Source organism: Tachypleus tridentatus, chromosome 7 (genome assembly GCF_004210375.1).
Source record: "Tachypleus tridentatus isolate NWPU-2018 chromosome 7, ASM421037v1, whole genome shotgun sequence".
NCBI classification, from domain to species: Eukaryota; Metazoa; Arthropoda; class Merostomata; order Xiphosura; family Limulidae; genus Tachypleus; species Tachypleus tridentatus.
Genome location: NC_134831.1, coordinates 108,826,408 through 108,960,583, shown reverse-complemented (window position 1 = coordinate 108,960,583; position 134,176 = coordinate 108,826,408). Strand labels below are relative to the sequence as shown.

General features: G+C 35.1%; 2 protein-coding genes across 4 annotated transcripts in view; one reads left to right on the top strand and one right to left on the bottom strand.

Annotated features, from left to right (window-relative positions):
• The first annotated feature begins 14,743 nt into the window (after window positions 1–14,743).
• On the top strand, window positions 14,744–73,068 carry LOC143256374 (uncharacterized). The gene is made up of 4 exons (XM_076513547.1): window positions 14,744–16,050; window positions 65,858–66,252; window positions 68,921–68,999; window positions 71,169–73,068. Exons 1-4 carry the CDS (start codon window positions 15,967–15,969, stop codon window positions 72,504–72,506), a joined length of 1,896 nt encoding a protein of 631 aa, XP_076369662.1. The 5' UTR covers window positions 14,744–15,966; the 3' UTR covers window positions 72,507–73,068.
• Window positions 73,069–89,758: 16,690 nt separating this feature from the next.
• The window catches only part of LOC143256373 (uncharacterized), a 92,315-nt gene continuing 47,897 nt past the window's right edge, over window positions 89,759–134,176 (bottom strand). The window contains exons 2-7 of one of the 3 annotated variants that reach the window (XM_076513545.1): window positions 109,200–109,438; window positions 108,377–108,479; window positions 104,479–104,577; window positions 98,190–98,252; window positions 94,066–94,164; window positions 89,759–93,165 (exon numbers count right to left, since the gene is read on the bottom strand). In XM_076513545.1, coding sequence (XP_076369660.1) covers window positions 92,881–93,165; window positions 94,066–94,164; window positions 98,190–98,252; window positions 104,479–104,577; window positions 108,377–108,479; window positions 109,200–109,324 — 774 coding nt within the window. In that variant the 5' untranslated portion in view covers window positions 109,325–109,438 and the 3' untranslated portion in view covers window positions 89,759–92,880. Of the gene's footprint in view, window positions 93,166–94,065; window positions 94,165–98,189; window positions 98,253–104,478; window positions 104,578–108,376; window positions 108,480–109,199; window positions 109,439–134,176 lie in introns of those variants that run through there. The other 2 variants (XM_076513546.1, XM_076513543.1) reach the window with 2 other exon arrangements.

The following is a 134,176-nucleotide window of genomic DNA, read 5'->3' as shown; positions in this document are numbered from 1 at the left end:
TTTTATTTTGTCTAATTCATCGTTAATTTTATCTGGTGAGCATAGTTTTATGGCTGTGTTTATTTGGTTTCTTAGTATGTTGAGTTTTTGTTTTGTTTCATGTGCTGAGTCCCAAGGAATGTGTAGTCCAGTATGGGTGATTTTTCGGTGGATTTCTGTTTCGAATTGTGTGTCAGTTCTTGTAATTTTGAGGTTAAGAAATGATATTTGATTGCTTTCTTCCTGTTCACATGTACAGTTAATGTTGGGATGTATAGAGTTAATGTGATTGAAAAAATTAAGTATGTGTTCTGTAGATTTGAATCCCGCAACCGTGTCATCTACATATCTGTAACAGTATAGTGGTGGATGTAATGCTGTGTTAATTGCTTGTGTTTCAACTTGTGTCATAAAAATATTGGCTAGAACTGGTGATACTGGATTGCCCATGCTTAGGCCATTTGTTTGTATATAGTTGTGGTTGTTGAACATGAAGTTTGTCTTTATCGTGGTGAATTCTATGAGGGTTGCTAACTGGTTACTGGGAATGTCTATAGATTGGTTAGGGTCACGGATATAGAGTTCTAAGGCTATCTCGCAGGCTTCAGTGGTTGGAACTTCTGTAAAGAGGGATATAACATCGAAACTGGCCATTAAGGCTTTATGATTAAGTTGATTTAGATTAGACTTGAAATTAAAAGAGTCTTTGATGAATGAGCTGGCTGATGTTACATATTTGGAGAATGCCCATGCTATGTATTTACCAAGATTGTAATTAAACGATTCATATGTGGACATTATTGGTCGTAATGGACAATCTGGTTTATGAGGTTTGGGGATGCCGTATATTTGCGGTGTGCGTGAGTCGGTTTTACGTAGGTAGGAATAAAGTGTTTGTGAAATTGTGTTGGTTTTTTTCATTTGTAGTAGTAATTTGTTCAGTTGCGTCTCGTGTGTCTTTGTTGGATTTGTGTGTATTGGTTTAAATTTGTTCGTGTCTGATAGGATGTTATTCATTTTTTGGATGTATTTGAATACATCGCAAAACTATATACAAACAAATGGCCTAAGCATGGGCAACCCAGTATCACCAGTTCTAGCCAATATTGTTATGACACAAGTTGAAACACAAGCATTTAACACAGCATTACATCCACCACTACACTGGTACAGATATGTAGATGACACGGTTGCGGGATTCAAATCTACAGAAAACATACTTAATTTTTTCAATCACATTAACTCTATACATCCCAACATTAACTTCACATGTGAACAGGAAGAAAGCAATCAAATATCATTTCTTAACATCAAAATTACAAGAACCGACACACAATTCAAAACAGAAATCCACCGAAAAATCACCCATACTGGACTACACATTTCTTGGGACTCAGCACATGAAACAAAACAAAAACTCAACATACTAAGAAACCAAATAAACACAGCCATAAAACTATGCTCACCAGATAAAATTAACGATGAATTAGACAAAATAAAACAATACTTCATCAACATCAATAAGTTTCCTCCACAAACCGTAGAAAACATTATACGCACACATCTAGACAGAAAGCAAAAATCAACCAACTAAAGTAAATATATCTCACGAATAAAAAAATCACGAAACCATATACTGCTGTATACCATATATTCCTGACATCAGCAAACAAATAACCAACATTTGGCAAAAATTAGTAACAAAATATGACATTCCAGTTAATACCAAATTTATTAAAAAACCAGGCTCAAAACTGAGGTCTATACTATGTAAAAACTACACTGACAAACACCACACCAACATTATTTATAAAATACAATGTGATAACTGCCACGACTTCTATATTGGAAAAACAAGTAGGAAAATGGAAACCAGATTCAAAGAACATAAAAAGTCACCTTCACACGTTTTCGAACACTGCAAGTCAAATAAACACAACATAACCATAGAAAACACTCAAATACTAAATAAAGAAACAAACATAAACAAACGCAAAATTAAAGAAGCCTTACTTATACAACAACTTAAACCCAAAATAAACCAATATAAAGGAACGCCTTTATACCTATATTAATATAATAAGTTAAATAAAATTATATATTCAAACATCTAATACCGCCCTCTACATTCCGACACTCAGTTACACAACCCCTTTCAAACATGTGGTCAGCTTCCGTTCAGTTACCTCTTTTTTTGTGAACTTGACGATGTACAAAGAAGGTCGAAACGTTGTTCGCTCTTCTATGTAAAATATTTTCTCAACCCAAACGAGCCGTTTTTGCATATAAATTTCTCAACAAGTGGGTTTCTCGACATCACTGATGTTAAACACAACACCGAGAGTTTGATAACCAACATGGATACATGAAACTTACACTGCATTAAACTAATACGACGGTCTACTTCCACCAGTACAGCTGTGCCCCTGGGTATTAGTGAGATATGATTATTTTCACTGATTCTTACCGTTCAGTTTCTCACCACGTGCCGACAAACACAGACAGAGATAAGTTACAGAACTGTATATGAAACACACTGGTGATTTACGACTCAGATTGATGAATTCATAACTAAGTCGCCACTAATGTACAAATAATTAGATTGATAGTTATGTGTATTGAACCTTCCATCTAAGGTACAGATTGATCGTTATGTGTTTTGAACCTTCCATCTAAGGTACAGATTGATAGTTATGTGTATTGAACCTTCCATTTAAGGTACAGATTGATAGTTATGTGTACTGTACCTTCCATCTAAGGTACAGATTGATAGTTATGTGTATTGAACCTTCCATCTAAGGTACAGATTGATAGTTATGTGTACTGTACCTTCCATCTCAGGTATTAGATTGATAGTTATGTGTATTGAACCTTCCATCTAAGGTACAGATTGATAGTTATGTGTATTGAACCTTCCATCTAAGGTACAGATTGATAGTTATGTGTATTGAACCTTCCATCTAAGGTACAGATTGATAGTTATGTGTATTGCACGTTCAATCTCATGTACTAGATTGATAGTTATGTGTATTGTACCTTTCATCTAAGGTACAGATTGATAGTTATGTGTACTGTACCTTCCATCTCAGGTATTAGATTGATAGTTATGTGTATTGTACCTTTCATCTCAGGTATTAGATTGATAGTTATGTATATTGTACCTTTCATCTCAGGTATTAGATTGATAGTTATGTATATTGTACCTTCCATCTAAGGTACAGATTGATAGTTATGTGTATTGTACCTTTTATCTCAGGTATTAGATTGATAGTTATGTGTATTGTACCTTCCATCTCAGGTACTAGATTGATAGTTATGTGTATTGTACCTTTCATCTCAGGTACAGATTGATAGTTATGTGTACTGTACCTTCCATCTCAGGTATTAGATTGATAGTTATGTGTATTGCACCTTTCATCTCAGGTATTAGATTGATAGTTATGTATATTGTACCTTTCATCTCAGGTATTAGATTGATAGTTATGTATATTGTACCTTCCATCTCAGGTGTTAGATTGATAGTTATGTATATTGTACCATCCATCTAAGGTACAGATTGATAGTTATGTGTATTGTACCTTTCATCTCAGGTATTAGATTGATAGTTATGTGTATTGTACCTTCCATCTCAGGTATTAGATTGATAGTTATGTATATTTTACCTTCCATCTCAGGTATTTGATTGATATTTATGTGTATTGTACCTTCCATCTCAGGTACAGATTGATAGTTATGTGTATTGTACCTTCCATCTCAGGTACAGATTGATAGTTATGTGTATTGTACCTTCCATCTAAGGTACAGATTGATAGTTATGTGTATTGTACCTTCCATCTCAGGTACAGATTGATAGTTATGTGTATTGAACCTTCCATCTCAGGTATTAGATTAATAGTTATGTGTATTGAACCTTCCATCTCAGGTACAGATTGATAGTTATGTGTATTGTACCTTCCATCTCAGGTATTTGATTGATAGTTATGTGTATTGAACCTTCCATCTCAGGTACAGATTGATAGTTATGTGTATTGTACCTTCCATCTCAGGTACAGATTGATAGTTATGTGTATTGTACCTTCCATCTCATGTACAGATTGATAGTTATGTGTATTGTACCTTCCATCTCAGGTACAGATTGATAGTTATGTGTATTGTACCTTCCATCTCAGGTATTAGATTGATAGTTATGTGTATTGTACCTTCCATCTAAGGTACAGATTGATAGTTATGTGTATTGAACCTTCCATCTCAGGTATTAGATTGATAGTTATGTGTATTGTACCTTCCACCTCAGGTATTAGATTGATAGTTATGTGTATTGTACCTTCCATCTAAGGTACAGATTGATAGTTATGTGCATTGAACCTTCAATCTAAGGTACAGATTGATAGTTATGTGTATTGAACCTTCCATCTCAGGTATTAGATTGATAGTTATGTGTATTGAACCTTCCATCTCAGGTACAGATTGATAGTTATGTGTATTGAACCTTCCACCTCAGGTATTAGATTGATAGTTATGTGTATTGTACCTTCCATCTAAGGTACAGATTGATAGTTATGTGTATTGAACCTTCCATCTCAGGTATTTGATTATTCATTCTGATCATAACTGTACTTTCCCTTCTTGTCCTGTCCAATCAGCCTTATCCTCACGTTATCTCGTACACAGTTAGAAAATAAGATTTTAATGCATTTTAGATCATGGGAAATAATATTACCCTGATGTAGATATATACATCTGTGTATATAGATAGACGACACCATAGACACAGATATAGCTCGACATCTGTATCTATAGATAGATGATACCACAGACACCGATATAGATTAACACAGTTTGACTAGATCCGAGAGGATCTAACTGGTGTATGTGTTTTCTAAAAGCAAAGCCACATAGGGCTATCTGCTGTGTCCACCGAGTGGAATCGAATCCCTGATTTTAGTGTTTTCCCAGGAGGTGATTATCTAGTTGGAAATAGCGTTGTTTTTTTTCTAATTTATTGTTATCTTCATACTTTAATAGATTAAAGTATACAGTTTCAGAAAGAGATAGAAAACTTATAACATTAGTACACTAAAAAACCGATCTGTCAAAATAACAATTGTTCGTAAGAATTTGAAACCTGTATTTGGTATTTCCTCTTAAATGTCTCTGTCATTGTACAGTTCTGTTTAATTTGATGTCATAGGTTTAATATTACTTTGTTCTGTTCTTTAACTAAATATTCAAAGTAGTGAACTGTTGTTGAATGAAATGTTCAGTAAATAGAACTAACTGTTGTTTCCTTTTCTAAAATATTTATACACGAGTCAAATTCAAACAAATCTAAGTGGTTGGTGAGGCTGTGGCATTATAGCTAAAGGTTAAAGAAATGTCTCAAGTTACAGATACCATCTGATCCTACAATGCTACTACCACTTATCCACCATTAAGAGAATTAATTAATAACCCATACCAGCCGTTCTGAGATACAAGAAAAATAAAATTTAAAGCCTACATTTAACTTTTTAACATTCTTATAAATTTGTGGTTACGAGAAACCCACTCGAAGTAAAAATGTATTCTCAGGACAGCTGGTATGGGTATTAAAACTTTTACAAATAAAGCAGAGAACAACATTTCGATCTTCTTAGGTTTGTTTATTTATTTGTGAATTTCGTGCAAAGCTACTCGAGGGTTATCTGCGCTAGCCGTCCCTAATTTAGCAGTGTAAGACTAGAGGAAAAGCAGCTAGTCATCACCACCCACCGCCAACTCCTGGGCTACTCTTTTACAAACGAATAGTGGGATTTAACGTCAAATTATAACGCCCCCACGGCTGTAAGGGCGAGCATGTTTGGTGTGAAGGGGATTCGAACCAGCTTTCCTCGGATTACAAGTCGAGTGTCTTAACCACCTAGCTTCCTTAGCTCATCTTCAGGTTAACAAAGAGAAAGTTTGCAATTGACAGTTGCCGGGCGCATGTCATAGGGACGAGAGTATAAAGGAGATTGTAAGGGACATCGCAGGTGGATGTTAGGTTATTAATTAGTATAGGTATAAAGGTGTTCCTTTATATTGGTTTAATTTTGGTTTTAGTTGCTGTATAAGTAGGGCTTCTTTGATTTTGCGTTTGTTTATATTTGTTTCCCTACTTAGTATCTAGATGTTTTCTATGGTTATGTTGTTTTTATTTGATTTGCAGTGTTCAGAAACGTGTGAAAGTGACTTATTGTGTTCTTTGAATCTGGTTACCATTTTTCTACTTGTTCTCCAATATTGAAGTAGTGACAGTTGCTGAATTGTATTTTTATAAATAATGTTGGTGTTGTGTTTGTCAGTCTAGTTTTTACATAGTATGGACTTTAGTTTTGTACCTGATTTTGAATAAATTTGGTGTTTGCTGGAATGTTGTGCTATAATTTTTTCCAAATGTTAGTTATTTTTTGCTGATGTCGGGAACATATGGTATGCAGCAGTGTAAGGTTTTGTAGTTTGTTTTATCTTGGGATTTATTGTTGGTCCAGGTTTGTGTGTGTATAATGTTTTCAACAGTTAATGGTTTTTGGATGAAATTTGTTATGTTAATGAAGTATTGTTTTATTTTGTTTATTTCATCGTTAATTTTATCAGGTGAACATAGTTTTGTGGCTGTGTTTATTTGTTTTTTAATATGTTGAGTTTTTGTATTTTCACGTGCTGAGTTCCAGGGAATGTATAATCCAGTATGGGCGATTTTTTTTGTGGATTTCTGTTTTGAACTGTGTATCAGTTCTAGTGATCTTGAGGTTAAGAAATGTTATTTGGTTAGTTTTCTCGTGTTCACAAGTGAACATAATGTTGGGGTGTATCGATTTAACGTGATTGAAAAAACACACTGTGTGCTCTGCAGATGTGAATCCAACAATTGTACCATCAACATACCTGTACCTGTATAGTGGTGGGTGTAAGGCTGATTTGACCGCTTGAGATTCAATCTGCGTCATAAAAATGTTGGCTAGAACTGGTGACACGTGATTGTCCAACCCTGAATCAGGTCGTTTGACATTGATATTTACCTAGCTTTCTGCTTATCGGGCTCCGGCCTGGCCAGTTCTTCCGGTGCCGCCTTCGTTTCGCTCTCACCCGTCATACTCCATCGCATTCATCACTTTAAACAAATACAAGTTAAACATTCCAAGTAAAGTTAAATAATCTTTCATGTGAGGGGACGAGAAGAACCACAACATTCCTGACCACCCCTGTTGGGGAAAGAATTCTTCAGACTTCTCTCTCTCCAAACTTAAACCTTGCCAAGTTCGTTTGCGTTTGGTGACACGGGATTCCCAATACTTAGGCCATTTATTTGTAGGTAGTTTTAGCTTTAAGACTAAAGAAGGTCGAAACGTTGGTCTCTTCTTTATTTTGGTAAAAGTGTTAATAGCCATACCAGCCATGTTGAGATACATTCTTGTAAATGTTGACCTCTGCTAGAACTGACGTTTGTTCATTTCATATGTTACACACCTTTCATAAAATAGAACTGTCTGAACTGGAGTCCAACCTGTCTTAAGCTTTGGTTATATCGTACTACTTTAACAAAATAGAACTATCACATGGATGTTATGTGTCTACTTTAACAAAATAGAACTATCACATGGATGTTATGTGTCTACTTTAACAAAATAGAACTATCACATGGATGTTATGTGTCTACTTTAACAAAATAGAACTATCACATGGATGTTATGTGTCTACTTTAACAAAATAGAACTATCACATGGATGTTATGTGTCTACTTTAACAAAATAGAACTATCACATGGATGTTATGTGTCTACTTTAACAAAATAGAACTATCACATGGATGTTATATATCTACTTTAACAAAATAGAACTATCACATGGATGTTATGTGTCTACTTTAACAAAATAGAACTATCACATGGATGTTATGTGTCTACTTTAACAAAATAGAACTATCAAATGGATGTTATGTGTCTACTTTAACAAAATAGAACTATCACATGGATGTTATGTGTCTACTTTAACAAAATAGAGCTATCACATGGATGTTATGTGTCTACTTTAACAAAATAGAACTATCACATGGATGTTATGTGTCTACTTTAACAAAATAGAACAATCACATGGATGTTATGTGTCTACTTTAACAAAATAGAACTATCACATGGATGTTATGTGTCTACTTTAACAAAATAGAACTATCACATGGATGTTATGTGTCTACTTTAACAAAATAGAAATATCACATGGATGTTATGTGTCTACTTTAACAAAATAGAACTATCACATGGATGTTATATATCTACTTTAACAAAATAGAACTATCACATGGATGTTATGTGTCTACTTTAACAAAATAGAACTATCACATGGATGTTATGTGTCTACTTTAACAAAATAGAACTATCACATGGATGTTATGTGTCTACTTTAATAAAATAGAACTATCAAATGGATGTTATGTGTCTACTTTAACAAAATAGAACTATCACATGGATGTTATGTGTCTACTTTAACAAAATAGAACTATCACATGGATGTTGTGTGTCTACTTTAACAAAATAGAACTATCACATGGATGTTATGTGTCTACTTTAACAAAATAGAACTATCACATGGATGTTATGTGTCTACTTTAACAAAATAGAACTATCACATGGATGTAATGTGTCTACTTTAACAAAATAGAACTATCACATGGATGTTATGTGTCTACTTTAACAAAATAGAACTATCACATGGATGTTATATATCTACTTTAACAAAATAGAACTATCACATGGACGTTATGTATCTACTTTAACAAAATAGAACTATCACATGGACGTTATGTGTCTACTTTAACAAAATAGAACTATCACATGGACGTTATGTGTCTACTTTAACAAAATAGAACTATCACATGGACGTTATGTGTCTACTTTAACAAAATAGAACTATCACATGGATGTTATGTGTCTACTTTAATAAAATAGAACTATCACATGGATGTTATGTGTCTACTTTAACAAAATAGAACTATCACATGGATGTTATGTGTCTACTTTAACAAAATAGAACTATCACATGGATGTTATGTGTCTACTTTAATAAAATAGAACTATCATATGGATGTTATGTGTCTACTTTAACAAAATAGAACTATCATATGGATGTTATGTGCCTACTTTAACAAAATAGAACTATCATATGGATGTTATGTGCCTACTTTAACAAAATAGAACTATCAAATGGATGTTATGTGTCTACTTTAAGAAAATAGAACTATCACATGGATGTTATGTGTCTACTTTAACAAAATAGAACTATCACATGGATGTTATGTGTCTACTTTAACAAAATAGAACTATCACATGGATGTTATGTGTCTACTTTAACAAAATAGAACTATCACATGGATGTTATGTGTCTACTTTAATAAAATAGAACTATCACATGGATGTTATGTGTCTACTTTAACAAAATAGAACTATCACATGGATGTTATGTGTCTACTTTAACAAAATAGAACTATCACATGGATGTTATGTGTCTACTTTAACAAAATAGAACTATCACATGGATGTTATGTGTCTACTTTAACAAAATAGAACTATCACATGGATGTTATGTGTCTACTTTAACAAAATAGAACTATCACATGGATGTTATGTGTCTACTTTAACAAAATAGAACTATCACATGGATGTTATGTGTCTACTTTAACAAAATAGAACTATCACATGGATGTTATGTGTCTACTTTAACAAAATAGAACTATCACATGGATGTTATGTGTCTACTTTAACAAAATAGAACTATCACATGGATATTATGTGTATGTTATAATAAGATAGGAATATGGGATCAGCTTTAATTGTTCAAGCACTTTGTTTGTTTGTAGCTAAGCACAAACATACATAATAGGCTATTTGTGCTGTGTTTATCACTAGTAACGAAATCCAGTTTTTACCGTTATGAACTCTCAGAATTACCTTTGAACCAATCGGGCTCATTCCTTGAGCTATCAAAGTCTAATAACTGTATCTAGTTCTAGGTCTGGCCTCTTTTCACAAATGTGTCATTGACTACCGTGTACTTTTCAAATTTTTGCAAATTAAGAAACCACGTTTGGAAAATATTTGAAAACATCTTTGGTGAAAGTCATTTAATTTCATTTCAAGTAACTTTATCTGATCTTCATTAGGAAGGTCTTATTGGAGAACAGTTTTAAGCTGTAAACGGTTTTAATGTTTCTCTGATTCCTGTCAGTTAAGCCTAACAGGTTTTGTGTTTTTCTCCCTTCTTTATTTTAAGCCAAACAGGTTTTGTGTTTTTTCTCCCTTCTTTGTTATTTTAAGCCTAACAGGTTTTGTGTTTTTTCTCCCTTCTCTGTTATTTTAAGCATAACAGGTTTTGTGTTTTTCTCCTTTCTTTTTGTTATCTTAAGCCTAACAGGTTTTGTGTTTTTCTTCTTTCTTTTTGTTATTTTAAGCCTAACAGGGTTTGCGTATTGTCTCTTTTCTTTCTATTGTTGCTTTTTCTTTTTTTTAAATTTTAATTTGACTTGTTTTCAAACATGCAAGTTGGAATTATTGAGCGATTTTGAAAATATCTTCTAACTAAATTTTGCCTTTATTTTGATTCAGTAGAAATGAGAAAAATGAAAGTGAAAGAATTAGGTGGTTAAAGTTATTAAAAAGAGTCGTGGGTAACAAAAATAACCCAGCATTAGAAAAGTAGAATGCCTTGCTTAGTTGTAACACTAAAACGGAACAGCTGACAATTTAACAAAATTAACTAACTAACTTTGTCATAAAGAACAACATTTATTACCACACGGGCTTTGAATGAAAGAAACTCAAGCTTCAGCTTATCAGTTACGAGGTATTTGATCGTGAGTTTAATTTCGGTTTCCTCTGTTTATCACACTGAATGGCTGCTTATTGATCCTAGCATCGAGTGGTCACTTGCTTCGAATGATTCAACCATTTGGAACACGTTAATGATGGTTTTCATTCTGTAGAGTGGTGAGATTAGGCTTAGCGTCACGACTCTGCTCTAGAGCTTGCTAATGAACCGCAGCTTGACAAATTTGTCCTTCCAAAACAAGATCAGTAAATCTGTAAGGTTAGTTTCATGAACACTCGACTCCAAATATCAGTCTGTGTTGATTGTTGGGAGGTTGGACGATCGAATATGTATGTTTTTATTGAAGCCAAATAGAAGTATTAAAATTACAAGAACCAAAACAAAATTTTTATATATTAAAATTATGTTGCTCATTAATGGAAGTGTTCTTTTCTGCATAAAAGCTAAAACAACATGAAAGTTTAGTGTTTCAAGAAAATATTTTACAAATTTATTCGTACAGACAAACCATGATCTCTAGAAAAGGTATAGATAAACGATATACAAACGATATGTACAAACACTGGTCTACGAAAATGACAAACGAACAGTGGACTGTAAAACGATACAAACCAAAAGTGATCTGTTCAAATGTTATGGACAAACAGTGATCGATAAAAGCGATATAGGTTTATAGTCTTTATGTTTGTGATACACGTATGTTTAGAGCTAAATTTATTTCTAACACTTGTAGGATGGCTCATATACCTTTAATTTAATTAAATGTGGTTTCTTGGTTAGAAATTTAATAAAAAATTGCTTACAAGGGTTTTATTTCTAAGTTAGTAAAGAGTTGAGTGAGGTACCGAGAGTTTTATTGTACAGGACCTCTCTGTTGTTTGTGTATTCACTGTCTTATCATTAGAAGCACTTTTACTTACGGATAAATGTATTTATTTTTAACCACAAAACTAACTTTGGCCTCTCTGCCCATCATTGGTATCGAAACCTGATTTTTAACGTCATAGATCTTCAGACTTAGTACTCAACCAACAGGGAATCAGACACGTTTGGTAGGTCTGATTTTTGAACTAGAAGGTGTGACTCGTGAGATGAGCGTATTCGCAAGACGGTAGATAAAACGATGAGGTAGGGACATCTCTTTCAGAAGAACTTGAACCACTAGTTCGACACTATTGGTGATTCGATGTAACCATAGAAACATAACAATATAACTGCTTCCTGGTTGATTTACTCCCGTGGGTCCTCTAGTGGCCTAACGGTAAGTATACAGCTTCGTGATTAACAAGAACAGATGATACACGTTACTGCATCACAAAAATAAAGTAACATCACGTGATCTGAATTATATATTTTTAATTTTTAAGCCTTTTTATTTAAATAGTTTTGTTTCCCGAGATAAGTTTCAGATTGTTTGAGAAACGCCGGCCTTAGTGAGTAAAACCTGTAGAAACATTACAGAATTGATTTATAAAGTTAAACAAAAACTACGTGAAAATATTTAAATACACTTCACTTATAGTTCTTACTTCACAGTTCCAACCAATGTAATGATTATAATTAATATCTGAAAGGATCAAAATGTTCCGGAACGTGCGTGTTGAATGTTTGTTTTGGTTTTTTTCGTATTCAGTATTCTTTTTAAACAGGTGTCGCCACCACGCGCTGAAAACATTTAATGGATTACTTTTTTACTGGTTGTGTGTAAATAGCACGGTATGAATCACCTGATATTCTTAAATAGTCCGAACGAAAAGGTATACAACAGATACATGTGGTATAGTAATACCTTACCGTTATAATATGACGTACCTATAACATTTCTAAAATCATACCTCAAAACACGCTAGCAATCATTACACAGGTATTAAGAAGAAATATTATCGCTAAATAAAAAAGTTATTTAGGGCTGATAAACTTGATAAAAAAGAAACTAACCAAGATAGGTGTGGAAGTGAACATGACTGGCTAATAATCACACAGTAGACTCAACTGTCTCGACTTGATAAAAAAAGAATCTAACCAAGATAGGTGTGGAAGTGAACATGGCTGGCTAATAATTACACAGTAGACTCAACTGTCTCGACTTGATAAAAAAAGAATCTAACCAAGATAGGTGTGGAAGTAAACATGACTGGCTAATAATCACACAGTAGACTCAACTGTCTCGACTCGATAAAAAAAGAAACTAACCAAGAGAGGTGTGGAAGTGAACATGGCTGGCTAATAATCACACAGTAGACTCAACTGTTTCGACTTGATAAAAAAGAAACTAACCTAGACAGGTGTGGAAGTGAACATGGCTGGCTAGTAATCATACATAGACTCAACTGTCTCGACTTGATAAAAAAGAAACTAACCTAGATAGGTGTGGAAGTGAACATGACTGGCTAATAATCACACATAGACTCAACTGTCTCGACTTAATATGGAGAATAAAATCCTTACATTACTGGCTTCCTCACTTTGTCTATCGAAAGCTTGATGTTTGAATAGAATCTTAGTTTTCATTGTCATATCTTTCCTTCAGTTAACTTTAGAATGTTAGTGTTATGATTATTTTGCAACAGGAAATTATGGTTCTATTTTTTTACCAGTATGGAGCAAGTAATGTAAGGATTTTACTCTCTAAATAAAGTCGAGACATCCGAGTCTGTGAGATGATGGCCACGCTAGTAGAGCAGTATGTTTAGAACGCTAAAATCAGGGATTCGATTCCCCTTCGGTGGGCTCAACAGATAGCCCGATGTGGCTATACTATAAGAAAACACATACATGGTCATTAGCCAAGCAACCGATGTGTGTATTTGTGTATTTCGTTCTCTGTTTTGTTTGGTTCATTAGTTCAATAACCAGACCTAAATAATTTTTATTTAAGGATATTTTTATTCATATTTGTTTTTTTACTTTTTTAATAAGGTGGCGTACGTGGGTTACCAGGTTATAGAGCTTATTGTATAAATTTTACATATAATAATTATAAACTAGATAGTCAAAGACTGTGAAAACTCTTTTTTTATCTACCAAATGGTGATAAAATTAGATTTACTATTAGATACAGGTAGATGCTAGGCCTGTTGATGAATGGTGATGATGAACAGAAATAATAAATCTCAGTTTTGGCTATTCGCCATGTTTCAACTTTAGGACGCTCTGGTTAGCTGAAAAGCGGCATACACACCACATATAGAGTAACTGTTGAAAAACAACATACAAAACACATATAGAGTAACTATGCCAAGAAGCTCTTCACATTAAACTTCTGATTATCTGTATATGTATTAATGTTTCTTTATTTTTACCTTATTTCATACATAATATGATGGTTAGCTCCCTAAAGACACTGATTGTATAGTTCACAAAGCATTGAATGTTATACAAGTTACATCCATCTAATGTTCATCTATTATTGGCTGGTAATTCCTGTTTCACTCTGTACTTAAGCATTTTAAGGAACACCAGATTGCTTTACGAAAGTTAACTTTAATGTATAATTACATCGTTTAAATTAGAATTATGATTTTTTCCTTTTAAAAAGCATTTTGCATAAAATAATAAAATAGGTAGTAGAAGATTGCGCAAACTGTTTTGCGCTATGAAATGATAATAAAATTATTGTAACTGCTAGAACTAGATAGGAGCTAAGCCTTTTCAAGAAGGATGATGATGAAGAAAAACCGGAAGTCCCAGTTTTGGCTATTCGCCAGTTTTTAACTTTAGAACGCTCGGGATAGCTATAAAGCAGCCTACACATCACATATAGAGTGATTATGCCAGGTAGCTCTTCATACCTAATTTCTGATGACTTGTAGAGAAGAGATTCTAGATTACTTCTGTATTACTTAAATCGGGTATTCGTACCATCCCTATTTAGAAAGTGTTAGCGCCCTCTTTGATAAACAGATGTTGTTTAAGATTTATTTGGTACAAGGTTCAATATTATCTTCACGAGGTGCACGTTAACAAAAGTATAAATATATTGTTGACAGTTGGGTCTATGATAACCAAAGCTATGCCTCATGGTTTGGACACTCGGGTCGCGACGAGTGTGGAGCAGAATCGAATTCCATCCACAATAGAGCCCACTCTTTCAGTTGAAGGGGCATTCAAATGAGTAGCCCAAGAATTGACAGTAGGTTATGTTAATTAGCTGCATTACCTCTAGTTTCTCCTGTGCAGAATAGAGACTGCTGGCGAATAAAACTCTCAAGTACATTCAAAGAAAATCCCCTGATGAATATTCGGGTATAATGCATCTGTAAAGCTACTTTAGCTCCGTTCTCTCAGCGGTAAGTCTAAGACTTATATCATAACATTAGAAACCGGGTTTTGATACCTGTGGTTGGCATCCGATAATCCATTGTGTAGCTCTGTACTTAACTACAAACAATGCAAATAAAGCCATTTTGATGAAGAGGAAAGACTGGGCAGTTTTGGTAGGTTGTTTCAAATATGCTTATAATGTATTATTTTATCTTTTTGTTTCTGACTTGTCTTAGTTTAAAACGAACACGTGCTTCTATTTTAAGGAAGTTTTTAAGGTTATCCGACCGTGATCATATTAAAGTAATTGTTGTTTTTTTCCGGTGTATTTTCTTGGCAAATAAAATGCCACGTGTAAGAATAACCTGGCTTCCTCAGATCATAAAGACGACAAAACAAAGGGTGTAGGTTCACGTGAACACCCGGACGGACCTCGTGCCCACGCGCTATATAAGATGGGTGTTGTCACGTAGAAAACTGTCGAATAAGGCCGCAAGTCAAATCTAGCGCCAAGTAATTCTTAAGGCGTTAGGTTCGTGCTCCAACGAGCACCTGCCCCATGATATGCAGTGTATCAGTTGGCAGGTGGTTTATCACAATATTGATCTGAGCGAAGAAACAGACCTCTGTCTCAGATCTGCAGCTTCAGACAGAAAGGAGCACGTGAAGCGTGTGCAAGACATCAGGTGGATTCTCCCAGTATCAAGTAAGAACCATTGTGTCTACGACACGACAAGTTCTAAACTAAAATAAATCTTCTCTGAACATCTACTGCGTTTTAACTAATCGAACCAAATCAAAAATATGATGATTCTAAACTCAGGGATGGCTACTTCATTAGAGGAAACTTTTAACAAATAGAAAAAGAGTTTCTTCATCAGACAGTATGTGTACTCTCTGTTCAGGAGCTTTATGTTGCTCTCTCCTCAAAGCACCGACTCGCTGTTGGAAATCTTCCTCGGTTACACAGGTGAGTAAATGTTTAGACATAAGACTTTAGAAGTACTTGTTTTTATAATCTGACTAAATAACAAACATCTATGGAACGGTTAGATACAGGACTGTAGATGTATTTATTTTTATAATCGGGCTAAATAAAATAACAAACATTTACAAATGTTTAGATACAAGACTGTAGAAGTACTTATTTTTATGAAACACTTGTTCAGAAGGATAGATCTTGAACAATATTTAAATAAAGAATAGTAAACATGTCAGACACTTGAGAGATGTCGATGATACCTTATATTGTTAGTGTATTTAAATGAAAAGTATCTTTATTATTAAGTTTAAAGATGTAATACCTTAAATATTCGTTCGTAATTGAATTAAAGTATTCAATGATTTAGAAACTTGTACATATCTTAGCATATATAATTGTATAGTCACGTTCACAGTTCTATATCTGTTAAGACAAACAATAATTTGATAAACACTTTATTTTCATGGTGCTGTATACTCATGTTCACAGTTCTATATCTGTTAAGACAAACAATAATTTGATAAACACCTTCTCTTCATGGTGCTGTATACTCATGTTCACAGTTCTATATTGTTAAGACAAACAATAATTTGACAAACACCTTCTCTTCATGGTGCTGTATACTCATGTTCACAGTTCTATATTGTTAAGACAAACAATAATTTGATAAACACCTTCTCTTCAAACCTTATCATGGTGCTGTATACTCATGTTCACAGTTCTATATCTGTTAAGACAAACAATAATTTGATAAACACCTTCTCTTCATGGTGCTGTATACTCATGTTCACAGTTCTATATTGTTAAGACAAACAATAATTTGACAAACACCTTCTCTTCATGGTGCTGTATACTCATGTTCACAGTTCTATATTGTTAAGACAAACAATAATTTGATAAACACCTTCTCTTCAAACCTTATCATGGTGCTGTATACTCATGTTCTCAGTTATATATTGTTAAGACAAACAATAATTTGATAAACACCTTCTCTTTATGGTGCTGTATACTCATGTTCACAGTTCTATATCTGTTAAGACAAACAATAATTTGATAAACACCTTCTCTTCAGACCTTATCATGGTGCCAGTATGAATCATTATTCAGGTTATGAAATAAAAATATAGAAAAGTATTTGTTACAGAATGAATTTATCTTGCATTACTTGGTCATATTTTTAAAAGTTTATTAAATGGAATGCATCCTTATTGAAGATGAGTTTTGATGTATCGAAACTGTAAATACACTTTAGTCTTCTATTGAAAATATTATAAAAAGTGTTCATATCAAACTATCCACAAATTTCAGTTTCTATAGCTTTAAAATAACGTTTTTTGAAATAAATATAATATGATAATATAATATATAATATAATATAATATGATAAGATAAGATAAGATAATATAATATAATATGATAAGATAAGATAAGATAATATAATATGATATGATAATATATAATATGATATGATATGATAATATATAATATAATATGATATGATATGATAATATAATATAATATGATATGATAATATAATATAATATGATATGATAATATATAATATAATATGATATGATAATATATAATATAATATGATATGATAATATAATATAATATGATATGATAATATATAATATAATATGATATGATAATATATAATATAATATGATATGATAATATATAATATGATATGATATGATAATATATAATATAATATAATATGATATGATAATACATAATATAATATGATATGATAATATATAATATAATATGATATGATAATATATAATATAATATAATATGATATGATAATATAATATAACATGATAATATAATATAACATGATAATATAATATAATATGATAATATAATATAACATGATAATATAATATAATATGATAATATAATAAATATATTACAATATAATAGAATTAATAAATTTCACTGTTCTTACATTATTTTTCGAAATCTTTTTTCTCGGTCTGAACGAGATTATGTGGGAGAAAGAACGCGTGGTTTCGTAGTTTAAATCAGCCTATCAATAAATATTTAAGGCCTCGTGGTGGTGATTATACAAACACTTTAATCACGGCTGTAATAGTATAGTTTTTGAAAATAATTTCGTCAAGGGATACAGCAAAATAAACTGCTGTAGGAGTGATAGTTAAGCGATTTTCCACCCTCTGCATCTCGGAGTTCGGGAATTCAAAATATCACAAGATACTTAGCTCCTACTTCGTATACTAACTTACAAGAAAATCCATTAAGAGATACATGAGATAACATCTTCAACTTTGATTTCATTCGGTTTTTTTTCTCCTTCGCATCAAAAGTACGAAATGTTTAATAGAAAAACACATTTAACTGAAATGCATTTCTTTGAAATTCAAAACGCTGATATGTCTTTACAATCTACAATTAAGTGTCAAAGTCCGTGTGCATATAAATCATACGTATCAAGTTATTCAAAAAACCGCTCATATTTAACGAAGATGTTTGCAAAGGCCCACACAAAAAGTCGCACGAACCATCAGTCTGGCATTTTTACCATAGCTTTACGTAAGAATATAAAGGTGGACAGTTTTTAGTTTATCTTATTCGGATTAAATACGTCTGATTTAGAGTACCAAAACTAAGATGAACGGTCGTACTTAAATGTAAGTATTGGTTAGGTCAAGGACTAGATTAGTAGTTTCTAAATGAAGTTTCTTTTAAAAGAATCATACAAACGGGCTGTTATTATAGATTTCAAAACTTTCTGAACACATTTATATTATCAAACTGTCCTAAATAAATAGTGTTTAACTTCACTTGATATTAACTTAAACAATTAATATAAATAATGATGTTTGATACAGCTGTATCGATTGCATAGGATGATGACGATGAACTGTTAACCTAGATTCCATAGCGTTACTACAAAGGAAGTTATTAGCACTGTTTTAAAGAATATGGTTAGTTCTGTAAAGTAAATATCTGTTCAGAATAGAATTGTGATTCTAAAGCTATTGTGGTTACTTCCTATCCACACATAAGGTGTTTTTGATTAGATATCATGACTGATTCTAAAGCTATTGTGGTTCTTCCTATCCACACATAAGGTGTTTTTGATTAGATATCATGACTGATTCTAAAGCTATTGTGGTTACTTCCTATCCACACATAAGGTGTTTTTGATTAGATATCATGACTGATTCTAAAGCTATTGTGGTTACTTCCTATCCACACATAAGGTGTTTTTGATTAGATATCATGACTGATTCTAAAGCTATTGTGGTTACTTCCTATCCACACATAAGGTGCTTTAGATAAGATATCATGACTGATTCTAAAGCTATTGTGGTTACTTCCTATCCACACATAAGGTGCTTTTGATTAGATATCATGACTTTTTGTCACCAAAACCCACAGTAACTAAGAAGGTGAGAAAAAATGATTGAGTGCGCGACTTAATGAATGAAACCAATACTGGCAGTCAAATTGGTAGATCCACTTATAGCATTGGTGAGAACTTTACAGTAAATATTAATTAATTAGTTAGCTAGGCCACGGATTTTGTTTTACTCACCATCTTTCGTCAAGGTGTACAGTGTTGGTGACCTAGTTAGTGAATGTAATGTAATGTTTGCTGTTTTATCAATGCTGTAAATATGGCTGCCAATTTTAATTTCATTATTTCAAGTCACACATTCAATCCTTTATTGGCTTCACCTTTCCTTTTTCAGTTTTTGATTCGATTGTGGTATGGAGCTCCAACAGTTAACAGAATATTCAAATAAAAGAAAGCTTGGCGATGTAATTTGTATTGTCGAGTTATATGACGAACCCTGTTTTATAAATAACTAAGTGTTGGAACTGTAGCTAACTTTGTCATGATATGTAGTTTCAGCGAACAAGAAACGAAAACCAATATTAATTCATGATAATTAGAACTTCTTGTCAAAATGTGAAGCGAACTTCTCTTTTGAGATATTTTGAATTTTTTTCCCAATATATATAGTGAAATTGTACACCTTAAACTGCTTATAAAAGCACGACAGTCACAGTAAACTATCACTTTGCCGATATGTTAATTAGTGCTTCTATCATATTTGGGGCAGGAATGCTGACTTCAAGATGTACGTTTTATCTTACTTACCGCCAGATGTCAGCACTTTATTTTCCTTATTTTTTATTTTTATTTATTTATTTCTTCATGTTTTCCTTTTTTGTATTCTTATTCTAACTTGGGAGAGCAGTCACCTTTCCATAATTGTCTGCAGGAAGTGAAGGGTGATATAGGTGTTGGATATTGTGGGCTTCAGCACCCACATCTCGCTCTCCTAATTTCTAATTTTCTTGTGTGAGACTAGCAAATTGAAGGTTAAGACTGATAAACGATGTATCCCCACCGTAATGTGAGTCCTACTTCCGCAGTCACCTCCAAAACCTAGGATACATTTTATAATACCACTTTGTATCTTGTACCTTAGAATCCTTTTTTTTAATGTATGGGGAAATTAAAAAATATATGTTAATGTGTTTTGGTTTATGGGTTGAAAATGTTTATGGTTATAATACACACACATATTATATAGTGTGTGTGTATGTGTATGTGTGGGCAAAATAAAATGTCTTTTTGTTTGTTTGTAAAGTAGGGGATATTGTATGGCATTTAACAACAAAAATAACAAAACGTCATATTCCTTTAACAGCCATTGGTAGATTTAACAAAACGTCATATTTCTTTAACAGCCATTAGTAGATTTAACAAAACGTCATATTCCTTTAACAGCCATTGGTAGATTTAAGATCATGCATGGGTTCTGATGTACGACACAGCATGGCCAGGTGGTTAAGGCACACGACTCGTAATCTGAGGGTCGCGGGTTTGAAATCCCGTCACACCAAAATGCTCGCCCTTCGGTCGTGGGGACGTTAATGTATGACGGTCAATCCCACTATTCGTTGGTAAAAGAGTAGCCCAAGAGTTGGCGATGGGTTGTGATGATTAACTGTTTTTCCTCTAGTCTTACACTGCTAAATTAGGGACGACTAGCGCAGATAGCCCTCGTGTAACTTTGCGCAAAATTTAAACCGAAATCCAGAAGTACATATTCTAAAGAATACGTTCCATTTAATGATGTTAAATATGCATTCTGCAGGCTACTTTACATCTTCTAGTGTCAAATGTACACTAAATATGCATTCTGTAGGCTACTTTACATCTTCTAGTGTCAAATGTACACTAAATATGCATTCTGTAGGCTACTTTACATCTTCTAGTGTCAAATGTACACTAAATATGCATTCTGTAGGCTACTTTACATCTTCTAGTGTCAAATGTACACTAAATATGTATTCTGTAGGCTACTTTACATCTTCTAGTGTCAAATGTACACTCTGCAGGTTACCTTGAGTTTTAATTAGGCATTTTACAGGTAGGGGCGTACCTAAAGTATTTGGAACCCGGGGCGGATCCTTTCTTTGGCATGCCCCCATAAATAATATAAAAATTTAAACACAGAAAAATATATGTTTGCAAGTACATTTATAAACAGTACAGTACTGTCTTAAGCAAACTGGAAATAAGAAAAATGTAGAATATTAAACATTCAGTGAACATGTAATACTGCAATTTATTTTATACAAAAACATAGGAAATCAGTGCTCAGCCTATTTTCAAAAAGTAAATAGAGCGGATTCAGAGTCTCATCAAAATTCACCTTCTTTACATATTCAATGAGGAATTGAAAATAAAACCAGATTCGTTAATCTTTTCTGACGCCTGATGAATCGAAAGAAATATTTTTATTAATTTCAGTTTGAAAAAAAAAAGCTTGGTAGAGATTTATAAAAATCCCATTTCAAAATAAGACTCCAGAAACTCCATTTCTTTGCCTCTTCAACGCTGATTTTGGCAGCTCCTAAATGCCTTTGTAGTAGTCCAGGTTCCATACTGATATCTTCATCAAAGAATTTATCAAAAATCTTAATCAAATTTAGAACACAGTGAAGTTCTTCTTCTGTGGTAAAAACCAAAGTGTTTGGATGAATAATAACAAAGGTGACAGAACTTGATCCATTGTCTTAGAACGAATCTCCAATTATTGATGAAAGTGATTAACACGTTACTTCCTCTGGCAGTGTGAGACCAGCATACTTTTCTATCTCTCCTGGCATTCTTTTCCAGGGCTTTACTCTCCGTTTTGTCTCATAGAAATGTCCATTTCTCACATTTTGTGCTTGCATAATGAACGATCCTCTTCATAATTCCATTGTGCTGATCTGCAAGAAACAGTTTTAGAGTTTGGTGCTTCAAGGCTGATTCCAAATATACAGAAATACTTTTGTGTGAGATTAATTTCTTCCAGGACTTCACACAAGAATGAAAGGTAACTCAAAAAAGATAAGTCACATACAGCATACAGCAAAATATGAGCTGATCCTCTTGGGTCCACAATTTCTTTGACGTCGCACAGTACTTCAAGAGTTGAGGTCAGTTTTTCAAAATTTGCCTTCACTTGGTTCACGACGTCATGAGCACTCCATCTTGTCAGGGAAAGTCTTTTGACTATCATGCCTATATTCTCCATCAGCATTTACTATCGATGTGGTGAGACTGAAAAGAAGGATAGACTATCTCCAAGGTTTTAGATAAATTCACACGAATAAATGAGTGCACTCTACAAAGGTTCAGAGAATGATTTGCACTAGGAACAAACAAAGCCTTTAGATTAATCTCTCTGATCTTTGACTGAACACAACCATGAATCTCAGCCATACACCCTTGTGCAAATTAATTCAAACAAATGGTCATTTTACAATATTTTCAACATGACGTCCGGTGTAGGCTCACTGGACCAGCTAATTTCCTTTAATAGTCATTTTATTCGCACAGACGGCGTCATTAGCTGTGTTTTGCAGTACGGTCGATCTATTTTTGGGATATATGACGAAATTTTGAGGAATGTTATGCAATTGAAATTGCGTTAGAAGGGCAAGGAGACCAGTCAAAAAACAACTTACCAACGCAACGAAGAAAAAACGGTATCAGTAGGGTTTGAAATACAAGAATTGGACGCAAGAACAATGGAGGAAGATGTTATTCAGTGACGAGACTCATTTCTTTGTACAGGGTCAAAGAAGTCTGCATGTTCGCAGATCTCTAGGTGAGAAACTTCGAGAATCTCACATCAATCAGTTCGTAAAACATCCCTTGAAGAAGATGTTTTGGGGCTTTTTCAGCTACTATGGCGTCGGAGGCTTACATATCGTAGAAGGTATGATGCGAGGACCACAGTACATCGAAGTTTTGCAGAGAAGAGTCGTTCCAGAATCGGAAAAGAGATTTCCAGATGGATCTGGCATTTTTGAGGAAGATCTGGCTCCGTACCACACATCGAAACTTGTGAAGAATTTTATGACTACAACGCGAATAAAGGTGCTGGACTGGCCTGGGAACTCTCCGGACTTAAATCCTATTGAAAATCTTTGGGCGATTTGTAAAGAAAGACTTCGGAGAAAAGACTATACTACGAAAGATAAGCTAATTGAGACCATAATTGAGGTGTGGTACTGCGATCCAAAAATTAGTAAAGATTGCAGTCAACTCGTGAACTCGATGACAAAGCGGATTAATGATCTTCTGAAAAATAAAGGCTGTCATATCATGTATTAATTTGTGAGTAATTTTTGGATTCTCAGAAATAAAACACAAAAGATTGAAAAAATCGTAATTTTCCGTCTTGCTCCAATTAATTTGCACAAGGGTGTAGCTTCAGCTTTGTCATATCCTTGAGCACTGCACAAGTATGTCCAGTCCACTTTTCTCCAAATGTCTGCTTCTCAAATTATTAACCCAGACAAGCAGAAACAATTAATTATCAACACTACACATTAATACTAATTGTATAACACTAACTATTATAACCCATATCATTATTTATAGAGCAGTAAGCATTAAAACATTAAATGTAAAAAGATACTACACTGGACATTGTAAGATTACTGAACTATGATGGCTTGTCTAAGTCAATAAGCATAAGTACCACTTCAATATAGAATAGTACTGTAATACTACTTCAGTATAGAATAATACGGTAATACTACTTCAATATAGAATAGTACTGTAATACTTCCTCAATATAGAATAATACTGTAATACTACTTCAATATACAATAGTACTGTGATACTACTTCAATATAGAATAATACTGTAATACTACTTCAATATAGAATAATACTGTAATACTATCTCATTATAGAATAATACCGTAATACTACATCAATATAGAATAGTACTGTGATACTACTCAATATAGAAGAGTACTGTGATACTACTTCAACATAAAATAATACTGTAATACTACCTCAATATACAATAATACTGTAATACTACTTCAATATAGAATAATACTGTAATACTACTTCAATATAGAATAGTACTTAATACTACTTCAGCATAGAATAGTACTGTAGTACTACTTCAATATAGAATAATACTGTAATGCTACTTCAATATAGAATAATACTGTAATACTACTTCAATATAGAATAGTACTGTGATACTACTTCAATATAGAATAGTACCGTAGTACTACTTCAATATAGAATAGTACCGTAATACTACTTCAATATAGAATAGTACCGTAGTACTACTTCAATATAGAATAGTACCGTGATACTACTTCAATATAGAATAGTACCGTAGTACTACTTCAATATAGAATAGTACCGTAGTACTACTCAATATAGAATAGCACCGTAGTACTACTCAATATAGAATAGCACCGCAATACTACTCAATACAGAATAGTACCGTAGTACTACTCAATATAGAATAGTACCGTGATACTACTTCAATATAGAATAGTACCGTAGTACTACTTCAATATAGAATAGTACCGTAGTACTACTTCAATATAGAATAGTACCGTGATACTACTTCAATATAGAATAGTACCGTAGTACTACTTCAATATAGAATAGTACCGTAGTACTACTTCAATATAGAATAGTACCGTAGTACTACTTCAATATAGAATAGTACCGTAATACTACTTCAATATAGAATAGTACTGTAGTACTACTTCAATATAGAATAGTACTGTAGTACTACTTCAATATAGAATAGTACCGTAATACTACTTCAATACAGAATAGTACTGTAGTACTACTTCAATATAGAATAGTACCGTAATACTACTTCAATATAGAATAGTACCGTGATACTACTTCAATATAGAATAGTACCGTGATACTACTTCAATATAGAATAGTACTGTAGTACTACTTCAATATAGAATAGTACCGTAATACTACTTCAATAAAGAATAGTACCGTGATACTACTTCAATATAGAATAGTACTGTAGTACTACTTCAATATAGAATAGTACCGTAATACTACTTCAATATAGAATAGTACCGTAATACTACTTCAATACAGAATAGTACTGTAGTACTACTTCAATATAGAATAGTACCGTAATACTACTTCAATATAGAATAGTACCGTGATACTATTCAATATAGAATAGTACCGTGATACTATTTCAATATAGAATAGTACTGTAATACTACTTCACTATAGAATAGTGCTGTACTACTACTTCAATATAGAATAGTACTGTAATACTACTTCACTATAGAATAGTACTGTAATACTACGTCAATATAGAATAGTACTGTAATACTACTTCAATATAGAATAGTACCGTGATACTACTTCAATATAGAATAGTACCGTAATACTACTTCACTATAGAATAGTACCGTAATACTACTCAATATAGAATAGTACCGTAATACTACTCACCATAGAATAGTACCGTGATACTACTCAATATAGAATAGTACCGTAATACTACTCAATATAGAATAGTACCGTAATACTATTTTAATATAGAATAGTACCGTAATACTACTCAATATAGAATAGTACTGTAGTACTACTCAATATAGAATAGTACCGTAGTACCGCTCAATATAGAATAGTACCGTAATACTACTCAATATAGAATAGCACCGTAATATTACTCAATATAGAATAATACTGTAATACTACTTCAATATAGAATAGTACCATGATACTACTCAATATAGAATAGTACCGTAGTACTACTCAATATAGAATAGTACTGTAATATTACTCAATATAGAATAGCACTGTAGTACTACTCAATATAGAATAGTACTGTAATACTACTCAATATAGAATAGTACCGTAATACTACTCAATATAGAATAGTACTGTAGTACTACTCAATATAGAATAGTACCGTAATACTACTCAATATAGAATAGTACTGTAGTACTACTCAATATAGAATAGTACCGTAGTACTACTCAATATAGAATAGTACTGTAATACTACTCAATATAGAATAGTACCGTAGTACTACTCAATATAGAATAGTACTGTAATATTACTCAATATAGAATAGCACCGTAGTACTACTCAATATAGAATAGCACCGTGATACTACTCAATATAGAATAGTACTGTAATACTACTTCAATATAAAATAGTACCGTAATACTACTCAATATAGAATAGTACCGTAGTACTACTTAATATAGAATAGTACCGTAGTACTACTCAATATAGAATAGCACCGTAGTACTACTTCAATATAGAATAGCACCGTAGTACTACTCAATATACAATAGTACCGTAATACTACTCAATATAGAATAGTACTGCATACCACTCAATATAGAATAGTACCGTAGTACTACTCAATATAGAATAGTACCGTAATACTACTCAATATAAAATAGTACCGTAATACTACTTCAATATAGAATAGTACCGTAGTACTACTTCAATATAGAATAGTACCGTAATACTACTTCAATATAGAATAGTACCGTAATACTACTTCAATATAGAATAGTACTGTAATACTACTTCAATATAGAATAGTACCGTAATACTACATCACTATAGAATAGTACTGTAATACTACTTCAATATAAAATAGTACTGTAATACTACTTCAATATAGAATAGTACCGTAGTACTACTCAATATAGAATAGTACCGTAATACTACTCAATATAGAATAGCACCGTAATACTACTCAATATAGAATAGTACCGTAATACTACTCAATATAGAATAGCACCGTAATACTACATCACTATAGAATAGTACCGTAATACTACTCAATATAGAATAGTACTGTAATACTACTCACCATAGAATAGCACCGTAATACTACTTCAATATAGAATAGTACTGTAATACTACTTCAATATAGAATAGTACTGTAATACTACTTCAATATAGAATAGTACCGTGATACTACTGCAATATAGAATAGTACCGTAATACTACATCACTATAGAATAGTACTGTAATACTACTTCAATATAGAATAGTACGGTAATACTACTTCAATATAGAATAGTACTGTAATACTACTTCAATATAGAATAGTACTGTAATATTACTTCACTATAGAATAGTACTGTAATACTACTTCAATATAGAATAGTACTGTAATACTACATCAATATAGAATAGTACTGTAATACTACTTCAATATAGAATAGTACTGTAATACTACTTCAATATAGAATAGTACTGTAATACTACTTCACTATAGAATAGTACTGTAATACTACTTCAATATAGAATAGTACTGTAATACTACTTCAATATAGAATAGTACTGTAATACTACTTCAATATAGAATAGTACTGTAGCTGTTGATGAAAATGGTGTTTACTGTATTAGGCATGTAAATATTAACACGTCTCCATACAGTCACATCATCAATCTCTCATGTATTTATATTTAAAAAATCATACAGTCATATCACAACACAGTCATCATAAGAAACTCACATCGTCCTTACTTCAGTAATCATGGTTGTAGGAAAACATGTCAAGTTTAACATTTAATGCAAAGTGTGACTTTTTACTCATCACTAGTAGTCACAGGGATAATGTTTATGTTTACATTCATAAACATGACTTTTTATAACATCACGAAAATGCATTTATAAACACTTAAACATCACTATGGGACCACATTGTAAAAAATTACTGGACACTGGTATCAGTGCCATACATTGTTATAAACACCAGCACTTTATTGTGTTTTATGAAAATTATTTAATGAAATATACCTTACGTATGTGGAGACACAGTGTCAAGTGAACAAGAGTTGGAATGTTAGTTCCCGACAGGTGGCTATGATCAACAAACTGATGAGTAAAATGTTGGCCTTTCGATCTAATTTTTAATTAGATATTTAAATTTTTCATTTGTAAATTTTGTATTGTCAATAAAACTAAAACTTACTTTAGTTGTAATCAATATCAATGAAACTAAAACTTTAGTTGTAATTAACATCAGTAAAACTAAAACTTTAGTTGTAATCAACATCAATAAAACTGAAACTTTACTTTAGTTGTAATTAACATAAGTAAAACTAAAACTTTACTCTAGTTGTAATTAACATCAGTAAAACTAAAACTTTACTTTAGTTGTAATCAACATCAATAAAACTAAAACTTTTCTTTAGTTGTAATTAACATCAGTAAAACTAAAACTTTACTTTAGTTGTAATTAACATCAGTAAAACTAAAACTTTACTTTAGTTGTAATTAACATCAAACTGTTGTAATAGTTTGAACATTTTTACCTTTTTCTTCTTTCCTTGGCGAATTTTTTATTTGTTTGCAAATTTGTACTGGTATTTCAATTCTCCCAATAGTATCCACCCTGTCAATCTGAGCATACCACCCCCTTGTATCCCCCCCTTAATACACCGCTTTCTACAGGTTACATCGCCTTTCATGATGTTAAGTAGACATTCTGCAGGTTACCTCGCATCTCATGATGTTAAGTAAACATTCTACAGGTTACCTCGCGTCTCATGATGTTAAAGTAAACATTCCGCAGGTTACCTCGCGTCTCATGATGTTAAGTAAACATTCTGCAGGTTACCTCGCGTCTCATGATGTTAAGTAAACATTCTGCAGGTTACCTCGCGTTTCATGATGTTAAGTAAACATTCTGCAGGTTACCTCGCGTCTCATGATGTTAAGTAAACATTCTGCAGGTTACCTCGCGTTTCATGATGTTAAGTAAACATTCTACAGGTTACTTTACGTCTCATGATATTAAGTAAACATTCTACAGGTTACTTTACGTCTCATGGTGTTAAGTAAACATTCTACAGGTTCTTTATGTCTCATGGTGTTAAGTAAACATTCTACAGGTTACTTTACGTCTCATGATGTTAAGTAAACATTCTACAGGTTACTTTACGTCTCATGATGTTAAGTAAACATTCTACAGGTTACTTTACGTCTCATGGTGTTAAGTAAACATTCTACAGGTTATTTTACGTCTCATGATGTTAAGTAAACATTTTACAGGTTTTTTACGTCTCATGGTGTTAAGTAAATATTCTACAGGTTACTTTACGTCTCATGATGTTAAGTAAACATTCTACAGGTTACTTTACGTCTCATGATGTTAAGTAAACATTCTACAGGTTACTTTACGTCTCATGATATTAAGTAAACATTCTACAGGTTCTTTATGTCTCATGGTGTTAAGTAAACATTCTACAGGTTCTTTATGTCTCATGGTGTTAAGTAAACATTCTACAGGTTACTTTACGTCTCATGATGTTAAGTGAATATTCTACAGGTAAGTTTTTACTGTAAGTTTTAAGTTCTTCATTTTCCAAATATACAAAGTTCTATTTTATCCGTCTTTTTCTCAGAAGTTTCGGTCGTTCGTCTTTTTCGTTTTTTAAGACTTTTTGTCCTATTTAAACTACTTAAATTTCTTTTTTTTAAGTAGAAAATAATCTAATCATATTTCGTTAATTTCCCACCATTAGGAAGTTAAAAATAACTGTAAAATTACCATTAGAGGTCGCTACGAATGGAAAGTTATACGTGATCTAGTTGTATTGGTAATGTTGCTGTGGTTGGAGTTCAAGCAATTTTTAAATTTAATCCAATCAGGAAACAGTTTGAAAACAATTGTGTGCAATAAGTTAAAAGAATGTTTCTAGGAAGAATCGTCTCGAAGGTTTGTTTGTCTCTAGATTATTTTTATACAACTTGGAAATGAATAAAAAACAGACTCAAATATATTTCCTCGCGGTAAATCGTCATCCATTTTAAACCGCCATGAAAGTGATATAGGATAGATATTAAATATAAAAACGGAAAAACGACCGCAGAACAAGTGATAACTTTAAATCAACAGCTTTGAACAAATATAAAAGAATCCAGTATTTTATGACTTAATAACAATAACAACTGCCTGGAATTAGCTTGTGGTAGACAACACGTACTTTCATTCATTTGCCAGACACCACATTTTGCTTCGAATTTCTAAACAACCACGTCACAATTTTTACAGAATTCAAGACTTGTCACTAAGAGAAATTCGATGACTTTATAATCAGTGATGTCGAGAAACCCTACTTGTAGAGAAATATATATCCACACATTTGGCAGTTCACTGGTCCTCAAAAGGTATTTGTGGATTACAAACCAATATAATTTAATATCTTTAAAACGAGAAACTGTTAAAGATAAAACTGATTGGTGTTTTTCGAAATTTCACCAACATAGGTGTCGCTTTTCGGTGAAATTAAAAACTCGTTAAATAAAATTATAATTTTTTTTAATCGTGTGCAGTCCCTAATTCAAAGGTAATAAACTGGAAAGAGCCATCATGGTTGGTAACGGGATTCAAAACCGTTTTCTGCAAATTGCAAGTTTAACACTAAACACAATGCTGGTCTTTCAAATTTATATAAATGTCTTCGAGAGCCAACAAGTTTATCACGCACTTCAAATATGTGATAAGATATAAATACATGATTTCACCACTACTTTTAAAACCTACATTTCTTTCTAAAATGCAGAACACAATATTGTGGCTACGGGATGCAAACCTAAGACTGTCGGATTTATGATCAAGCATTCTAGCCACCACACCACGTCCAGACGTGTTACATACGTTTATTTTGCTTCTTTTAGACGTAAAATTACAGAATGGACTATCTTTGATGTGTTTGCCATAGGGATTAAACACCGAACTTCATTCAGTATTAAATGTTCAGTAACTTACTTGCCCGAAATAGTAATGAAAGAGTTCGATTAAACAAAAGTAAAGTATATCAAAGAGCGACACTTCTAATAATGTACGTTAAAAGTGCCTCACTAAGTCTTTTCTTTAATGTGTTAAAACTGCAGAAGTACACTTCGTAATGTGGTTTAATAGTATAAACGTTTGGAACGTGATGAAATAATATCTTTATCTCGGATATTAATATTCAAAGTAAAATATGCCCTAAGATATAATAGCGTGCACTAAACAATATAAACGTTATCTTGTATTTAGGTTAAATTAATTTCTCAGCAATGGTAACATAAAAACCATTGTTAGGATGTAGTGTTACCAAAACGCAGTAACTTCTCTATGTGTTATATATTCTTAAACTAACTGATTTTGTACCAATAATTATTCTACGTCACGAATTACTATCCTGAATGATCAAGGTAATTTACCGACATTTTTGATGTGCTATTCGTCAGTACATACATAGTAGTCACGGCATCAGTGAAAAACGTGTGTTGATACCAGCATATCCTACAAACCGTTAGCTTTGAGGCATAAGCCCAGTCTTTTACCCACTTATAGACCAATTATTTCAAAAATATTTTTATGTACAAAGCTTAAATATGCTTTCTTATCTGACCAGAAGATGGCGACACATTGATCCCGCTTCAATTTTTTTACCGTTGCAAACCGAGAATACGTGTTAAAGAAATAAACATTGCGCATAGTGTAATCATTATTGGATAATGTTCCCTGTCGTTCCTTCTTTTGTTACTAAATCCATAATGAGTTATTAAACATCCTTCTTTATGGGAGGTCATAATTACCCATTTAACTAAGTACTAGTGTTTTTAAAAATAAAGCAGAAATATTCCTGTTTCAGTATTCTACCTCTCTTCACGTGCATAAATCTTGTACCAAAATATCACATAGAAAGCTTCCAGTTACGGTAATCGAACCAGCCATACACACGCATAATGAATTATATTTATGGTGTGGTGAGTTTACATTTAAAAAAAATGGTTTTCACAGAACATTACTTTCAAACTTACTCTCTCTTGTGTTATATTTTTGTTTATATTTCTACTTAATATGTGTCCTACTCTTAGTGACTCAGCAGTAAGTCCTTATAACACTAGTAATGAGTTTTGATACCCATGTGAGCACAGCACAGAAAGCACACCGAGTAACTTTGCGCTTAATAACATAATATTTATATCTTTAAATAGAGTGCTCACGTGTAGGCTATAATTAATAATGTAATTTATATGACTAATAACCTGAAAAACTAATTAACTTAATTAACATTTCGACTATCATAAGCTGGTTGACTTCACTTTGTGGCGAAGAGCAAACAACCATTACAGAGGATGGGTATAGTGTGACGTAATTTCTTGTAGCTGTGTGAATTTAATTAAATATTTCATAGGATATTTTCTTTATACTCTTGTCTCAAGAGGCTTAGTGGTAAGCTTAAGGACTTGCAACTCTTAAAATAGAAATTCGATGCCTAAGTTTAGCTATAGAAATATAAAGTGTTACCAGTTATTTTTACGTATACACGTGACTATTAAAGAATATAAAACTGTGGGATCTGATATGGTCGGGTGGTCATTTTAAAGAGATAGACTAGAGGAAAGGCAGCAAAAACACACCTCCTATTGTCGTCTCTTGAGCTACTCTAATCACATAGTGTAACTTATTGGTCACTCATACAAGATATCATAATACGAAAACTAATGGAGTGGATTTTTCCTGGCATTTCATGTAGGCTATTTGGCTATGTAACAAAATTATTTCATTGTAACAGTAACAAGATAACGCGCAATTAAGCTTAACATCTTGGTTAGAAAGGGAACTGACAGAGCGTTACCATCTAACACGAATTGTCCACCTACGTCTCTGCCTCAAGTGTAAGTCCAAAATAACACACTACTTAAAGAACATGCATTCTCGATATATTTCAACGCCTAATGAGCTGGATTTGTGTGTCATCGAGCATATTCCTGAAACAGGCAACTTTAGATTATATACTGGTAAGACTGCACTCCCAACATTAAGAAAAATGTATGAAAAATAAAGGAATTTGTGCTCCTGTGATAGTCCTGTAAAACAGGATGTAGAAGTCTTGACATGTACGTGTCTGTTAGTCCTGTACAACAGGATGTAGAAGTATTGATATGTATGTGTCTGATAGTCCTGTACAACAGGATGTAGAAGTCTTGATATGTACGTGTCTGATAGCCCTGTATAACAGGATGTAGAAATCTTGATATGTACGTGTCTGATACCCCTGTATAACAGGATGGTAAAAGTCTTGATATGTACGTGTCTGATAATCCTGTTTAACAGGATAGTAGAAGTCTTGATATGTATGTGTCTGATGGTCCTGTAAAACAGGATTTAGAAGTCTTGATATGTACGTGTCTGATAATCCTGTATAACAGGATGTAGAAGTCTTGATATGTACGTGTCTGATAATCCTGTATAACAGGATGTAAAAGTCTTGACATGTACGTGTCTGTTAGTTCTGTAAAACAGGATGTAGAAGTTTTGACATGTACGTGTCTGTTAGTCCTGTACAACAGGATGTAGAAGTCTTGATATGTACGTGTCTGACAGTCCTGTATAACAGAATATAGAAGTCTTGATATGTATGTGTCTGATAGTCCTGTATAACAGGATGTAGAAGTCTTGATATGTACTTGTCTGTTAGTCCTGTAAAACAGGATGTCGAAGTCTTGACATGTACGTGTCTGTTAGTCCTGTACAGCAGGATGTAGAAGTCTTGATATGTACGTGTCTGATACCCCTGTATAACAGGATGTAGAAGTATTGATATGTATGTGTCTGATAGTCCTGTATAACAGGATGTAGAAGTCTTGATATGTACGTGTCTGATACCCCTGTATAACAGGATGTAGAAGTATTGATATGTGTCTGATACCCCTGTATAACAGGATGTAGAAGTATTGATATGTACGTGTCTGATACCCCTGTATAACAGGATGTAGAAGTCTTGATATCTACGTGTCTGATAGTCCTGTATAACAGGATGAAGAAGTCTTGATATGTACGTGTCTGATAATCCTGTATAACAGGATGTAGAAGTCTTGATATGTACGTGTCTGATAATCCTGTATAACAGGATGTAGAAGTTTTGATATGTACGTGTCTGATAGCCCTGTATAACAGGATGTAGAAGTCTTGATATGTACGTGTCTGTTAGTCCTGTACAACAGGATGTAGAAGTCTTGACATGTACGTGTCTGTTAGTCCTGTACAACAGGATGTAGAAGTATTGATATGTATGTGTCTGATAGTCCTGTACAACAGGATGTAGAAGTCTTGATCTGTACGTGTCTGATAGCCCTGTATAACAGGATGTAGAAGTCTTGATATGTACGTGTTTGATAGTCCTGTATAACAGGATGTAGAAGTCTTGATATGTACGTGTCTGATAGCTTTGTATAACAGGATGTAGAAGTCTTGATATGTACGTGTCTGATAATCCTGTATAACAGGATGTAGAAGCCTTGATATGTACGTGTCTGATAATCCTGTATAACAGGATGTAGAAGTCTTGATATGTACGTGTCTGATAATCCTGTATAACAGGATGTAGAAATCTTGATATGTACGTGTCTGATAATCCTGTTTAACAGGATAGTAGAAGTCTTGATATGTATGTGTCTGATGGTCCTGTAAAACAGGATTTAGAAGTCTTGATATGTACGTGTCTGATAGTCCTGTATAACAGGTTGTAGAAGTCTTGATATGTACGTGTGTGACAGTCCTGTAAAACAGGATGTAGAAGTCGTGATATGTACTGACAGTCCTGTAAAACAGGATGTAGAAGTCGTGATATGTACTGATAGTCCTGTAAAACAGGATGTAGAAGTTGTGATATGTACTGATAGTCCTGTAAAACAGGATGTAGAAGTCGTGATATCTACTGATAGTCCTGTAAAACAGGATGTAGAAGTCGTGATATCTACTGATAGTCCTGTAAAACAGGATGTAGAAGTCGTGATATGTACTGATAGTCCTGTAAAACAGGATGTAGAAGTCGTGATATGTACTGATAGTCCTGTAAAACAGGATGTAGAAGTCGTGATATGTACTGACAGTCCTGTAAAACAGGATGTAGAAGTCGTGATATGTACTGACAGTCCTGTAAAACAGGATGTAGAAGTCGTGATATCTACTGATAGTCCTGTAAAACAGGATGTAGAAGTTGTGATATGTACTGATAGTCCTGTAAAACAGGATGTAGAAGTCGTGATATCTACTGATAGTCCTGTAAAACAGGATGTAGAAGTCGTGATATGTACTGATAGTCCTGTAAAACAGGATGTAGAAGTCGTGATATGTACTGATAGTCCTGTAAAACAGGATGTAGAAGTCGTGATATGTACTGATAGTCCTGTAAAACAGGATGGTAGAAGTATTGATCTGCACGCGTCTTGTTGTTCTGTATTTACTTATTTTTCTTTGAACTACGCACAATATTCGTTCGAGTATAAAATCTTAAGGGGTCGATTGTAGTGTGTGCGCTAAGAATCATCACAGTCTATCGTGTGTTTTTCTTCCCATCAGTTACGATCTGTGAGACGGTAGCTTAGCAACCAAGTCACCTAACAATTGGTCAACTATTATATGCGTCAGGAAGGACCGTTTCTGTAACATAGTTACTACTGATGGCCACATTAATTCTATACCGTTTATTTCAAATTTTCCCATATTTAGCAGTTTTTAAATAGCTGGTGAAAAACAACTGCAGAATCTTTAATTCTGTGACTTTAAGCAAATAACTTGCATAATATATAATGTATAATATATATAATTTATAATATATATAATGTATAATATATATAATATATATAAAGTATAATATATATAATATATATAAAGTATAATATATATAAAGTATAGTATAGTATATATAATATATATTCACAAATTAAACATTTCTAGATTTTTTCTTCTTCTTCTTTCACAAAGTTGTAGAACTTTAATGGTTCTTGGGTTGGTAACTGTATGCTAGTGAGGTCCAGTTAGAGGGTATTTAACCACTGGACTTCGAGAGAAAGGAAAATATGATATTGATATGATTTTATATAACGATAGGTTTATCATGTTAGAAAATTTCCATGGCTGTAACTAAACCAGTAGCAAGTCTAATATCAGTAGCATGTTTAATATATGAGTGTAACGAAACATGGTGACGTCACAGCACGGGGACGTGTTGAAGAACATTAGAGATGTTTGTGATATTCATGTGTTCTTAACTGTATAAACCATATTTAACGAATCATTGTTTTCATTGTTGTTACTGCAGGTTTAGTTCTGAATTACTGTTTATTGTGTACATTACAATTGACAGAAGCTACTCTATGGCGTTAAAACGTACAATTATCTGTGAACTTTAGGTGAAAGATAACAGTAACCACAATGAAACGTTACACCTGCATGTTTTTGTTGTTATTGTTTTAGAGAAACATCTTGTAAAGTGTACTTAACACACAAATTATTTTACTATTATGTTAGAAAACAAACATGAGTTGTCACTAATGAATTTTTATCGTAATTCATCAAGTATTGATCTCAAAGTTAAATAAGGGTGAAGAATTTTGAAAAGGTCATTCTAAGAACTTTTATTTATGCTCATGTTAACCTCTTGCACGACCTCAGAGAACATTTTTCACAAGCGAAGAAGTTCATTTATTTCTTGATATAATTCATCGTTCAAGGTAAACCCAACCTAATGTGTGATCACAAGTTTGAAATGGTGAAATTGTAAATTAACCAAAATGAGATTCTTGTGTAATTTTTTCACTTCCAAACAGGAAGACTGAAACCTGTATCCGAGGAAATCGGACAATTCTCTGTTCTTTCTAATAAATTAACAAACCAGTTTGTCAGAAATTAGCTATATTAAACAGAACTGCGTTTATCGTAAATTTTTACAGATGAACGAAGTCTTTATATGGAATACGCAGGCGTTTCGCAACGTAAGAAACAAGTTTTTTCCAAGGAAATACATTATATGATCTATAGAAGCACCAAATAATCGTTGATTAAAAGCTCGAATTTCTCCTAGACAAATGTATTTATAAAACTTTAAATAAATATTGTAGTATTTTCAAAATCAACAGATCGAAAATTATAATTTTAAGAGAAATCGTCAAAATTATACTAGATCAAATTATTTAACCGAAACTTATTAAAACTGGAATTTCAAATACACAGATGACACGTGATAGGCAGCTGTATTGGCTTACTTTAAACCGGGTTAGGGAATGTTCATGTGAGTGTTATATTAAGATGGTATTAATATTTTATTACATACAAACATTACGTTGTTTTTTTCATGTTAAATTATATCGACACATAAACCGATTATGTGGAAAACTTGTAGGTTAATAAATCACCTGATATCTTATACTGTAGACTGTTACCTTTAAATCACCTCATATTTTATACTGTAGCCTACAACCTGTAGCCTGTTACCTTTAAATCATCTCATATTTTATACTGTAGCCTACAACCTGTAGCCTGTTACCTTTAAATCATCTCATATTTTATACTGTAGCCTACAACCTGTAGCCTGTTACCTTTAAATCATCTCATATTTTATACTGTAGCCTACAACCTGTAGCCTGTTACCTTTAAATCACCTCATATTTTATATTGTACCCCACAACCTGTAGCCTGTTACCTTTAAATCATCTCATATTTTATACTGTAGCCTACAACCTGTAGCCTGTTACCTTTAAATCACCTCATATTTTATATTGTACCCCACAACCTGTAGCCTGTTACCTTTAAATCATATTACAACGATAATTAGAAAATCATTTTCTCTGTAGCTTGCAGTAGAAGCAATACTGTGCAACTAACGATATTGCAGACAACAATACTGTACAACTAACAATATTGCAGACAACAATACTGTACACCTAACGATATTGCAGACAACAATACTGTATAACTTACGATATTATTGACAACAATACTGTACAACTAACAATATTGCAGACAACAATACTGTACAACTAACGATATTGCAGACAACAATACTGTACAACTAACGATATTATAGACAACAATACTGTACAACTAACAATATTATAGACAACAATACTGTACAACTAACAATATTGCAGACAACAATACTGTACAACTAACGATATTGCAGACAACAATACTGTACAACTAACGATATTATAGACAACAATACTGTACAACTAACTATATTATAGACAACAATGCTGTACAACTAACGATATTATAGACAACAATACTGTACAACTAACTATATTATAGACAACAATGCTGTACATCTAACCATATTGCAGACAACAATACTGTACAACTAACGATATTGCAGACAACAATACTGTACAACTAACGATATTATAGACAACAATACTGTACAACTAACGATATTGCAGACAACAATACTGTACAACTAAAGATATTATAGACAAAAATACTGTACATCTAACCATATTGCAGACAACAATACTGTACATCTAACGATATTGCAGACAACAATACTGTACAACTAACGATATTATAGACAACAATACTGTACATCTAACCATATTGCAGACAACAATACTGTACAACTAACAATATTATAGACAACAATACTGTACATCTAACCATATTGCAGACAACAATACTGTACAACTAACAATATTATAGACAACAATACTGTACAACTAACAATATTGCAGACAGCAATACTGTACAACTAACGATATTGCAAACAACAAAAGTGTACAACTAACGATATTGCAGACAACAATACTGTACAACTAACGATATTATAGACAACAATACTGTACAACGAACAATATTATAGATAACAATACTGTACAACTATCAATACTGTACAACTAACAATATTATAGACAACAATACTGAACAACTAATAATATTATAGACAACAATAATGTACAACTAACAATATTGCAGACAACAATACTGCACAACTAACAATATTGCAGACAACAATACTGTACAACTAACGATATTATAGACAACAATACTGTACATCTAACCATATTGCAGACAACAATACTGTACAACTAACAATATTATAGACAACAATACTGTACAACTAACAATATTATAGACAACAATACTGTACAACTAACGATATTGCAACAATACTGTACAACTAACGATATTGTAAACAAGATACTGTACAACTGAATACTACACCCAATGTTATAAATGTTATAAATAAATATATTGGATAACTGAGCAAAACCGAGTACATTTAGCAGTATCGAACTGAAAATACCAAATTTTATAAAATTATTTATTCAAATGTAGCGTTGCTCTTGTTGGGCCTGGCATGGTCAAGTGGGTTAAGGCGTTCGACTCCTAATCCGAGGGTCGCAGGTTTGCATTCCCGTCACACCAAATATGCTCGCCTTTTCAGCCGTGGGGGCGTTATAATGTTACGGCCAATTCCACTTTTCGTTGGGAAAAGAGTAACCCAAGAGTTGGCGGTGGGTGGTGATGACTAGCTGCCTTCCCTTTAGTCTTACACTACAAAATTAGGGACAGCTAGCGCAAATAGCCCTCGTGTAGATTTGCGCAAAATTCTAAAGCAAACAACAAACAATGCTCTTGTTGTCATTATTGAAATGATAAAATAAAACGGGATAAATTATTAGTATTTGTTTGCTAATCAGTTTTTGTACGAATGTTGCTGACAAAGTTGTGGTTTGCTTGTTGGAATTATTGTGCACGTCAACAAAATTGGATGACAAAATCTGATATTACTTACAGATGACAACAACTGGTATTAGTTACTCTTGACGAGACAGCGCTTCCACACCTATCCTATACGGTGATCGATATTCATTACTTTTAGTAAAAATCATCATGAATAAGGTATTAGCACCAAATTACTTTGAAAAATAAGAAACGTGCAACAACACAGTTTCATTATACGTCACGCTGTTGGTTATTAACATGTTAAAACCATTGGGTTAAAAACAAAAGTCGAAGATCGACCAGATACTTTTTTCCCTTATAATTATGATTTTAGAACACAGCTCACGTTTAACCCTAAAACTGCCGCCAAGAGAATATAAATCTTGGTTACTAACTATGCAAGTTTGAAAACTTGATAGGTGACAGATCATCTCACTCTGAGAACTAGACACGTTAACTCACACTGAAGGGTCTGACATGGTCACGTGGTTAAGGCATTCGACTTGTACCTGAGGGTCGCAGGTTCGAACCCCGACACACCAAACATGCTCGCCATAGGGGCGTTATAGTGTGCGGTCAATCCTACTATTCATTGGTAAAAGAGTAGACCAAGAGTTGGCGGTGGGTGGTAATGACTAGCTGCCTTCCCTCTAGTCTTACACTGCTAAATTAGATACGGCTAGCGCAGATAGCCCTTATGTAGTTTTGCGCAAAATTAAAAAAAAAAAACTCACTCTGAGGTCTAAGGACGTGGCATTATCTCTGCGTAGAAAAAGTGACATAATCACTGTGAGAGGACTACGTCATTCACATTATTACCCTTTGAAGACTGGGTAAGTAACATTATCCTCCTGGACTAAGCGAGATTAATTATATTTAACGAGATGTAACGTAAATCGATCTGTAAATTGCAAATTAAGAGGTAAATTACTAAGTAGGTTTCATCTTTTTCATACACGAGCTACCAATAATCTAATGATAATTTACATTAGATAATTTATTTAAATTTTGTTATTAAATCATTAAAATTATGAATAAAGATTGATAAAAATAAGCCATTATGCCGAAGGTAGTTTACTATATTGTTAATTTTTTGTTAGTACATATTTTATGATTTAGTTTTGTTCAAATCAAGAAAGTTAGAAGCAAGTATTTTAAAGTAAATATGATGAAAACTTTAGTTACATAAGTGGGTATTAGTTACAAGTTGTTTTTATAATTCAATGGTGTAGAAATTATAGAAAGTCACGCAAAATTTATTGATGTCGAAGAAATACAGCGAGCAGTAATAAACTTACAAATAGTATGAAATGAGCGGGAAACAGTAGACAGACAAACAGAAAGCAAACGAGAAACAAAATAAAGCCATATAAAAGTGACGTTCGGACATATAAGGAAGGCCTAACGGTTGATACATAGAGAGAGTCCTTGGTGTTAAAAGAGAGGAAAATAGTTTATTTCGTCAATGAGTTCTAAAGTAACTGAACCTTCTGTGTGAACTATGACAAAAGTTAGACGATTATTTGAAAGTAGGCCTATATTCGAAAAGTAAACATTTATTGGAATTAGGCCTAAATACGAAAACGGAGCAGACGATTTTAGAAGTACAGGATACAACTGTGGAAAGTCTATTAAATGCAAGTTAACTGTGTTTGGATAATTTGGCGATAGTAATAAAGGTAATAAAGAAAAATAGTTCTGCTTGTCAGCTGATACAATTGAATAGGCCAAATTTACATTTGAAAATAACAAAAAGTTATGTAGTGTTTATGATATCCTGTTTCAATAATATAATTGAAATTATTGTACATGCATTTAACTAGTTCGAATTGATACCGTGTTTCTCCGATAATAATACCTACACATTAAATAAGACCTAGTGTGATTTTTGGGGATAGTTTTAATATAAGCCCTACCCTTAAAATAAGCCCTAGTTAAGAGTGGCAGGAAGAGGAAAGAAATAAAAAATATATATATATTAATTAGTTTAATAGTTAGTTAATTAGTTTGTTTAAGTATTAATCAGTTAGTTTAATAGTTTAATAATAGTTTATTTTAAATGGTTAGTTTAATAGTTTTACTTTGTAACTTCATTTTTTTAATATATCAAAATAAGACATCCCCCGAAAATAAGCCCTAGTGTCATATTTTGGAGTGAAAATTAATATAAGCCCTGTCTTATTTTCGGAGAAACACGGTATATATTATTTTGAAAACAAGTGAAGTAGTACTGTTCGTTGAGTTTTCCCGAATTTGTCACCAACAGGTCACAGACACCTTATATCTTTAGTCCACCAATAACACCCTTGTAAATATACGTTTAACTACTACTCTTAAAAGTAAGTTTGACAGCTGGTGAGCCAGCCAGCTTTAAGCAGTAGTAAACATCGGCAGAATAAAATGTGAGTGACAGCAGAACTATGTAGGCCTATGTTCATAAAACTGTAGTAGTGTCACAAATAATGTAGATATTACAATCACGTTGCAAAATCATGTCAAATTTTGATAAAGTGGTAAATTGGAGAACGTCTTGGGTTAAAAGACAGTGAACTTCAAACAACAACAAAAACTGGAGAGAAAAGACAAGACGAAAAGGAGAGACTGTAAATAAAGAGAGAACAAGAGCAGAAACTCAGATTAAACTCACTCAACTGGAGAAAGAAGGAATGAATAATCTCAGTGGAGTCACGGACAGGCTGTCCAGAGTTGATAAACACAAAGATAACAGTGGAGTCACGGACAGGCTGTCCAGATTTGATAAGCACAAAGATAACAGTGGAGTCACGGACAGGCTGTCCAGATTTGATAAACACAAAGATAACACTGGAGTCATGGACAGGCTGTCCAGATTTGATAAACACAAAGATAACAGTGGAGTCACGGACAGGCTGTCCACATTTGATAAACACAAAGATAACAGTGGAGTCACGGATAGGCTGTCCGCATTTGATAAACACAAAGATAACAGTGGAGTCATAGACAGGCTGTCCAGATTTGATAAACACAAAGATAACAGTGGAGTCGTGGACAGGCTGTCCAGATTTGATAAACACAAAGATAACAGTGGAGTCACGAACAGGCTGTTCAGGTTTGATAAACATAAAGACAACATGCAGATGCCATGCATCATGACAATTAAAAGTAGCTTTACCGAAACGATATGACATTACCGAAGAAGATTTTCATCAAACGTTTAGAGAAGTCAAACCTGATCTTGTAGAAACTGTTTCTGCTTGTGGTACATCTAAGGTGATATTTCCCAAGATAAACTGACAAACCTGATCTTGTAGAAACTGTTTCTGCTTGTGGTACATCTAAGGTGATATTTCCCAAGATAAACTGACAAACCTGATCTTGTAAAACTGTTTCTGCTTGTGGTACATCTAAGGTAATATTTCCCAAGATAAACTGACAAACCTGATCTTGTAGAAACTGTTTCTGCTTGTGGTACATCTACGGTGATATTTCCCAAGATAAACTGACAAACCTGATCTTGTAGAAACTGTTTCTGCTTGTGGTACATCTACGGTGATATTTCCCAAGATAAACTGACAAACCTGATCTTGTAGAAACTGTTTCTGCTTGTGGTACATCTAAGGTGATATTTCCCAAGATAAACTGACAAACCTGATCTTGTAAAAACTGTTTCTGCTTGTGGTACATCTAAGGTAATATTTCCCAAGATAAACTGACAAACCTGATCTTGTAGAAACTGTTTCTGCTTGTGGTACATCTAAGGTGATATTTCCCAAGATAAACTGACAAACCTGATCTTGTAGAAACTGTTTCTGCTTGTGGTACATCTAAGGTGATATTTCCCAAGATAAACTGACAAACCTGATCTTGTAGAAACTGTTTCTGCTTGTGGTACATCTAAGGTGATATTTCCCAAGATAAACTGACAAACCTGATCTTGTAGAAACTGTTTCTGCTTGTGGTACATCTACGGTAATATTTCCCACGATATACTGACAGAAACAGGTGTTAAAATAGTTTTGAGGGACTGGCAGACCTATTAGCTACGAACATGTTAACATTGGTGTTTCTGTTGGTTCTAAAATATACCAGTCGTTTCGTGAAGATGAAAACTCACAAAAAATGCATTTTAATAAATTTTGTATTTCCACCTCGGCTTTCATCTGTCATTTCTAACATTCAAGTATCTCGTCTCACTTTCTCATACATTGGTAATGATTGCTAAGGTTGACGTGGTTTTTGTCCTTTATATGCAAAAACGGCTCGTTTGGGTTGAGAAAATATTTTACATAGAAGAGCGAACAACGTTTCGACCTTCTTCGATCATCGTCATGTTCACAGAGAAAGAGGTAACTGACCGGAAGCTGACCACATGTTTGAAAGGGGTTGTGTAACTGTGTGTCGAAATGTAGAGGGCGGTATTAGATGTTTGAATATATAATTTTATTTATTTTATTATATTAATATAGGTATAAAGGCGTTCCTTTATATTGGTTTATTTTGGGTTTAAGTTGTTGTATAAGTAAGGCTTCTTTAATTTTGCGTTTGTTTATGTTTGTTTCTTTATTTAGTATTTGAGTGTTTTCTATGGTTATGTTGTGTTTATTTGACTTGCAGTGTTCGAAAACGTGTGAAGGTGACTTTTATGTTCTTTGAATCTGGTTTCCATTTTCTACTTGTTTCTCCAATATAGAAGTCGTGGCAGTTATCACATTGTATTTTATAAATAATGTTGGTGTGGTGTTTGTCAGTTTAGGACAAAATCTTGTTATACATAAGAATAAAACTACAAAACCCGCGGGCAGTAACCTTGAGAGCAGCTCAAGAGAAGCACAGAGTTACAATATTATTTTCGTGTTTCATTGAATGCACGCAGAAACACATGGCTGGCTGCTGAGGCATCAAGCCTTTGTTTGTGTCTCTTTCAGTCTTTTGTTTCTAGTCTGTGGTATTTTATATCTGTTAACGATTCATGTTACTGTATTCTCAATACGGCTGGTATGGGTATTAAAACCTTAATTAAAATAAAGTACAGAACAACGTTTCGATCTTCTTAGGTTATCTAAAAATCGAAACGTTGTTCTGTACTTTATTGTAATTAAATTTTAATACCCCTACTAGCATTCTTGAGAATACATTTTTACTTCAGGTGGGTTTCTCGTCATCACAGATTCATATCACTATCACGCAAGGTTTCCATGTACAAAGTCCTAACAAATATAAAAAAAAATCACAATATCGTTGAGCTTTTCACAACATGGAAATTGTAATTTATTACCAGTTGAATTTGACAACTGAGCTCTCTTTCAGGTACGCTCTACAACGTGGTGTATTAACCAATAGGAGAAGAATAGTGGAGTTTATTGTTCTTACGGCGAGTGATGAACCAATTAATCGTTTTCCTGCTACAGTTGTTCTACTAAACTTTTCAATTTAAAAGGCACGTGCACATTCTACACCCTTGTGCAAATTAATTGAAACAAGACAGAAAATTACGATTTTTCAATTTTTTGCGTTTTATTTCTGAGAATCCAAAAATTACTCACAAATTAATACATGATATGACGGTCTTTATTTTTCAGAAGATCATTACTCCTCTTTGTCATTGAATCCACGAGTTGACTGTAATCTTTACTAATTTTTGGATCGCGGTACAACACCTCAATTAGCTTATCTTTCCTAGTATAGTCTTCTCCCCGAAGACTTTCTTTACAAATCGCTCAAAGATTTTCAATAGGATTTAAGTCCGGAGAGTTTCCGGGTCAGTGATGTCGAGAAAACCCACTTGTAGAGAAATATATATGCAAAAACGGCTCGTTTATCAATTATCAACAGAAGAAATGACATTTATTTCATTCAACAATGTAGAAAGGAACAACTAACCCCTAATTTTGTAAAGGTAAAACTTTCAAAAAATTTTAATAAATACAGAAACATTATTCAAAATTTACAGAAAAAACTACTTAAAGCCATGTTGAACACGAAATACAAAGAACTACATGACTGACAAAAACAAAAAATGAACCTACACTATCAACTGGCATGCTGCATTAAACCAGAGATCTGCCACAACAAAAAAACTAGAAAAACTAAGATGCAAACAAGAGAAAAGACACCAACACGATCATCCATTGACTAACCTCATAATTAACAGATCCGACCAACAATTAAACACAGACGAGATACATCTACTTAACAAAGGACTCAACTTCGCAATAGCTCCTAGGTACATTCCAACCATAGAAATCAAAACATGTTTAGAAGATCTAGCCAGGAGACTTGTGATACTTTCTCCAGAAAAAAAAACAAGAAAACAACCAACAGAAAGAAGACAACTTAGATAATTTTATTGACATCCAACAGCCAAACTTCCCAGGCAAAATTAAAAATTTATATTTTCCAGAAACACCGAAAAACAACATCTTAAAAGATTTTTTCAGAATTTTCTCACAAAACCATCAACATATATTCACAAAACAGAAAGCTAAAAAACAATCTTACAAAAAGAGACATTAATTCCATTAAAAACCTAAAACAAGACAAAAACATAAAAATTTTAAAAGCAGATAAAGGTAACGTTATAGTCATAATGAACACGTATGAATACATCCAAAAAATGAAGAGCATCCTATCAGACACGAACAAATTTAAACCAATACACACAAATCCAACAAAGACACACGAGACGCAACTGAACAAATTACTACTAAAAATGAAAAAAGCCAACACAATTTCACAAACACTTTATTCCTACCTACGTAAAACCGACTCACGCACACCACAAATATACGGCATCTCCAAACCTCATAAACCAGATTGTCCATTAGGACCAATAATGTCCACATATGAATCGTTTAATTACAATCTTGGTAAATACATAGCATGGGCATTCTCCAAATATGTAACATCAGCCAGCTCATTCATCAGACTCTTTTAATTTCAAGTCTAATCTAAATCAACTTAATCATAAAGCCTTAATGGCCAGTTTCGATGTTATATCCCTCTTTACAGAAGTTCCAACCACTGAAGCCTGCAAGATAGCCTTAGAACTCTATATCCGAGACCCTAACCCAACTATAGACATTCCCAGCAACCAATTAGCAACCCTCATAGAATTCACCACGATAAAGACAAACTTCATGTTCAACAACCACAACTATGTACAAACAAATGGCCTAAGCATGGACAACCCAGTATCACCAGTTCTAGCCAATATTTTTATGACACAAGTTGAAACACAAGCAATTAACACAGCATTACATCCACCACTATATTGGTACAGATATGTAGATGACACGATTGAGGGATTCACATCTACAGAACACACACTTAATTTTTCCAATCACATTAACTCTATACATCCCAACATTAACTTCACATGTGAACAGGAAGAAAGCAATCAAATATCATTTCTTAACATCAAAATTACAAGAACCGACACACAATTCAAAACAGAAATCCACCGAAAAAATCACCCATACTGGACTACACATTTCTTGGGACTCAGCACATGAAACAAAACAAAAACTCAACATACTAAGAAACCAAATAAACACAGCCATAAAACTATGCTCACCAGATAAAATTAACGATGAATTAGACAAAATAAAACAATACTTCATCAACATCAATACGTTTCCTCCACAAACCGTAGAAAACATTATAAGCATACACCTAGACAGAAAGCAAAATCAACCAACAAAGTAAATATATCTCACGAATCAAAAAACCACGAAACTATACACTGCTGTATACCATATATTCCTGACATCAGCAGAAAAATAACCAACATTTGGCAAAAACTAGTAACAAAATATGACATTCCAGTTAATACCAAATTTATTCAAAAACCAGGCACAAAAGTGAGGTCTATACTATGTAAAAACTACACTGACAAACACCACACCAACATTATTTATAAAATACAATGTGATAACTGCCACGACTTCTATATTGGCGAAACAAGTAGAAAAATGGAAACCAGATTCAAAGAACATAAAAAGTCACCTTAAACAAACATGAACAAACGCAAAATTAAAAAGCCTTACTTATACAACTTAAACCCAAAATAAACCAACATAAAGGAACGTCTTTATACCTATATTAAATATAATACAATAAAATTATATACATTCAAACATCTAACACCGTCCTCTACTTTCCGACACTCAGTTACACAACTGAATGAACATATTTTTAACTGAAAAATCATTTTTAGTAAAATTTTACTTTTTTATGTTTATTTAATACATTTTTGTATTTATTACAGAATAATTTGATAATTTATCAAAAATTTCTTCATTAAATCCATTAATTATTAATTTTTATATCAGTATATTAATATTATTAATAAAATATTCTAATTTATTACAAATTTTACAATGTCTGAATAACTGGGAAGTTATAATGTTTGTTATCGATGGATAAATTATAATGTTTATTACGGAGGCCTGGCATGGCCAAGCGGGTAAGGCGTGCGACTCGTAATCCGAGGGTCGCGGGTTCGCGCCCGCGTCGCGCTAAACATGCTCGCCCTCCCAGCCGTGGGGGTGTATAATGTGACGGTCAATCCCACTATTCGTTGGTAAAAGAGTAGCCCAAGAGTTGGCGGTGGGTGGTGATGACTAAAACTGCCTTCTCTCTAGTCTTACACTGCTAAATTAGGGACAGATAGCCCTCGAGTAACTTTGTGCGAAATTCCAAAACAAACAAACAATTATTATGGATGGATAAGTTATAATGATTATTATCGATGGATAAGTTATAATGTTTATTATGGATGGATAAGTTATAATGATTATTATGGATGGATAAGTTATAATGTTTATTATCGATGGATAAGTTATAATGATTATTATCGATGGATACGTTATAATGTTTATTATGGATGGATAAGTTACAATGATTATTATGGATGGATAAGTTATAATGATTATTATCGATGGATAAGTTATAATGTTTATTATCGATGGATAAGTTGTAATGTTTATTATGGATGGATAAGTTATAATGTTTATTATCGATGGATAAGTTATAATGATTATTATCGATGGATACGTTATAATGTTTATTATGGATGGATAAGTTATAATGATTATTATCGATGGATAAGTTATAATGTTTATTATGGATGGATAAGTTATAATGATTATTATGGATGGATAAGTTATAAAGTTTATTATCGATGGATAAGTTATAATGTTTATTATCGATGGATACGTTATAATGTTTATTATGGATGGATAAGTTATAATGTTTATTATGGATGGATAAGTTACAATGATTATTATGGATGGATAAGTTATAATGATTATTATCGATGGATAAGTTATAATGATTATTATCGATGGATAAGTTATAATGTTTATTATCGATGGATAAGTTATAATGTTTATTATCGATAGATAAGTTATAATGATTATTATCGATGGATAAGTTGTAATGTTTATTATGGATGGATAAGTTATAATGTTTATTATCGATGGATACGTTATAATGTTTATTATGGATGGATAAGTTATAATGATTATTATCGATGGATAAGTTATAATGTTTATTATGGATGGATAAGTTACAATGATTATTATGGATGGATAAGTTATAATGATTATTATCGATGGATAAGTTATAATGATTATTATCGATGGATAAGTTATAATGATTATTATGGATGAATATAGCACATTACTATGTAAGGAGTGGAAGCCATAAATTGGAAAATTAAAATATTTTCTTTAATCGGCAATTTTAGTATTGATGTTGAAATCCTTTTTATCAATTACTTTAACTTCTAAATCTAAATAATGTGGATCTGTATTAGAAACTGAAGTGTTTTCAATTTCTAATTCTGTAAGATAAATGGTGTGAATTATATAGTTCAGAATTATTTATGCTAATTAAACCATCAATATATCTCTAAGTTAAAGTAAAAATATCTGGACTTGTATAGTTTTCAATAAATATATTTTCATAGTAATATACATATAAATGTGCTACACGTGTTGAAGACTTAGCTCCCATAATTGTATTTTTATTTTTTTAAGTATATAGAACTTCCATTCTAAAAACCATCTAGTTGGATAAGCTGTAACATAGCTAAAATATTCATCAATATTGTTTTCAACAGATTTTAGAATATTATTTTTATTACATTTTGTTGTTATTCTGTATTCAGTTCCTTTTTTGTTTATTTTACATATTTTATAATATATAAATTACCAGTAATAATATGTTTATGAAAAGTAGCAATAAATAAACTATTTTCACATTCACAACATAAATTAACATCATCTACATTTAAATCAGCTAAAAATCTTTTATAATTATATATTAATGGACCAATTGAAACTTCATATTTATAACTGATAGTAGGTTTTAAGTTTTTACAAGGAAAAATATTATTATTTATAGAGTGATGAATAATTTTAGAAATTTGTAAGTCATTAAATATTTTATGTCTAAAATTAATTACAAAATATGAAGGTTTGATCGAGGTTTCTCTTTTTCAAAACTTGGAGCATTATTAACTTTTAATGGATATTTTATAATGTCTACAAGTAAATATTTTTCATGATCATTTCAAAAATTATATTTATTTATTATATTAATTAATACTTTTATTTTGGGAAGATTAAGTTAATAAGCAGTTTACATATACTAATGCTAGCACAGAAACTATTATCTAAATAATTACTGAAAATTAACCCATTTTACTTTATTATTTCCTGTACCTCTATGTTTTTTATGAATAATGTTATCTATAAAGAAACAATTAGTAATATACATACGGTTTAAATAAAACAAAACATAATTTTAACGAATCACAATTTATTTTACGCAAGTTATAAGTATTGTAAGATCTATAATGGCGCACCACATACAGGGTAAGATCTCTCTACATACATATTTGAGAATGCTGAAATAAGCTGATGAAACATCTCACAGAAAATAACGTAGTCATGGCAACTAGCTGTTATCAAATATTTAGAGGTATGGAGAAAGTATCCTTACAGAAGTGATACGATCGTTTATTTTTATAGTAATGGCCATAATTCCAAAAAGGGAATAAACTATATTTGAATGCACTTACATAAGTAATGCCTTGACAAAAAGAATTAGCTACAAAAACAGTGAAAATATTGTTTCAAAAACCAAAAATAACTAAAGTGGAACAGAAGAAAACGTCCAATAAGATAACATTTCGCCACGGTTAACGTGGCACGTGGCAAAACGTTGTTTTATTGATTTTTTCTACTCTGTTTTTCTTTCTGGTTTAAATTTTGAGGTATCTAAAATATCTTCACTATCTATATAAACAACATTATAAGAAAGTAGCGATATTAAAGACACAAACATTTTAGAATCTTTCCTTATATTAAATTTATGTTTTATTTAGTGAGAAAAGTTTGAGGCATACATATTTACAAACCTTTATTCAGTTACTGTTGGCTGTATGTACATACCTTATAAAGCAGAAAAGGAACACAGTTCTTTAAGTTTACAAAACTCGTACAATTTTAAATCAATTGAAACTACTTGAATTTAAAACTATATCTTTGTATATTGCTGTAGTTTAACGGCATTGTTGTGTATTGCTGTAGTTTTAAGGTAGTGTATGCCTTTTGATAAACAAATCAAATACTGTAACGTTTGACAATACTAGTTACATCTGGACAAAGCTATCTAATATTGGTACCTGTGACAACACTAGCTACGTCTGTATAAAGCTATATAATTCTGTTATGTGTGACATTACTAGTTACATCTGTATAAAGCTAAATAATACTGTAATCTGTGACAATACTGGATACATCTGGATAAAGTTATGTAACACTATAACCTTTGACAATAATAGTTACGTCTGGAGAAAGTTAGCTAATAGTCGGACCTTCAACAATAGTAACTTTCAATAATATTAATCACGTACGGAGAAAGTTATCTAAATCTGCAACTTTTTAGTTTTCGTTGGCACTTCTAACGGTTTAACTTTGTTTAAATTTAATGTTAGATCAAGACATTCATTTATTTGCCTCAAGTTTTCAATAAATTTCTCAAGGTCGTATGGAAATCGTTTGAAACTTAGTGGAATGCTATCATTAACATGAAGAACAAGGGTAGTTTATGTGATAACGTAAATGTAGTAAAACATTCTTTTTATGGTACACTTGTCTAAAATGTTCGTGGCATTGTGTCAGGAAATATTTAGTAGGTTGTAAGCATGAAGTTCAGAATTGAAATATCTTCAACTAAATATTCGGTATCAAATTAACAATAAAACGAATTATTAATAGATTCAGCTGGCTCAAAACAAAATTTTTGGTGGTATTTGACAGATTCATTTACAAAAGAAGACCGTTTACAGTTGTTTTGTTTAACCGACAAACAATGACACAAAATCCATTAACAGTTACTACAGTTCACCACTTACAGTGTTGTAAATTCCATTAACAGTTACTACAGTTCACCACTTACAGTGTTGTAAATTCCATTGACAGTTACTACAGTTCACCACTTACAGTGTTGTAAAATCCATTAACAGTTACTACAGTTCACCACTTACAGTGTTGTAAATTCCGTTAACAGTTACCACAGTTCACCACTTACAGTGTTGTAAAATCCATTAACAGTTACTACAGTTCACCACTTACAGTGTTGTAAATTCCATTAACAGTTACTACAGTTCACCACTTACAGTGTTGTAAAATCCATTAACAGTTACTACAGTTCACCACTTACAGTGTTGTAAATTCCGTTAACAGTTACTACAGCTCACCACTTACAGTGTTGTAAATTCCATTAACAGTTACTACAGTTCACCACTTACAGTGTTGTAAAATCCATTAACAGTTGTCAGATTTCATCACTTACAGAGTCGTAAAAAACATTAACAATTGCTACATTTTACCCATTTAGAGTGTCATAAAAACTGTTAACAGTTGATAGGTTGGCATTCACCTGCACAAAGGAAATGAGTTGTCCTTTATTACCGCGTATAGTCTTGATGTTATCTCTATTTCCCATGATTAGTTCTGGGCGTTGTATGTATTGTTTAACCAGAGGGAGGTTTGAAGTCGAATAATAACGTTAATTGACCGTATGGAATTTTTCTCGTGGTTTGAGCTTTGTAAAACATGAGCTAAGCTAGAGAAACTCATAATTGAATTTGGGAATATAGAGTGTCAGTTGTGAAGGATGAAATACAGATTAGGAATGTAACGTGTTAGGCCTATCAGAGAACGTCAGTTTAATCAGATTTCATTATTTTAAGTTAAAGATTTAAAACTCATTCGTTATTTTCAAATGGAACAGACTTTATCTTTTTACATTTTCAGGTAATATTCAGGATAATCAACCCAATAATAAAATGTTGTTGAGCAATATTTTATGCTAGGAAAAACATGTACAGTCATAAAAACAATTAAGGACAAAAGTACAAAACCTTATATCAACTTGTCTCCTCCCGAAAGTGCTTGGGTTAAATGGTACTTTGTTTTTTTTTCACACTATATATTATTATTCTCTTCTACGGGTTATTTATCAGATATCACAAGAGACGTTGCTAAAAACATTTTTTATTGTCAGAATAAAGTAACGATCTCTAGAAAATAAAACTAGATTTTGTTGTAAGGGATAAATAACAGCTGTTTGTTTGAATTCCGCGCAAAGTTACACGAGGGCTATCTGAGCTAGCCATCCTTAATTTTGCAGTGTAAGACCAGAGGAAAGGCAGCTAGTCATCACTACCCACCGCCAACTCTTGGACTACTCTTTTACCAACGAATAGTGGGATTAATGGTGACATTCAAACGCCCACACGACTGAAAGGGCGAGCATATTTGGTGGGAGGGAGATTCGATCCCGCGACCCTCAAATTACGATTAAATATATTTATTTTCCAACATATAAAAACCGTCTCTTCAGTTATAAAATGTGAGAAAACAAACGGTTGAACTTTTTGAAGATAAATTTAACATTGTTAAGATGATTGAATTTTTTTTTTCTTTTGTTCTCTGCCGACATAAAAGTCCTTGGTGTCCAAAAGTTGACCGTCGGGAAATCTGCAGAACTGTTTGTGTGTATCGTCACACGCACTTGAGATATTCAAGTGATTCACATTATAAATTACATGTACTTAAGATATTCAAATGATTCACATTATAAATTACACGTACTTAAGATATTCAAATGATTCACATTATAAATTACATGTACTTAAGATATTCAAATGATTCACATTATAAATTACACGTACTTAAGATATTCAAATGATTCACATTATAAATTACACGTACTTAAGATATTCAAATGATTCACATTATAAATTACACGTACTTAAGATATTCACATGATTCACATTATAAATTACACGTACTTAAGATATTCAAATGATTCACATTATAAATTACACGTACTTAAGATATTCAAGTGATTTACATTATGAATTACATGTACTTAAGACATTCAAGTGATTCACATTATAAATAACATGTACTTAAGATATTCAAGTGATTCATATTATAAATTACATGTACTTAAGAATTCAAGTGATTCACATTATAAATTACACGTACTTAAGATATTCAAGTGATTCACATAATAAATTACACTACTTAAGATATTCAAGTGGTTTACATTATAAATTACATGTACTTAAGATATTCAAGTGATTCACATTATAAATTACACCTACTTAAGATATTCAAGTGATTCACATTATATATCACATGTACTTAAGATATTCAAATGATTCACATTATAAATTACACGTACTTAAGATATTCAAGTGATTTACATTATAAATTACACGTACTTAAGATATTCAAGTGATTCAAATTATATATCACATGTACTTAAGATATTCAAGTGATTTACATTATAAATTACACGTACTTAAGATATTCAAGTGATTTACATTATAAATTACACGTACTTAAGATATTCAAATGATTCACATTATAAATTACACGTACTTAAGATATTCAAGTGATTCACATTATAAATTACACGTACTTAAGATATTCAAATGATTCACATTATAAATTACACGTACTTAAGATATTCAAATGATTCACATTATAAATTACACGTACTTAAGATATTCAAATGATTCACATTATAAATTACACGTACTTAAGATATTCAAATGATTCACATTATAAATTACACGTACTTAACATATTCACATGATTCACATTATAAATTACACGTACTTAAGATATTCAAATGATTCACATTATAAATTACACGTACTTAAGATATTCAACTGATTCACATTATAAATTACACGTACTTAAGATATTCAAGTGATTCACATTATAAATTACACGTACTTAAGATATTCAAATGATTCACATTATAAATTACACGTACTTAAGATATTCAAATGATTCACATTATAAATTACACGTACTTAAGATATTCAAATGATTCACATTATAAATTACACGTACTTAAGATATTTAAGTGATTCACATTATAAATTACACGTACTTAAGATATCCAAATGATTCACATTATAAATTACACGTACTTAAGATATTCAAATGATTCACATTATAAATTACACGTACTTAAGATATTCAAATGATTCACATTATAAATTACACGTACTTAAGATATTCAAATGATTCACATTATATATCACATGTACTTAAGATATTCAAGTGATTCACATTATAAATTACACGTACTTAAGATATTCAAGTGATTCACATTATAAATTACACGTACTAAAGATATTCAAGTGATTCACATTATAAATTACACGTACTTAAGATATTTAAATGATTCACATTATAAATTACACGTACTTAAGATATTCAAATGATTCACATTATAAATTACACGTACTTAAGATATTCAAATGATTCACATTATAAATTACACGTACTTAAGATATTCAAATGATTCACATTATAAATTACACGTACTTAAGATATTCAAATGATTCCCATTATAAATTACACGTACTTAAGATATTCAAGTGATTCATATTATAGATTACACGTACTTAAGATATTCAAGTGATTCACATTATAAATTACACGTACTTAAGATATTCAAGTGATTCACATTATAAATTACACGTACTTAAGATATTCAAGTGATTCACATTATAAATTACACGTACTTAAGATATTCAAGTGATTTACATTATAAATTACACGTACTTAAGATATTCAAGTGATTCACATTATATATCACATGTACTTAAGATATTCAAGTGATTCACATTATAAATTACACGTACTTAAGATATTCAAGTGATTCACATTATAAATTACACGTATTTAAGATATTCAAGTGATTCACATTATATATCACATGTACTTAAGATATTCAAATGATTCACATTATAAATTACACGTACTTAAGATATTCAAATGATTCACATTGTAAATTACACGTACTTAAGATATTCAAATGATTCACATTATAAATTACACGTACTTAAGATATTCAAGTGATTCACATTATAAATTACACGCACTTAAGATATTCAAGTGATTTACATTATAAATTACACGTACTTAAGATATTCAAGTGATTCACATTATATATCACATGTACTTAAGATATTCAAGTGATTCACATTATAAATTACACGTACTTAAGATATTCAAGTGATTCACATTATAAATTACACGTACTTAAGATATTCAAGTGATTTACATTATAAATTACACGTACTTAAGATATTCAAGTGATTCACATTATATATCACATGTACTTAAGATATTCAAGTGATTCATATTATAAATTACACGTACTTAAGATATTCAAGTGATTCACATTATATATCACATGTACTTAAGATATTCAAATGATTCACATTATAAATTACACGTACTTAAGATATTCAAATGATTCACATTATAAATTACACGTACTTAAGATATTCAAGTGATTTACATTATAAATTACACGTACTTAAGATATTCAAGTGATTCACATTATAAATTACAAGTACTTAAGATATTCAAGTGATTCACATTATATATCACATGTACTTAAGATATTCAAGTGATTCACATTATAAATTACACGTACTTAAGATATTCAAGTGATTCACATTATAAATTACACGTATTTAAGATATTCAAGTGATTCACATTATAAATTACACGTATTTAAGATATTCAAGTGATTCACATTATATATCACATGTACTTAAGATATTCAAATGATTCACATTATAAATTACACGTACTTAAGATATTCAAATGATTCACATTATAAATTACACGTACTTAAGATATTCAAATGATTCACATTATAAATTACACGTACTTAAGATATTCAAATGATTCACATTATAAATTACACCTACTTAAATTATTCAAATGATTCACATTATAAATTACACGTACTTAAGATATTTAAGTGATTCACATTATAAATTACACGTACTTAAGATATTCAAGTGATTCACATTATAAATTACACGTACTTAAGATATTCAAGTGATTTACATTATAAATTACACGTACTTAAGATATTCAAGTGATTCACATTATATATCACATGTACTTAAGATATTCAAGTGATTCACATTATAATTTACACGTACTTAAGATATTCAAGTGATTCACATTATAAATTACACGTACTTAAGATATTCAAGTGATTTACATTATAAATTACACGTACTTAAGATATTCAAGTGATTCACATTATATATCACATGTACTTAAGATATTCAAGTGATTCACATTATAAATTACACGTACTTAAGATATTCAAGTGATTCACATTATAAATTACACGTATTTAAGATATTCAAGTGATTCACATTATATATCACATGTACTTAAGATATTCAAATGATTCACATTATAAATTACACGTACTTAAGATATTCAAATGATTCACATTATAAATCACACGTACTTAAGATATTCAAATGATTCACATTATAAATTACACGTACTTAAGATATTCAAATGATTCACATTATAAATTACACGTACTTAAGATATTCAAGTGATTCACATTATAAATTACACGTACTTAAGATATTCAAATGATTCACATTATAAATTACACGTACTTAAGATATTCAAATGATTCACATTATAAATTACACGTACTTAAGATATTCAAGTGATTCACATTATAAATTACACGTACTTAAGATATTCAAGTGATTTACATTATAAATTACACGTACCTCAGATATTCAAGTGATTCACATTATATATCACATGTACTTAAGATATTCAAATGATTCACATTATAAATTACACGTACTTAAGATATTCAAATGATTCACATTATAAATTACACGTACTTAAGATATTCAAGTGATTCACATTATAAATTACACGTACTTAAGATATTCAAGTGTTTCACATAATAAATTACACGTACTTAAGATATTCAAGTGGTTTACATTATAAATTACACGTACTTAAGATATTCAAGTGATTCACATTATAAATTACACGTACTTAAGATATTCAAGTGATTCACATTATAAATTACACGTACTTAAGATATTCAAGTGATTCACATTATAAATTACACGTACTTAAGATATTCAAGTGATTCACATTATAAATTACACGTACTTAAGATATTCAAGTGATTTACATTATAAATTACACGTACTTAAGATATTCAAGTGATTCACATTATATATCACATGTACTTAAGATATTCAAGTGATTCACATTATAAATTACACGTATTTAAGATATTCAAGTGATTCACATTATATATCACATGTACTTAAGATATTCAAATGATTCACATTATAAATTACACGTACTTAAGATATTCAAATGATACACATTATAAATTACACGTACTTAAGATATTCAAGTGATTCACATCATAAATTACACGTACTTAAGATATTCAAATGATTCACATTATAAATTACACGTACTTAAGATATTCAAATGATTGACATTATAAATTACACGTACTTAAGATATTCAAGTGATTCACATTATAAATTACACGTACTTAAGATATTCAAGTGTTTCACATAATAAATTACACGTACTTAAGATATTCAAGTGGTTTACATTATAAATTACACGTACTTAAGATATTCAAGTGATTCACATTATAAATTACACGTACTTAAGATATTCAAGTGATTCACATTATAAATTACACGTACTTAAGATATTCAAGTGATTCACATTATAAATTACACGTACTAAAGATATTCAAGTGATTCACATTATAAATTACACGTACTTAAGATATTTAAATGATTCACATTATAAATTACACGTACTTAAGATATTCAAATGATTCACATTATAAATTACACGTACTTAAAATATTCAAATGATTCACATTATAAATTACACGTACTTAAGATATTCAAATGATTCACATTATAAATTACACGTACTTAAGATATTCAAATGATTCACATTATAAATTACACGTACTTAAGATATTCAAATGATTCCCATTATAAATTACACGTACTTAAGATATTCAAGTGATTCATATTATAGATTACACGTACTAAGATATTCAAGTGATTCACATTATAAATTACACGTACTTAAGATATTCAAGTGATTCACATTATAAATTACACGTACTTAAGATATTCAAGTGATTCACATTATAAATTACACGTACTTAAGATATTCAAGTGATTTACATTATAAATTACACGTACTTAAGATATTCAAGTGATTCACATTATATATCACATGTACTTAAGATATTCAAGTGATTCACATTATAAATTACACGTACTTAAGATATTCAAGTGATTCACATTATAAATTACACGTATTTAAGATATTCAAGTGATTCACATTATATATCACATGTACTTAAGATATTCAAATGATTCACATTATAAATTACACGTACTTAAGATATTCAAATGATTCACATTGTAAATTACACGTACTTAAGATATTCAAATGATTCACATTATAAATTACACGTACTTAAGATATTCAAGTGATTCACATTATAAATTACACGTACTTAAGATATTCAAGTGATTCACATTATAAATTACACGTACTTAAGATATTCAAGTGATTTTACATTATAAATTACACGTACTTAAGATATTCAAGTGATTCACATTATATATCACATGTACTTAAGATATTCAAGTGATTCACATTATAAATTACACGTACTTAAGATATTCAAGTGATTCACATTATAAATTACACGTACTTAAGATATTCAAGTGATTTACATTATAAATTACACGTACTTAAGATATTCAAGTGATTCACATTATATATCACATGTACTTAAGATATTCAAGTGATTCATATTATAAATTACACGTACTTAAGATATTCAAGTGATTCACATTATATATCACATGTACTTAAGATATTCAAATGATTCACATTATAAATTACACGTACTTAAGATATTCAAATGATTCACATTATAAATTACACGTACTTAAGATATTCAAATGATTCACATTATAAATTACACGTACTTAAGATATTCAAGTGATTCACATTATAAATTACACGTACTTAAGATATTCAAGTGATTCACATTATAAATTACACGTACTTAAGATATTCAAGTGATTTACATTATAAATTACACGTACTTAAGATATTCAAGTGATTCACATTATAAATTACACGTACTTAAGATATTCAAGTGATTCACATTATATATCACATGTACTTAAGATATTCAAGTGATTCACATTATAAATTACACGTACTTAAGATATTCAAGTGATTCACATTATAAATTACACGTATTTAAGATATTCAAGTGATTCACATTATATATCACATGTACTTAAGATATTCAAATGATTCACATTATAAATTACACGTACTTAAGATATTCAAATGATTCACATTATAAATTACACGTACTTAAGATATTCAAATGATTCACATTATAAATTACACGTACTTAAGATATTCAAATGATTCACATTATAAATTACACGTACTTAAGATATTCAAATGATTCACATTATAAATTACACGTACTTAAGATATTCAAGTGATTTACATTATAAATTACACGTACTTAAGATATTCAAGTGATTCACATTATAAATTACACGTACTTAAGATATTCAAGTGATTTACATTATAAATTACACGTACTTAAGATATTCAAGTGATTCACATTATATATCACATGTACTTAAGATATTCAAGTGATTCACATTATAATTTACACGTACTTAAGATATTCAAGTGATTCACATTATAAATTACACGTACTTAAGATATTCAAGTGATTTACATTATAAATTACACGTACTTAAGATATTCAAGTGATTCACATTATATATCACATGTACTTAAGATATTCAAGTGATTCACATTATAAATTACACGTACTTAAGATATTCAAGTGATTCACATTATAAATTACACGTATTTAAGATATTCAAGTGATTCACATTATATATCACATGTACTTAAGATATTCAAATGATTCACATTATAAATTACACGTACTTAAGATATTCAAATGATTCACATTATAAATCACACGTACTTAAGATATTCAAATGATTCACATTATAAGTTACACGTACTTAAGATATTCAAATGATTCACATTATAAATTACACGTACTTAAGATATTCAAGTGATTCACATTATATATCACATGTACTTAAGATATTCAAGTGATTCACATTATAAATTACACGTATTTAAGATATTCAAGTGATTCACATTATATATCACATGTACTTAAGATATTCAAATGATTCACATTATAAATTACACGTACTTAAGATATTCAAATGATTCACATTATAAATTACACGTACTTAAGATATTCAAGTGATTCACATCATAAATTACACGTACTTAAGATATTCAAATGATTCACATTATAAATTACACGTACTTAAGATATTCAAATGATTGACATTATAAATTACACGTACTTAAGATATTCAAGTGATTCACATTATAAATTACACGTACTTAAGATATTCAAGTGTTTCACATAATAAATTACACGTACTTAAGATATTCAAGTGGTTTACATTATAAATTACACGTACTTAAGATATTCAAGTGATTCACATTATAAATTACACGTACTTAAGATATTCAAGTGATTCACATTATAAATTACACGTACTTAAGATATTCAAGTGATTCACATTATAAATTACACGTACTTAAGATATTCAAGTGATTCACATTATGAATTACAACTTTTTGTCTGCTGTTGCTTCTCATATTTCTCAGATACGAACATTCATTTTTATTTCAATAACAGAGATGTAATTTTTTCAATAATTTATTAATTTTCGTTTGTGTTTTGTGTGTTTCCACAACTTTCCTTTGTTATTCTAATGAGAGACTGTTTGTTTGTTTGTTTGTTTTGGAATTTCGCACAAAGCTACTCGAGGGCTATCTGTGCTACCCGTCCCTAATTTAGCAATGTAAGACTAGAGGAAAGGCAGCTAGTCATCACCACCCACCGCCAACTCTTGGGCTACTCTTTTACCAACGAATAGCGGGATTCACCGTCACATTATACACCCCTCACGGCTGGGAGGGCGAGCATGTTTAGCGCGACGCGGGCGCGAACCCGCGACCCTCTGATTACGAGTCGCACGCCTTATGCGCTTGGCCATGCCAGGCCCTAATGAGAGACTACTCTGTTAAAACTAAAAAACTCTTTTCGGATTTAAAAATATCCTTCTCGTAATAATGAACTTTTATACAGTTTAGTTAAAAACAAACATTAATGAAATATTCCCTTCTTTCTTTCAAAGTGATTAAAGGGGTCGCTGCCGTATGTGCACAGCTAGTAAAGTCACCGGATCAGTTTTATTCAAACACTAACTATGTCCATTTCACTAGCAGTAAGACTGAATAACCCATACTTCTATATCTCTCACGGTGTTTAGACATTCTTTACTAAAATGTTTAGACAACACTTAATAAAACTACAGTGGAGCGCCGTTAAGCCGCGGTATTTGGGTGGTCAACCTGCTTAACCGCGGCTTAAGTGGTCCGCGGCTTAAACCTTTGTGACTGAAAAGCCGAAGTCACCAACAGCTTCGCCGAAGAGCCTCATCCGGGCCATTGCGTGATCATTATAATATTAATGTATAGACTATTCAGATACAATTTACAAGTGCCGTTTTAACACTTTTTAGTTTTAGTTTTTCTGCTTGTGCTTGAATAACTGGTCCAGATATGGGAATTCCATTGTTTCTGGCTTCACAAAATGCATTGAACGTTGCCTTGTCTAACTCAGGATCTTGTGCTGTTCTAGCTCTCTTGCGTTTCAAACCACCCTCATCAAGAAATGCTCTTAATTTATTCTCATCCACCCACGAAATGTAGACTCAGGTATGCCTAACTCTCTACTAACTTTAGCAAAGTTTCGTCGTTTCGTATTCTTTCTATGACATTCAGCTTTTGCTGAACGTCATACGATGCATGTTTACGTTTGGTACTCATCGGGTAGGAATTTGTCAATATGATATGCTCACTATTAATTCAGAAAGTGAAGTGATAAAAATATCGGATTATCGAATTAAAAATAATACTTTAATTATTGATCACTTTTTTCACGGATTTACCGCGGATTAACTTTAATGTATGGAGAGGTGTGATTCGGTAACAATGGCGGCCTCCATAAAGCTGACATAGAGAGCGGATAAGGTAGATTAACGGTCGATTATTATTGTAATATATTTTATTTATTTTCCAAATTAAAGCAAATCCTTTTTAAATATCCTCTTGAAGTTATAAAGCCAGGATTAAATTCGTAAGCCGCGTTTTTACACGTTCTTAAATTAGCGGTGAGCCGCGATAATCCTCGCTCACATCGCTCACAAGACTTGCTACAGCGGCTTAAGCGATTTCGCGGTTACTTACTAAAGTTCTCCATACTTTTTACTGTGTTGTATAAACATTGTTTTCTATAGTGTTTAAACATTGTTTACTATATTGTTTAAACATTGTTTACTAAAGTGTTTAAGCATTGTTTACTAAAGTGTTTAAACATTGTTTACTGAAGTGTTTAAACCTTGTTTACTAAAGTGTTTAAACATGGTTAACTATAGTGTTTAAACATTGTTTACCATTGTGTTTAAACATTGTTTGCTATAGTGTTTAAACATTGTTTACTATATTGTTTAAACATTATTTACTATATTGTTTAGACATTGTTTACTATATTGTTTAAACATTGTTTACTATATTGTTTAAACATTTTTTACTAAACTGTTTAAACATTGTTTACTAAAGTGTTTAAACATTGTTTACTGAAGTGTTTAAACCTTGTTTACTAAAGTGTTTAAACATGGTTAACTATAGTGTTTAAAAATTGTTTACCATTGTGTTTAAACATTGTTTGCTATAGTGTTTAAACATTGTTTACTATATTGTTTAAACATTATTTACTATATTGTTTAGACATTGTTTACTATATTGTTTAAACATTGTTTACTATATTGTTTAAACATTTTTTACTAAACTGTTTAAACATTGTTTACTAAAGTGTTTAAACATTGTTTACTAAAGTGTTTAAACATTGTTTACTAAAGTGTTTAAACATTGTTTACTATATTGTTTAAACATTATTTACTATATTGTTTAAACATTGTTTACTATATTGTTTAAACATTATTTACTATATTGTTTAAACATTTTTTACTAAACTGTTTAAACATTGTTTACTAAAGTGTTTAAACATTGTTTACTAAAGTGTTTAAGCATTGTTTACTAAAGTGTTTAAACATTGTTTACTAAAGTGTTTAAACATTGTTTACTATATTGTTTAAACACTATTTACTATATTGTTTAAACATTGTTTACTATATTGTTTTAACATTGTTTACTAAAGTGTTTAAACATGGTTAACTAAAGTATTTATACATTGTTTACTATAGTGTTTAGACATTTATCAAAGTTTCAAGATATATTAGGACACGAGAAATCAATATAGAAATTTAGGTACAGATATCAGGTACCGAAAAGTCAACATTCATGATTCGTGTAGTGACTCCAAGGTCACGTACATTGCAAAACGAAATGCTACTTACAAACTAGTATCTGAACATTTAATAGTATCTAATAGAACCAGTCTTCCATTACTTAATCCCAATCACTAATCTATTCGTACATTTTATGAAACATCAGGTCACAATATCACACTTACCAGTTTCCCTATCATCACCTGAGGATCTTCAAACCATGGACTCTGCACAAAGTCAACTTACACTTATGAATTTTAATGAGTCACTAACCTAGTTAAATCTGAAATGTTCAACATGTTCAAATGTAATGAGTTGTTGTGTAATGAATATATCAACATTTACCGCATTTTCCTAATAACTTACAAACTAATAATTGTGTTATGTTATAATTCTGGTAAGATTCATATTTATAGATCAGTTTTCATATTTCACTGATGATGGAGAGAGTTATCCTTAAATGTTCAAACCTGTAAATAAAATGTAAGTTTTGTAAACCGTTTTCATTCCATTAATGTGACCATTGGTAATCTATTGATGGTTAATATTAAACACACTACTGTGATGGTTGGTATTAAACACACTACTGTAACGATTGGTAATCTATTGATGTTTAGTATTAAACACACTACTGTGACGATTGGTATTCTATTGATGTTTAGTATTAAACACAGTACTGTGACAATTGATAATCTATTGATGGTTAATATTAAACACACTACTGTGACGATTGGTAATCTATTGATGGTTAGTATTAAACACACTACTGTAACAATTAGTAATCTATTGGTTTTTAGTATTAAATACACTTCTGTAACAATTAGTAATCTATTGATGGTTAATATTAAATACACTACTGTGACGATTGGTAATCTATTGATGGTGAATATTAAATACACTACTGTGATGATTGGTAATCTATTGATGGTTAATATAAAACTGTGGGTTATGTAATTTGTAGAAAACAAATGTCTTTTTTGTAATAAAACAAAATGGATAGTTCGATTTTACTCTTTTTTCGTGGAACTTTTATCGTTACTATTTGTAGATAAATGGAAAAGACATTTCGAAACTTAACTGCGAGGATGCGCTTCAGACTTTTAACACTGCAGTGGAGCCTATTGTCGGGGAGGTTATGAAAAATAAGAATGATAAAACAATCATTTCTTCAAACAATGACAAGGAAATTGAAATGGTAAAACGTCGACACCCAGTGGACAACATCGATTACATTTCCAATATGCAAGAGACATCAAAACCGACATTAACTTCACAGATTTACCTCCCACTCGCAGAAGACAATCTTGGTCCTAATGTCAAAGCTTCGGAGGAAGAGATTGGCTCAAGTGATTTGAGGCCAAAGTTTAGAGATGCCACAACGCAAACAGAGTGGACAGAAGGATGGGAAAAGTTACCCACAGATTTCTTTAAAAACTTTGAAACGTATGTTGTATAAATAAGCGGACACAAAGTAAAATTTATAAAAACATTATTGTTTTAGTTAAATATTTTATAGTAATAGAAGTATCCAATGTTTTCCATGACAAATATTTTGATTTCAAATTAATACTGAAAATGAAATTAATAAATACGTTTTTTATTAGAATATTATAAACAAATGGGTTGTATGAATGTGATATTACAATATGAATAATTAAGTTATATATTTAGTCTTTCAAAATCTGCTTTCGAGATTTTATAATACTGCCACCTATAGTGGAATGATATTTGTTGAAACAAATGAAAAAAAAAAATGAATGGTAATTACGTCATGAATAATATAAACTTTCAATTCGTTATCACTTACTCAAAACAGAAAACGTATAATATGAACAGCCAATAAGGAAGAGGTGTCCATTTTAATGTGCAAAAAATACTCATATATATGTGTGTGAGTGTGTGCACACGAGATTAAATATAACTATCATTATACACTACGACAACATGAAGTGATATCAGTCTCTAAACATTTCAGAAGTTTAACAACCATTTTCTGTACTCGATAGAAAACCACATATATATATATATATATCATCAGCACTGACCCTTATCATCATTGGTTATATTTCTTTATTCCGAAGAAGAAATAACCTTACGATGTAGTGACCAGTAGAAGTTAACTTTAGATATGGTGACTAGTAGAAATAAGCTTTAGATATAGCGACTAGTAGAAATGATCTTTAGATGTGGTGACCAGTAGAAATAATCTTTAGATATCGTGACAAAAAGAAATGATCTTTAGATATAGTGACCACTAAAAATGTTCTTTACGTATGGTGACTAGTAGAAATTATCTTTCGATATAGTGAGTAGTAGAAATGATCTTTAGATATGGTGACTAGCAGAAATGATCTTTAGATATAGTGATTAGTAGAAATGATCTTTAGATATGGTGACTAGTAGAAATGATCTTTAGATATGGTGACTAGTAGAAATGATCTTTAGATATAGTGATTAGTAGAAATGATCTTTAGATATGGTGACTAGTAGAAATGATCTTTAGATATGGTGACTAGTAGAAATGATCTCTAGATATGGTGACCACTAAAAATGTTCTTTACGTATGGTGACTAGTAGAAATTATCTTTCGATATAGTGAGTAGTAGAAATGATCTTTAGATATGGTGACTAGCAGAAATTAACTTCAGATATAGTGACTAGTAGACATAATCTTTAGATATAGTGACCACCAGAAATGATCTTTAGATATGATCCTAGTAGAAACTAAGGTGACTAGTAAAAATTATCTTTAGATATGGTAACTAGTAGAAATGTTCTTTAGATATAGGGACTAGTAGAAATGATCTTTAGATATAGTGAGTAGTAGAAATGATCTTTAGATATAGTGACTGGTAGAAATGATCTTTAGATATGGTGAGTAGTAGAAGTGATCTTTAGATATTGTGACTAGAAGAAATGATCTTTAGATTTAGTAACTAGTACAGATGATCTTTAGATATAGTGACTAGTATAAATGATCTTTAGATATAGTGAATAGTGGAAATTATCTTTAGATATGGTGACTAGTAGAAATGATCTTTAGATATAGTGACTAGTAGACATAATCTTTAGATATAGTGACTAGTATAAATGATCTTTATATATAGTGACTAGTAGACATAATCTTTAGATATAGTGACAAGTATAAATGATCTTTAGATATAGTGACTAGTATAAATGATCTTTATATATAGTGACTAGTGGAAATTATCTTTAGATATAGTGACAAGTATAAATGATCTTTATATATAGTGACAAGTAGAAATGATCTTTAGATATGGTGACTAGTATAAATGATCTTTATATATAGTGACTAGTAGACATAATCTTTAGATTTAGTAACTAGTACAGATGATCTTTAGATATAGTGACTAGTACAAATGATCTTTAGATATAGTGACTAGTATAAATGATCTTTATATATAGTGACTGGTATAAATGATCTTTATATATAGTGACTAGTACAGATGATCTTTAGATATAATGACAAGTATAAATGATATTTAAATATAGTGACAAGTATAAATGATCTTTAGATATAGTGACTGGTATAAATGATCTTTAGATATTGTGACTAGAAGAAATGATCTTTAGATTTAGTAACTAGTACAGATGATCTTTAGATATAGTGACTAGTATAAATGATCTTTATATATAGTGACAAGTATAAATGATCTTTAGATATAGTGACTAGTATAAATGATCTTTAGATATAGTGACTAGTATAAATGATCTTTATATATAGTGACTAATACAGATGATCTTTAGATATAGTGACTAGTACAAATGATCTTTAAATATAGTGACTAGTATAAATGATCTTTATATATAGTGACTGGTATAAATGATCTTTATATATAGTGACTAGTACAGATGATCTTTAGATATAATGACAAGTAGAAATGATATTTAAATATAGCGGTTTCTAGATGTTAACTTTAGATATAGCGACTAGAAAAATCTAACTTTCAGGTGTAGTGTTCGAAAGGAACACTGCCATGAACATTAGTTGTAAAAACACAAAACTAAGAGTGGAGCTATTCATCCGAAATACATTTGTCTATTCATAGTTTTAGGATTTTATCTAATATAAATTATCTTTCTGGTCTAGATTAAGGAACATAGAAACATTGGTTCAAACAACGAATGCCACGACAATATCTGAAACTCCAACACACGTTCATTCCAAGGTAAGTAGCTTGAACTGGTTGTGCTATGGTTGGCTGTAAAGAAAAGTATTAAAACAACACTCTGTCCTGTGTCAGTACCAGTTGTTGTGTGCTTAACACAGTACAAAAATAGCACTTAGTCCTGTGTCAGTACCAGTTGTGGTGTGGTTAACACAGTACAAAAATAACACTTTGTTCTGTGTCAGTACCAGTTGTTGTGTGCTTAACACAGTACAAAAATAGCACTTGGTTCTGTGTCAGTACCAGTTGTTGTGTGCTTAACACAGTAGAAAAATAACACTTGGTTCTGTATCAGTACCAGTTGTGGTGTGGTTAACACAATAAAAAAAACAACACTTAGTCCTGTGTCAGTACCAGTTATGGTGTGGTTAACACAAAAAACAACAACACTTAGTCCTGTGTCAGTGCTAGTTGTGATGTGGTTAACACAATATAAGAATAACACTTAGTTCTGTATCAGAACCAGTTGTAGTGTGTTTAACACAATACAAAAATAACACTCTGTCCTGTGTCAGTACCAGTTGTGGTGTGGTTAACACAATACAATAATGACACTTTGTCCTGTATCAGTAACAGTTGTTGTGTGGTTTACACAATACAAAAATAACACTTTTTCCTGTGTCAGTACCAGCTGTGATTGATAGAACCTGGTGATGTTCGTTAGAACTAGAAGGTGAGTACTGACTCCTGGTATGCTTACTTAGAACTAGAAGGTGAGTACAGACCCCTGGTATATTTACTCAGAACTAGAAGGCGCATACTCGTACAGACGTCTGGTGTGTTTACTCAGAACTAGAAGGCTAGTACGGGCCATTGGTATGTTTCCTGATAATCTGACTTCAGAGAAATTAACATTATATATTATCGTGTTTGACCTAAAATAGAAAGACGACTTCTGTGAGGAAACGAAAATGAATCCTGATTTCTCGAGTTTTCATCTTACTTGTAACACATTTTTATACCATCATATTAATGTTGGCTTTCCAGTGTTTGTTGTTACTTTCACGAACTATTTTTGCTTTCAGTTGCCATGGATACAAGAACGACTAAATCGTTTGGACTTGTGTATTAAGTTGTCATTCTTCGATTACTTTTAGTGATTTTGTTAGACGTTGGTTGATGTGCTTGTATATATATATATACACAGAAAGCACAGAGAAGCGCTGAAATATAACAAGACGTATTAAATTAATTATCCAATTACAATGAAGGATTAGAGATTGTGAACCGTTGATGAGTCTTAACAACCTAGATACTTTATTTGACGAAATGGATCGTTTATTAAACGATGAAGAGTGTTCTTATTTGAAGATAATCTTCATTGACTACGTCACTTAGCCTAACGGCACCATGTGTTACTTTAGAGTTTATCAACTCTGATAAACTCGTGAGGTTAAAATATAAAAAAAAATATTTGTGAAACAAAAGATGAAAACCGAATGTTTACTGATTCTAAATACAATCCTAATTGTTAAAACTGTTTGCTAGATTTAATAACACACATTTCGTATATGAAGAAATGTCTTTAATATTTATATATTGTTCAGGATTACTTTTCAAGACTTTATTTTGTATTTCCTATGTGTTTCGAGAAAATTAATTACTAAAATTGACTTATGTCTAAGTTCCTGTCATTTTTGGGTGCATTTTGTTTTTATTTCTTACAGTAATGTTTTATTTAATTCGGGTGGCCCACCATTTTATGTTTTCCTTCCTCCATCTGGTGGTGATAATATTCTGTGCTTGTAACACTAAGATTTAAGGTTAGCTTCCTAGAGTAGTCAGAAGTCGGATATCCCTTGGTGTAGCTCTGCGCTATTCTTGGGATAAACGAATTGCTGACAGAACACACCAGTGACCATAAAAACTACTTAGTTCTTAATAAGTTTTTATGAAATTCTCTCAACACACACAGCTGTTTATTTTGGGTTGGTAACAAAATGATGTTTAAAAATAACATGATATCATTGAAACTTGAAGAAATATTTATTCAACATTGTGCTAATATTGGTTTAAATAAAATACGAAAGTTATGTTCATAGTGTTTTCTAAAAAAACGACATGAATTTTTTTTCATGTTTCATCTAATGAAACTTAAGATAATGTTTTACTTGTACATAATACCTTCCATTAAGTCTAAAGTAACATTGGTTGTTTTATTGTTCCTAGGATATAAGTAAGAAAACTGGTTTCCCAGTCTATACATCATCTACAAAGTCACCATGTAACAATGAAGGGATAAATCTATTGAAGACAGTGACAACACCGTGTGACAGAGGAATAAAAGTGACAACTTATAAGACGGAACAGGTGATATCCAGCAATGAGCAAATTCCACAATATTATTCAGATGTGAGTTTAGACCACGAAATGGCATTGTTGAGTAAAGAAATGGAAAATATTCAATTAGAATGCGAGTCTCTCGTGAAGCGTCACCTTCAGAAAGAAAAAGGAATTAATTGCTCAGCAGTTGGCTCTGGAGTGTCTCCTAGGGAAGAGCTAACGAGACCAGAATATAACAGTTCTAGACTGTGGCACCACGCTTGTAGGGCCGTGGAAAAACACTCTGAGAATTATGGGCACGATGAAGAAGAACACGAGAGATATTCTAGTTCAAGTGCATACAGCACCGGCGACAGTTCAACATACGCAATAGTTCTTGAACATACCGCTAGATGGGGCGCTGTGCCAGGGACTAAAAGGTCTTCACCCTGTAAAAAGAAACTATTGCCGGGCGCCAAACCTGAAGCTGCAAACGGTACGAGTGCATTTAAGAAAACGGAGCTTTTAACAAATGTAAAGATGGAAGATGTCGATTCACAAGATTTACTCGTGAAACAAAGCAGAGACTTTAGTCAAACTTCCAAAAATATAAACGATCTATCAATGTTTCTAGGGAAAACAATGTATACCGACAGAACACACTTAAGTCACACCATCTGGTTGCAACAAGAACTGTTTCGTCAGGCTTTACAAGAAAACACCTCACAAAACTGTGATTCTTTGGTAAACAGTCAACACCGGACTGACATACACAATCGACTAACTACATCCTATCCACAGTTCATGGTGACAGCATTGCCGAACCAGATTAACTACTTCCCGTTTGAGTGGAGGTTAAAAAGTCGGCCAGATGGCGCTAGATATATCACACGTCACCCAATCCGTAACCGCATACTTCGAGAACGTTCTCTGAGAATCATGGAGGAAAGGTGCGGACTTACAACAGATGATGACACCGTGAGCGAAATGAAACTTGGTCGCTATTGGCCAAGAGAAGCAAGAAAGCGACACCTACAACAAGCAAAAGATAGAAGAAAACGGGAGTTATTTTTAAAAACCCACCAGGAACGACAACCAGAAATGAGTAAAGTGTCTTCTTATTCAGATGAGGTCCAAAAAGACATTAACCAGGTTAAATCTGTACACACAGATAAGTGTTTCCGTCAGTTATCGCGCCGTAATAGGTATCGAACATCGGGTTTCTATTCGGTCACAACAGTATAACATTTACTAAATAGTAAGGAACCGTCCTCTACTTTTACAAACTCAAATCTTGGATACTAAAATATTTTTGTCTCAGGAAAAATGGTTTAAAAGATACTACAGTTTATTTTCGGGTGTCCACAATTTGTTTCAATAGATCATCCGTGTGAATAAACTTTGTGGAACTTTACCTGTTCTTCCAGCTGAAATATATAAAAAAATATAATTTTTTCAGTCACTGTATATTTTGTTCTTGTTTTTGTGTTTTTCATTTTGTTATAATATTAATTATTTCTCACTAAAGCTCTTAAATGTAGCGTAGGTAACCTTCGTGCAGCTTTGCGCGAAATTCCAAAACAAACAAACAAACGAAACCCTTAAATGTGTATCGTGGTTGGTAAACATAAGCGTTAAACAAAGATAACTCTAGCGTTGGGCTGAATAGCTGTGATTTAAAATACTTTTATCCATAAAAACAACATGTGCTCTTCTAACACAGTTGTGAGGATCTCAATTTGACTAATCTCGTGAATGGTGATTTTTGTACGATAATTATTCATGTTTCAAATAATAAATTCAGGGCATTTCATATGTTTCACGTCTGATTTACTCTCTAGTAATAAACCATACTCGAGACATTTGTTTGTACATTAAAATACATCTTCTGTGTGATTTGTAATAGAAAAAAACTTAATATCAGCTCATCTGTAGTGTGAATTACTTTACATTACAGAGATTGAATAGTGATTAGTAGTGTGAATTACTCAACATTACAGAAGTTACTAGTGAATAGTGATCTGTAGTGTGAATTACTTTACATTACAGAGATTGAATAGTGATTAGTAGTGTGAATTACTCAACATTACAGAAGTTACTAGTGAATAGTGATCTGTAGTGTGAATTACTTTACATTACAGAGATTGAATAGTGATTAGTAGTGTGAATTACTCAACATTACAGAAGTTACTAGTGAATAGTGATCTGTAGTGTTAATTACTTTACATTACAGAGATTGAATAGTGATCTGTATTGTGAATTACTCAACATTACAGAAGTTACTAGTGAATAGTGATCTGTAGTTTGAATTACTCAACATTACAGAAGTTACTAGTGAATAGTGATCTGTAGTGTGAATTAATCAACATGACAGATATTGAATAGTGATCTGTAGTGTGAATTACTCAACATTACAGAGATTACTAGTGATTAGTAGTGTGAATTACTTTACATTACAGAAATTGAATAGTGATTAGTAGTGTGAATTACTCAACATTACAGAGATTGAATAGTGATCTGTATTGTGAATTACTCAACATTACAGAAGTTACAAGTGAATAGTGATCTGTAGTGTGAATTACCCAACATTACAGAAGTTACTAGTGAATAGTGATCTGTAGTGTGAATTAATCAACATGACAGAGATTGAATAGTGATCTGTAGTGTGAATTACTCAACATTACAGAGATTACTAGTGATTAGTAGTGTGAATTACTCAACATTACAGAGATTGAATAGTGATCTGTATTGTGAATTACTTTACATTACAGAAGTTACTAGTGAATAGTGATCTGTAGTGTGAATTAATCAACATGACACAGATTGAATAGTGATCTGTATTGTGAATTACTTAACATTACAGAAGTTACTAGTGAATAGTGATCTGTATTGTGAATTACTTTACATTACAGAGATTGAATAGTAATCTGTATTGTGAATTACTTTACATTACAGAAGTTACTAGTGAATAGTGATCTGTAGTGTGAATTAATCAACATGACACAGATTGAATAGTGATCTGTATTGTGAATTACTCAACATTACAGAAGTTACTAGTGAATAGTGATCTGTAGTGTGAATTACTTTACATTACAGAGATTGAATAGTGATCTGTATTGTGAATTACTCAACATTACAGAAGTTACTAGTGAATAGTGACCTGTAGTGTGAATTACTTTACATTACAGAGATTGAATAGTGATCTGTAGTGTGAATTACTCAACAATACAGAGATTGAATAGTGATCTGTAGTGTGAATTACTCAACATTACAGAAGTTACTAGTGAATAGTGATCTGTACTGTGAATTACTCAACAATACAGAGATTGAATAGTGATCTGTAGTGTGAATTACTTTACATTACAGAAGATACTAGTGAATAGTGATCTGTAGTGTGAATTAATCAACATGACACAGATTGAATAGTGATCTGTATTGAGAATTACTCAACATTACAGAAGATACTAATGAATAGTGATCTGTAGTGTGAATTACTCAACATTACAGAAGTTACTAGTGAATAGTGATCTGTAGTGTGAATTAATCAACATGACAGAGATTGAATAGTGATCTGTAGTGTGAATTAATCAACATTACAGAGATTACTAGTGATTAGTAGTGTGAATTACTTTACATTATAGAAATTGAATAGTGATTAGTAGTGTGAATTACTCAACATTACAGAGATTGAATAGTGATCTGTAGTGTGAATTACTTTACATTACAGAGATTGAATAGTGATCTGTATTGTGAATTACTTTACATTACAGAAGATACTAGTGAATAGTGATCTGTAGTGTGAATTAATCAACATGACACAGATTGAATAGTGATCTGTATTGTGAATAACTCAACATTACAGAAGTTACTAGTGAATAGTGATCTGTAGTGTGAATTACTTTACATTACAGAGATTGAATAGTGATCTGTATTGTGAATTACTCAACATTACAGAAGTTACTAGTGAATAGTGATCTGTAGTGTGAATTACTCAACATTACAGAAGTTACTAGTGAATAGTGATCTGTTGTGTGAATTAATCAACATGACAGAGATTGAATAGTGATCTGTAGTGTGAATTACTCAACATTACAGAAGTTACTAGTGAATAGTGATCTGTAGTGTGAATTACTCAACATTACAGAGATTACTAGTGAATAGTGATCTGTAGTGTGAATTACTCAACATTACAGAGATTACTAGTGAATAGTGATCTATAGTGTGAATTACTCAACATTACAGAGATTACTAGTGAATAGTGATCTCTAGTGTGAAATACTCAACATTACAGAAGTTACCAGTGAATAGTGATCTATTCCACACCTATACCACACCTTACCAGCCTATAAAGGAAGATTTAAATACTGATGTATTCTACATAAAAGGACTATACCACACCTTACCAGCCTATAAAGAAAGATTTAAATACTGATGTATTCTACATAAAATGGCTATACCACACCTTACCAGCCTATAAAGAAAGATTTAAATACTGATGTATTCTACATAAAAGGACTATACCACACCTTACCAGCCTATAAAAAAAGATTTAGATACTGATGTTTTCTACATAAAAGAACTATACCACACCTTACCAGCCTATAAAGAAAGATTTAAATACTGATGTATTCTACATAAAAGGACTATACCACACCTTACCAGCCTATAAAGAAAGATTTAGATACTGATGTATTCTACATAAAAGGACTATACCACACCTTACCAGCCTATAAAGAAAGATTTAAACACTGATGTATTCTACATGAAAGGACTATACCACACCTTACCAGCCTATAAAGAAAGATTTAAATATTGATATATTCTACATAAAAGGACTATACCACACCTTACCAGCCTATAAAGAAAGATTTAAATACTGATGTATTCTACATAAAAGGACTATACCACACGTTACCAGCCTATAAAGAAAGATTTAAATACTGATGTATTTTGCATAAAATGGCTGTGCCACACCTTACCAGCCTATAAAGAAAGATTTAAATACTGGTGTATTCTACATAAAAGGACTATACCATACCTTACCGGCCTGAAGCGAAAGATTCAAATAGTGATGTATTCTAAAGGAAGGACTGTACTACACCTTGCCAGCCTTAAATAATGATGTATTCTATAATAGATACTGCACAAGACACTGCCGAGTAAAATGTGATGACCAATAATAATATAAAAGTCCATGCAAGGTAAATATCTGATGAAAGAAGAAAAATTCTCACGTAAGATTGTTCATTTTACTACATGAGCATTGGAATACTGAAGATAAAAACCTTTATATTAGATATTGACATGATAAAATCTTGTATCCATATTTATGCACTATAGTACATTAAGTTGCTGTCAAAATTCTGCCCATGTTTGGTTGAAAACTGAAATGCCAAAGGGTCTCGTTTATTATCCAGCCAAGGCGAACACGAGTCAACGTGAAAATTCCCTAAAAAACAGAAGTCATATATAGGAGTACAAAGAATCAACTGTTACGATTTCTGTTGTTAATGCGTTGTGTTTGATTGTCTGGTAAAAATAATGTATGATTCAGTACACTTGATCATAACAGAATTAATTTTTATCCTACCATGACAAAAGATGTCTATAGACTAAATTTATGAAGAACCTTTCTCAACTCAGGACATCTGAGAAATTTCTGGATATCACACGTCATCACTCGGCTATATCAGTTTTGTCTCTAGCAAACAGTAAAAACGTAAGTTAAACTATTACAAACAGTTTTCAACTATTCCCCTTCCCGATATTGTGAAATCATAGCTCAAATAAAATAATAATGTATTAAATATGAACTTGCATAAATAGTATTAAAGTGTCTTTTTATAATTAAAAATTCATATTCACGAAAATATTAAATCAGCTAAATCATTAATCATGCTAAACAATGTTCAATCACAATTGTGTTTGAAAGAAAAAGTAACATTATTTATAGAAGCAACTTTTTGCTGGTTATAGTGCAAAGAAGGGATGACCTCTCATCTTTTACCGTTACTTCTTGTCTTTTCATTGTAGGGATTCTCTTCAGGTAAGTGTTCAAGGGAATCCACTATGAAAGTGGTCTAGACTAAAACCTTTTCCAAAGTAAGAGTGACTTCCAGCTTTCCTCTTGCTGGTACTTTATGGGAAAATGGAAACACTATGAAATTAGCAAAATACTAGCTGGTCGAAAGTTTAAGACCATACTGAAACGAAGCGTTTATCGGCAAACACGTAACGAAATTCACTCATTTGTGTTGAAGCATTAGCGCTGTCAACATCTCACAATGACATCTCCTTCTTATATTGGGTAAAAACATGGCAAATGCTTAAAAGTTGACAGAATTCGAAAGAGGCAGAATTGTCGAGCTGCAAAAGCAAGGTTTCTCTTAACGTGCCATCGCTGGGGAGATTAGGCGTAGTAAAACTGCTGTTGTAAATTTCTTAAAAGACCCTGAGGGATACGGAACGAGAATTTCAAGTGGTCAGCCTAAGAAATTTTCGCCGGCGTTGAGCAGGAGGATTTAATGGGTTGTTTGGCAAGACACCAGCCGATGGTCGAACCAGATTCAGGTGCTTACGGACGCAGAAGGCAGCTCAAAAACAATAAGACAGCATCTACGAGAGATAGGCTTTAAAAAGTGTAAACGTCTTCAAAGACCACGCCTCCTTCCACACCACGAAACAGCTCGGTTAAACTTTGCTGAGAAGCACCAAACATGGGATGTAGAAAATTGGAAGAAGGTTTTGTTCTCTCATGAGAAAAAAAAATTAACCTGGATGGTCCAGATGGCTTCCAACATTTCTGGCACGATAAGGATATCCCACCAGAGACAATTTTTACACGACACAGTGGAGGAGGTTCCATCATGATATGGGGTGCTTTCTCCTTCCATGGAACAATGGACTTCAGGTTATAAAGGGACGTCAAACAGCAGCTGGCTACATTGACATGTTGGAGAGAGCATTCTTAATGACTGAAAGCCCTCGCTTGTGTGGAAACGACTGAATCTTTCAGCAGAACAATGCTGTAATCCATAACGCCCGCAGGACAAAGGACTTCTTCATGACAAATAACATGATTCTTTTGGACCATCCAGCGTGTTCGTCGCTTTAACTGAACCCCATTGAAAATGTTTGGGGGTGGATGGCAAGGGAAGTCTATAGAAATGGACGTCAATTTCAAACAGTGCATGATCTTCGTGAAGCCATCTTCATCACTTGGAATAACATTCCAGCCAGCCTTCTACAAACGCTTATATCACCCATGCCAAAGCGAATGTTTGAAGTTATTCGCAAAGACGGCTGTGACCTCTTGTTGGGCATTTCCTACCCTGTTTAGGACTTCCTTTTGGTATGGTCTTAAACTTTTGACCAGCTAGTATTTAGGATGATTTCATATTGTTTACATTTTCCCGATTTATTTTTATTTTCCCTTTTCTTATTGTCATCTTTCGAAGCTCTACTCAAATAAGTGGTCTTAAGATTTTCACCTGCAGTGTATATACTTGTTGAAACGTCCTCTGTCTTATGGTATAGTTGTTGAAACGTCTTCTATCTTATGGTATACTTGTTGAAACGTCTTGTGTCTTATGGTATACCTGTTAAAATGTGTTTGTTTTATGGTAAACTTGTTGAAATTACTTCTAGCCTATTATATGCTTGTTGAAACGTCTTCTGTCTTATGGTGTACTTCTTGAAACGTCTTCTGTCTTATGGTGTACTTGTTGAGACGTATTCTGACTTATGGATATTTGCTGAAATGACTTATTTCCTATTATATATTTGTACAAAGTATTCTGCCTTTTTAAAACGTCTTCTGTCTTATGGTGTACTTGTTGAAACGTCTTATCTCTCATGGTGTACTTGCTGAAATGACTTAAGTCCCATTATATACCTGTAGAAAACACTTCTTGAAAGTCATCTGTCTTATTATATACTTGTTTAAATGTCTTATGTCTTATGGTACACTTGTTGAAATGATTTCTGTCTTATTAGATATTTGTTGAAAAGTGTACTGACCTATTATACACTTCTTGAAATGTCTTCTTTCTTATTATATACTTGTTGAGATTATTTCTGTCCAATTATATACTTGTCCAAATGTCTTCAGTCTTATGGTATACTTCTTCAAACGTCTTCTGTCTTATGATGAACTTTTTGAAACATCTTCTGTCTTAGGGTATAATTCTTGAAATTACTTCCGTCCTTTTATATACTTGTAGAAAAGTATTTTGTCTAATAGTGTACTAGTTGAAATGGTATCTGTCCTATAATATATTTGTTGAAACGTGTTCTGTTTGATGGTGTACTTGTTCAAACGTCTTCTGTCTTATGGTATACTTGTTGAAATGACTTCTGATCTATTATATACTTGTAGAAAAGTCTTCAGTCTTAGGGTGTATTTGCTGAAACGTCTTCTGTCCTATTATTTACTTGTTAAAACGTATTCTCCCTTGTAATGTATTCGTTAAAACGTGTTCTGTTTTATGGTATACTTGTTGAAATGACTTCTGTCTTATGGTATACTTGTTGAAATGACTTCTGTCCTTTTATATACTTGTTGAAAAGTCTTCTGTCTTGTGGTATATTTGTTGAAATGTGTTCTGTTTTATGGTATACTTGTTGAAAAGTATTCTGTCCTATTATATTCTTGTTGAAACGTCTTCTGTCTTCAGTTGTACTTGCTGAAATTTATTCTGTCATATGGTGTACTTGTTGAAAAATCTTCTGCCTTACTGTGCACTTGTTGGAACTTCTTCTGTCTTAGTGTGTACTTGTTGAAATGTGTTCTGTCTTAGTGTGTACTTGTTGAAATGTGTTCTGCCTTATTGTGCACTTGTTGGAACTTCTTCTGTCTTAGTGTGTACTTGTTGAAATGTGTTCTGTCTTAGTGTGTACTTGTTGAAATGTGTTCTGCCTTATTGTGTACTTGTTGAAATGTGTTCTGCCTTATTGTGTACTTGTTGAAATGTGTTCTGTCTTAGTGTGTACTTGTTGAAATGTGTTCTGTCTTAGTGTGTACTTGTTGAAATGTGTTCTGCCTTATTGTGTACTTGTTGAAATGTGTTCTGCCTTATTGTGTACTTGTTGAAATGTGTTCTGCCTTATTGTGTACTTGTTGAAATGTGTTCTGCCTTATTGTGTACTTGTTGAAATGTGTTCTGCCTTATTGTGTACTTGTTGAAATGTGTTCTGCCTTATTGTGTACTTGTTGAAATGTGTTCTGTCTTAGTGTGTACTTGTTGAAATGTGTTCTGTGTTAATGTGTACTTGTTGAAATGTGTTCTGTCTTAGTGTGTACTTGTTGAAACGTCTTCTGTCTTCAGTTGTACTTGCTGAAATTTATTCTGTCATATGGTGTACTTGTTGAAAAATCTTCTGCCTTACTGTGCACTTGTTGGAACTTCTTCTGTCTTAGTGTGTACTTGTTGAAATGTGTTCTGTCTTAGTGTGTACTTGTTGAAATGTGTTCTGCCTTATTGTGCACTTGTTGGAACTTCTTCTGTCTTAGTGTGTACTTGTTGAAATGTGTTCTGTCTTAGTGTGTACTTGTTGAAATGTGTTCTGCCTTATTGTGTACTTGTTGAAATGTGTTCTGCCTTATTGTGTACTTGTTGAAATGTGTTCTGTCTTAGTGTGTACTTGTTGAAATGTGTTCTGTCTTAGTGTGTACTTGTTGAAATGTGTTCTGTCTTATTGTGTACTTGTTGAAATGTGTTCTGTCTTATTGTGTACTTGTTGAAATGTGTTCTGCCTTATTGTGTACTTGTTGAAATGTGTTCTGCCTTATTGTGTACTTGTTGAAATGTGTTCTGCCTTATTGTGTACTTGTTGAAATGTGTTCTGCCTTATTGTGTACTTGTTGAAATGTGTTCTGTCTTAGTGTGTACTTGTTGAAATGTGTTCTGTGTTAATGTGTACTTGTTGAAATGTGTTCTGTCTTAGTGTGTACTTGTTGAAACGTCTTCTGTCTTCAGTTGTACTTGCTGAAATTTATTCTGTCATATGGTGTACTTGTTGAAAAATCTTCTGCCTTACTGTGCACTTGTTGGAACTTCTTCTGTCTTAGTGTGTACTTGTTGAAATGTGTTCTGTCTTAGTGTGTACTTGTTGAAATGTGTTCTGCCTTATTGTGCACTTGTTGAACTTCTTCTGTCTTAGTGTGTACTTGTTGAAATGTGTTCTGTCTTAGTGTGTACTTGTTGAAATGTGTTCTGTCTTATTGTGTACTTGTTGAAATGTGTTCTGTCTTATTGTGTACTTGTTGAAATGTGTTCTGTCTTAGTGTGTACTTGTTGAAATGTGTTCTGTCTTAGTGTGTACTTGTTGAAATGTGTTCTGCCTTATTGTGTACTTGTTGAAATGTGTTCTGCCTTATTGTGTACTTGTTGAAATGTGTTCTGCCTTATTGTGTACTTGTTGAAATGTGTTCTGCCTTATTGTGTACTTGTTGAAATGTGTTCTGCCTTATTGTGTACTTGTTGAAATGTGTTCTGCCTTATTGTGTACTTGTTGAAATGTGTTCTGTCTTAGTGTGTACTTGTTGAAATGTGTTCTGTGTTAATGTGTACTTGTTGAAATGTGTTCTGTCTTAGTGTGTACTTGTTGAAATGTGTTCTGTCTTAATGTGTACTTGTTGAAATGTATTCTGTCTTAGTGTGTACTTGTTGAAATGTGTTCTGTCTTATTGTGTACTTGTTGAAATGTGTTCTGTCTTATTGTGTACTTGTTGAAAAGTCTATTGTCCTATTATATACCAGTGAAAACGACTTCTGTGTTATGGTACACTTCCTTCATCCTGAGTGAACAACTCTCTTATAAAAAAACAATTTTTTGGAGTTCGTTGCAATATACCATTTAAGTTACAAGTGGAACACCTTCTGTAATTTGGTGTACTTATTGAAAATATTTTATAACTACTAATCTAATTAATTCTTTCAGTTCTTCTAGACTACTCTAACAGGGAGCTGATGTTTCAGTACTACTTGGTATAATGATCTCGTAACTTCTGTATGGTGCCTTGCGTTGTTTATTTATGATTTTAGTGGATTAATGCTCTTTGTTAGATGCTTCCTTTGACATTTACATGTACTTTACATTGGATGCCCAACATGGCCAGGTTGTTAGAGCGCTCCACTCGTAATTTGAGGGTCGTGAGTTCAAATCCCCGTCACACAAAACGTGCTGTCCTTTCAGCCGTGGGAGCGTTATAATGTAGCAGTAAATTATATTACTTGTTGGTAAAAGATTAGCCCAAGAGTTGGCGGTGGGTGGTAATGATTAGTTGCCTTATCTCTAATCTTAGATTGCTAAATGAGGGATGGCTAGCGCAGACAGCCCTCGTGTAGTTTTACATGAAACTAAAAACAAACAAACTTTACATCAGCATAATATATACATCATTATCCACTATAATTATGTACATACCAAATAATCCATCATTTCTTGTGATCCATCTGTTAAAACAAATGGACAAGTTTGTCCATATCTTCTGCTGAGTTGTCGTCCTCTCTCTCCTTACCCTGCTCCTAAACTTTATTCTGATGTGACACACCATATCTGTTTAATAAGACAGCAACGATTTGTTTATAGTTGTTGGAACTGTTAGCTGGAATAGTTGCTTAGTATTGTCAAGGTTGGTCTTTCCTGGACAGGCAGCCAAGTGGAAAATTTGGTATTTATCCACGTTACATCCATTTACTATGGCCGTTATTCCGAACTGAGCCCGACATGTCTTCCATGGCTGTTGTATTACTTTGGTTTCTCGACTGCGCTATGCTCCAGTCTGCAGTATTATGTACTTGATGAGGAGGGATGACGTAGCTGGAGTAGTACAGGAAAGTCCTTTAGTTACAGATGGTACAAGAGTGGTGGTAATAAATTGTTCTCCTATTCCATTTTTCTTCTTTAAAGGATGCAGTCCGTGGGCAGAAAGAGAGACGTGCTTGGCTTAATCCTTATACACGCTCCTACAGTTCACATAATTAATATTCTGGACAAGATCTTCATCCTTATACACGCTCCTACAGTTCACATAATTAATATTCTGGAAAAGATCTTCATCCTTATACACGCTCCTACAGTTCACATAATTAATATTCTGGACAAGACCTTCATCCTTATACACGCTCCTACAGTTCACATAATTAATATTCTGGACAAGACCTTCATCCTTATACACGCTCCTACAGTTCACATAATTAATATTCTGGACAAGAACTTCATCCTTATACACGCTCCTACAGTTCACATAATTAATATTCTGGACAAGATCTTCATCCTTATACACGCTCCTACAGTTCACATAATTAATATTCTGGACAAGATCTTCATCCTTATACACGCTCCTACAGTTCACATAATTAATATTCTGGACAAGATCTTCATCCTTATACACGCTCCTACAGTTCACATAATTAATATTCTGGACAATATCTTCTTTTCTATTTACGTTTTTAATTCCTTAATTCGCTCTGTTCTTCTTCAATTTGTAATTTCAGTCTTTCTGTATTTTTGGTACTTCAGTTTTCTTGTCATTATCCTTCTGTGCATCTCCAACAGTTTCTTCCAACTTATCTTCAATCGACTTCAGTTTTGTTGTTAATTCTTTGAATCTCAAGTGTTTCTCTAGCCACTTGTCTCGTGCTTCAGTCTTATCTCTTCATAATTTCAAGTGTTTTCCTAGCCTCTTGTCTCTGTTCTTCTGTCTTATCTCTTCATAATTTCAAGTGTTTTCCTAGCCTCTTGTCTCGTTCTTCTGTCTTATCTCTTCATAATTTCAAGTGTTTTCCTAGCCACTTGTTTCATTCTTCTGTCTTATCTCTTCATAATTTGAAGTGTTTTTCTAGCCACTTGTTTCATTCTTCTCTCTTATCTCTTCATAATTTCAAGTGTTTTCCTAGCCTCTTGTCTCTGTTCTTCTGTCTTATCTCTTCATAATTTCTGCGTGTTTTCCTAGCCTCTTGTCTCGTTCTTCTGTCTTATCTCTTCATAATTTCAAGTGTTTTCCTAGCCACTTGTTTCATTCTTCTGTCTTATCTCTTCATAATTTCAAGTGTTTTCCTAGCCTCTTGTCTCGTTCTTCTGTCTTATCTCTTCATAATTTCAAGTGTTTTCCTAGCCTCTTGTCTCTGTTCTTCTGTCTTATCTCTTCATAATTTCAAGTGTTTTCCTAGCCTCTTGTCTCGTTCTTCTGTCTTATCTCTTCATAATTTCAAGTGTTTTCCTAGCCACTTGTTTCATTCTTCTGTCTTATCTCTTCATAATTTCAAGTGTTTTCTAGCCACTTGTTTCATTCTTCTGTCTTATCTCTTCATAATTTAAGTGTTTTTCTAGCCACTTGTTTCATTCTTCTGTCTTATCTCTTCATAATTTCAAGTGTTTTCCTAGCCACTTGTTTCATTCTTCTGTCTTATCTCTTCATAATTTCAAGTGTTTTCTAGCCACTTGTTTCATTCTTCTGTCTTATCTCTTCATAATTTCAAGTGTTTTTCTAGCCACTTGTTTCATTCTTCTGTCTTATCTCTTCATAATTTCAAGTGTTTTCCTAGCCTCTTGTCTCGTTCTTCTGTCTTATCTCTTCATAATTTCAAGTGTTTTCCTAGCCTCTTGTCTCTCTTCTTCTGTCTTATCTCTTCATAATTTCAAGTGTTTTCCTAGCCTCTTGTCTCGTTCTTCTGTCTTATCTCTTCATAATTTCAAGTGTTTTCTAGCCACTTGTTTCATTCTTCTGTCTTATCTCTTCATAATTTCAAGTGTTTTTTCTAGCCACTTGTTTCATTCTTCTGTCTTATCTCTTCATAATTTCAAGTGTTTTCCTAGCCTCTTGTCTCGTTCTTCTGTCTTATCTCTTCATAATTTCAAGTGTTTTCCTAGCATCATGTCTCGTTCTTCTGTCTTATCTCTTCATAATTTCAAGTGTTTTCCTAGCCTCTTGTCTCGTTCTTCTGTCTTATCTCTTCATAATTTCAAGTGTTTTCCTAGCCACTTGTTTCATTCTTCTGTCTTATCTCTTCATAATTTCAAGTGTTTTCTATCCACTTGTTTCATTCTTCTGTCTTATCTCTTCTAAATTTCAAGTGTTTTCCTAGCCACTTGTTTCATTCTTCTGTCTTATCTCTTCATAATTTCAAGTGTTTTCCTAGCCTCTTCTCTCGTTCTTCTGTCTTATCTCTTCATAATTTCAAGTGTTTTCCTAGCCACTTGTTTCATTCTTCTGTCTTATCTCTTCATAATTTCAAGTGTTTTCTATCCACTTGTTTCATTCTTCTGTCTTATATCTTCATAATTTCAAGTGCTTTCCTAGCCACATGTTTCATTCTTCTGTCTTATCTCTTCATAATTTGAAGTGTTTTTCTAGCCACTTGTTTCATTCTTCTGTCTTATCTCTTCATAATTTCAAGTGTTTTCTAACCACTTGTTTCATTCTTCTGTTTTATCTCTTCATAATTTCAAGTGTTTTCCTAGCCACTTGTTTCATTATTCTGTCTTATCTCTTCATAATTTCAAGTGTTTTTCTAGCCTCTTGTCTCGTTCTTCTGTCTTATCTCTTCATAATTTCAAGTGTTTTCCTAGCCTCTTGTCTCGTTCTTCTGTCTTATCTCTTCATAATTTCAAGTGTTTTCTAGCCACTTGTTTCATTCTTCTGTCTTATCTCTTCATAATTTGAAGTGTTTTTAGCTAGCCACTTGTTTCATTCTTCTGTCTTATCTCTTCATAATTTGAAGTGTTTTTCTAGCCACTTGTTTCATTCTTCTGTCTTATCTCTTCATAATTTCAAGTGTTTTCTAGCCACTTGTTTCATTCTTCTGTCTTATCTCTTCATAATTTCAAGTGTTTTCCTAGCCACTTGTTTCATTCTTCTGTCTTATCTCTTCATAATTTCAAGTGTTTTTCTAGCCTCTTGTCTCGTTCTTCTGTCTTATCTCTTCATAATTTCAAGTGTTTTCCTAGCCTCTTGTCTCGTTCTTCTGTCTTATCTCTTCATAATTTCAAGTGTTTTCTAGCCACTTGTTTCATTCTTCTGTCTTATCTCTTCATAATTTAGTGTGTTTTCTAGCCACTTGTTTCATTATTCTGTCTTATCTCTTCATAATTTGAGTGTTTTCTAGCCACTTGTTTCATTCTTCTGTCTTATCTCTTCATAATTTCAAGTGTTTTCTAGCCACTTGTTTCATTCTTCTGTCTTATCTCTTCATAATTTCAAGTGTTTTCCTAGCCACTTGTTTCATTCTTCTGTCTTATCTCTTCATAATTTCAAGTGTTTTCTAGCCACTTGTTTCATTCTTCTATCTTATCTCTTCATTATTTCAAGTGTTTTCCTAGCCTCTTGTCTCGTTCTTCTGTCTTATCTCTTCATAATTTCAAGTGTTTTCCTAGCCACTTGTTTCATTCTTCTGTCTTATCTCTTCATGATTTGAAGTGTTTTTCTAGCCACTTGTTTCATTCTTCTGTCTTATCTCTTCATAATTTCAAGTGTTTTCTAGCCACTTGTTTCATTCTTCTGTCTTATCTCTTCATAATTTCAAGTGTTTTCTAGCCACTTGTCTCATTCTTCTGTCTTATCTCTTCATAATTTCAAGTGTTTTCCTAGCCTCTTGTCTTTTCTTCTGTCTTATCTCTTCATAATTTCAAGTGTTTTCCTAGCCTCTTGTCTCGTTCTTCTGTCTTATCTCTTCATAATTTCAAGTGTTTTCCTAGCCTCTTGTCCCGTTCTTCTGTCTTATCTCTTCATAATTTCAAGTGTTTTCCTAGCCACTTGTTTCATTCTTCTGTCTTATCTCTTCATAATTTCTAGTGTTTTCCTAGCCTCTTGTCCTGTTCTTCTGTCTTATCTCTTCATAATTTCAGGTGTTTTTCTAGCCACTTGTCTCTTTCTTCTGTCTTATCTCTTCATAATTTCAGTGTTTTCCTAGCCTCTTGTCTCGTTCTTCTGTCTTATCTCTTCATAATTTCAAGTGTTTTCCTAGCCTCTTGTCTCGTTCTTCTGTCTTATCTCTTCATAATTTCAAGTTTTTCCTAGCCTCTTGTCTCGTTTTCTGTCTTATCTCTTCATAATTTCAAGTGTTTTCCTAGCCTCTTGTCCTGTTCTTCTGTCTTATCTCTTCATAATTTCAAGTGTTTTCTAGCCACTTGTTTCATTCTTCTGTCTTATCTCTTCATAATTTCAAGTGTTTTCCTAGCCTCTTGTCTCGTTCTTCTGTCTTATCTCTTCATAATTTCAAGTGTTTTCCTAGCCTCTTGTCCCGTTCTTCTGTCTTATCTCTTCATAATTTCAAGTGTTTTTCTAGCCACTTGTCTCTTTCTTCTGTCTTATCTCTTCATAATTTCAAGTGTTTTCCTAGCCTCTTGTCTCGTTCTTCTGTCTTATCTCTTCATAATTTCAAGTGTTTTCCTAGCCTCTTGTCTCGTTCTTCTGTCTTATCTCTTCATAATTTCAAGTGTTTTCCTAGCCTCTTGTCTCGTTCTTCTGTCTTATCTCTTCATAATTTCAAGTGTTTTCCTAGCCTCTTGTCCCGTTCTTCTGTCCTATCTCTTCATAATTTCAAGTGTTTTTCTAGCCACTTGTTTCATTCTTCTGTCTTATCTCTTCATAATTTCAAGTGTTTTCCTAGCCTCTTGTCTCGTTCTTCTGTTTTATCTCATCTTTCTTTCTTTCACTACAATGTTATTCTTCGTCTTCTTCTTTCTTTCATCCTTTTAAATTTGTTAATTTTTGTATTATTTTTATTTTCTGTCTCTTTTATCTTAACTTCTTTTAACTTTCTGTTAATTTTCCCGTAGTTTTCAAAAACTTTATGATTTTTTAAAATACAATATGGTTTTTCTCCTAAATTTCACGAATAATCGAGTCAATTCTGAATACTCAGAAACTTTAAGCGTCTGAGTTCATCATTACGTCATGCCAAAACACACCCTAGCATAAAATAATAAAACGTCTAAATTGAAATATAAAAAATGGAGATGATGCAAATATTTTAAGATTGGTAAGATTGTGGTTCACTGAAAAATGGATAAACTGGTTAAAATGAATGGTACCTAAATGTTGTTCAGCATAGGGATAATTAACAAACCGTAATTTCCCAGTACAGATGAAACTTTCAAACGTGTCTATCCTGTGGATTAAGTTTGAAACAGGTGATAGTTTCTATTATGACACTACAGAAGGCTGCTCCATGTACAATAGCTTTGTCCTCTGATAAGGCAGGAAATGTAAGTATAAAAGAGTGAAAACGTTTGAAAGGTTTGTATATTGTTATTATGTAAAACTGTTTTGTGAATTTGGCGGATAGGTGTCGTTGTTAAGTCGATAACTTGATATTTTTGTTGATAAATATGAAGTCACACAATGGAATATCTGTGGTTTTCCAACTGCAGGATCGAAACTTGATTTGTAGCGTTGTAGGTTCCCAAACTTCAGTGAGCCGCTTTAGGAGTGATTTCGTATATGAACATTGATTAAAGTGCTAGGCCTCGTATGTTCTTCAATGTGTAAATCGGAATAATATAAAATATTTTCGAGTCTTACGCTATATACACAACTTAGAAGTATGTAATAATAATAAGGTAATAAGGTTTACTTCTAATGTTGAAATTTGTTACCTGGAGAGTTGTAGATTTTCATGATGTTAAGATAGGCCTAGAAAATTCTAATTTGACGTGATCTCCTACATTCGAAGATAGTTATGAAAACAAGATAGTTGCGAATATTGTAGTTTTTGAAGACAGTAAACTTGAATGGTCAGTGCTGTGTTAGCAATAGCACTTTTTATGAAAGCTGACTTTACGTTAATTTTAGTTTTGTTCCAGAAGTTTGAACGTCATTTGTAGCATATATTTATAATAATTTACGACAGTGTTCAAAGGTTAAGTTAGAAGATGAGATGGTGCTTACGTCACGTTTCCCAAGATAATGTAATATAATCCACCAGCGAAAGTATACCGTTACAATATATTGTAGATTAATTAGTACAGTATCATTGTATCAGCTGATAAAAGTCACTGTTTTGCCATTAGCGACAATTACTTTCATAAAAGTACTGTTGTAAGTTATATTTTTAATTTTGTAATTTGTTTTTTCGATAGAGAGGATTGCGGTTCGATGGCAATGTAATGACCCAGAGACTTATGAAGCCTTTAGTGAGGGTAAATTATAAATATAAAATAACTGTGTTTGTTTGTTAATTTCGTGCAAAGCTACACGAGGGCTATTTGCGCTAGCCTAATTTAGTAGTGTAAGACTAGGCATAAACACCCACTCTCACATTATAACACCCACACTGCTGGAAGGGCGAAACCGCGACTCTCAGATTACGACTCGAGCACCCTACCTACCTGGCCATACCGGCCACAAAATTTATATATTTCAATATACAACGCTAGTTAGGTCAATGTATTTTCGTGAAGTATTTGGATCTGTGTTTTGTCTTTTAATCGTATACTGTACTTCCTACAAGAGACCAGATTTTAAGTTAGTCCAACAAAATATAATTGTTAGAGAGGTTTGAATATAATTTATAACGTAGATTTACAACAATATATTACAATAACCAAATTTTTAACGTAGACTTACAACAATATATTACAATAATCAAATTTGTAACGTAGACTTACAACAATATATTACAATAATCACATTTGTAACATAGACTTACAACAATATATTACAATAATCAAATTTGTAACGTAGTATACAACAATATATTACAATAATCAGGCTTGTAAAAATGTTAACGAAGAAAATCAAACAATTTGTGAACATCACGAGGACTGGATGTTGAATTATTTTTGCCACATAATTTAAAATAACTCGCCAATCGTTACGATACCAAAGCCAAACTGAAAGTAAGCCTAACTAGGATAGCCATTGTATTTATTTATTTTAATACTTTAAGATTTACCAGTTCCTTATAAAAACTCATTTTATTTTTTTTAACTATTAGAACTTTTCAATTCATAATGCTGACAGAAGGTAGGCCTTCCAACTAAACACAGGATTATCTGTTGTATACCTTATGCATGTTCTCGGGCTTTTATTTACTACTTACATAGTTTTATGATTTTTTTTTTATCCTGAGTGATTTCATAAACTAAAAAAATCATAGAAAAAAATCATAGCTGGTTAACTATAAATTCTATAAAAAAATAATATTCATACTTAGATCAGTAATTGAAATGTTGACCACTGTTTAAAAACGTAATATTCATACTTAGATCAGTAATTGAAACGTTGACCACTGTTTAAAAACGTAAATGTTTTTTTTTATAATTATAATTTTCTCTTTACATACCATTTTCATATTTACATAGCAAATTCAAGTCTGACTTAAATAATTAAACCAGTAAAGCTAACACTTTTGTTTTTTTCGTACAAGTTTTCATTTCAACAAAAGTTTTGAAAACTTGGAAGTTAGTGTATAATATTCCAAAATTGTTGACAGTTCAAACAAATGTTTATAATATTGAACTTTTAACAGAGTTACTTACAACTGTTGAACCAACTAACCATGTCCTGAAGCCATCTTTATGAAGACCGAGTTTTTAAAAACAAAAACTACATAACGCTTGCTGCTAAATGACAATTTAAACAAACACGAGACTAGCAAAAATTATTCCCAAGTGGAAGGATTTTGAACTTTAAACCTGTGGGTGGAATGAGGGTTGGATTAAAGAGTTAGGGATACAGAACAAATCTTATAGGTAGAGGGATGGTGAGCATTGTACCTCATAAATAAGTTGAATACTGTTTAGTAGCGACTACTTTCCAACACAAACGATGGGAAAATATAAAAAATATTAATTCTAATGTTTATTATCCGTAGAAAACCACAAAACAAGGGGTTAATATGAAAACACTAAAACTGTTGTCATAGTGGTACCGTTACAAACACGTGTTTTAAGGAGAGATCCGCTGTCAATTTTTTTCTTTTCTTAGTCGCGGACCCAATTCGGTCCTAAAGACACGAGGCAATTGTACCCATTCTTTCTTTCCCCTTAATCTGACCTCAAATGGAACTCGCAACCTTACAATGGTTATCAGAAAATAGCTTGTAATCCCGACGAACTCGAGTACTCTAAACACAGACAGACATCATTGTCAGAAACTCGTGTGATACTTGTGATAAAATTCTTAAAGTATTTCAGTAACATTTGATTTGATATCATCTCCGATAATGCATTAATAAAAGAAAAGTATTTTAAACCTAGTTTAAAATAATATTTTATTTAATCATTTGTATAAACAAGTAAAACAAATCTTTCTGGATGTACTGATAATCTGAAAGGTAAGCTATGGTTACTTACGTCGAATAAACCAACATGGAAAACTTTCAAAATTTTCAAACTACTATTAAGACCTGGTTTATTCGCCACTTTAATCATAACTGATTTGGTACCTGAAACCAAGATTGATGTGGTACTTGGGACCACGACTGATATAATACCTGAAACCAAGGTCGGTGTGGTACTTGGGACCACGACTGATATAATACCTGAAACCAAGGTCGGTGTGGTACTTGGTATTTTCAACATTTCTATCTACACTGTTGTCACAGAAAGCAAACCTTGCGTCTTGTTGTGTCCTTTGAAGCTACGTGCTATGCTGTTATGAACTGAACGCTGGTCATCTGAGACAACTTTGTGTTTCTTGCGGGCATTTTTCTTTTCTAGAATTCCACAGTCTATCCCATCATTTCGTCTTTCACGTGCTAAAGAGAAGTCATCTCTTTCCTCCACGCGTTCTTCTACAACGGACATTTTGCTGCGCATCACCCATTCCCGACGTTTGCGATCACGCTCTCTCTCCAAATGACGTTTCCGTTCCTCCTTGGGCCAGTAACGTCCAAATTTCAAGTCGCTCATTGCGTCATCGTCAGTGGTTATTCCACGCCTTTCTTCGTTAATCTTGAGTGCTCGTTCTTTGAGTAACTTGTTCCTGACAGGACGTCTGGTAATATATCTCGATCCATCAGATCTCCGCTTCACTTTCCATACCATCTCTTCCTCATCTTTGACACTACTCACAGCAGTACTGGTGGGACTACTGGGAAGAGTTGCCTGTGAGTGATTGTGTTGCTGCTGTTGGGTTAGTGCTTGACGAAACAGTTCTTGCTGAAGCCATATCGTGTGTTGTAGGTTCTGTTGGTTCGTGTACATGGTCGCACAGGGATAGAATGGCCCGCTCTGTTGGAAATTTCTAACTTCTGAAGTGCATCTTCTTCTAATGTCACGATCCTGAGAAGCCACGACTTGTTGACAGTTGTCACATCTGACACACGGTATATGAAACTGCTCAAGCTGTGTTATCACAGGATTGACATCTAAGCTCCTTGAATTCATTCTCCTACTGGAAACTCTAGAGCTGTCTTCCTCCTTCGTCGATTGGAATGTTCTTCTCTTCTGTTTCCTTCTCTGGGCAGTATTTGTTAACCATTCTTCTATTGATTCTCTTTTTTTCCATAATTGCCAAACTTTGCTATTGGATCCCTTTCTGGAGTGAAGATAATTACCTCCAGACATCTGTTCCGGACATGCCCTTGTTCTGGATTCTATAGTCGTTTCTTCCAGCTGCACACATTCTAGATCTGAACTTAAACACCCCAACTCACTGTCAAAAGTATTACTACACGGACCTAGAGAATAATCGACAAGGTTTGTCGTACTTGTACCAACACACTTCATTGAAAGACATTCGTGGTGACTGAATTTTTTTTTCACCCAGATTGGGTTCCTCTAGACTGTCCAAACAGAGATTATCTTCAGAAGTACGAGTTTTATAAACAAGATATTCACTTTCTTTAGTCTCGGCCCCAGAACTCTCGTCGCATTTTGTACTCTCGTCAGTTCTTCTGACGCCACTGTCCTTTTCAACATAGTAGGATTCATTTTCTACTGTGTCACCATCTCCCTAAAACACGGGCAGATACTGATCATAAACGTGTCCACATTTTTAAAAGTTCATTGTTCATATAAATAAATTACAACCTTGTCGAGTGTAAATATTTAGTTCATGTAATGAATGATTCTTAAAACTCCAATTCCTAAGTTTCCACTCTGTCAAAGACTAAATTATCATATTTAAAGCTCTAAGTAAAAGGGCACTGACTTTTTCTTAAGAATATAGTGAGTACACATCTGTTTTTTTTTTAAATCGTATTTCAGACGAGCTTTTAAACAACCTATCCTACAGAGACCTTAGTTAGAACTCTAATTTCCAACACAAAGGCCTTACTTGGATCTTTCTATACCATCACAGAGACCTAACTTGGATCTCTCATTTCCAGCACAGAAACCTAACTTGAAACTCTAATTTCCAACACAGAGGCCTTACTTGGATCTTTCTTTACCATCACAGAGACCTAACTTGGATCTCTCATTTCCAACACAGAAACTTGACTTGGATCTTTCTTTACCATCACAGAGACCTAACTTGGAACTCTAATTTCCAACACAGAAACCTAACTTGGAACTCTAATTTCCAACACAGAAACCTAACTTGGAACTCTAATTTCCAACACAGAGACCTTACTTGGATCTTTCTTTACCATCACAAAGACCTAACTTGGATCTCTCATTTCCAACACAGAAACCTAACTTGAAACTCTAATTTCCAACACAGAGACCTTACTTGGATCTTTTTTTTTCCAACACAGAGACCTCACCTGTCTTGTTGCTTTGAAACAAACACCATGATTTTTGACAATGTTTTAAAGTGTTGCAGGAAGAATGCATACAATGATAATGGTGAATTGTAATTAATAAATCTAACTTGCACCTGGAACCACTTATGTAGTTTATGATGTTTTACCTGCAAGCGATTCCTGCCAATCAGAATAGTTAGTTCCGGATAACTGTCAGAAAGAAGGGTATTAACTTGTTCTTGGGTGTGAGGGTAATGACCATCTATCTAACAAAAGAAATAAAAAAACTTCACATGGTTGTATGTAATACAATGTTTATTAGCATGTTTTCAAACAAAATCAAAGAAATTGTTCTAGTTACACACGAACAAAATGCTAAGTAATGCAACAGGTTTAGGACAGGGTCAGTTGATCAAAAAGTAAGGTTTAAATGGTATTTCTCTAACCTTCTGAACCTAATTTAGAGTTCAAGTAATACTATGATTGTAAACATTTAAAATGGAAGTCAATATCTAATAATGTTATTTTAAAATTAACTATTGAAATGAAGAAAAATGTCTAAGTGATGTCTTATTTGTAAAAAATTAACTGTTGAAATATGGAAATTGTCTAAGCATGTCCTATTTGTAAAACTTAAATACAGAAATGAAGGAAAATGTTGAACTGATGTCCAACTTGAGAAAATTAACTGTTAAGAGAAAAGAAACTGGCTAAGCAATGTCCTATTTGTAAAAATACACTGTTGAAGGAAAATGTTTTACTAGTGCCCCATTTGTAAAAATTAACTGTTGAAATGAAGAGAAATTCCTAAGTGATATCCTGTTTTTGTAAATTAACAGTTGAAAGGAAAGAAAATATTTAAGCAATGTCTTATTTTTAAAATTAACATTTGAAATGAAGGAAAATGTCTAAGTAATGTCTCATTTGTAAAAAAAAACTTAACTGTTGAATAAAAGAAATGCCCAAGTGATGTCCTATTTGTAAAAATAAATTGTTGAAATGGAGGGAAATCTCTAAGTGATGTACTATTTGTAAAAATAAACTGTTAAAATGAAGGAAGATGTATAAGTGGTGTCCCATATGTAGAAAATAACACTTGAAATGAAGTAAAATGTTCAAGCAAGAATCTATTTGTGAAAACATACTGTTTAAGGAAAATGTCTCTCTGATGTTGTATTTGTAAAAATTAACTGTTGAAATGAAAAAAAAATGTCTAAGTGATGTCTTATTTGTAAAAATTAACTAGAGAAATGAAGAAAAAACTCTGAGTGATGTATTCTCTCTGGAAATTAACTGTTGAAACTATGGAAAATGTAAAGTGATTTTGTAAGAAATAACTGTTAAAGTGAATGAAAATGTCTAAGTGAAGTATTCCCTCCAAAAATTAATTGTGGAAATGACAGAAATGCTTAAGTGATGCATTATTTGTAAAAATTAGCTCCTGAAATAAAGAAGAATGTCTAAATGATGTCCCATTTATAAAAGAAATTTACAATTTAAATTAAGAGAAATGTCTAAGTGATGTCCTATTTGACAGAAAATGTCTAAGTGATGTACCGTTTATAAAAAGTAACTGTTGAAATGATGAAAGGAAGGAAAATGCCAGTGATGTTCTACTTATAAATATTAACTGTTCAAATGTGGAAAAAAGGTCTAAGTGATGCCATATTTGTAAAGATTAGTGGTTAAAATAAGGGAAAATGTCTAATTGGTGTCCTATTAGCAAAAAGTATCAGTAGAAATGAAGGAAAATGTCTAAGTGGTGTCTCATTTGTGAAAATTAACAGTTGAAATGAAGGAAAACGTATATGCGATGCCCTATTTGTAAAAATACTCTGTTGAAGGAAAATGTCTTACTCAAGTCCTATTTGTAAAATTAACTGTTGAAAAGAGGAAAAGCCCATGTGATATCTTATTTGTAAAATTAACTGTTGAAAAAAGGGAAAAGCCCATGTGATATCTTATTTGTAAAAATTAACTGTTGAAAAAAAGGAAAAAGCCCATGTGATATCCTATTTGTACAAATTAACTGTTGAAGGAAAATGTCTCAATGATGTCGTATTTCTGAAAATTAACTGTTGAAATAAAGGAAAATGTCTAAGTGCTATGCTATTTTTAAAATTTACAGTTGCAAGGAAAGAAAATATCTAAGCAATGCCCTTCTTGTAAAAATTAACAGTTGAAATGAGGAAAATGTCTAAGTGATATCCTATTAAAATTAACTATAGAAATGAAAGAAAATGTCTAAGTGGTGTCTCATTGTAAAGATTAACTATTAAAATGAAAAAAAAAATCTCTAAGTGATGAATTCTTTCTAAAATTAACTGTTGAAATTACGGTAAATGTATAAGTGATATCCTATTAAAATTAACTCTTCAAATGTGGAAAACTGTCTAAGTAATGCCTTATTAGGTAAAGATTAGCAGTTAAAATAAAGGAAAGTTTCTAGTAATGTCCTATTTGCAAAAAGTAGTTATTAAAATGAAGGAAGATGTCTAAATGGTGTCCCATTTGCAGAAAATAACACTTCAAGTGAAGGAAAATGTCCAACAAATATCCTATTTGTAAAAACATGCCACTGAAGGAAAATGTTTCACTGATGTCGTATTTGTGAATATTAACTGCTGATATGAACAGAAACGTCTATGTGGTGTCCTATTACTAGAAATTATCAGTTGAAATGAAAAAAAAAATGTCTAAGTGATGTCCTACTTGTAAAATTAACTGTTGAAGTGAAAGAAAATGTCTAAATGATGTTCATTTGAAAAATTAACTGTTAAAATGAACAAAATATCTAAGTGAGATATACTTTCTAAAATTAGCTGTTGAAACAGCAGAAAATGTCTAAGTGATGTACTATTTCTAAAATGTAACTGTTGAAATGAAGGAAAATGTCTGAGTGATGCCCTATTTGCAAAAAATAACTTAAAATGAAGGAGAATGTCCAAGTGATGTACTATTAGTAAAGATTAACGGATAAAAGAAAATGTCTGAGTGATGTCTTATTTGTAAAAATTAGCTGTTGAAATGAAGGAAAATGTATAAGTGATGTCTTATTTGTAAAAATTAGCTGTTGAAATGAAGGAAAATGTATAAGTGATGTCCTATTTGTAAAAATACACTGTTGAAGGAAAACGTCTTACTGGTGTCCCATTTGTAAAAATTAGTTGTAGAAATAAAGGAAAATGCCCAAATAACGTCCTATTTGTAAAAATTAACAGTTGAAATGAAAGAAAACGTTTAAGCAATGTCCTATTTGTAAAAATTAACTGCTGAAATGAGAAAAAAAATTTCTAAGTGATGTCCTATTTGTACAAATTAACAATTGAAATGTAAAATGCCTATGTGACGCTTTATTGTTATACATTTGGTACAAAGCTATACAATGGGCTTTCTGTGCAGTACCCACCAAAAGTATCTAAATGAGATTTTGAGTGTTATGGACCAACAACGTATTACTGAGCCATTCAGGGGAGAGACATGTACCATTAATGTTACTAATTTATTCGTTTAACGTATTTCTAAGACCAGCAGTTTAAAATACTAAAAATAAAAATGATGCCGCTGAGTTATTACTATTTTGAGAAATTCCATATTACTAACCTAGAACAAGGTAAATTGACAGAACAAAGTTAGGCTTCATGCAGCGTATGTAATACGTATGTAACTCACTACAGTGAACATCCACATCTGCCCAGAATTTCACAAATAAACATGTACACTAATCTTAGCATACTTTCACAAACTGCCTCCACAAGGCATAACATCCTCTTTTGATTTTCTTCAGCCCAGGGTTACTGATGAACAAAATCGGTATACCTCAGTAACAAGTAGTGAATCGAATGACAGATTTAACAACATCTTTATTTCTATAATTCCGATAGATAATCATGAAATTGTACAGTTCCTGTGACGTACACATTACATCAACAATGTTAGCCCTAAATATTCCTACGTAGAGAGACGTGCAACTATACAATTATTGTAACATACACTTTGCATCAACAAAGTTAACCCTAAATATTCTTACGTTAGAGAGGTATGTAACTGTACAATTATTTTGGCATACACTTTATGTCAACAAAGTTAACCCTAAATATTCTTACGTTAGAAAGACATGTAACTGTACAGTTAATGTGACGTACATATTATATCAATAATGTTAACGCTATGTATTCTTACTTTAGAGAAAACAACATCCACTTTACATAATCGCCACATAATAATATAATGATGACTCTTAACACAACATATCCATGAAATCATCATTCCCAATGACGTGATACAGTACCTGTAAAATGTGATCTCCTTCCTGTAGTCGACCATCATTATCTGCTACACTACCTTCTTCGATCTGTAGCCACAACAAAAAGAATGTTACAAATATAAAAACTAAGAACTTGTAACAAATATTTCTTCATAGGTTTATCTTTTATTACTATAATTTCAGTGTCGATGATTTGAAGAACATATATCGTTAAAGAATGGAAAATACACTGATTTAGAATTTTATACAATAAAATACGGAACTGAAAGATTACGTTAATACGTTTGCTTGTTTGTTTGAAATTAAACATAAGGCTATCTGTGCTCTGCCCACCACGGGTGTTGAAACCCGGTTTCTAGCGGTGTGAGTCCACAGACATTCCGCTATACCACTAGGAGGCGTCTCAATACGTGTAGGAAATGTTTAAAATTAGAGTTAAATAACGTTTGATATAAACATTTTATAGTTTGTCTTTAAAATGAAATTTAAATGTACGTGACTTTCTCTAGTGGGCAGTAAAACGTTAAACAGTTAACAAAATTCGTTTATTAAGAATGTACAAGTTAGAAGTTCGAACCTAGATCTACAGCAACACTTACTATATATACGTTGTTCCTTGTTTGTGAAATAAATAAGTTTCCTTCTTATAATGTTTGGATATTTATGCTATAGATTTAGACAGAATGGAATGGAGTTTTAATACGATTTGTTTGTTTTAGAAGTAAACCACAGTGGACTATATGTCCTTGTCCACCGATTTGTTTGTTTTAGAGGTAAACCACACTGGACTATATGCCCTTGTCCACCGATTTGTTTGTTTTAGAGGTAACCTACACTGGACTATATGCCCCTGTCCACTGATTTGTTTGTTTTAGAGGTAAACCACACTGGACTATATGCCTTTGTCCACTGCGTGGAATAGAAATGGATTTTAGCATTGTATTCTCAAGACGACTGGTATAGGTATTAGCACATTAATTAAAATAAAGTATAGAACAACGTTTCGACCCTCTTAGGTTATCTTCAGGTTAACAAAGAGAGAGTTTGCAACTGACTGTTGCCGGGCGCATGTCTTAGGGACGAGAGTATAAAAGGATAAGAGGTTGTAGAGGGCGTTTGTTTTTCTTTCTTCCTAGCTACTTCCGGGCACGGTCTGGGTAGATTATTCGGCGCCCAGGCCGTGAAAGTGGGTTTTCTCGGGGTACTCCCGTTTCCCCCCACAGCAAAATCTCTGGCATCAGACCTGTAGGACCCAGCCTCATTCTGAAAAGGGCCTTTTACCCAGTCACAGGGTATATAATCAGTCACAGTAAATTTTAAAAATCTATTCGCCAGCCGCCAGTGTACTCCGTCCTCGAACCAAGGTCTGGCTCACTTCACTTTCGCTGCTTTCGTCCAGTTCTCCCGTCCTTCCTCTCACTCACAAATACACCACTCCATTTTTTGAAATGTTAAAAATAAAGTAAAATTCCACGGATATTTTAAAACATTTCTCATGTAAGGGGACGAAAGGAACTACAAAGTTCTGAACACCCCAGTTGGAGAGAGAACTCTTCTGATTTCTCTCTCTAAACTGAACCCCTGCCACGTTAGTTTGAGTTTGAGGGCGTTGCAGTTAGATGTTAGGTTATCAATTAGTATAGGTATAAAGATGTTCCTTTATATTGGAAACCTTAATTTTGGTTTCAGTTGCTGTATAAGTAGGGCTTCTTTGATTTTGCGTTTGTTTATATTTCTTTCCCTATTTAATATCTGGGTGTTTTCTATGGTTATGTTGTGTTTATTTGATTTGTAGTGTTCAAAACGGGTGAAGGTGTTGTTGTTGTTTTTTGTTCTTTTGAATGTGGTTTCCATTTTTCTGCTTGTTTCTCCAATGACCAAATCTACCTACAAATACGTGGCTTATGGGCAATCCAATGCCACAAGTTCTAGTCAACATTTTCATGACACAGATTGAATCTCAAGCGACTAATTCAGCCTTACACCCACCACTATACTGGTACAGGTATGTTGACGATACAATTGCTGGATTCACATCTACAGAACACACAGTTTTCTCAACCATGTTAACTCTATACACTCCAATATTAAGTTCACCTGTGAACAGGAAAAACAAAGTAACCAAATAGCATTTTTTAACCCTAAGAGAACTGAGACACAATCCAAAATAGAAATCCAGAGAAAATCACCCATACTGGATTATACATTCCATGAGATCCAGCACATGAAAGAAAACAAAATCTCAACATATTAAGAAACCAAATGAACACAACCACAAAACTATGTTCACCTGATAAAATTAACAATGAAATCAACAAAATAAAACGACACTTCATCAACATAACAAATTTCCTCAAAAGAGGGCCCGGCATGGCCAGATAGGTTAAGGCATGCGACTCGTAATCTGAGGGTCGCGGGTTCGAATCCCCGTCGCGCCAAACATGCTCGCCCTTTCAGCCGTGGGGGCGTTATAATGTGACGGTCAATCCTACTATTCGTTGGTAAAAGAGTAGCCCAAGAGTTGGCGGTGGGTGATGATGACTAGCTGCTTTCCCTCTAGTCTGACACTGCTAAATTAGGGAAGGCTAGCACAGATAGCCCTCGAGTAGCTTTGTGCGTAATTCAAAAACAAATAAACAAACAATCCTCCAAAAATCGTTGAAAAAATTACACACCTGACCAAAATCAAACAAACAACAATAAATCCCAACATACAACAAACTACAAAACCTTACACTGCTGCATATCATATGTTTCCGACATCAGCAAAAAAATAACTAACATTTGGAAAAAACACAACATTCCAGTAAACACCAAATTTATTCAAAAACCAGGTACAAAACTAAAGTCTATACTATGTAAAAATTACTCTGACAAACACAACACCAACATAATTTATAAAATACAATTCAACATGTTGCATGACTTCTACATTGGAGAAACAAGCAAAAAAATGGAAACCAGATTCAAACAATAACAACAACAAAAACTACTGAATACTGCAAGCCAAATAAACACAACATAACCGTAGAAGACGCCCAGATACGTATTAAGTAGGGAAACAAATATAAACAAACGTAAAATCAAAGAAGCCCCACTTATACAGCAACTAAAACCAAAATTAAACCAGTACAAAAGAAAACCTTTATATCTATACTAATTAATAACCTGACATCTAACTGCAACGCCCCCTACATCTAACTGCAGCGCCCCCTACAATCCCGTACCCGTTTATACTCTTGTCCCTAGAACATGCGCCCGACAACGGTCAGTTGTAAACTCTCTCTTTGTTAACCTGAAGATGACCTAAGAAGGTCGACGAAACGTTATTCTGTACTTTCGTGATGACGAGAAACCCATTTGAAGTAAAAATGTACCTCAGGACGGCTGGTATTGGTATTAAACTTTTACCAAAATAAAGCAAAGAACAACGTTTCGACCTTCCTAGGTCATCTTCAGGTTAACATTGTTCTGTGTTTTATCAGTAAAAGTGTTAATACCCATACCAGCCGTCCTGAGACACATTGTTCTGTTTTATCAGTAAAAGTGTTAATACCCATACCAGCCGTCCTGAGACACATTGTTCTGTTTTATCAGTGAAAGTGTTAATACCCATACCAGCCGTCCTTAGACACATTGTTCTGTTTTATCAGTAAAAGTGTTAATACCCATACCAGCCGTCCTGAGACACATTGTTCTGTGTTTTATCAGTAAAAGTGTTAATACCCATACCAGCCGTCCTGAGACACATTGTTCTGTTTTATCAGTAAAAGTGTTAATACCCATACCAGCCATCCTTAGACACATTGTTCTGTTTTATCAGTAAAAGTGTTAATACCCATACCAGCCGTCCTGAGACACATTGTTCTGTGTTTTATCAGTAAAAGTGTTAATACCCATACCAGCCGTCCTGAGACACATTGTTCTGTTTTATCAGTAAAAGTGTTAATACCCATACCAGCCGTCCTGAGACACATTGTTCAGTGTTGTATCAGTAAAAGTGTTAATACCCATACCAACCGTCCTGAGACACATTGTTCTGTGTTTTATCAGTAAAAGTGTTAATACCCATACCAGCCGTCCTGAGACACATTGTTCTGTTTTATCAGTAAAAGTGTTAATACCCATACCAGCCGTCCTGAGACACATTGTTCTGTTTTATCAGTAAAAGTGTTAATACCCATACCAGCCGTCCTGAAACACATTGTTCTGTAGTTTATTTTAATCAAAGTGTTAATACCCATACCAGCCGTCCTGAGACACATTGTTCTGTGTTTTATCAGTAAAAGTGTTAATACCCATACCAGCCGTCCTGAGACACATTGTTCTGTTTTATCAGTAAAAGTGTTAATACCCATACCAGCCGTCCTGAGACACATTGTTCTGTAGTTTATTTTAATCAAAATATTAATACCCATACATGTGTCTTGAGAAGACGTTTACTTCAAGTAGGTTTCTCGTCATCACGGATTTTAGCATTGTAAGTCTGTAGACGTAACCTTGTTTTCGATGGCGGTAACCCTTGAGACGTAAACAAAGTGGGATTAAAATATTGTGTTATTTTCTCAAGCTAAATATTCATATTTTAACTCCATGTCTACAGTACTTATCTACTTCAATAGAGTCAAAATAGGGATTCGTAGCTTGAAAAATAACGTACTTACTACTTCCATTCCACTTTATTTACTGTTTAATTGTAGACTTGAAAATATAACATATATATATATACTGGCAAGGCCGGTTCGAGCACTAGGTAATTAATTACCCAGGGCGACAAACAGAGAACGGCGGAACGATATATGTAGGAACTATGAAAAACAATAGTTTGTTGGTAACAACGATGGTATGTTCAAGTAGACAGTAGCTATAAGTCATATCTGTCGTTTGAAACTTTACGACTACTGTATGTTAGTTCAAGAATGTTATTATTTCATTAACAATTCTGCTCAGAGTGAGAAAGGTAAAGTTATATCTTGGGAAAGGTCCTATGACCTTTATTACATAGTTTTAAAAAATTATATTCATAGGATATGACATCAGACACATTCACGTGTGTTTCTATTAGTTTGAGAGTGGGGTACCATGGTGATCTCGGAAACCCGCGGAGGTCTAGCTACATAACATTCGATGCCGGATTCGGGTTAGACGATCATGAAAATATATTCCTAGACTCCGACCATGTCTATGGAGCTACGTCATAAAGATAAAGTGTGTGTTTTTTTTCTTTCAGCAAAATCACATCGGGCTATCGGTTGAGCCCACCGAGGGGAATCGAACCTTCGATTTTAGCGTTGTAAATCCCTAGATTTACCGCAACACTAGCGGAGGGCCATAAAGATAAAGACCTTCAGAACCAACTCGAGTCCTTCCAAGGACGGTCCAGCTAGCTCTGAAATTGTGAGTTTACTAGACAGTGGTTACACATATACGTACAAAGCTACAATATTGTGAAGATTATATTTGTAGTTACTTAGTAACCATGGCTGAAAACACATGTTCAAATTTTATCACGAGCAGAATAAGTTTCGCTTTGTTTACACCCTAACACTAAAAGCGCTGAAAGAACATATTTGGGAATAAGACAGAGTTTCGGTCGTAATATATAAGTTATCAGTTAATATATATAAGTTATAAGTTAAGTTAATCAGATCTTTAAAGAAAAGTTAAACAATAACTTATTTTAGAACATTATTGTCCTTAAACGTCACGTGAGTTGTTGTTATTTTATTCTAAGTAATTTTTAATAAACTTTCTTTCTCCCCAGTGGCACAGCGATATGTCTGCGAACTTATAACACTAAAAGCAGGGTTTTTATACCTGTGGTTGGCAGAGCACAGAAAGCCCATTGTGTGGCTTTCAGCTTGACTACGTACAAACTTTACGTAGTCAATTTTCAGTTAATGTTATATTTCGCAGTTTTGTTTCACTGGTAATGACGATCAAAGTTGGTCCGATAAAATATAATATTGTTTATCGACTACTTACAGTAATCGATATTTTAGTATATTTAAATTATGTTATTATCTTTCAGAAAATACTTCACTGTAAATACTGTCCTCTGGCGTTGGATTCAGGAGAAATTTATTTCCAGTAAAACGAACTCTATGAGATTTACCAGCCGACTTTCATACCACAGCTGCTATAAAATATTTCGGATTAACTATTCGATAAAAGAAATCTGTTCGACACGGCAGCACTGTAGCGTGCTGAAACCACTTTAATATAACGAGCGGGAAATATCCAACAGCACAATAAATCTCAGCGAAGCACGTGTCTAATAAAACGTTAATTTTAACTTACGGGAAATACGTACCTGATTTATAAAGAAATGTTTGCGAGACTCTTTGGAGAAACTGGTACTAAACGTTAGGCCTAGCCTTTCTGAACTGGATTTCCGGTGTAGCGTTACTATCTGTAAAACCCACAAGAACACAACTTTAACAAAATATCAATTTCTTAAATTATCTCTGTTTTCAACTAATTGACTGTAACATTAGAATACTAAAACAGTTTACTCTTGTTACAGTTAGATTTTGTCCCCTTATAGTTTGTAGACTATGTTTAACATGTTCTAAGTTAGACACTGCCAGAGAGAGTTTCAGTATGATGACTAGAAACTTCCCAATTGTCTAGTGTTAGCAAGAGTTATGGAATTTCGTACAAGTGAGAAGAAATGTGGTTGTTACCGACTAGTTAGTTAATCAGAGAATAAATTAGTTTATAACAGACTTGTGGATTGAGATCGAACACTGGACATTCTTACTCAGTTTATGATGCAGAGACGAAAAGAGGAAATTGAACAAGTGGCTGTGAGCTTTATTTGTCAGTTAAATCGAACAAGAGGCTGTGAGCTTTATTTGTCAGTTAAATTGAACAAGTGGCTGTGAGCTTTATTTGTCAGTTAAATCGAACAAGTGGCTGTGAGCTTTATTTGTCAGTTAAATTGAACAAGTGGCTGTGAGCTTTATTTGTCAGTTAAATCGAACTCTGTTGAGTTTAATGATGACTTGCTGCTAACTGTACTTGATGAAGATTGTGCTGTAACAGTTGAAGAACTAGCATAGAAGCTTAATTCAACCCATTCAACAGTTCACCGTCATCTGTAGCAGCTTGGAAAGGTGTCAAAACTTGGAAAATGAGTCAGTCCCCCATGACTTGACAGAAGCCAATCTTAGAGCAAGTGTGGACATTTGCACTTCTCTGCACTCTCGTAAACGTAACTCACCTTTTTAGGACAGGTTAATGACTGGAGATGAAAAATGGATATTTTATAAAATGCTAACGCTGAAGACAATGGCTCAGTGCAGGTAAACTGGCTTAAGCACAGCTCAAAATGGACCTCCACCCGAGGAACGTCTTGTTAAGAGTTTGGTGGGATATTGTTGTTGTGATTCACTTTGAGTTGCTGCCTCAATGTAAGGGTTACATCAGACTTCTGTTGTAACAGTTAGAGTGCTGAATGTTGCATTGAAAGAAAAGAAACCTGCTTTGATCAATCGTAAAGGTGTTGTGTTACACCAGGATAATGCACAGCCTCATACAGCAAGAATCACATCTGCAAAGATTGAAGAGGTAGACTGGGAGAATCTCCCACATCCTCCTTATTCTTCAGACCTTGCTCCATCTGATTATCATCTATTCTGAAGTTTGCAGAACTATCTTAATGGAAAGGAGCTTGGCACACATGAAGATGTCAAAACTACCCTCACTACATTCTTTCCCTCCAAACACCAAGAATTTTATGTAAGTGACATTCAGAAACTTATAAATCGTTGGCAGGAAGTAATTAATAACAATGGAACATACATTATTGATTAAATAACATTAAAAGCGTTTGAAATCCTTTCTCTTTTTTGAACCTAAAATCGGATATTAGTAAAGGGATGATCTGATATTTATCAATTACTGAGAGTGATTAGAATATACTCTTTCATCAGATGGAAACTCACATTGTCAACGATAGCAAAGGATTAGCTTTAACTGACAAATAAAGCTCACAGCCACTTGTTAAATTTAACTGACAAATAAAGCTCACAGCCACTTGTTCGATTTAACTGACAAAGCTCACAGCCACTTGTTAAATTTAACTGACAAATAAAGCTCACAGCCACTTGTTCAATTTAACTGACAAATAAAGCTCACAGCCACTTGTTCGATTTAACTGACAAATAAAGCTCACAGCCACTTGTTCGATTTAACTGACAAAGCTCACAGCCACTTGTTAAATTTAACTGACAAATAAAGCTCACAGCCACTTGTTCGATTTAACTGACAAATAAAGCTCACAGCCACTTGTTCGATTTAACTGACAAAGCTCACAGCCACTTGTTAAATTTAACTGACAAATAAAGCTCACAGCCACTTGTTCAATTTAACTGACAAATAAAGCTCACAGCCACTTGTTCGATTTAACTGACAAATAAAGCTCACAGCCACTTGTTCAATTTAACTGACAAATAAAGCTCACAGCCACTTGTTCGATTTAACTGACAAATAAAGCTCACAGCCACTTGTTCAATTTCCTCTTTTCGTCTCTGCATCATAAACTTAGGCTGTAGTCACCTGATTTGAAACCACCTTCGACATTTCCTTTCATTGAGAGACTCCGCATCTTAAACACCTTCAATGTTTCGTGTAGTTTATTCTGTACTATTGTATTTTTTAAACTCATAAAATATTATATACCTAATGTGCTTCTCAGACACATCCATCTTCATAAGGATTTATTTAATTAATGATCTGAAAAAGTGGAGTTTGGTAAGTTTTTTTTATTTGTCTTAACATTTTTACACACGTCCTACAACATATTTTAGTTATTAAAGCCTTCTACAAAGACAAATGTAATGATCCACTTTCTGCATTAAGTTTTCGGACATTACTCATGAGATGACCTGATATATTCAATTAGCTACACTCATTACCCGCTATGTATTTTTAGTTCTGACGTACGTAAGCCGCTTGCTTTGACCATGAATTCATATTCATCTAAATGTAAATCTCACGACAGCTTACGCATTGCAGGACATTGTAGTGAAGTTTAATTTACACAATAAATGACACATTTATTCCTGGTTGCCTCTGACTGGACCTATCGTAAAGAAGTGATTACCATGCTAAGTTTTGGAGACAATGGCTCGTGGTTTGTTTGCTTGTTTTGTTTTTGAATTTCGCGCAAAGCTACACAAGGGCTATCCGCGCTAGCCGTCCCTAATTTTGCAGTGTAAGACTAGAGGGAAGGCAGCTAGTCATCACTACCCACCGCCAACTCTTGGGCTATTCTTTTAACCAACGAATAGTGGGATTGACCGTCACATTATAACGCTCATACGGGTGAAAGGACGAGCATGTTTGGTGGGACGAGGATTCGAACCCGCGATCCTCAGATTACGAGTCGAACGCCTTAACCCACCTGACCATGCCAGGCCTCCGGTGGTTTGTGTCCCACTGATGGAAACTTGTGGTTTACACGTTGGTGTCATAAATACTTTATAAAGATGACTATTAAAACCTTTCTTCTGTAGCCAAAGACATAAGGGTAAGTTGTTTAGCTTTCCTCTTATCCTTTTAAAATTAGGGACGGTTAGCTCTTGGATAATTCTGTGCGAACATCGTTAACACAAATATCCAGATTTAATTAACAGGAACAGCTTGACGTGTAGACTGATTTGTGATTCCTTAACCCTCGGCTGTCTTATGCCAGGTTTACAAGTGTTAACTAAAACAATCTGATGAGTAACTAAAGATGAAAACCACAACTAGTTTTCTATATTGATTGTGAGTTTACAGAAACAAAATTAATTTTGTTTATAGAGATAACAAGTTGCAAAAGGAATTTGACTTTTGTAGAAATCTGTTATTAGTATTTAGCTTATGGATCATCGAACGCCACCTTATGACAAAAGTGTTGCATTAGTTGCACAAGATAAAAGAAATGCATTATATTTTTTCATATAATTATCCCAGACCTTCGAAGAAATAGCTGGACATACACCTTACTCTAACTATCTAGTTTCTGATTAAACACGTTAGCCATCTATCGGTGCGAAACAAATAAAATTGACACGAAACGCGTATTTTAATACACATTTTTATATTTATATGAGTTTGTTTCAATTTTTATTTAGGGTTTCATAAAGATCGCGAATTTGGAGAAAATGTTCTAAAATACTGCTTGATGTAAACTACAGGAACCATTCGGTGTCGCTACTTACTTCATAGTCCATACCACACGTAAAACTTTGTATTCTTCTTCCAAAATCACAATATACGTCACTATGTAACAGCGCTCCCTGGAAATTGGAGTCTGATTCCAAGCTAGAAAAAAAGTGTCAATATATATATAACTTATTTTCAATACAGAAATATATTGTTGTTATAACGTAAAAGTGTAAACATTTTAAAAATGGGACAATATTTTCATAAACAAAATAACTATACTCATCGTAAGACACTTCTAATCCTCGAACATATCTAAAGGACTACATAACGAATGTAGCACTAAATAATATATTGGGCCTAACAGTCATGTCTTATGACAAGCATAATCATGCTTCGTCAACTAGGGAAAGGTGTTCACAACTTAACAACAAAATATCACGCTACCCTATAATGGTATAAAGTCAAAATCTATCTAACTAGAGATACCTGAGATTTGGATATATTTCATATCATGATTGATGTTCTAAAAACACGTTGGTCCAAGAAGTCTGATAAAAATGCAATAGAAACCTTATAACCCAAGCGCTTTCGAAAGGTGGACCTTTCGAAAGCGCTTGGGTTATAAGGTTTCTATTGCATTTTCGTACCATGATAATGTTGAAGGTACTAACGTGAAATTTACCGGGTTACAACATTGTTCTGGACAAATGAATAAAACTTAAATAACAGGACAAGAAAATGAGTTATCCTGAGAAATATGGGTATAGATTTAACCTTTACAATCTGTATGACGTAAGAAGAAATATTATAGTTTTGATGTTTACTATTTAGATTTGTTAAAACAGAACTTTGAAATACAATCACAGATTATAAAACCTTGACTGTCCAATAGAGAAGAATCCAAATGGCGCTACTTCCAAACCTCCTGCCCACTCAGTTTGTGTTGTTCCGTCACATTGCATGACGTAATCAGCTGGCCCTTGTAAATTTTCTGAAACCATATTAGGCTTAGCGGATTCTCGACGAAACACTTTTAAAACGATTGGTTCTTGAGTTCTGCAAAATGCATTAGCTGCTTCTTCGATATTACCACACGATAGGTCCTGTCCGTTTATCTAGTGGAAATTCAAGAATAGAAAGTGATACAATGTACCAAGCCATGGTTTTTACTAGACATATTTCAAAATGTCGAACCATAGAAACTGGTATAAATATTACTTGCACTAACTGAATCATAATACTAATTTATATAATGAACAAGATTTAAATAATTCAAAAGAATATTCAGACAGTTTTAAATGTGTCTCATGATGACGTAGTATCGAATATCTTAGTTTACCAACACCAATACCCTGAACAAAATAGGTTTAGAGAGATGCGTGATAAACACCAATAGGCCAAATAAAATATTTAGAAAGATATTTAATAGACAAAGCTAATAAAATCGTACTTTAATAACATCGATAAAGTATAACTAGGGTTAGTTCATTCTACTAAGCCAATATTATCTGCTTGCCAAAAACAAACACCAGAATATAGAAGCTACTAAGAAACGATAATAAGTGGAGAGGATATTTAAATTACTAGCAGTGTTCAAAAACAAATTATAAACATGTGTGATACTCCAAAGCAAGTAAGTGTTCTACATTCTGTGCTTTCAGTTAATTGTAAAACATATTATGGTTCTCTTTATTTTATCTTTTAATATATTTTATATAAGTAATTTTTGTCATATGGTTGTATAATTACATAGTACTATTATAATAATAATTAAACCACAATAATATTTTGTACATTGTTAGACGCTCGTTTCGATTTACTCTAGAAATAGAAGTTCCATAACTTCTATTTAAATAATTACAGTTTCATAACTTAACGAATATTCTAATATCAAACAGTTATGAATATTAACCCTAAATATGCCGCAAAGGCGAAACATTGATTTAAAAAAAATATATTTTTTATATTTATCTGGAGTATAGAGGCCGTTTTTTCTTAACCTTTATCAGGATGTGTAAATCTCTCCAGCATGTACTACAAATTGTGAAAGACAACAGGTCCAGTTAATCTGAACAAAACGAAATATCGTGATAATGTTGAACGTTTGTTATTGCTTTCCAGTTGCCATGGTACAAAAACAGCAAATATTGCATTACAATGAATATTTATTTTATAGTATAAGGTGGAATATACACATCAATAGCGTTCTTATGTTTAATTCGTGATGACCAGAAACTTACTTTAAGTAAAAATGTATCTCAGGATTAACATCTGGGTATTAACACTTACCAGCCGCCCTGATATACATTCTTATGTTTAAAAAGTAACGTTCACAGCAGGTGGTGCTGTAAAGAATTAACGTCATGACGCTTTAGAATGCGTGTTTTCCTATCCAACTCATTTAAAAAGAAAAAATCAAAATTTAATCGTTCTTATTAATTATTTCAAAGTACCAACTACAGATCAAAATTTAACTATAACGAAAACTCTGTTTAGAAGAGAAATGTACATTTAAAATCAATAAAACATCATAAAGTGTTGTCCAACTTGAAAACAATTAAAACACAACCACAGTTATTGTCAAACCTTATTTTGTGTAAAATTTTGCTAAGATACATGAAACCTGAGTTTATATAAGCTGTTGCTAAGATACGTTAAGCCTGACTTATGTAAAACGTTGCCAAGATACTTGAAGCCTGAGTTTATTTGAGCTGTTGCTAAGGTACGTTAAGCCTGAGTTTATTTGAGCTGTTGCTAAGGTACGTTCGGCCTGAGTTTATGTGGGCTGCTCCTAAGATTTGTTAAGCCTGGCTTTATGTAAAATATTGCTAAGATACTTGAAGCCTGAGTTCATTTGAGCAGTTACTAAAATACGTTAAGTCTGATTTTATGTGAGGTGTTGCTGAGATACGTTCCCAATTTTTTTTACATATCAGTAACTAAAAACGTTTTAATATTTTATTACAAACGTTCACTTTCAGATAAAGTACTCCATAACTGTAATTAGTCTCTGATGTGTGATGGAAGTTGATGTTCAACTTAAGGTTTTTAATTATTATTTTTCAACATAACTTGAAGGAACAAATGAAGGAAATAGTTCTATATTCTACTTAATTTTCAAAGTTTCACTTGGGAAAAGGACGAGATTTGAAATCTTTAAGTTTCAAATCAGTGTGTCCTCAACTAGGAATGTCAAAATGTAAAAAAAAATCAGATCCATGGCGTATCCTTTCATTAATATTCAGACGTTGACAGAATGTGATATACAGGGAGTTCGGAAAGTAACTGTGCAGTTTCGTCTGTTAATAAATATGTAAGAAGCTAATAGAGTTTTTGTTTTGCAATAGCACACACACACACCTCTGGTGGCTAGAACAACAACAGTAATGTACTACAGCACACACAAACACCCTGCTGGCTAGAACTACAACAGTAATGTACGACAGCACACACACCCTGCTTACTAGAAGTACAAAAGTAATGTACGACAGCACATACACACCCTGCTGGCTAGAACTACAACAGTAATGTCCGACAGCACATACACATCCTGCTGGTCAGAACTACAACAGTAATGTACGACAGCACACACTAACACCCTGCTGGCTAGAACTACAACAGTAATGTACGACAGCACACACTAACACCATGCTGACTAGAACTACAACAGTAATGTACGACAGAACAGACTATCACCCTGCTGACTAGAACTACAACAATAATGTACGACAGCACACACTAACACCCTGCTGACTAGAACTACAACAGTAATGTACGACAGCACCACACACACACACCCTGCTAGCTAGAACTACAACACTAATGTACGACAGCACATACACACCATGCTGGCCAGAACTACAACAGTAATGTACGACAGCATACTCTCACCCTGCTGACTAGAACTACAACAGTAATGTAAAACAGCACATACACACCCTGCTGGCTAGAACTACAACAGTAATGTACGAAAGCACAGGCTAACACCCGGCTGGCCAGAACTACAACAGTAATGTATGACAGCTACACACTAACACCCTGCTGACTAGAACTACAACAGTAATGTACGACAGACTATACACACCCTGCTGGCTAGAACTACAACAGTAATGTATGACAGCACACACTAACACCCTGCTGACTAGAACTACAACAGTAATGTACGACAGCACACACACACCCTGCTGGCTAGAACTACAACAGTAATGTACGACAGCACACACTAACACCCTGATGGCCAGAGCTACAACAGTAATGTACGACAGCACACATTAACACCCTGCTGGCTAAAACTATAACAGTAATGTACGACAGTACACACACACACTCTGCTAGCTAGAACTACAACAGTAATGTACGACAGCACATACACACCCTGCTGGCAAGAACTACAACAGTAATGTACGACAGCACACACTAACACCCTGCTGGCTAGAACTACAACAGTAATGTACGACAGCACACACTAACACCCTGCTGGCTAGAACTACAACAGTAATGTACGACAGCACACACTAACACCCCTGCTGACTAGAACTACAACAGTAATGTACGACAGCACATACACCAACAGTAATGTACCTGCTGGCTAGAACTACAACAGTAATGTACGACAGCACACACTAACACCCTGCTGGCTAGAACTACAACAGTAATGTACGACAGCACACACTAACACCCTGCTGGCTAGAACTACAACAGTAATGTACGACAGCACATACTAACACCCTGCTGGCTAGAACTACAACAGTAATGTACGACAGCACACACTAACACCCTGCTGGCTAGAACTACAACAGTAATGTACGACAGCACACACTAACACCCTGCTGGCTAGAACTACAACAGTAATGTACGACAGCACACACAACACCCTGCTGGCTAGAACTACAACAGTAATGTACGACAGCACACACTAACACCCTGCTGGCTAGAACTACAACAGTAATGTACGACAGCACACACACACCCTGCTGGCTAGAACTACAACAGTAATGTACGACAGCACACACACACCCTGCTGGCTAGAACTACAACAGTAATGTACGACAGCACACACTAACACCCTGCTGGCTAGAACTACAACAGTAATGTACGACAGCACACACACACCCTGCTGGCTAGAACTACAACAGTAATGTACGACAGCACACACACACACCCTGCTGGCTAGAACTACAACAGTAATGTACGACAGCACACACTAACACCCTGCTGGCTAGAACTACAACAGTAATGTACGACAGCACACACTAACACCCTGCTGGCTAGAACTACAACAGTAATGTACGACAGCACACACTAACACCCTGCTGGCTAGAACTACAACAGTAATGTACGACAGCATACTCACACCCTGCTGACTAGAACTACAACAGTAATGTACGACAGCACACACACACACCCTGCTGGCTAGAACTACAACAGTAATGTACGACAGCACACACTAACACCCTGCTGGCTAGAACTACAACAGTAATGTACGACAGCACACACTAACACCCTGCTGGCTAGAACTACAACAGTAATGTACGACAGCACACACTAACACCCTGCTGGCTAGAACTACAACAGTAATGTACGACAGCACACATCAACACCCTGCTAGCTAAAACTATAACAGTAATGTACGACAGCACACACAACACCCTGCTGGCCAGAACTACAACAGTAATGTACGACAGCACACACTAACACCCTGCTGGCTAGAACTACAACAGTAATGTACGACAGCACATACACACCCTGCTGGCTAGAACTACAACAGTAATGTACGACAGCACACACTAACACCCTGCTGGCTAGAACTACAACAGTAATGTACGACAGCACACACTAACACCCTGCTGGCTAGAACTACAACAGTAATGTACGACAGCACACACTAACACCCTGCTGGCTAGAACTACAACAGTAATGTACGACAGCACACACTAACACCCTGCTGGCTAGAACTACAACAGTAATGTACGACAGCACACACTAACACCCTGCTGGCTAGAACTACAACAGTAATGTACGACAGCACACACTAACACCCTGCTGGCTAGAACTACAACAGTAATGTACGACAGCACACACACACACCCTGCTGGCTAGAACTACAACAGTAATGTACGACAGCACACACACACCCTGCTGGCCAGAACTACAACAGTAATGTACGACAGCACACACTAACACCCTGCTGGCTAGAACTACAACAGTAATGTACGACAGCACACACACACACCCTGCTGGCTAGAACTACAACAGTAATGTACGACAGCACACACACACCCTGCTGACTAGAACTACAACAGTAATGTACGACAGCACATACACACACCCTGCTGGCTAGAACTACAACAGTAATGTACGACAGAACACACTAACACCCTGCTGGCTAGAACTACAACAGTAATGTACGACAGCACACACACACACCCCGCTGGCTAGAACTACAACAGTAATGTACGACAGCACACACAACACCCTGCTGGCTAGAACTACAACAGTAATGTACGACAGCACATACACACCCTGCTGGCTAGAACTACAACAGTAATGTACGACAGCACACACTAACACCCTGCTGGCTAGAACTACAACAGTAATGTACGACAGCACACACTAACACCCTGCTGGCTAGAACTACAACAGTAATGTACGACAGCACACACTAACACCCTGCTGGCTAGAACTACAACAGTAATGTACGACAGCACACACTAACACCCTGCTGGCTAGAACTACAACAGTAATGTACGACAGCACATACACACACCCTGCTGGCTAGAACTACAACAGTAATGTACGACAGCACACACTAACACCCTGCTGGCTAGAACTACAACAGTAATGTACGACAGCACACACAACACCCTGCTGGCTAGAACTACAACAGTAATGTACGACAGCACACACACACACCCTGCTGGCTAGAACTACAACAGTAATGTACGACAGCACACACACACCCTGCTGGCTAGAACTACAACAGTAATGTACGACAGCACATACACACCCTGCTGGCTAGAACTACAACAGTAATGTACGACAGCACACACACACCCTGCTGGCTAGAACTACAACAGTAATGTACGACAGCACACACAACACCCTGCTGGCTAGAACTACAACAGTAATGTACGACAGCACACACTAACACCCTGCTGGCTAGAACTACAACAGTAATGTACGACAGCACACACACACACCCTGCTGGCTAGAACTACAACAGTAATGTACGACAGCACACACAACACACCTGCTGGCTAGAACTACAACAGTAATGTACGACAGCACACACTAACACCCTGCTGGCTAGAACTACAACAGTAATGTACGACAGCACACACTAACACCCTGCTGGCTAGAACTACAACAGTAATGTACGACAGCACACACAACACCCTGCTGGCTAGAACTACAACAGTAATGTACGACAGCACACACACAACACCCTGCTGGCTAGAACTACAACAGTAATGTACGACAGCACACACACACACCCTGCTGGCTAGAACTACAACAGTAATGTACGACAGCACACACACACCCTGCTGGCTAGAACTACAACAGTAATGTACGACAGCACACACACACCCTGCTGGCTAGAACTACAACAGTAATGTACGACAGCACACACTAACACCCTGCTGGCTAGAACTACAACAGTAATGTACGACAGCACACACTAACACCCTGCTGGCTAGAACTACAACAGTAATGTACGACAGCACACACTAACACCCTGCTGGCTAGAACTACAACAGTAATGTACGACAGCACAACACTAACACCCTGCTGGCTAGAACTACAACAGTAATGTACGACAGCACACACTAACACCCTGCTGGCTAGAACTACAACAGTAATGTACGACAGCACACACAACACCCTGCTGGCTAGAACTACAACAGTAATGTACGACAGCACATACACACCCTGCTGGCTAGAACTACAACAGTAATGTACGACAGCACACACACACCCTGCTGGCTAGAACTACAACAGTAATGTACGACAGCACACACTAACACCCTGCTGGCTAGAACTACAACAGTAATGTACGACAGCACACACTAACACCCTGCTGGCTAGAACTACAACAGTAATGTACGACAGCACACACACACACCCTGCTAGCTAGAACTACAACAGTGATGTACGACAGCACATACACACACTGATGGCAAGAACTACAACAGTAATGTACGACAGCACATACACACCATGCTGGCTAGAACTACAACAGTAATGTACGACAGCACACATACACACCCTGCTGGCTAGAACTACAACAGTAATGTACGACAGCACACACTAACACCCTGCTGGCTAGAACTACAACAGTAATGTACGACAGCACACACACACCCTGCTGGCTAGAACTACAACAGTAATGTACGACAGCACATACACACCCCTGCTGGCTAGAACTACAACAGTAATGTACGACAGCACACGCTGGCTAGAACTACAACAGTAATGTACGACAGCACACACTAACACCCTGCTGGCTAGAACTACAACAGTAATGTACGACAGCACACACACACACCCTGCTGGCTAGAACTACAACAGTAATGTACGACAGCACACACTAACACCCTGCTGGCTAGAACTACAACAGTAATGTACGACAGCACACACTAACACCCTGCTGGCTAGAACTACAACAGTAATATACGACAGCACACACTAACACCCATGCTGGCTAGAACTACAACAGTAATGTACGACAGCACACATTAACACCCTGCTGGCTAAAACTACAACAGTAATGTACGACTGCACACACTAACACCCTGCTGGCTAGAACTACAACAGTAATGTACGACAGCACACACTAACACCCTGCTGGCTAGAACTACAACAGTAATGTACGACAGCACACACTAACACCCTGCTGGCTAGAACTACAACAGTAATGTACGACAGCACATACACAACATGCTGGCCAGAACTACAACAGTAATGTACGACAGCACACACTAACACCCTGCTGGCTAGAACTACAACAGTAATGTACGACAGCACACACTAACACCCTGCTGGCTAGAACTACAACAGTAATGTACGACAGCACACACTAACACCCTGCTGGCTAGAACTACAACAGTAATGTACGACAGCACACACACACCCTGCTGGCTAGAACTACAACAGTAATGTACGACAGCACACACACACCCTGCTGGCTAGAACTACAACAGTAATGTACGACAGCACACACACACCCTGCTGGCAAGAACTACAACAGTAATGTACGACAGCACACACTAACACCCTGCTGGCTAGAACTACAACAGTAATGTACGACAGCACACACTAACACCCTGCTGGCTAGAACTACAACAGTAATGTACGACAGCACACACTAACACCCTGCTGGCTAGAACTACAACAGTAATGTACGACAGCACACACTAACACCCTGCTGGCTAGAACTACAACAGTAATGTACGACAGCACACACACACCCTGCTGGCTAGAACTACAACAGTAATGTACGACAGCACACACAACACCCTGCTGGCTAGAACTACAACAGTAATGTACGACAGCACACACACACCCTGCTGGCTAGAACTACAACAGTAATGTACGACAGCACACACACACACCCTGCTGGCTAGAACTACAACAGTAATGTACGACAGCACACACAACACCCTGCTGGCTAGAACTACAACAGTAATGTACGACAGCACACACACAACACCCTGCTGGCTAGAACTACAACAGTAATGTACGACAGCACACACAACACACCCTGCTGGCTAGAACTACAACAGTAATGTACGACAGCACACACTAACACCCTGCTGGCTAGAACTACAACAGTAATGTACGACAGCACACACTAACACCCTGCTGGCTAGAACTACAACAGTAATGTACGACAGCACACACAACACCCTGCTGGCTAGAACTACAACAGTAATGTACGACAGCACACACAACACCCTGCTGGCTAGAACTACAACAGTAATGTACGACAGCACACACACACACCCTGCTGGCTAGAACTACAACAGTAATGTACGACAGCACACACACACCCTGCTGGCTAGAACTACAACAGTAATGTACGACAGCACATACTAACACCCTGCTGGCTAGAACTACAACAGTAATGTACGACAGCACACACTAACACCCTGCTGGCTAGAACTACAACAGTAATGTACGACAGCACACACTAACACCCTGCTGGCTAGAACTACAACAGTAATGTACGACAGCACACACTAACACCCTGCTGGCTAGAACTACAACAGTAATGTACGACAGCACACACAACACCCTGCTGGCTAGAACTACAACAGTAATGTACGACAGCACACACACACACCCTGCTGGCTAGAACTACAACAGTAATGTACGACAGCACACACTAACACCCTGCTGGCTAGAACTACAACAGTAATGTACGACAGCACACACTAACACCCTGCTGGCTAGAACTACAACAGTAATGTACGACAGCACACACACACACACCCTGCTAGCTAGAACTACAACAGTAATGTACGACAGCACACACACACACCCTGCTGACTAGAACTACAACAGTAATGTACGACAGCACACACACACACACCCTGCTAGCTAAAACTACAACAGTAATGTACGACAGCACATTCACGCCCTGCTGACCAGAGCTACAACAGTAATGTACGACAGCACACACAAACACCCTGCTGGCTAGAACTACAACAGTAATGTACGACAGCACACCCTGCTGGCTAGAACTACAACACCACTGCTGGCTGGCTAGAACTACAACAGTTATGTACGACAGCACACACTAACACCCTGCTGGCTAGAACTACAACAGTAATGTACGACAGCACACACACACCCTGCTGGCCAGAACTACAACAGTAATGTACGACAGCACACACTAACACCCTGCTGGCTAGAACTACAACAGTAATGTACGACAGCACACACTAACACCCTGCTGGCTAGAACTACAACAGTAATGTACGACAGCACACACACACCCTGCTGGCTAGAACTACAACAGTAATGTACGACAGCACACACAACACCCTGCTGGCTAGAACTACAACAGTAATGTACGACAGCACACACAACACCCTGCTGGCTAGAACTACAACAGTAATGTACGACAGCACACACACAACACCCTGCTGGCTAGAACTACAACAGTAATGTACGACAGCACACACTAACACCCTGCTGGCTAGAACTACAACAGTAATGTACGACAGCACACACTAACACCCTGCTGGCTAGAACTACAACAGTAATGTACGACAGCACACACTACACCCTGCTGACTAGAACTACAACAGTAATGTACGACAGCACACACACACCCTGCTGGCTAGAACTACAACAGTAATGTACGACAGCACACACACACACCCTGCTGGCTAGAACTACAACAGTAATGTACGACAGCACACACTAACACCCTGCTGGCTAGAACTACAACAGTAATGTACGACAGCACACACACACACCCTGCTGGCTAGAACTACAACAGTAATGTACGACAGCACACACTAACACCCTGCTGGCTAGAACTACAACAGTAATGTACGACAGCACACACTAACACCCTGCTGGCTAGAACTACAACAGTAATGTACGACAGCACACACAACACCCTGCTGGCTAGAACTACAACAGTAATGTACGACAGCACACACAACACCCTGCTGGCTAGAACTACAACAGTAATGTACGACAGCACACACACACCCTGCTGGCTAGAACTACAACAGTAATGTACGACAGCACACACTAACACCCTGCTGGCTAGAACTACAACAGTAATGTACGACAGCACACACTAACACCCTGCTGGCTAGAACTACAACAGTAATGTACGACAGCACACACAACACCCTGCTGGCTAGAACTACAACAGTAATGTACGACAGCACACACACACCCTGCTGGCTAGAACTACAACAGTAATGTACGACAGCACACACACACCCTGCTGGCTAGAACTACAACAGTAATGTACGACAGCACACACTAACACCCTGCTGGCTAGAACTACAACAGTAATGTACGACAGCACACACACACACACCCTGCTAGCTAGAACTACAACAGTAATGTACGACAGCACACACAACACCCTGCTGGCTAGAACTACAACAGTAATGTACGACAGCACACACACACACCCTGCTGGCTAGAACTACAACAGTAATGTACGACAGCACACACTAACACCCTGCTGGCTAGAACTACAACAGTAATGTACGACAGCACACACTAACACCCTGCTGGCTAGAACTACAACAGTAATGTACGACAGCACACACTAACACCCTGCTGGCTAGAACTACAACAGTAATGTACGACAGCACACACTAACACCCTGCTGGCTAGAACTACAACAGTAATGTACGACAGCACACACTAACACCCTGCTGGCTAGAACTACAACAGTAATGTACGACAGCACACACTAACACCCTGCTGGCTAGAACTACAACAGTAATGTACGACAGCACACACAACACCCTGCTGGCTAGAACTACAACAGTAATGTACGACAGCACACACTAACACACTGCTGGCTAGAACTACAACAGTAATGTACGACAGCACACACTAACACCCTGCTGGCTAGAACTACAACAGTAATGTACGACAGCACACACTAACACCCTGCTGGCTAGAACTACAACAGTAATGTACGACAGCACACACACACACACCCTGCTAGCTAGAACTACAACAGTAATGTACGACAGCACACACACACACCCTGCTGGCTAGAACTACAACAGTAATGTACGACAGCACACACTAACACCCTGCTGGCTAGAACTACAACAGTAATGTACGACAGCACACACTAACACCCTGCTGGCTAGAACTACAACAGTAATGTACGACAGCACACACACACCCTGCTGGCTAGAACTACAACAGTAATGTACGACAGCACATACAACACCCTGCTGGCTAGAACTACAACAGTAATGTACGACAGCACACACTAACACCCTGCTGGCTAGAACTACAACAGTAATGTACGACAGCACACACTAACACCCTGCTGGCTAGAACTACAACAGTAATGTACGACAGCACACACACAACACCCTGCTGGCTAGAACTACAACAGTAATGTACGACAGCACACACACACCCCTGCTGGCTAGAACTACAACAGTAATGTACGACAGCACACACACACACCCTGCTGGCTAGAACTACAACAGTAATGTACGACAGCACACACAAACACCCTGCTGGCTAGAACTACAACAGTAATGTACGACAGCACACACACACACCCTGCTGGCTAGAACTACAACAGTAATGTACGACAGCACACACTAACACCCTGCTGGCTAGAACTACAACAGTAATGTACGACAGCACACACTAACACCCCTGCTGGCTAGAACTACAACAGTAATGTACGACAGCACACACAACACCCTGCTGGCTAGAACTACAACAGTAATGTACGACAGCACACACAACACCCTGCTGGCTAGAACTACAACAGTAATGTACGACAGCACACACTAACACCCTGCTGGCTAGAACTACAACAGTAATGTACGACAGCACACACTAACACCCTGCTGGCTAGAACTACAACAGTAATGTACGACAGCACACACACACACACCCTGCTAGCTAAAACTACAACAGTAATGTACGACAGCACACACACACCCTGCTGGCTAGAACTACAACAGTAATGTACGACAGCACACACAACACCCTGCTGGCTAGAACTACAACAGTAATGTACGACAGCACACACAACACCCTGCTGGCTAGAACTACAACAGTAATGTACGACAGCACACACTAACACCCTGCTGGCTAGAACTACAACAGTAATGTACGACAGCACACACAACACCCTGCTGGCTAGAACTACAACAGTAATGTACGACAGCACACACACACACCCTGCTGGCTAGAACTACAACAGTAATGTACGACAGCACACACTAACACCCTGCTGGCTAGAACTACAACAGTAATGTACGACAGCACACACTAACACCCTGCTGGCTAGAACTACAACAGTAATGTACGACAGCACACACACACCCTGCTGGCTAGAACTACAACAGTAATGTACGACAGCACACACACACCCTGCTGGCTAGAACTACAACAGTAATGTACGACAGCACATACACACCCTGCTGGCCAGAACTACAACAGTAATGTACGACAGCACACACTAACACCCTGCTGGCTAGAACTACAACAGTAATGTACGACAGCACACACTAACACCCTGCTGGCTAGAACTACAACAGTAATGTACGACAGCACACACACACACACCCTGCTGGCTAGAACTACAACAGTAATGTACGACAGCACACACACACACCCCTGCTGGCTAGAACTACAACAGTAATGTACGACAGCACACACACACCCTGCTGGCTAGAACTACAACAGTAATGTACGACAGCACACACACACACCCTGCTGGCTAGAACTACAACAGTAATGTACGACAGCACACACTAACACCCTGCTGGCTAGAACTACAACAGTAATGTACGACAGCACACACTAACACCCTGCTGGCTAGAACTACAACAGTAATGTACGACAGCACACACTAACACCCTGCTGGCTAGAACTACAACAGTAATGTACGACAGCACATACAACACCCTGCTGGCTAGAACTACAACAGTAATGTACGACAGCACACACTAACACCCTGCTGGCTAGAACTACAACAGTAATGTACGACAGCACACACTAACACCCTGCTGGCTAGAACTACAACAGTAATGTACGACAGCACACACTAACACCCTGCTGGCTAGAACTACAACAGTAATGTACGACAGCACACACACACACCCTGCTGGCTAGAACTACAACAGTAATGTACGACAGCACATACACACCCTGCTGGCTAGAACTACAACAGTAATGTACGACAGCACACACTAACACCCTGCTGGCTAGAACTACAACAGTAATGTACGACAGCACACACTAACACCCTGCTGGCTAGAACTACAACAGTAATGTACGACAGCACACACTAACACCCTGCTGGCTAGAACTACAACAGTAATGTACGACAGCACACACTAACACCCTACTGGCTAGAACTACAACAGTAATATACGACAGCACACAATAACACCCTGCTGGCTAGAACTACAACAGTAATGTACGACAGCACACACTAACACCCTGCTGGCTAGAACTACAACAGTAATGTACGACAGCACACACACACCCTGCTGGCTAGAACTACAACAGTAATGTACGACAGCACACACAACACCCTGCTGGCTAGAACTACAACAGTAATGTACGACAGCACACACACACCCTGCTGGCTAGAACTACAACAGTAATGTACGACAGCACACACTAACACCCTGCTGGCTAGAACTACAACAGTAATGTACGACAGCACACACACACACCCTGCTAGCTAGAACTACAACAGTGATGTACGACAGCACACACAACACCCTGCTGGCTAGAACTACAACAGTAATGTACGACAGCACACACTAACACCCTGCTGGCTAGAACTACAACAGTAATGTACGACAGCACACACAACACCCTGCTGGCTAGAACTACAACAGTAATGTACGACAGCACACACAACACCCTGCTGGCTAGAACTACAACAGTAATGTACGACAGCACACACACACACCCTGCTGGCTAGAACTACAACAGTAATGTACGACAGCACACACTAACACCCTGCTGGCTAGAACTACAACAGTAATGTACGACAGCACACACAACACCCTGCTGGCTAGAACTACAACAGTAATGTACGACAGCACACACTAACACCCTGCTGGCTAGAACTACAACAGTAATGTACGACAGCACACATACACACCCCTGCTGGCTAGAACTACAACAGTAATGTACGACAGCACACACAACACCCTGCTGGCTAGAACTACAACAGTAATGTACGACAGCACACACACACACCCTGCTGGCTAGAACTACAACAGTAATGTACGACAGCACACACACACCCCTGCTGGCTAGAACTACAACAGTAATGTACGACAGCACACACAACACCCTGCTGGCTAGAACTACAACAGTAATGTACGACAGCACACACAACACCCTGCTGGCTAGAACTACAACAGTAATGTACGACAGCACACACTAACACCCTGCTGGCTAGAACTACAACAGTAATGTACGACAGCACACACTAACACCCTGCTGGCTAGAACTACAACAGTAATGTACGACAGCACACACTAACACCCTGCTGGCTAGAACTACAACAGTAATGTACGACAGCACAGCACACACCTGCTGGCTAGAACACAACTGCTGGCTAGAACTACAACAGTAATGTACGACAGCACACACTACACCCTGCTGGCTAGAACTACAACAGTAATGTACGACAGCACACACTAACACCCTGCTGGCTAGAACTACAACAGTAATGTACGACAGCACACACTAACACCCTGCTGGCTAGAACTACAACAGTAATGTACGACAGCACACACTAACACCCTGCTGGCTAGAACTACAACAGTAATGTACGACAGCACACACTAACACCCTGCTGGCTAGAACTACAACAGTAATGTACGACAGCACACACTAACACCCTGCTGGCTAGAACTACAACAGTAATGTACGACAGCACACACTAACACCCTGCTGGCTAGAACTACAACAGTAATGTACGACAGCACACACAACACCCTGCTGGCTAGAACTACAACAGTAATGTACGACAGCACACACTAACACCCTGCTGGCTAGAACTACAACAGTAATGTACGACAGCACACACTAACACCCTGCTGGCTAGAACTACAACAGTAATGTACGACAGCACACACACACACCCTGCTGGCTAGAACTACAACAGTAATGTACGACAGCAGAACTACAACACACCCATACACACCCTGCTGGCTAGAACTACAACAGTAATGTACGACAGCACACACACACCCTGCTGGCTAGAACTACAACAGTAATGTACGACAGCACACACTAACACCCTGCTGGCTAGAACTACAACAGTAATGTACGACAGCACACACTAACACCCTGCTGGCTAGAACTACAACAGTAATGTACGACAGCACACACAACACCCTGCTGACTAGAACTACAACAGTAATGTACGACAGCACACACACACCCTGCTGGCTAGAACTACAACAGTAATGTACGACAGCACACACACACCCTGCTGGCTAGAACTACAACAGTAATGTACGACAGCACACACTAACACCCTGCTGGCTAGAACTACAACAGTAATGTACGACAGCACACACTAACACCCCTGCTGGCTAGAACTACAACAGTAATGTACGACAGCACACACTAACACCCTGCTGGCTAGAACTACAACAGTAATGTACGACAGCACACACTAACACCCTGCTGGCTAGAACTACAACAGTAATGTACGACAGCACACACTAACACCCTGCTGGCTAGAACTACAACAGTAATGTACGACAGCACACACACACCCTGCTGGCTAGAACTACAACAGTAATGTACGACAGCACACACTAACACCCTGCTGGCTAGAACTACAACAGTAATGTACGACAGCACACACTAACACCCTGCTGGCTAGAACTACAACAGTAATGTACGACAGCACACACACACACCCTGCTGGCTAGAACTACAACAGTAATGTACGACAGCACATACACACCCTGCTGGCCAGAACTACAACAGTAATGTACGACAGCACACACTAACACCCTGCTGGCTAGAACTACAACAGTAATGTACGACAGCACACACTAACACCCTGCTGGCTAGAACTACAACAGTAATGTACGACAGCACACACAACACCCTGCTGGCTAGAACTACAACAGTAATGTACGACAGCACACACACACACCCTGCTGGCTAGAACTACAACAGTAATGTACGACAGCACACACACACCCTGCTGGCTAGAACTACAACAGTAATGTACGACAGCACACACTAACACCCTGCTGGCTAGAACTACAACAGTAATGTACGACAGCACACACTAACACCCTGCTGGCTAGAACTACAACAGTAATGTACGACAGCACACACTAACACCCTGCTGGCTAGAACTACAACAGTAATGTACGACAGCACACACAACACCCTGCTGGCTAGAACTACAACAGTAATGTACGACAGCACACACTAACACCCTGCTGGCTAGAACTACAACAGTAATGTACGACAGCACACACTAACACCCTGCTGGCTAGAACTACAACAGTAATGTACGACAGCACACACACACACCCTGCTGGCTAGAACTACAACAGTAATGTACGACAGCACACACTAACACCCTGCTGGCTAGAACTACAACAGTAATGTACGACAGCACACACTAACACCCTGCTGGCTAGAACTACAACAGTAATGTACGACAGCACACACTAACACCCCTGCTGGCTAGAACTACAACAGTAATGTACGACAGCACACACAACACCCTGCTGGCTAGAACTACAACAGTAATGTACGACAGCACACACACACCCTGCTGGCTAGAACTACAACAGTAATGTACGACAGCACACACAACACCCTGCTGGCTAGAACTACAACAGTAATGTACGACAGCACACACTAACACCCTGCTGGCTAGAACTACAACAGTAATGTACGACAGCACACACTAACACCCTGCTGGCTAGAACTACAACAGTAATGTACGACAGTACATGCTGGCTAGAACTACAACAGTAATGTACACAGCACACACCCCCTGCTGGCTAGAACTACAACAGTAATGTACGACAGCACACACACACACCCTGCTGGCTAGAACTACAACAGTAATGTACGACAGCACACACAGTACACCACACTAACACCCTGCTGGCTAGAACTACAACAGTAATGTACGACAGCACACACACACACCCTGCTGGCTAGAACTACAACAGTAATGTACGACAGCACACACAACACCCTGCTGGCTAGAACTACAACAGTAATGTACGACAGCACACACACACACCCTGCTGGCTAGAACTACAACAGTAATGTACGACAGCACACACACACCCTGCTGGCTAGAACTACAACAGTAATGTACGACAGCACACACAACACCCTGCTGGCTAGAACTACAACAGTAATGTACGACAGCACACACACACACCCTGCTGGCTAGAACTACAACAGTAATGTACGACAGCACACACAACACCCTGCTGGCTAGAACTACAACAGTAATGTACGACAGCACACACTAACACCCTGCTGGCTAGAACTACAACAGTAATGTACGACAGCACACACTACACCCTGCTGGCTAGAACTACAACAGTAATGTACGACAGCACACACAACACCCTGCTGGCTAGAACTACAACAGTAATGTACGACAGCACACACTAACACCCTGCTGGCTAGAACTACAACAGTAATGTACGACAGCACACACTAACACCCTGCTGGCTAGAACTACAACAGTAATGTACGACAGCACACACTAACACCCTGCTGGCTAGAACTACAACAGTAATGTACGACAGCACACACTAACACCCTGCTGGCTAGAACTACAACAGTAATGTACGACAGCACACACTAACACCCTGCTGGCTAGAACTACAACAGTAATGTACGACAGCACACACTAACACCCTGCTGGCTAGAACTACAACAGTAATGTACGACAGCACACACTAACACCCTGCTGGCTAGAACTACAACAGTAATGTACGACAGCACACACTAACACCCTGCTGGCTAGAACTACAACAGTAATGTACGACAGCACACACTACACACCCTGCTGGCTAGAACTACAACAGTAATGTACGACAGCACACACACACACCCTGCTGGCTAGAACTACAACAGTAATGTACGACAGCACACACTAACACCCTGCTGGCTAGAACTACAACAGTAATGTACGACAGCACACACTAACACCCTGCTGGCTAGAACTACAACAGTAATGTACGACAGCACACACTAACACCCTGCTGGCTAGAACTACAACAGTAATGTACGACAGCACACACAACACCCTGCTGGCTAGAACTACAACAGTAATGTACGACAGCACACACTAACACCCTGCTGGCTAGAACTACAACAGTAATGTACGACAGCACACACACACCCTGCTGGCTAGAACTACAACAGTAATGTACGACAGCACATACACACCCTGCTGGCTAGAACTACAACAGTAATGTACGACAGCACACACTAACACCCTGCTGGCTAGAACTACAACAGTAATGTACGACAGCACACACACACACCCTGCTGGCTAGAACTACAACAGTAATGTACGACAGCACACACACACCCTGCTGGCTAGAACTACAACAGTAATGTACGACAGCACACACTAACACCCTGCTGGCTAGAACTACAACAGTAATGTACGACAGCACACACACACACCCTGCTGGCTAGAACTACAACAGTAATGTACGACAGCACACACTAACACCCTGCTGGCTAGAACTACAACAGTAATGTACGACAGCACACACTAACACCCTGCTGGCTAGAACTACAACAGTAATGTACGACAGCACACACTAACACCCTGCTGGCTAGAACTACAACAGTAATGTACGACAGCACACACTAACACCCTGCTGGCTAGAACTACAACAGTAATGTACGACAGCACACACACACACCCTGCTGGCTAGAACTACAACAGTAATGTACGACAGCACACACACACACCCTGCTGGCTAGAACTACAACAGTAATGTACGACAGCACACACTAACACCCTGCTGGCTAGAACTACAACAGTAATGTACGACAGCACACACAGTAATGTACACCCTGCTGGCTAGAACTACAACAGTAATGTACGACAGCACACACTAACACCCTGCTGGCTAGAACTACAACAGTAATGTACGACAGCACACACACACCCTGCTGGCTAGAACTACAACAGTAATGTACGACAGCACACACACACCCTGCTGGCTAGAACTACAACAGTAATGTACGACAGCACATACACACCCTGCTGGCAAGAACTACAACAGTAAAATACGACAGCACATACACACAACACAACACCCTGCTGGACCTGCTGGCTAGAACTACAACAGTAATGTACGACAGCACACACTAACACCCTGCTGGCTAGAACTACAACAGTAATGTACGACAGCACACACTAACACCCTGCTGGCTAGAACTACAACAGTAATGTACGACAGCACACACACACCCTGCTGGCTAGAACTACAACAGTAATGTACGACAGCACATACACACACTGCTGGCCAGAACTACAACAGTAATGTACGACAGCACACACTAACACCCTGCTGGCTAGAACTACAACAGTAATGTACGACAGCACACACAACACCCCTGCTGGCTAGAACTACAACAGTAATGTACGACAGCACACACAACACCCTGCTGGCTAGAACTACAACAGTAATGTACGACAGCACACACTAACACCCTGCTGGCTAGAACTACAACAGTAATGTACGACAGCACACACTAACACCCTGCTGGCTAGAACTACAACAGTAATGTACGACAGCACACACAACACCCTGCTGGCTAGAACTACAACAGTAATGTACGACAGCACACACTAACACCCTGCTGGCTAGAACTACAACAGTAATGTACGACAGCACACACACACCCTGCTGGCTAGAACTACAACAGTAATGTACGACAGCACACACACACCCTGCTGGCTAGAACTACAACAGTAATGTACGACAGCACACACAACACCCCTGCTGGCTAGAACTACAACAGTAATGTACGACAGCACACACACACCCCTGCTGGCTAGAACTACAACAGTAATGTACGACAGCACACACTAACACCCCTGCTGGCTAGAACTACAACAGTAATGTACGACAGCACACACTAACACCCTGCTGGCTAGAACTACAACAGTAATGTACGACAGCACACACACACACCCTGCTGGCTAGAACTACAACAGTAATGTACGACAGCACACACTAACACCCTGCTGGCTAGAACTACAACAGTAATGTACGACAGCACACACTAACACCCTGCTGGCTAGAACTACAACAGTAATGTACGACAGCACACACTAACACCCTGCTGGCTAGAACTACAACAGTAATGTACGACAGCACACACTAACACCCTGCTGGCTAGAACTACAACAGTAATGTACGACAGCACACACACAACACCCTGCTGGCTAAAACTACAACAGTAATGTACGACAGCACACACACACACCCTGCTGGCTAGAACTACAACAGTAATGTACGACAGCACACACTAACACCCTGCTGGCTAGAACTACAACAGTAATGTACGACAGCACACACTACACCCCCTGCTGGCTAGAACTACAACAGTAATGTACGACAGCACACACTAACACCCTGCTGGCTAGAACTACAACAGTAATGTACGACAGCACACACTAACACCCTGCTGGCTAGAACTACAACAGTAATGTACGACAGCACACACTAACACCCTGCTGGCTAGAACTACAACAGTAATGTACGACAGCACACACAACACCCTGCTGACTAGAACTACAACAGTAATGTACGACAGCACACACACACACCCTGCTGGCTAGAACTACAACAGTAATGTACGACAGCACACACAACACCCTGCTGACTAGAACTACAACAGTAATGTACGACAGCACACACTAACACCCTGCTGGCTAGAACTACAACAGTAATGTACGACAGCACACACTAACACCCTGCTGGCTAGAACTACAACAGTAATGTACGACAGCACACACTAACACCCTGCTGGCTAGAACTACAACAGTAATGTACGACAGCACACACTAACACCCTGCTGGCTAGAACTACAACAGTAATGTACGACAGCACACACACACCCTGCTGGCTAGAACTACAACAGTAATGTACGACAGCACATACACACCCTGCTGGCTAGAACTACAACAGTAATGTACGACAGCACACACTAACACCCTGCTGGCTAGAACTACAACAGTAATGTACGACAGCACACACACACACCCTGCTGGCTAGAACTACAACAGTAATGTACGACAGCACACACTAACACCCTGCTGGCTAGAACTACAACAGTAATGTACGACAGCACACACAACACCCTGCTGGCTAGAACTACAACAGTAATGTACGACAGCACACACTAACACCCTGCTGGCTAGAACTACAACAGTAATGTACGACAGCACACACTAACACCCTGCTGGCTAGAACTACAACAGTAATGTACGACAGCACACACTAACACCCTGCTGGCTAGAACTACAACAGTAATGTACGACAGCACACACAACACCCTGCTGGCTAGAACTACAACAGTAATGTACGACAGCACATACACACCCTGCACAACACCCCTGCTGGCTAGAACTACAACAGTAATGTACGACAGCACATACTGCTGGCTAGAACTACAACAGTAATGTACGACAGCACACACACACACCCTGCTGGCTAGAACTACAACAGTAATGTACGACAGCACACATTAACACCCTGCTGGCTAGAACTACAACAGTAATGTACGACAGCACACACTAACACCCTGCTGGCTAGAACTACAACAGTAATGTACGACAGCACACACTAACACCCTGCTGGCTAGAACTACAACAGTAATGTACGACAGCACACACTAACACCCTGCTGGCTAGAACTACAACAGTAATGTACGACAGCACACACTAACACCCTGCTGGCTAGAACTACAACAGTAATGTACGACAGCACACACTAACACCCTGCTGGCTAGAACTACAACAGTAATGTACGACAGCACACACTACACCCTGCTGGCTAGAACTACAACAGTAATGTACGACAGCACACACTAACACCCTGCTGGCTAGAACTACAACAGTAATGTACGACAGCACACACTAACACCCTGCTGGCTAGAACTACAACAGTAATGTACGACAGCACACACACACACCCTGCTAGCTAGAACTACAACAGTAATGTACGACAGCACACACAACACCCTGCTGGCTAGAACTACAACAGTAATGTACGACAGCACACACACACACCCTGCTGGCTAGAACTACAACAGTAATGTACGACAGCACACACAACACCCCCTGCTGGCTAGAACTACAACAGTAATGTACGACAGCACACACACACAACACCCTGCTGGCTAGAACTACAACAGTAATGTACGACAGCACACACACACCCTGCTGGCTAGAACTACAACAGTAATGTACGACAGCACATACACACCCTGCTGGCCAGAACTACAACAGTAATGTACGACAGCACACACTAACACCCTGCTGGCTAGAACTACAACAGTAATGTACGACAGCACATACTAACACCCTGCTGGCTAGAACTACAACAGTAATGTACGACAGCACACACTAACACCCTGCTGGCTAGAACTACAACAGTAATGTACGACAGCACACACACACCCTGCTGGCTAGAACTACAACAGTAATGTACGACAGCACACACTAACACCCTGCTGGCTAGAACTACAACAGTAATGTACGACAGCACACACTAACACCCTGCTGGCTAGAACTACAACAGTAATGTACGACAGCACACACTAACACCCTGCTGGCTAGAACTACAACAGTAATGTACGACAGCACACACACACCACCCCTGCTGGCTAGAACTACAACAGTAATGTACGACAGCACACACACACCCTGCTGGCTAGAACTACAACAGTAATGTACGACAGCACACACTAACACCCTGCTGGCTAGAACTACAACAGTAATGTACGACAGCACACACTAACACCCTGCTGGCTAGAACTACAACAGTAATGTACGACAGCACACACACACACCCTGCTGGCTAGAACTACAACAGTAATGTACGACAGCACACACACACACCCTGCTGGCTAGAACTACAACAGTAATGTACGACAGCACACACAACACCCTGCTGGCTAGAACTACAACAGTAATGTACGACAGCACACACTAACACCCTGCTGGCTAGAACTACAACAGTAATGTACGACAGCACACACAACACCCTGCTGGCTAGAACTACAACAGTAATGTACGACAGCACACACTAACACCCTGCTGGCTAGAACTACAACAGTAATGTACGACAGCACACACTAACACCCTGCTGGCTAGAACTACAACAGTAATGTACGACAGCACACACACACACCCTGCTGGCTAGAACTACAACAGTAATGTACGACAGCACACACACACACACCTGCTGGCTAGAACTACAACAGTAATGTACGACAGCACACACTAACACCCTGCTGGCTAGAACTACAACAGTAATGTACGACAGCACACACACACCCCTGCTGGCTAGAACTACAACAGTAATGTACGACAGCACATACAAACACCCTGCTGGCTAGAACTACAACAGTAATGTACGACAGCACATACACACCCTGCTGGCTAGAACTACAACAGTAATGTACGACAGCACACACTAACACCCTGCTGGCTAGAACTACAACAGTAATGTACGACAGCACACACAACACCCTGCTGGCTAGAACTACAACAGTAATGTACGACAGCACACACACACACCCTGCTGGCTAGAACTACAACAGTAATGTACGACAGCACACACTAACACCCTGCTGGCTAGAACTACAACAGTAATGTACGACAGCACACACTAACACCCTGCTGGCTAGAACTACAACAGTAATGTACGACAGCACACACTAACACCCTGCTGGCTAGAACTACAACAGTAATGTACGACAGCACACACAACACCCTGCTGGCTAGAACTACAACAGTAATGTACGACAGCACACATTCACACCCCTGCTGGCTAGAACTACAACAGTAATGTACGACAGCATACTCTCACACCCCTGCTGAC

Bases quoted from the DNA above. Each gene is read 5' to 3' on its own strand.
- LOC143256374 (XM_076513547.1), top strand. From the start codon at position 15,967: ATGTGTACTCTCTGTTCAGGAGCTTTATGTTGCTCTCTCCTCAAAGCA. The intron at 66,253-68,920 runs GTATGTTGTATA...TTTCTGGTCTAG, and splicing joins TTCTTTAAAAACTTTGAAAC to ATTAAGGAACATAGAAACAT. The intron at 69,000-71,168 runs GTAAGTAGCTTG...TATTGTTCCTAG, and splicing joins CAACACACGTTCATTCCAAG to GATATAAGTAAGAAAACTGG.